The 129,779-nt window shown below is 45.3% G+C and overlaps 1 protein-coding gene across 1 annotated transcript; it reads right to left on the reverse strand.

Annotated features, from left to right (window-relative positions):
* Positions 1-34,716: 34,716 nt before the first annotated feature.
* On the reverse strand, positions 34,717-118,055 carry SLCO2B1 (solute carrier organic anion transporter family member 2B1). The gene is made up of 15 exons (XM_072133804.1): positions 117,966-118,055; positions 117,720-117,826; positions 85,229-85,366; positions 80,091-80,253; positions 79,407-79,625; positions 75,099-75,197; positions 73,513-73,643; positions 64,638-64,749; positions 57,840-58,004; positions 54,066-54,264; positions 52,424-52,583; positions 46,671-46,840; positions 46,480-46,544; positions 45,988-46,108; positions 34,717-38,344 (listed from the first exon to the last, which is right to left on the reverse strand). Exons 2-15 carry the CDS (start codon positions 117,801-117,803, stop codon positions 38,158-38,160), a joined length of 2,013 nt encoding a protein of 670 aa, XP_071989905.1. The 5' UTR covers positions 117,804-117,826; positions 117,966-118,055; the 3' UTR covers positions 34,717-38,157.
* Between the last annotated feature and the right edge of the window lie 11,724 nt (positions 118,056-129,779).

Raw genomic sequence — 129,779 nt, forward strand, 5'->3', positions numbered from 1 at the left:
GGGAGTTATTCTAACTTCTGTATTGTGGATGGGAAGGAATTTTTCCCTAATTTTGGCCAATTGGAATCGGCCTTGTAGAGTTTTTTTTTGCCTTCCCACTCTATGACTTATAGGTTGGACTTGATGGACCTGAAAATATTTTTAATCATAACACATCATAGAGCAAACTACAAGCTTTTCCCCAGGTACTTGTAAAGAGAATATGATGGGCAATATGGCCCCAGGTGAGCTTAGAGAAGAAGAGGTATGGTGAAGATGGGGTTGAGGACACGGGGCACTGCCTAAACACTGCAGTAACTTGATGTTGGGGCATATGGCCAGGAGAAGCACCTATCTCCAGCATGTGTATCAAGCATCAAATGTGTAGATCTTCAATGGAGCAGAGTGGTCTGTGGTCTGTATATTATTGGGTCTTTTCTGAAGTCTCTAGGTATTGTGGTTTGGGTTCTGTCTTTATAAGTTTGTAGATGTTTATGGAGTTTTTTGATCCTTTATGAGGTTCTGAGCTCCCAGTTCCACTAATCAACCTCTGTGAACGCAGAAACCTTCTTGAATCAGGGTCAAGTTTTTCCAATAGGAATGTGATCAAGAAGCATATCACAGATGACCAGAATTGTCCCAGAAATTGATTGCCACAGTCAGGTTTACAATATCTCATGTGGTTCAAAAGTTTGTAAGACAGACGCTCACATTTATTATTAGTGAGGCAACCGGAGCACGGTCTTCATGAATGGGGTGCACACTGCACGCAGCCAAAATGTGGACCATTTTTTTCTGGCGCACTCAGTTTAATGGGAGTGCAGAACATTTATGTTGGACTTCCGGCATTAATGTGGTGACCGGTGGTGCACCGGACACAATACTAGTACAGTCACGTCATAAATACATGTGCAAGCTCTTTGCAAGTGTATTTTGGGGAAATTTACACCAGAATTCAGGCATCAATTGCTCATGAATATGTGCCAGAAAGTTTGGAACGATCATAGTTTCATAGTTTATAGTTTATACGGTTGAAAAAAGACACTTGTCCATCAAGTTCAACCAAGGAAGGGAAGGGATTGGATGAGGAAGGGCATTTAGGGGAAACAATTCTATATAACATAACCGTCAATGTTATTTAGGTGTAAAAAGGCATCTAGACCCTTCTTGAAGCTCTCTGCTGTCCCTGCTGTGACCAGCGCCTGAGGCAGGCTATTCCACAGAGTGACAGTTCTCATAGTAAATAAGCCCTGTTGCCTCCGGTGATTAAACCTTGTTTTCTCCAGACGGAGACAGTGCCCCCTCGTCTTTTGATTTGATCTAATCTGAAACAACTTACCACCATATTTTTTGTATGGACCATTCATATATTTAAATAAATTAATCATGTCCCCTCGTAGTCGTCTCTTTTCCAGACTAAATAAATCTAGTTGTTTTAATCTTTCCTCATAACTGAGACCCTCCATACCCCTTATCATTTTTGTGGCTCTACGTTGAACCCTCTCCAGCTCCAGGGCATCCTTTTTATGGATCCCTTGTGTGTTGTGTTGTCCATGGTGCTGAAGCCGCTCCATCCAATTGCTATAAACCCACATGAGAATCTCTGACAAATCTCCATGGTGAAAACCTTTGAAACACTATAGATATTGCAAATCTGATTGTAGCAGTCGATCCATGACCACCAGGGCCGTACCGATCGCGGTCAGAGGATGTGTGACTTCGGCCGAGTCCGGAGGTAGAGAGGACCCGCATCTGCCTGAGGTACACTTAAGGAGGTGGAGGCCACTTTTACTGGCCACTAATGCTATGAAATTAAGGGTTGCTGCTATGGAATGAGGGGGTGCTGCTATGGAATGAGGGGGTGCTGCTATGGAATGAGGGGGTGCTGCTATGAAATTAAGGGTTGCTGCTATGGAATGAGGGGGTGCTGCTATGGAATGAGGGGGTGCTGCTATGGAATGAGGGGGTGCTGCTATGAAATTAAGGGTTGCTGCTATGGAATGAGGGGGTGCTGCTATGGAATGAGGGGGTGCTGCTATGGAATGAGGGGGTGCTGCTATGGAATAAAGGGTTGCTTCTATGGAATGAGGGGGTGCTGCTATGGAATAAAGGGTTGCTTCTATGGAATGAGGGGGTGCTGCTATGAAATAAAGGGTTGCTGCTATGGAATGAGGGGGTGCTGCTATGGAATGAGGGGGTGCTGCTATGGAATAAGGGGGTGTTGCTATGGAATGAGGGGGTGCTGCTATGGAATGAGGGGGTGCTGCTATGGAATGAGGGGGTGCTGCTATGGAATAAGGGGGTGTTGCTATGGAATGAGGGGGTGCTGCTATGAAATAAAGGGTTGCTGCTATGAAATAAAGGGTTGCTGCTATGGAATGAGGGGGTGCTGCTATGGAATGAGGGGGTGCTGCTATGGAATGAGGGGGTGCTGCTATGGAATAAGGGGGTGTTGCTATGGAATGAGGGGGTGCTGCTATGAAATAAAGGGTTGCTGCTATGAAATAAAGGGTTGCTGCTATGGAATGAGGGGGTGCTGCTATGGAATGAGGGGGTGCTGCTATGGAATGAGGGGGTGCTGCTATGGAATAAGGGGGTGTTGCTATGGAATGAGGGGGTGCTGCTATGAAATAAAGGGTTGCTGCTATGAAATAAAGGGTTGCTGCTATGGAATGAGGGGGTGCTGCTATGGAATGAGGGGGTGCTGCTATGGAATGAGGGGGTGCTGCTATGGAATAAGGGGGTGTTGCTATGGAATGAGGGGGTGCTGCTATGAAATAAAGGGTTGCTGCTATGAAATAAAGGGTTGCTGCTATGGAATGAGGGGGTGCTGCTATGGAATGAGGGGGTGCTGCTATGGAATGAGGGGGTGCTGCTATGGAATAAGGGGGTGTTGCTATGGAATGAGGGGGTGCTGCTATGAAATAAAGGGTTGCTGCTATGAAATAAAGGGTTGCTGCTATGGAATGAGGGGGTGCTGCTATGGAATGAGGGGGTGCTGCTATGGAATGAGGGGGTGCTGCTATGGAATAAGGGGGTGTTGCTATAAAATATATAATAATGAGGAGTGAGGAGTTCTGCTGTGATATATAATTGAGGGGTGCTGCTGTGGACTTACAGACGACCCCCTAGTTACAAACGGACCTCTGTTAGTTGGCAATTTACTGTATTCTAGCCCTATAACAGCTATAAAAGGCATCTACAAAAAAGCTTTATTGTTAATCCTGGTTTTTCTATGACAATCCAACATTTTTCAAATCCAATTGTCACAGAGACCAAAAAAACTTTTATCTGGAGTTACAATTCTAAAATATGCAGTTCCGACTTACATACAAATTCAAGTTAAGAACAAACCTGCAGAACCTTGTACGTAACCCGCGGACCACCTGTATATACCATGTTGGCACTGCATACGGTACTATATAATGGGATACAGTATCTACTATTATATATTGAGGAGGTCACAGTGCATTATTAAGTATATGTAGGGTGCAGAGTGTTTTTCAGTATTTTGGAGTGAAGACATCGAGCGGGCGAATCCCGTGGTCACGTCTAGGTGAAGCCATTGAGGCTGCTGTAGACCCTACCATGGGTTGTATGAATATTATAGCTCCTACATATCTGGGATCACGTCATATATATGGTACTAGAATCAAGCTTCTGTCTCATTCATTATGTGGTTTCAGGACCTTTAGAGGAGCTTCAAAAGTCCTGGCTCTTGTGTACATGGGTATTGAGAGCAGGAACAGATATATAAGGATTTCATGGATGAAGGTCCTCCTCAGTATAAAATTTGATGGGCGATTTGGGTAGCCATGGGCCACCTAGAAGCCTTGGGCCCCAGGCTGCCGCCCCAAACTCCCCATATTATAATCCAGTACTGACCCGAATAGCACAGTGTCAGTGGTATTAGTATTACGTGTATTAAGTATAATGTGCGGGATATGAACATTGGGAGTTTTAGTATGTGGGGACCTGACACAAAGTTTGCATCGGGGCCCATCACGGTTTTGTTACATGACTGATGACCACCTTTGCATTGGATAATGTAGCGGCATAGACTTAAACACAGGCCCATCACCCATTACTTCCTCGAGTATCAAATAATTTAATTTCGATTCTGAAATATAAGGGTGTCCTGGGACTCACCTTGGACTACATAGTGTAATACAGCACCCATAGAAGTAGCAAGGGACCTCAGCTCTGCTATGCCCATGTCCTTCGAGGGTTAATGTTCCTGGCTTCCATCCTTGGTGCGTAAGAGACATTACTCTGTGTAATACATGGTGATTAGCCCCATGGAGTAAGGGATGCAATTCCCATAAATCTCATTATTGACATGATAGCCGCCCTATAAATTTCAGCCGTGAGTCACCCCATGGTCCGAGGCCGCAGGAGATTCTGCCTTCCTGGTTTATTTAATGAGATGATTATAATGGAAGATCGTTACTTATATAGAGACTCCAGGAAAGCAGAAGAAGAGCAAATAGAAGACAATAAAACCAGCACAGCTCAAGAGACCTTGGACTTAAAGGAGAACTCCAATTTTTAGTATAAGTAGATACAGTATGGTGACATACAGTGAAAAAAACCTCGAAATCCACTAAGAGTAGCCCCACCTCTGAAGGACTAAAAACACCTACTCATTGAGGGCCAAAGTTTAGTGACCCTAATGAAAAACCTTCACAAATCCCCCTAAATTTATCTTGGATACAACAGTGACCAGTAGACAAGGATGCATGGGGATGAGAAGGTTATAACTGCAGCTTCTCTCTCTCTCTCTGAGACTGGATGCTGTGAGAGGGGAAGAGGTGCTGCAGGGAAGAGCCCAGCTCTGTTGCGGTTGTGCAGCAATTCCAGTTTGTGATGAAATATAAATTGTATGTTGTCTATATTTACTCAACTAGACACTACATAAGTAGCTGGACTTCATCCATCATTGTTCCACCACCTGGACATGGCCACCAGTATCAGTATAATGGCCGTAATGCTCTTCCAGGTCATGAGCATCGTGCTCCAGCGCTTACTTGTGGAATAACCTGACCCTTTAATAGATTGTAACTGGCAGCTTTTTAGATGTTTGTTTTGGGTCTTTATCCCGTTGCAAGACCCATGACCTGCAATTCAGACTAATGTTTCTGACACTGGGCAGCACATTTCTCTCTAGAATCCTTTGATAATCTTGATAATTCATTGTACCCTGTACAGATTCAAGACCCCCTGTGCCAGACACAACAAAGAAGCCCCAGAACATAGCAGCCTCCTCCATGTGTCACAGCAAAGATAATGGGGCAGATTTACTTACCCGGTCCATTCGCGATCCAGCGGCGCGTTCTCTGCGTTGGATTCGGGTCCGGCCGGGATTCATTAAGACAGTTCCTCTGATGTCCACCAGGTGGCGCTGCTGCACTGAAGTCTGCTGAAATGCACTCAAGTACACCGGCCTATTCCTGGTGAAGGTAAGTGCAAGCTCCGCGACACTTTTTGTTTTTTAAATGCGGCGGTTTTTCCGAATCCGTCGGGTTTTCGTTCGGCCGCGCCCCCCGACTTCCGTCACGTGCATGCCAGCACAGATGCGCCACAATCCAATCGCGTGCGCCAAAATCCCGGGGCAATACAGGGAAAATCGGCGCAAATCGAAATTTTTGGGTAACACGTCGGGAAAACACGAATCGGGCCCTTAGTAAATGACCCCCAATGTTCTTTATGAGGTATGCTTCATTTTTTCATCTTTGAACATAGAGCTGATGTGCCTTGCCAAAAAGTTAGTTTTTAGTCCATCGGACACTCTCCCATAACTTTGTGGCTCTTCAACATGTAGTTTGTCTTGTATATGATTTGTTTTTCAGAACTGATGTCCTCCCATTAAATCCACTTTGGCTCAAATAACAACAGATGGAGCGATCTGACGCTGAGGTTCCTTGAGCTTGAAGCTCACCTTCAATCTCTTTAGAAGTTTTTCTGGGCTCTTTTGCTGCCATTTGTATTATTTGTCTCTTTGATTTGTCATCAATTTTCCTCCTGTAGCCACATCCAGGGAGGTCGTCTGCAGTCCCATCCATCTTACATTTCTGAATTATGTGTGGTACACACCATGTTACCAAACAGCACAGTGGGGCTCATTTACTAAGCGGACTTCAGAGCAGCAGCGACACCTGGTGGATATCGGGCGCACGACCTTAGTGAATCCCGGCAGACCCGAATCCTCATCGGAGTACGCTCCGCGGGATCGCGACTGGACCGGGTAAGTAAATGTGCCCCAGTGAGTAGCTGTACCCTACATACAGCACAGTGAGTAGCTTATTGGGACAGCTGTCATCTACCTGAGGATTAAGCTCAAGGCCTTGTTGCAGCAAAGTTGTGATTCCTGTCTTAAAATTATGAGGTCTCTTTGATAGCATCTTGGAATTAGCCGAAAGCCAACCTCATTAAGAGACACATTGGGGCCGCGCTGCGCTGTTATCAGACTCTAAGGATTTGTATGACTGTGACAGATATTTAACAGGGGTCTGTGTTGGGATTGTGTCGGATTTTGGTGCAGCTGCAATGACTTCCATGCGTCAGAAATCGGGGGGCGTGTTTCGGGGGGCGTGTTGAGTGGGGGATTTAACTTTCAAATTGTGTCGCATCCAATGCACTTACATGCACCAGGAAGAAGAAGGTGAACTCTGTCGGACCTGAGCGGGGAAGCAACACATGCAGGATGGATATTGGGCGCACAATCTTCATGAATCGCGGCACAGGGCATTATCGCTGGACAATGCACTTTCGGTAAACGCGGCCCCTCGGTAAGTAAATGTGCCCTATTAAGTCTAAAATCCATAACCCTTTAAAATATAAGTCATCCATAATGCCGCAAGTCCCTACAATCGCTTGGGAATACTGCACTGCTCTGAAAACATGATTACTGTACGGGGCACTAGTTCCACCGAAAGACGGGAAATCATAACAATGTTCATAACTTTGATGCTGGGAGTCAAATTGGGTCATTTATCTTATCTCTGTTTGCTTTGGCTGACTTTTGCCTGTCGTTTTTCCGTCTGCTACTTTGGTAATTTATCAATTTCACTTTTTCCTTGTGTTAAATGTGTTTTTTTTTTCAGATTTTTTTTGGAGACATTTGTTACAAATGTCACACAAATGTCTCAAGTCATTTCTTTCCATTTTCTAAGCTTTCCTGAAGTATGGTTTTGTCTGGAGTTTTTTGCACCAAAAAAAGTCGCAAATATTAGACAATGGGGCACATTTACTTACCCGGTCCATTCGCGTTCCAGCGGCGGCTTCTCTGACGAGCGTTCGGGTTTTCCGGCGATTCATGAAGGTACTGTGCCCGATGTCCACCAGGTGGCGCTGCTGCGCCTAAGTCTGCCGAGGTGCCCCGGAGTTCATCGCCTTCATCATGGTGCATGTGAGTATGGCCCGTGCGACCAATTTTTTTTTTAAATGCGGCGGTTTTTCCTAATCTGTCGGGTTTTCGTTCGGCCACGCCCCCCCCCGATTTCCGTCGCGTGCATGCCAGCGCCGATGCGCCACAATCCGATCGCGTGCGCCAAAATCCAATTCAGGGCAATTCAGGGGAAATCGGCGCAAATCGGAAATATTCGGGTAACACGTCGGGAAAACGCGAATCGGGCCCTTAGTAAATGACCCCCTTTGTGAAATAATAAAAGTGCGATCCCTGACCCTTAGAAAATGAGCCCCACTGTCTGTATTTCAAAGACTTAACATGTTCATCTACAACCAGCTGAAAATAACCCGATTCGTCAGGATAGGCCAAGATTCTACAGTGAGTTTAGAGGAAATTAACTAAATTTTACTCATCTTTAACAATTTTATTAACTTTCTAGTCGGAGACTCCGGCAGCTCCAGGACCATAAAGATAAAAGTTACGAGTCGGATCGTTAATGAACGTCACAGTACGCGCCTCAGCGATGCTGCCGAGCTGACGGTGCATTTCCATTTTAATGAGAACACACATTTCAATAACTTTGTGATTTGTTCTCTGCAGCTAATTACCCAATTTTAAAGCAATTACAAAGAGATATGCAAACTTTGATTTAACCATTAGGTGTCGTGCCTGGGAGACTCCACAGCCGGCGCGGATCGTATACAGGGGAAGACTCCGAGAGACGATACCTCCAACATTTACCTACCTGACGGCCTCTTAATTGATGAACATCTTGAGATCATTTTTACTTTTTTTAATTGGGTCTTCCGCATGGAAAGTTCTTAATGGAGAACACAGATAATCCCTTCGAAAAACTTTTTTGCACAACCCTCTCCCCCATTCCGTTACATGAACTTCTACAAAAGTGGATAGGGTCATGGACACCCGACAAATATGATAACTATTATTACATGTCAAGAAAAGTAATTTTCACACAATGGTGTAGCTATAAACAGTATAGAGCAGAGGGGGGAGGGGGGGGTCAAACTCATTTTCACCAGGGGCCACATCAGCCTAATGGTCGCCTAAAAAGGCCTGAATGTAGTTTTGCACCTACTGCCTACCAATTAGGCTGTTACATTTATACAGTATCCCCATTTCAAACCACAAAGCTGCACAAATAACCTGGCTAAACCACGGCTAATTTGTTCCCTCCTAGTAGCCAATAATCACAGTGCCCCTAAACAGCAGCCAATAGTCACAATTCCCCACAAACAGTTACGCTGCCTCCACAGTAGCCAGTAGTTGCAGAATAGGGAATTTTTGAGTAGTGTGCTACAGAGAAGGGGTATTACAATTGACTCTTTTCTTTAGCCCCCCCCAGGAGGAATAAATACAGCGGTAGCAGCTATAGCAGCTGCTACAGGACCCGCAGTGTCAGGGGGCCCCGGCCGTTGCCCTGGCACACTAAAGAATGGAGAAGAATGTAGTGGTCAGCAGATATTTCCGGATTGTAGCTTAAAGTGTTCTGGGGATGTGTCCATACACAGCTGTGCTCTGTGCTCTCTGCAGACAGTGTTATGTGTTATCCCTGGAGAGATGTGTAATCAGACCTTTGTGTAAGTTGTTTGTAACTGCAGAACTGTGAAATATGGATTTATTATCTGGGGATTGTAGTGCACTGAAGTTGTTATCTCTCCAGGGACAATACATAACATTGGCTACAGTTTGCATTGTTACACCTGCTGACAGGTTCCCTTTAACAATACAAGGAGGAAATAATGTACACAATACACCCACCACATGAGTGAATAAAAGAAGATCTGCTGCGGAGATCAAGGCTGCAGAGCTGCGGATACAGGGATGAGACGACCTGTGACGCAGATCCCCCATTGTCTGTCATTTCGGAGCTGCTCCTCTCTGCCAGATTTCGTGGCGGACCTTCATTCACACCTCTAATTGGTTCCGACCTCGAGGTGCGAGAAACAAAAGAATTGTATTTTTAGGATGAATGTACCAAAGCCATTAAAACGTGAAAAGGGAGAAGAACTAAAAAATCGAATTTGTATGAATGTTTGGAACAAGGAGAAGGGTTTTACCTTGATGATCGCCAACGCAAGTACAGTCATGGCCATAAGTTTTGAGAATGATACGAATGTTAATTTTGACAATGTCTACTGCATCAGGTTTTATAATGACAATTTTCATATACTCCAGAATGTTATAAAGAGGGATCAGCTTAACAGTAATTAATTGCAAAGTCAATATTTGCCTAGAAAATGAACTTTTTCCCCCAAAACACATTTCAACTTCATTGCAGGCGCCTTAGGCGGAGCAGCTGCCATGGTGTCAGTGATGGCTCCAGTAACACAGGTGCGGGTGCTGATGAGGACAGGGCTGGAGCTCAATCTGTCATGATTAAGTAAGAATCTCACCACTGGACACTATAAAAGGAGGCTGGTGCTTGGCATCATTGTTTCTCTTGTTAACCATGGTTATCTCTAAAGAAACATGTGCAGTCATCATTGCACTGCACAAAACTGGCCTAACAGGGAAGAGTATCGCAGCTAGAAAGATTGCACCTCAGTCACCAATCTATCGCATCATCAAGGAATTCAAGGAGAGAGGCTCCATTGTTGCCAAAAAAGGCTCCAGGGCGCCCAAGAAGGACCAGCAAGCACCAGCACCGTCTCTTAAAAGTTTTTCAGCTTGGGGATGGGGCTACCAGCAGTGCAGAGCTTGCTCAGGAATGGCAGCAGGCAGGTGTGAGGCATCTGCACGCACTGTGACACTGCGGAGACTCCTGGAGCAAGGCCTGGTGTCAAGGAGGGCAGCAAAGAAGCCACTTCTCTCCAGAAAAAACATCAGGGACAGACTGATATTCTGCAAAAGGTACAGGGGGTGGACTGCTGAGGACTGGGGGAAAGTCATTTTCTCTGATGATTCCCCTTTCCGATTGTTTGGAACATCTGGAAAACAGCTTGTTGGGAGAAGACAAGGTGAGCGATACCACCAGTCTTGTCTCATGCCACCTGTAAAGTATCCTGCAACCATTCATGTGTGGGGCGGCTTCTCAGCCAAGGGAATTGGCTCTCTCACAGTCTTGCAGAGGTCCTGAAGAAGAAGGGTCAACACTGCAAATATTGTCTTGCTGCAGTAACTCATTCTAACTGACAATAAAAGCTTTTGTTACTCATAATATGATTGCACTTGTATTTCTGTATGTGATAAAAACATCTGACAAACCAGAGGGCAACAGATCATGTGAAAATATAATATTTGTGTCATTCTCAAAACTTATGGCCATGACTGTAGAAATCCAGATGAACACTGTGTCTAGGATTATAGGTCCCAGATAAAGAACTCTTTTTAAGGGTTAATCACATGAATGAAACAGCCCCACCTCCATCTATGGGCCACATTTTTTAAAAGGGCCCACTATGCTGCCGAGTTCGCCAGATTCATGAAGACCGGTGCGCAGTCTCAGTGTACCTCCAACTCCATCAATGCCCTGTCAATCAAAAAATTAGAACAACCTCACCTTCACCTCCATCAATATGTGCTCAATGGACGCATGAGAATGACCCTACGTCCAACTCCATCAATATGTGCTCAGTGGACGAATGAGAATGATCCTACGTCCAACTCCATCAATATGTGCTCAATGGACGAATGAGAATGACCCTACCTCCAACTCCATCAATGCCCTGTCAATCAAAAAATGAGAACAACCCCACCTTCACCTTCATCAATATGTGCTCAATGGATGCATGAGAATGACCTTACCTCCAACTCCATCAATGCCCTGTCAATCAAAAAATTAGAACAACCTCACCTTCACCTCCATCAATATGTGCTCAATGGACGCATGAGAATGACCCTATGTCCAACTCCATCAATATGCGCTCAATGGACGAATGAGAATGACCCTACCTCCAACTCCATCAATATGTGCTCAATGGACACATGAGAATGACCCTACCTCCATCAATGTCCTGTCAATCAAAAAATGAGAATAATCGTACCTCCAACTATATCAATATACTTTCATTCAGTGAATGAAAATATCTCTAACTCCATCTCGATCAATGAATGAGAATGCCTGTACCTCTACCCTCATCAATGTACTGTCTATCATCAAATGAGATTAGTTCTACCTCCACCTCCACTAATATGTGCTCAATGGATGAATGAGAATAACTCTACATCCACCTCCATCAATGCCCTGTCAAGCAATGAATGACAACAACCCCACCTCCACCTCCATCAATATGTACTCAATGGATGAATGAGAATAAACCTATGTCCACCTCCATCAATGTGTGATCAATGGGCGAAGTAGGATCAATGTACTGTCAATCAACAAATGAGATTAACTCTACCTCCACGTCTAACGATATGTGCTCAATGGACGAATGAGAACAACTCTACCACCAACAATGTGATGTCAATCAAAGAATGAGAATAACTGTACCTCCACCTCCATCAATGCCCTGTCATCAATGAATAACAAAAACCCCACCTCCACAATATGTACTCACTGTATGTATGAGAATAAACCTACGTCCACCTCCATCAATGTGTGATCAATGGGCGAATCAGAATAACCGTACCTCCACGTCCATCAATGTACTGTCGATTAACTCTACCTCCATGTCCAACGATAAGTGCTCAATGGACGAATGAAAATATCTCTACATCCACCACCAACAGTGTGCGATCAATGGACAAATGAGAATAACCTTACCTCCACCTCCATCAATGTGTGATCAATGGACAAATGAGAATAACCGTACCTCCACCTCTGTCAATGTACTGTCAATCAATGAATGAGATTAACTCTACCTCCACATCCAACGATATGTGCTCAATGGACAAATAAAAATATCTCTACATCTACCACCAACAGTGTGCTGTCAATCTAAGGTTGAGAATAACCTTACCTCCCCCTCCATCAATGCCCTGTCAATCAATGAATGACAACAACCCCACCTTCACCTCCATCAATATGTACTCAATGGATGCATGAGAATAAACCTACCTCCCCCTCTGTCAATGTGTACTCAATGGATGAATGAGCTTAAATCTACCGCCACCTCCATCACTGTCCTGTCAATCTATAATCTATCTATGTCAATAAATGAGAATAACTCCGCCTCCACCTCTATCAACGTGCGGTCAATGAACAAATCAGAATAAACTTACCTCCACTGGGCTGAATCGGCCTATTTGAAATACCAGAAATTGGTGGTGATCTAGGTAGGTGTCTACTTCTCTTACCAGTACTGAGGAATGAGTCCCCCTAATACTGAAGGCCCAGTTTGACTAGGATCCTTTTAGGGGGTCACAAACTTTTTCTTTTCAATGCAATTAGAGAAGTTACCCCTATATAGCTAATTTTCTAACTTCATAGTGTCATAGTAAATCAGTCCATCATGTCCAACCTAAATGCTATAATGCGTTGATCCAGAAAAAGGAAAAAAAAACCTGCGAGGCTGATGCCAGTTGGCCCAAAGCAGGAAAAAATTCCTTCCTGACCCCTAATATGGTGGTCAGAATAACGCCCTAGATCAACAGAAACTACTTCGAAAAAGTTTTGTTCACATATGATGTAATATTAACTTGTCAAATCATTTTTTGGGGAAAAAAAATGGAATTTCTTGATAACTGGACAAAACCATCAAGAATATGACAATGTGGGACGACAAGAGGCGCATTAGGCGATAATAGGATTTCATATAATATGAGGTGTCATCCGTCACCCTGTCTGCAGATGTCCTGGAGCGCCCTGATTGATTCCCCGCTTGCTACCGCCACCGGATAAAAATGGGAAACAAATGAAGCTCCGAAACTGGGATTAATGTGACTCCGCATCGGAAAGGTCATTGCCGGCCTCACATTCCAAGGGCTGAAAATCACGACCACGTATAGAGTCTATAAGTCCTCTGCTTAAAACACACGACCTGCTAAAATGTAAAAAATTAAATTGATAATTTGTAGTGAAGCTGTAGGCGAAGAGTCTGTATGGAATAGGACTAGGACCTTTCTCAGTTGTTCCTACCTAATTGCCCACCCTGTCCTAAGCGGTAGGAGAAAGCTGATCAACATTCCATTCCTGCATCAATGTGCAAACACAAAGACAAGGACAAGACAATACAAACAGAGAGCGATTGTCGCCGGAATCGAAAGGACAATGCAGTAGGGAAAACAAATAGTCAGCGAGCTCAGTAAAAGACTATAGCAGGTAAGGAGCACTAGTCCACAAAACTTGATATGAGAAGCATAGCCCCCGAAAGAAGAAGAGGGTTGGATCAGTTTTTTTACATCAGACAGGGCAGCAATGAGAGTCTGGAGAGATTCTGTCTATCACAGAGGATTAACTGTTAGTAAACCAGTGCAGAGTTCACAGGAGACAGATGGATTTGGTGGGAATCAATCAAGACTGCTAGGAAATAAATACAGTAGTGTTCAGACTTGTAAGGACAGAATGAAACAAAAGGACATTTATCAGTGCATCCTCAGCTGTCCTTTATGGACAGAGGATGGCACAGGAGCCTGAATGGGCACAGATGTTACAATATTTTTACAAGCAAAATTTTATTAAAAACACTAAAAACTTTATACAATAAGTTAATTTCAAACAAGTATTATTTTAAAATATACCTTAAAAGATTAAAATTGAAAGATTCCAGAACTTATCTTGCTCCATGGTTTTTAGCCTTTTTTTTTTAGGATTTTCACCTTTGTTGATCTTATGATTGCACCTTGACCACAGTGGTCACATGACCACCAACACTTTCAGCATAGCCACAGGCTGAAACCCCGTCCTCTCAGGGTTTTTTTAAGTTTCACTTGCAAAAAAAATAGTTTTCATGGGGACAGAAATGTGGAGAGAAAAAGAAGTCAGATCCTTTATATAGTAATGGGTCCAGACCACTGACAGTAAGTGAAGGTGTAGTACCCTGGATTAGAGGAGCAATGAACTTTGAACATATGTGGACATTTGAATATTTCCCCTATACAAAGTCCAAACTTCTTACTTAATTTTACATCTAGGGTTAACTTGTATTAATCTATACTGTTATATTCTATGCATTTGGTTTATTAGTATTGGATCTGTATAGACCTGTAGAAATGGGTAAATTAACATTGAGAGACATTTCTCACTCAGTAGAGAGAAGCTAGTCATTTTCCACAGCTATAGTAGAAATGGTTTTACAGAAGAAAAACAGACTTGTTTACCAAAAAAACAGCATGACCTTTAGAATGACAGGTACTGTCTGGAAAGTTGTTTACCACCTTAGAAACTTTCTGCAATAGAATAGACTCAATGTTTGTCTTTGGGAGAATGTTATGCCATTTTTTGTGCTGAAATAGAAGTTATATAAAGAGAACAGTCCCTAGTGTCTTGCAGTTAGGGAATAGATTTTGGAGGAAAAGTCTTCATCTATCTGAGCAACCGGAAGAAGAAGCTGAGATGGAGATACTCTGCTATAGACCCTGGGCTCCTAGCCTGTGACCAGGGTACTAGCATTCTGAGAAAGAGAGGGACAGCTAGCCCAGACCTTTCCTCAGTGTGAACCCTGAAAATTTGAGAAGTCAGACCTGTGATTTACTTATTTCTTTCACCTCAATTTCTTCAGTAAAGTAAAATTTGGTGATACCTCAATGGTGCCTGGTGGACCCAGGAGAGTGTTGCGGCAACCCCTAACCTGGGCACTGCAAAGGCAGCAGCACTGTGGACTCACAGACATGGTGTGATATCAACCCCACTCCCTGACACCTGCCGGATCTATCGGGTGGCTCCGACCTTGCATAGAATTGCACTATAGCCTTCTCCAGTTTATGGCGCAGGCTATAGGTGATGTGCAGGCCCGGGGCAGTAACGCTCCACGGTACACACTCCATTGGCAACACACCCCCTCCACGCCCCACCACACCCCCTCCACATCCTTCTACACCCCCTCTACGCCCCTCCACACCCCCTCTCCACACCCCCTCTCCACACCCCCTCAATGCCCCTCCACACCCCCTCCACATCCCTCCACGCCCCCTAAATGCCCCTCCACATCCCTCCACGCCCCTCCACACCCCCTCTATGCCCCTCCACACCCCCTCCAGCCCCCTCACGACAGGAAATGCACCTATTTCACAGGATGTACACCAGGAAACTTACACACAAGCCCCGACTTTGTACCCACATTTACCCATGTGAGCGGTGGATCACTGGAGGCGAGAAGCAGGACCCTGGGCACCATGTGATCAGTGAGATGTGTGAAGAGGTTTCATTTCTATTATTTCATTTTCCCAGTGATTCTACTGTAGAAGGATTGTGTCCCCATGACAACACTCCCTGACCTTGTCTTCTCTGTGTATAGCTTTGTGTTATCGGAAGGACCCGAGTTCCCATAGCAATCACATGTAATTATAATAAAAACAATTTCCAAGTACAGGTTCAAAAAAGTAAAACATATTTAAAAATTTTTAAAAAGGAAGGAACAGATAGATCCATAGATAGTTCTATGCTTCAACTGAAAAGTCGCTCTGAAGTGAAAGCTAAGAAACTTTAAAAAGGATTTCTTTTAGAAGTACTACAACTTTTTTACAGATGATATAGATCTGAGATATGATATGAGATAGATAGATAATGGGCCACATTTATCACTTTTGTGCGCCTAAGTGTAGTAGTTGCGCTTATATTCTGGTGCACTGTTTTGCCAGAATTATCACAAGCTACAACCATCTGTGATAAGGTAATTTCCTGCCTCTTATTAATCACTTTACTTTAACACAGTTTAGGCGCAGTTTAGGCGCAATGTTAGATCTGGACAGTTACATGTGATCCTGCTACAAGCTCCTCTCTGCTTCTCCCACATCCCAGAATGAAGATAACACTCACAGCAGCACCCAGGTGTGTGACACCCTGCACCCAGTGACCTCCTCAGCAGGGGCTTCTCCTGGAGGGGATCCACCAGTGCTGGTCTCCTGCTGCACCCCTGTAATTCTGCACAATATCCCCCTCAGATACTGTGCAGAATTACATGGGGGACACTTGTATGTAGTATCTGCAACATTCTGCAAACTTCTCTCCTGTCCTGATCTGAGCTCAGGATTTTGCAGAATGTTCTGTAAATAGAAGGTGATGAACTGTAAATAGAGTCTGCAGTGTATGTAGTGTGTGTATTATCTGTACTAGTGTCTGCAGTGTATGTAATGTCTGTATGATCTGTACTAGTGTCTGCAGTGTATGTAATGTCTGTATTATCTGTACTAGTGTCTGCAGTGTATGTAGTGTGTGTATTATCTGTACTAGTGTCTGCAGTGTATGTAGTGTGTGTATTATCTGTACTAGTGTCTGCAGTGTCTGCAGTGTATGTATTATCTGTACTAGTGTCTGCAGTGTATGTATTATCTGTACTAGTGTCTGCAGTGTATGTAATGTCTGTATTATCTGTACTAGTGTCTGCAGTGTATGTAGTGTGTGTATTATCTGTACTAGTGTCTGCAGTGTATGTAGTGTGTGTATTATCTGTACTAGTGTCTGCAGTGTATGTATTATCTGTACTAGTGTCTGCAGTGTCTGTGGTGTCTGTAGTGTATGTAATGTCTGCAGTGTATGTAGTGTCTGTATTATCTGTACTAGTGTCTGCAGTGTCTGCAGTGTATGTATTATCTGTACTAGTGTCTGCAGTGTCTGCAGTGTATGTAATATCTGTACTAGTTTCTTCAGTGTATGTAATGTCTGTACTAGTGTCTGCAGTGTGTGTATTATCTGTACTAGTGTCTGCAGTGTCTGCAGTGTATGTATTATCTGTACTAGTGTCTGCAGTGTCTGCAGTGTATGTAATATCTGTACTAGTTTCTTCAGTGTATGTAATGTCTGTACTAGTGTCTGCAGTGTGTGTATTATCTGTACTAGTGTCTGCAGTGTATATAATGTGTGTACTAGTGTCTGCAGTGTATGTATTATCTGTACTAGTGTCTGCAGTATCTGTATAATCTGTACTAGTGCCTGCAGTGTATGTATTATCTGTACCAGTGTCTGCAGTGTGTGTATTATCTGTACTAGTGTCTGCAGTGTATATAATGTGTGTACTAGTGTCTGCAGTGCCTGTATAATCTGTACTAGTGCCTGCAGTGTATGTATTATCTGTACTAGTGTCTGCAGTGTATGTAATGTCTGTACCAGTGTCTGCAGTGTCTGTATTATCTGTACTAGTGTCTGCAGTGTATGTAATGTCTGTACTATTGTCTGCAGTGTGTGTATTATCTGTACTAGTGTCTGCAGTGTATGTAATGTGTGTACTAGTGTCTGCAGTGTAAGTATTATCTGTACTAGTGTCTGCAGTGTCTGTATAATCTGTACTAGTGTCTGCAGTGTCTGTATAATCTGTACTAGTGTCTGCAGTGTATGTAGTGTTTGTATTATCTGTACTAGTTTCTGCAGTGTATGTAATGTCTGTAATATCTGTACTAGTGTCTGTAGTGTATGTAATGTCTGTATTATCTGTTCTAATGTCTGCAGTGTATCTAATGTCTGTACTAGTGTCTGCAGTGTATGTAATGTCTGTATTATCTGTACTAGTGTCTGCAGTGTATGTAATGTCTGTATTATCTGTACTAGTGTCTGCAGTGTATGTATAATCTGTACTAGCGTCTGCAGTGTCTGTATAATCTGGACTAGTGTCTGCAGTGTATGTAATATCTGTACCAGTGTCTGCAGTGTATGTATTATCTGTACTAGTGTCTGCAGTGTGTGTATTATCTGTACTAGTGTCTGCAGAGTATGTAATGTCTGTATTATCTGTTCTAATGTCTGCAGTGTATGCAATGTCTGTATTATCTTTACTAGTGTCTGCAGTGTCTGTATAAACTGTACTAGTGTCTGCAGTGTATGTAATGTCTGTACCAGTGTCTGCAGTGTATGTATTATCTGTACTAGTGTCTGCAGTGTCTGTATTATCTGTACTAGTGTCTGCAGTGTATGTAATGTCTGTACTAGTGTCTGCAGTGTATGTAATGTCTGTACTAGTGTCTGCAGTGTCTGTATGATCTGTACTAGTGTCTGCAGTGTATGTAATGTCTGTATTATCTGTACTAGTGTCTGTAGTGTATGTCGTGTGTGTATTATCTGTACTAGTGTCTTCAGTGTCTGTATTATCTTTACTAGTATCTGCAGTGTATGTATTATCTGTACTAGTGTCTGTAGTGTCTGTATTATCTGTACTTGTGACTGCAGTGTCTGCATTATCTGTACTAGTGTCTGTAGTGTCTGTTTTATCTGTACTAGTTTCTGTATTATCTGTACTAGTGTCTGCAGTGTCTGTAGTGTCTGTATTATCTGTACTAGTGTCTGTAGTGTATGTAATGTCTGTATTATCTGTACTAGTGTCTGCATTGTATGTAATGTCTGTATTATCTGTACTAGTGTCTGTAGTGTATGTAATGTCTGTATTATCTGTACTAGTGTCTGCAGTGTATGTAATGTCTGTATTATCTGTACTAGTGTCTGCAGTGTCTGTAGTGTCTGTATTATCTGTACTAGTGTCTGTAGTGTATGTAATGTCTGTATTATCTGTACTAGTGTCTGCAGTGTATATAATGTGTGTACTAGTGTCTGCAGTGTCTGTATTATCTGTACTAATGTCTGCAGTGTCTGTATAATCTGTACTAGTGTCTGTGGTGTTTGTAGTGTCTGCAGTGTCTGTTGAGCTCTGCTGCTGGGGATGAGCTGCTCTGCACAGGGGCTCAATGTTACTTCTCGGTTAACGCCACCTTCAGGCAGGAGTGTTTTTGCGCCCGTTTTTGCACCTGAATGAAAAGTCGCAAGTGATGAATATCATTAGGTGCAGCAAAACATCTGGCTTGATAGGATAAATGAGGGTAACATGGTTATTTTTGCTGTGTGGCTAGTTTGGCGACTAGTTGCAAAAATGTTGCGCCAGTATGAAAAGGCGCAAAAACAACATAAAAAACGAGTGATACATCTGGCCCGATATATACAGTAGATAGGAGGTAAATTGGAGTAGGACTTGTCTGTGTATAGATATCAGAATCACTTTGCGCCCTCAGGCCTAGGTTAGGGGGGGGGGGGGTCTGGACACATCCCTAATAAACAGCAGGACCACCGCTCCACAATACGTAGAGATATTACAGAATATTCCGCACACTTGTGTTCCCGGAGAGTTCTGGCCTCCGCTCCCCATTACAATGAGTGCAGATATCTCCATGTGCAGTGAGGTGCGGACAACGTTCTCCATCTTCTCCATGTCACCAGTAATGTACTGCAGCAATAGCGCCGCTCACACCCGGCCATAAACCAGGCACACGGATAATTGGAATTTTCTTTGGCTAAAGGTGACAATCTGTATAAAGGGAATGTGTGATTTCTAGGCTCCCGCACTGTACAGCCATAGAACAAGACCAGCATTATGTGCACATAATAACACACACAGAATAACGAAATATAGAAATGTTATAGATGTAATAATACAGAGGATTTACATCTACATACACAGAACACAAGGCTGTACATTGTCTTGTATACTTTATCACTGCAATGTTATCTAAGAAAGATAGCTGAGTATTGGTTCATCTCCCAAACTGGAGCAATGTTTAAGATAGATAGATAGATATGAGATAGATAGATAGATAGATAGATAGATAGATAGATAGATAGATAGATAGATATGAGATAGATAGATAGATAGATAGATAGATGGATATGAGATAGATATGAGATAGATAGATAGATATGAGATAGATAGATAGATAGATAGATAGATAGATAGATAGATAGATAGATGGATATGAGATAGATATGAGATAGATAGATAGATAGATAAGAGATAGATAGATAGATATGAGATAGATAGATAGATAGATAGATAGATAGATAGATAGATAGATAGATGGATATGAGATAGATATGAGATAGATAGATAGATAGATAGATAGATATGAGATAGATAGATAGATAGATAATAGATAGATAGATAGATAGATAGATAGATAGATAGATAGATATGAGATAGATAGATAGATAGATAGATATGAGATAGATAGATATGAGATAGATAGATAGATAGATAGATAGATAGATAGATAGATAAATATAAAGATAGGAGATAGATATGAGATAGATAGATAGATATGAGATAGATAGATAGATAGATAGATAGATAGATAGATAGATAGATAGATAGATAAGAGATAGATAGATAGATATATAGATAGATAGATATGAGATAGATAGAAAGATAGATACTTCAGGAAATGCAAAACAGCACACTTCAAGTAAAGTCCACTAGGGGCAGTGGGTGCACGCTCACAGGGACCAGGCCCCAGGTCCTTCAATAGCAAACTCCAGAAAAGTAAGCAGCACTCCAAAACGGCAATGGTTAAGTGATGAAAAAAGTGTTTCTTTTATTCCATGCTTCAAAGTACAGTGAAGTACAGCGACGTTTCGGCTCCAAGGAGCCTTTTTTGAAAAAGGCTGCCCGTGCAGCAGAACTCATCTGGCTCCTCTATAAAAAGGACATTGTTTTCAAGCCACGCTGACCACTGGTCTGGGGCTGAAGATATACTATTACCGCAGCCAGTCACTGACACACCTGCTCCTTTCAAGGATTTTGTTACTAGGCCGTTACTCTATTGCTGCTGTTGAAGTTATTCACAATAAATTGAGCTGTGAGTTATTTAACAAACCAGATCCACCACATTAGTTCCCTCTTGTTAGTAGTGATAGACAGTTCGGCTTCTCTTCATTAGGCTCTGCTCACTAAAAAGAGTCAGATCTTTTGGCGTTTGAACGGCTCCCTATGTTATTACATAGGGAATCATTTTAAGGTGGCCGGGCATCCATCCACTTTTTTTTATTTCAATTTATATTGGGGGGGGAGGGGGAGTTGGTTGTTAAAGAGGAGTGGTTAGAATGGAAATGGGAGGGGTTACACTATTCGGGGCAAGGTTAAGTGAGGCACCGGCTCTTGGTGAAGAGCTCACCCGAAAAAGCTGACTCGTTCGTGAACCACCAATCACTAATTGTTAGACTCTGTCACCACTTGGTCAGTTGCCTCTAGGTAGACTTTCTAACCATAAAGCCAGATGCCTATTGATAGACCCTTTAACCACTAAGCCTATTGAATTTTGCCACCAATGAGTGACAGTAGTTTTTCTCTTGTCAGACTCTCCAACCACTGTGTGAGATGCCTGTTTCCCGACTCTGTAACCACCAAGCCCGTTGCCTAATGATAGACTGTGTTACTGCCAATGCCAATATGTTCTGTGACCATCTACAGGCAGTGTAACCATTTCACTCCAGTGCTTGACATAGTGTTCTCCTGTACCACCCCCCACAGATGGTGCGCCCCCACTCCCTCCCCATCTTGCCCGCACTGCCACCTCTTTACTGATGTGTGGCGCTGCCTGGTCCTGGTGCCTGGTCCAGAGGTCCTCCTCTTTGCTATAGTAGAATCTGCTGGTGATGGATGAGGCGGCTGCAGTAATTATCCCTCAGACACTTCATTACTAGAAGATTCTTAATTGAATAATCCAGAAGACGATGTAACTCTACGAGGCAGAATAATCAGACGGAACATTCTCTGCAGATCATTGGCTTCATACAAGGTTTCTATAAATTGTACAGATAGCTGCAGGGCTGAGTCTACAATCTAGAGCAACAGTAAGAGTAAGTCTATGGGGGCAGTATAGTATACTATAGTATACTATCTATAGATAGTAGATAGATATGAGATAGATAGATAGATATGAGATAGATAGATATGAGATAGATAGATAGATAGATAGATAGATAGATAGATAGATAGATAAAAAAAAAGTCGAAACCGGGCAGCACTCCAAGGTGTTTGTCACCGAAACGTCTCCACTTGTTCAATAAAGATCACCTATTTTTGAATTTGGAACCTCGGAGTGCTGCCCGCTTTCTACTATTTCATCTATAGAGGTCCAAGCGGGGACCAATGGGGCGCTTCACCCCTCCTTTTCAGGAGTTTCCACACTGTGCCGACTTGAACTTTACCACTTTATCTAGATGGATAGATAGTTGAAAAAAGTGTAGACAGCACTCCAAAAATCCAAAATTCCAAAGGGTGAAGTTAATTGAAACAGAGGCAACGTTTCGGTGTGAGCCACCTTCATTAAGGTTAATGAAGGTGGTTCACACCGAAATGTTGCAACTGTTTCAATCAACTTCCCCCTTTGGAATTTTGGATTTTTGGAGTGCTGCCTACACTTTTTTCAACTTTACTAGTGAAGGATCTTGCCGGAATCCATGGATGCTCTGCACCCCCTCTATTGAGGTTTCTCTCCACTGTGCGGACTTGGTTTTCTTCTATAGATAGATAGATAAATCTGTTGACATTCTGATGTTATACTGTGTAGTCATTATTATAGAGGTCGGCATCTTCTGCTCACAGATTTATATTGAGGGGGGGGGGGGCAGTTGGGATTATTTTCTGCTTAGTGACATTTTTATCTTCCGGGCATGATTTATGTTTACATATTCGTGCAGATGTCAGACGCTGGAAATGTCACCAGATTTTATATTGAACAATATCAAATATCTTGATATTGATTACATTGTCCCTAAGAGGAATATAACTGGAGGACGTGCTCTGCATATTCACAGCAAACCTTACTCCATGAGCAGTGACCATGGGGACAACAGAGGAAATCATCACAATTGGATCTAAAAGATTGTATCATGGATGGAGGGAGATGCCACCAGGAGCCATAAGATGGAGGATCATCATGACATGAATGGAGGAAGCCACAGCACCCGAGAAATTAGATTCCAGAAATCTTTATTTTCATCCAGACATAAAAAACACGACATTTCCATTCATCACAAATCTTTATCAAACTCGATAAAGATTTGTGATGAATTGAAACGTTTTTTTTTTATGCCTGGATGAAAATAAAGATTTTTGGAAGCTAATTTCTGGGGTGGCTTCCTCCATTGATGGTACTCGTTTTGGGGTTCAAGCACCTGAACATTGAGCTGCGAGCACCGACTTTACAAATCATCTAATAGGACTTGGATTTCTGTCTCGATTTTCTTTCTTACCCTCATGACATGACCCATCTCTGGGTTTTCTTCTCGTAGGTGGCCCCTGCAGAAGGTCTCGGGCAGAGGTTCTCATAACCCAAAATAGATGATAATGGTTGGAATTGTTTTTAGACGCCAAAGCTTAGGGGGTCCAAAATCTTCAACCACAAAAAATCACCACTGCCAGTGATATCTGGTAAAGGAGGCCTATTTTAGTTGGGTTCTTGTAGGGTTGCCTTCCCCCCCTGACCCTGATTCCGATTTGGGTATATACATCAAATACAGAAAAATTCAGCAGGGAACAGAGATTGGTTTTACTCAAGGTCTGAGGATACCATCATATCTGAAGGATCTATACAAAAATATATATCATAAAAGCTTAAACAATTTCAATTTCTTAATGATTTTCTCTCATATCCATGAATGAAGGTGTCTTAGACTCCTCAACCTTTGCTCTTTATATACCACGAAGAATTCTAGACGGCAATCAATCTTCTGCTCAACCAGATGTCAGAGGTCTTATGACATCAATGAAAAGTTCCATCGATGTCTCTACCGGGAGAGAATCAATTGACTTCGTCTGACCTGAGAGCCTGGAGACTACGTGATTTATCAGCATCTGATGCAACATTTCTCTTCTTATTTTTAAACAAAATTCAAAAAATCTTTGCAGTGAGACCTAGAAGAAGAGATCTAGAAGAAACTTGACTGCACAATCTTGGTATTGTGGTGGATTTTTAGAAGAAGTAGACATAAAAAAAGAAGATAGAAACAGAATCATTTGGAAATGTTATTTCATCTGATGGTCGAATCTGGAATGGTGTGGACACTTGTAATGAGATTTGTGGTATCTCCACGTTGGATGCTTCATGGTAGACCTTATGAAGATCCATAAAGCTCCAGTTGATGAGGTTCCACCACTAGATCCACCATTTAGTCAGAAGAGCTACAGCTGCCAAGCGAATTGACTACTAATGGACTGTGGGACCATCTTGGATGAAAATCTGATATTAGTGGTGCCTCTCTAGAATATCTTGCCTTCATCTACTTTTTCTTCATTGTCCCAGTGATTGCTTCTGTACAGTTTGTCAAGACGATAGGTCACCTAAAGTTTGGCTTTGGGCTAATCTCACGGTCAATATCAAAGTATCCCCATCAGTTTTCACTCTTTAGCTTAAATAGGGATCTGGAGTTTACTTTCAATGAGGACATTTCTGCAACCTCTTAGAATAGTCTTGGTATAGGTGAAAGCTAACCTAGGTGGGTAAGAAGAAGGCAAAGCAAAGATTATGTGGTCAAGAAGAGAATAGTTAGAGTTCAGGGTAGGCAATAGGCAGCCATCATCCAAGGTACAGGTAAGAGGTGGGGGCAGACAGATATGGGTCAGACTAAGGTCAACCCAAGGTCAATCCAATTAGTCCTAGAATGGAGCCAGGTTCAGGAAACAGAAATCAAAATATAACACACGTAGGGAACACAATAGAACCACCATGTTCAAGAACCTCCCATAAGGGAAGGTGCCTTACAACCATAGGTTGAGCACTGATTGGAAAGGGACTGAATGCACTGACCCTTTTTGGTATGCCTCTGGACTTTGGACCACTATGTAAGATTTCACATCTACTGGTCAATGTTGATGTTCTTATTTTCATCTTCCAAGAATATCAATGGGTCTTTTAAGGTGACATGAAGGACAATGTTGGATTCTTTTAATTATATTTCACTGGGAATTCTGATTATCTCAGTAGCATCAAGCAAAACCGAGAATGATGGGTAATCTGAGTGATAAATGAGCCGTGAGCCTTGGGTCTATAGGATGATGAAGAGTATACCTCATAGATAGCAGTTACACCCAAGGGAACCAGTCAAGGAGACTGGAAAGGACTCTAGCTCCAGTAATAGCCCCACCAGAAGGTCAATGAGTGGGTACAAACCTAACTCTAATGTTATATTTGAAAACTGGGACAAAAAAAGTATCAAGGTGACTACGTGCTTCTTCCTGTCTAGAGGTATGCAAAGTTTTTTTCGTTTTTTGCAGTATTTTCATCATCTCTTTCGGTCTTTGTGGACAAGTGAAGACCTACATATCCAAAACTTTGTACCATCGATGTCTCAATAATATTTGAGACTGAAGCAGGTTCTGTATTTGTCATTGGGTCATGACCTGCCTCTGATTAAAGGTTATGTGTCTTGAAATTTCAAGCCAACTTGACCTTTAGCTCCTTGATAACCTGGTTACAAGTGAAATATGAGATACACCCAATGAATTAAGGTCATGGATGAATTAGAGTACAAGGACAGACTGACCACAGAGGGGCCACATATATCTTCCAAGTTGCTCAGTTTTTGGATCTCGGATATTGGGCACCTACTTCCTGCAGTAATCAGGTTAAGGACTCAGAACACTGGGGCAGATTTACTTACCGGGTGTATTCACGATCCAGCGGCGCGTTCTCTGCGGTGGATTCAGGTCCGGACAGGATTCATTAAGGCAGTTCCTCTGACATCCACCAGGTGGCGCTGCTGCACAAAAGAGCATCGGAACGCACTCAAGTTCACCGGCCTATTCCTAGTGAAGGTAAGTGCAAGCTCCGCAACACTTTTTTTTTTTTAAATGCAGCGTTTTTTTTCCGAATCCGTCAGGTTTTCGTTCGGCCATGCCCCCCGATTTCCGTTGCGTGCATGCCAGCACCAATGCGCCACAATCCGATCGCGTGCGCCAAAATCCCGGGCAATTCAGGGAAAATCGGCACAAATCGGAAATATTCGGGTAACACGTCGGGAAAACGCGAATCGGGCCCTAAGAAAATGACCCCCATTGTGTATAATCACTTACACATGACTCTGGTGGTATAGTTTTTGCTCTTCCTTGAATCTTTTAGTACGTAGGCACAAGTCTTCAAGGCCCAAGATTTTGCATAGAGGCCCAATAGCTTCAAGTTACGCCTCTTTGGGGATGCTCTATTTGCAGGGTTCCCACAGTTAAAGAGAACCCGTCATGCAAAATAACCCCCCTATTTTGCCTACTGCCATTAGAGAGCATTGCCTCTATCCCTTCATTGTCCCTCTACATGCCTGTAAACCTAAGCAATGAGGTCCTAAAGCTGTATGCAAATGACCTGTGAAATGTCCAGTGAAGTATTAGCATATTCAAGCTGTCCACTCTATTCATGAGTGGGAGGCACAGCCACACCCCCAGTGCATGACTGACAGCCTGTATAATGATGTGAGGCTGTATAATGATGTGCTTCCTGGTGCTGGTGGCCACGCCCCCAGTGCATGACTGACAGCCTGTATAATGATGTGAGGCTGTATAATGATGTGCTTCCTGGTGCTGGTGGCCACGCCCCCTGCAGCCTGTGTGTGCATGTGTGTGTGTATAGGAGAGATACAGCAGCTCCAGGCAGCCATGTTACAGCAGAACATGTCAGGTACTTGTGTAGCTGATGTCTGTGTCTCTCACCTGTATATTAGGAGGATGCAGCATGTCAGCAGGTACAGCACTCACACTAGCCATGCTTTACTATACATTACACACAGACATGAGCAGGGGGAGGAGAGGGGAGGGGTAACAGGGGTGACATCACTGCCTCTGACCATGTGACCAGCCTCATTTACATGATGAAAAATAGATGATCTTACAATGAATAATGTATGAAATAACTAGATAAAGGCTGGGATGGGATCCTTGTGAGCTGCTCCAACAGGTAGAGGTGACAGGACAAGTGGCAGAGACCTGATGACAGGTGTCCTTTAAAGGAAAAGTCCTATTCTGGCTCCTGATGTGAATATTTGTGGATCCATAGTAGGTCCACTGGTCATGAATAAACTCTAGGATAAAAGGTTGACTCAACCCACCATTGGTACCTCATAGGTTCCAAACTGGAGTTGGCGACCTCTAAAGACAGAGCACTGCACAAGCTTGGCCCCCTCTCCAAATTGTCTCAGCTGGAGGAAACACGTAACCTGATGACAGGTGTGGTCTTGTTCTTAGAAGACGGCAGCCATGTTTTTTCTAATAATGGCCCACCCATTAAAGGGACAAACCAAGAAAAGCAGGACTATATTACTGATGCTTATGACTCTGGTACTGGATCCAAGAAGGACCAAATCTCCGGTGGGGTATCTCTCACCAGTAGTTGCACCAGTAGTGACATGAATGAGACTGGTTCCCACTTGTCATTTTCCTGTTTCTCGAGGAGGGACCACGTCAGACATCTGCTTTTAGTAACCTACATGTTGCAATGTCAATGTATTCAGAAGCCATGGATACAATGTTGCACGTACAAGTCTCCCATAGGTCACCGCAGATCCTGATTCACCCATCGCCATGAAAAAGGAACTGAAAGCAGCCAAGACGCATCACATCCTCCATACACTGGATGAATCACTTATTTATTCACTTATTTTATTCTTTCTCTGCTTTTTTGTTTCTTGAGTTCTTTGTTACTTCCTGGCATCCTGCTAGTAATAGAGGGGTGCCAAAATATTCCCTGTCAGCCATTAAACAGATGCATACCATGCTTATTACATACTGTATATACACCTCCACTAGGGGGAGCTCAGGAGATTACTACATACTGTATATACAGCCACCACTAGGGGGAGCTCAGGAGATTACTACAAACTGTATATACAGCCACCACTAGGGGGAGCTCAAGAGATTACTACATATTGTATATAAAGCCACCACTAGGAGGAGCTCAGGAGGTTACTACATACTGTATATACAGCCACCACTAGGAGGAGCTCAGGAGATTACTATATACTGTATATACAGCCACCACTAGGAGGAGCTCAGGAGATTACTACAAACTGTATATACAGCCACCACTAGGGGGAGCTCAGGAGATTACTACATACTGTATATACAGCCACCACTAGGAGGAACTCAGGAGATTACTACATACTGTATATACAGCCACCACTAGGAGGAGCCCAGGAGATTACTACATCATGTACATAGAGCCACCATTAGAGAGATTATAGGAGATTACTACATACTGTATATACAGCCACCACTAGGGGGAGCTCAGGAGATTACTACATACTGTATATACAGCCACCACTAGGGGAGATCAGGAGATTACTACATACTGTATATACAGCCACCACTAGGGGAGATCAGGAGATTACTACATACTGTATATACAGCCACCACTAGGGGGAGCTCAGGAGATTACTACATACTGTATATACAGCCACCACTAGGGGGAGCTCAGGAGATTACTACATACTGTATATACAGCCACCACTAGGGGGAGCTCTGCCAGAATGTTACAATGTAAAGGCAATGTCTGTGAATGCCATAGCTCTCATACTTCTTCTAGCTCTGGACAATATAAGTATTTCCCATGATGCCGTGTGGTCAGTAATGTTATTTAATGGACTAAAAGCCTGACCCCATAATAACACAGAGGAGACCGGAGCAGTGTTCTGCATCGTCACTACCGATCTCTCCCATACATTTACTGTGCGGAGAAGTGAATATATAATTCATGGCTGCCCCATCATCCCCCTCTCCAGGAAGGAAGTCAGACGTCCAACCCGCATCCGAGGCATCGGAGGTCCCATATATAGCACTTACCATCACAATCACTTCTAGAGAATAAGAGCTATAGGTCTCTGCGACACCCTGCTGTATATACTGTACATTCATCACACAGCTGGGGGGTTGTTACAATGTATTACTGAATTTAAGTATCTGTAGTCAACAAGACGTCATCAGTACAAAGAAAGAAACGCTCAGTCCATAAAATGGAAAGATTTTATTATAAAACCTTCTATCCGGCTCCGTGATGCAACCAGAGCTCATAGATGTCTCCCATATACACAGAATGATAACTCATCTCCCAATCAGATGTTTCCAATCATTCAACATTGGTCATATCTACTAAGGGGTTAATAATCCCAGACAGAGGAGGAATATAGAGGAAAATACAAAGAATAGATCCACTTGTCACATATATTATATAAAATACTCTGCATATATTACTTCTCCTGTATTAAACCCCAGAGCTGCACTCACTATTCTGCTGCTGGTGCAGTCACTGTGTACATACATGACATTACTTATCCTGTACTGATCCTGAGTTACATCCTGTATTAAACCCCAGAGCTGCACTCACTATTCTGCTGCTGGTGCAGTCACTGTGTACATACATGACATTACTTATCCTGTACTGATCCTGAGTTACATCCTGTATTATACCCCAGAGCTGCACTCACTATTCTGCTGCTGGTGCAGTCACTGTGTACATACATGACATTACTTATCCTGTACTGATCCTGAGTTACACCCTGTATTATACTGCAGAGCTGCACTCACTATTCTGCTGCTGGTGCAGTCACTGTGTACATACATGACATTACTTATCCTGTACTGATCCTGAGTTACATCCAGTATTATACTCCAGAGCTGCACTCACTATTCTGCTGCTGGTGCGGCTGTGTACATACATGACATTACTTATCCTGTACTGATCCTGAGTTACATCCTGTATTATACTCCAGAGCTGCACTCACTATTCTGCTGCTGGTGCAGTCACTGTGTACATACATGACATTACTTATCCTGTACTGATCCTGAGTTACATCTTGTATTATACCCCAGAGCTGCACTCACTATTCTGCTGCTGGTGCAGTCACTGTGTATATACATGACATTACTTATCCTGTACTGATCCTGAGTTACATCCTGTATTATACTCCAGAGCTGCACTCACTATTCTGCTGCTGGTGCAGTCACTGTGTATATACATGACATTACTTATCCTGTACTGATCCTGAGTTACATCCTGTATTATACTCCAGAGCTGCACTCACTATTCTGCTGCTGGTGCAGTCACTGTGTACATACATGACATTACTTATCCTGTACTGATCCTGAGTTACATCCTGTATTATACCCCAGAGCTGCACTCACTATTCTTCTGCTGGTGCAGTCACTGTGTACATACATGACATTACTTATCCTGTACTGATCCTGAGTTACATCCTGTATTATACTCCAGAGCTGCACTCACTATTCTGCTGCTGGTGCAGTCACTGTGTACATACATGACATTACTTATCCTGTACTGATCCTGAGTTACATGCTGTGTTATACTCCAGAGCTGCACTCACTATTCTGCTGCTGGTGCAGTCACTGTGTACATACATGACATTACTTATCCTGTACTGATCCTGAGTTACATCCAGTATTATACTCCAGAGCTGCACTCACTATTCTGCTGCTGGTGCGGCTGTGTACATACATGACATTACTTATCCTGTACTGATCCTGAGTTACATCCTGTATTATACTCCAGAGCTGCACTCACTATTCTGCTGCTGGTGCAGTCACTGTGTACATACAAGACATTACTTATCCTGTACTGATCCTGAGTTACATCCTGTATTATACTCCAGAGCTGCACTCACTATTCTCCTCCTGGTGCAGTCACTGTGTACATACATGACATTACTTATTCTGTACTGATACTGAGTTACATCCTGTATTATACCCCAGAGCTGCACTCACTATTCTACTGGTGCAGTCACTGTGTACATACATGACATTACTTATCCTGTACTGATCCTGAGTTACACCCTGTATTATACTGCAGAGCTGCACTCACTATTCTGCTGCTGGTGCAGTCACTGTGTACATACATGACATTACTTATCCTGTACTGATCCTGAGTTACATCCAGTATTATACTCCAGAGCTGCACTCACTATTCTGCTGCTGGTGCGGCTGTGTACATACATGACATTACTTATCCTGTACTGATCCTGAGTTACATCCTGTATTATACTCCAGAGCTGCACTCACTATTCTGCTGCTGGTGCAGTCACTGTGTACATACATGACATTACTTATCCTGTACTGATCCTGAGTTACATCTTGTATTATACCCCAGAGCTGCACTCACTATTCTGCTGCTGGTGCAGTCACTGTGTATATACATGACATTACTTATCCTGTACTGATCCTGAGTTACATCCTGTATTATACTCCAGAGCTGCACTCACTATTCTGCTGCTGGTGCAGTCACTGTGTATATACATGACATTACTTATCCTGTACTGATCCTGAGTTACATCCTGTATTATACTCCAGAGCTGCACTCACTATTCTGCTGCTGGTGCAGTCACTGTGTACATACATGACATTACTTATCCTGTACTGATCCTGAGTTACATCCTGTATTATACCCCAGAGCTGCACTCACTATTCTGCTGCTGGTGCAGTCACTGTGTACATACATGACATTACTTATCCTGTACTGATCCTGAGTTACATCCTGTATTATACTCCAGAGCTGCACTCACTATTCTGCTGCTGGTGCAGTCACTGTGTACATACATGACATTACTTATCCTGTACTGATCCTGAGTTACATGCTGTGTTATACTCCAGAGCTGCACTCACTATTCTGCTGCTGGTGCAGTCACTGTGTACATACATGACATTACTTATCCTGTACTGATCCTGAGTTACATCCAGTATTATACTCCAGAGCTGCACTCACTATTCTGCTGCTGGTGCGGCTGTGTACATACATGACATTACTTATCCTGTACTGATCCTGAGTTACATCCTGTATTATACTCCAGAGCTGCACTCACTATTCTGCTGCTGGTGCAGTCACTGTGTACATACATGACATTACTTATCCTGTACTGATCCTGAGTTACATCCTGTATTATACTCCAGAGCTGCACTCACTATTCTCCTCCTGGTGCAGTCACTGTGTACATACATGACATTACTTATTCTGTACTGATACTGAGTTACATCCTGTATTATACCCCAGAGCTGCACTCACTATTCTACTGGTGCAGTCACTGTGTACATACATGACATTACTTATCCTGTACTGATCCTGAGTTACATCCTGTATTATACTCCAGAGCTGCACTCACTATTCTGCTGCTGGTGCAGTCACTGTGTACATACATGACATTACTTATCCTGTACTGATCCTGAGTTACATCATGTATTATACTCCAGAGCTGCACTCAGTATTCTGCTGCTGGTGCAGTCACTGTGTACATACATGACATTACTTATCCTGTACTGATCCTGAGTTACATCCTGTATTATACCCCAGAGCTGCACTCACTATTCTGCTGCTAGTGCAGTCACTGTGTACATACATGACATTACTTATCCTGTACTGATCCTGAGTTACATCCTGTATTATACTCCAGAGCTGCACTCACTATTCTGCTGCTGGTGCAGTCACTGTGTACATACATGACATTACTTATCCTGTACTGATCCTGAGTTACATCCTGTATTATACTCCAGATCTGCACTCACTATTCTGCTGCTGGTGCAGTCACTGTGTACATACATGACATTACTTATCCTGTACTGATCCTGAGTTACATCCTGTATTATACTCCAGAGATGCCCTCACTATTCTGCTGCTGGTGCAGTCACTGTGTACATACATGACATTACTTATCCTGTACTGATCCTGAGTTACATCCTGTATTATACTCCAGAGCTGCACTCACTATTCTGCTGCTGGTGCAGTCACTGTGTACATACATGACATTACTTATCCTGTACTGATCCTGAGTTACATCCTGCATTATACTCCAGAGCTGCACTAACTATTCTGCAGGTGGAGTAAATATGTATTGCACCTTGTATGACCAGCTAATAACGGCTTTGCCCTGTTGGACATTCACCAACAAGTCTACATAAACTAATTTATTAATTCAGTTTTTCATAATATGTTGTATAAAAACCTGTTCCCTGACTTTTTCTGCATGGACATATAATCCTGCATTGATAAAGTGCTATATGTATTGCATAGGAGCTTTACAGGTATTGTCTACCATAAGAATGCCGGACAGCCTCGTAGACAACCCAAAAAATACACCTTGGAATGTGCTATACAGACATTTCATAGTAAAATATATACAAAAAAATTGATAAGAGATGATATTTTTTTTTTTAAAAAGTGATAACATTTCTTTAAAATGACACATTTTTAACAAAATAATGTTTAAAAAATAAATCGAAATATAGTCCTGTTTATCCAATGAAAGAGATTTGCTGCCTAGTTATCCCTGGTACCTCAAAGGGGCCAATATATAGGAAGATATCAGTAAAAATGTCACATGATAGTTGGACGTCACGAGTTGGCCAAACTTCACGCCATCAATGGGTAAGGGAGAGAAGGCCCACAGAAGGTACATGAGGAGAAGAATAGCAGCTAAAGGTCTAGTAATGCAGAGAAAAGAAAGGCCAACTGGAGCTAAGAAAGAAGCTAAAGTAGAAGGCATCTAATGGAATGAAGATTGGGTGAAGGCCAACTGGAGCAAAAAACGGAAACTAAAGGTGAAGTTTTCTTATTTTACTCAGAGAAAGTAAAGACCAACTGGAGCTAGGAAAGAAGCTGAGCGAAAAGACCTCTAACGAATTCTAGATACATAAGGTGTGAAGCAACTAGACCCAAAAAGTAAGATGTAGTTGTAGGTTCCTAGAAAGAAAGGGCCAACTGGAGCTAAGAAAGAAGCCAAGGGAAGAGACCCCTAATGCATTCTAGATAAGATGAATACCACCATCAGCTTCCATTTGGTGTTCATCATATCTACATTGCATTAAGGAGTCTTCTCTTGACCATCATTCCTAGACCAAGTTCACCTTTTATGCTCTGAATTACATAGGGGAACTTCACCATCAGCTTCTATTTGAAGTTTCCTTATGGAATTCAGAGCAGGAAAAGGTGAACTTGGTCTAGGAATGATGATCAAGAGAAGACTCCTTAATGCAATGTAGATAAGGTGAAGACCAACTAAACCCAAAAAGTAAGATGTAGGTGTAAGTTCAGACCAAGAAAGTGCAATCTAGACCTAAGAAAGAAGCCAAGGGAGAAGATCCCTAATGAATTCTAGATACGTAAGGTGAGTACCAACTAGACCCAAGAAGTAAGATGTAGATGTAGGTTCCTAGAAAGAAAGGGCCAACTGGAGCTAAGAAAGAAGCCAAGGGAAGAGACCCCTAATGCATTCTAGATAAGATGAACACCAACTGGAGGGAAAATGAAAGCTGGGGTGAAGTTCCTTATGGAATTCAGAGCAGGAAAAGGTGAACTTGGTCTAAGGATGATAATCAAGAGAAGACTCCTTAATGCATTCTAGATAAGATGAACACCACCATCAGTTTCCATTTTCCCTCCAGTTGGTGTTCCTCATATCTAGAATGCATTAAGGAGTCTTCTCCTGATCATCATTCCTAGACCAAGTTCACCTTTTATGCTCTGAATTCCTAAAGGACACTTCACCATCAGCTTCTATTTGAAGTTTCCTTATGGAATTCAGAGCAGGAAAAGGTGAACTTGGTCTAGGAAGGATGATCAAGAGAAGACCCCTTAATGCAATGTAGATAAGGTGAAGACCAACTAAACCCAAAAAGTAAGATGTAGGTGTAAGTTCAGACCAAGAAAGTGCAATCTAGACCTAGGAAAGAAGCCAAGGGAGAAGATCCCTAATGAATTCTAGATACGTAAGGTGAGTACCAACTAGACCCAAGAAGTAAGATGTAGATGTAGGTTCCTAGAAAGAAAGGGCCAACTGGAGCTAAGAAAGAAGCCAAGGGAAGAGACCCCTAATGCATTCTAGATAAGATGAACACCAACTGGAGGGAAAATGAAAGCTGGGGTGAAGTTCCTTATGGAATTCAGAGCAGGAAAAGGTGAACTTGGTCTAAGGATGATAATCAAGAGAAGACTCCTTAATGCAATGTAGATAAGATGAAGACCAACTAAACCCAAAAAGTAAGATGTAGATGTAGGTCCCTAGAAAAAAGGGCCATCTGGAGCTAAGAAAGGAGCCAAGAGAAGAGACCCCTAATGAATTCTTGATACGTAAGGTGAGAACCAACTTGACCCAAGAAGTAAGATGAAGGTTCCTAGAAAGAAAGGGCCATCTGGAGCTAAGAAAGACGCCAAGATTAAAGACTCCTAATCCATTCTAGATAAGATGAACATCAACTGGTGGGAAAATGAAAGCTGATGCTGAAGTTTCCTTATGGAATTCAGAGCAGTAAAGGTGAACTTGGTCTAGGAAGGATGATCAAGAGAAGGCTCCTTAATGCAATGTAGATAAGATGAAGCCCAAGTAAACCCAAAAGGTAAGATGTACGTGTAAGTTCCAACCAAGATGTTGAAGCCAAGGGAGAAGACCCCTAATGCATTTTCGATAAGATGAAGAACAGTTGGAGCAGAAATAGCAGCTGATGGTGAAGTTTCCTTATGGAATTCAGAGCAACAAAAGGCCAAATGGAGCTTAAAAAGAAACCGAGGGAAAAGACCCATAATGCAATGTAGATAAGGTGAAGACCAACTGCTCATAATAAGGAAACTGAAAGTGAAACTGAAGGAAGCTAAAGTAGAAGACTTCTAATGGAATGTAGATAAGGTGAAGGCCACCTGGAGTTAAAATGGAAGCTGATGGTAACGTTTCTTTATGGAGGCAGCTGAAAATCAAGTTACCTTATGAAAGGAAGAGCAGGTTAATACCAACTGGGAAGAAGACAGAAGCTGAAGGTCAACTTCCTTCATGAAATTGAATATAGAAGGTTCAGGCCAACTAGAGTGAAAAGAGAAGCTGAATGTGGACATCACTTTATGGTAAAGAGGTAAAGTCTGGACAGGAAAGCAGTGGAAATTGAAGCTTCCTTACGGAATGTTGACCAAGTAAGAGCAAACTGGACCTAGTATGAAAGCTGAAGATCAAGTCTCCTTTTGGACTATAGAGTTGGTAAAGGTCAATTGTAGACAGTAAGACATCTAAGGTGAAGTTTGTTTACAAACTATAGAGAAGCTAAAGGCCAACTGGAGCCAACATGGCAGCTGAAGGGAAGTCTCTTATAGACTGAAGGGCAGGTGAAGGCCAACTGGAGCTAACATGGCAGCTGAAGGGAAGTCTCTTCTAGGATGAAGGACAAGTGAAGGCCAACTGGAGCCAACATGGCAGCTGAAGGGAAGTCTCTTCTAGAATGAAGGGCAGGTGAAGGCCAACTGGAGCCAACATGGCAGCTGAAGGGAAGTCTCTTCTAGGATGAAGGGCAGGTGAAGGCCAACTGGAGCCAACATGGCAGCTGAAGGGAAGTCTCTTCTAGACTGAAGGACAGGTGAAGGCCAACTGGAGCTAACATGGCAGCTGAAGGGAAGTCTCTTCTAGACTGAAGGGCAGGTGAAGGCCAACTGGAGCCAACATGGCAGCTGAAGGGAAGTCTCTTCTAGACTGAAGGACAGGTGAAGACCAACTGGAGCTAACATGGCAGCTGAAGGGAAGTCTCTTCTAGACTGAAGGACAGGTGAAGACCAACTGGAGCTAACATGGCAGCTGAAGGGAAGTCTCTTCTAGACTGAAGGGCAGGTGAAGGCCAACTGGAGCCAACATGGCAGCTGAAGGGAAGTCTCTTCTAGGATGAAGGACAGGTGAAGGCCAACTGGAGCTAATATGGCAGCTGAAGGGAAGTCTCTTCTAGAATGAAGGGCAGGTGAAGGCCAACTGGAGCCAACATGGCAGCTGAAGGGAAGTCTCTTCTAGAATGAAGGGCAGGTGAAGGCCAACTGGAGCCAACATGGCAGCTGAAGGGAAGTCTCTTCTAGGATGAAGGACAGGTGAAGGCCAACTGGAGCCAGCATGGCAGCTGAAGGGAAGTCTCTTCTAGGATGAAGGACAGGTGAAGGCCAACTGGAGCTAACATGGCAGCTGAAGGGAAGTCTCTTCTAGACTGAAGGGCAGGTGAAGGCCAACTGGAGCCAACATGGCAGCTGAAGGGAAGTCTCTTCTAGGATGAAGGACAGGTGAAGGCCAACTGGAGCTAACATGGCAGCTGAAGGGAAGTCTCTTCTAGAATGAAGGGCAGGTGAAGGCCAACTGGAGCTAACATGGCAGCTGAAGGGAAGTCTCTTCTAGAATGAAGGACAGGTGAAGGCCAATTGGAGCTAACATGGCAGCTGAACGGAAGTCTCTTCTAGAATGAAGGGCAGGTGAAGGCCAACTGGAGCTAACATGGCAGCTGAACGGAAGTCTCTTCTAGAATGAAGGGCAGGTGAAGGCCAACTGGAGCTAACATGGCAGCTGAAGGGAAGTCTCTTCTAGAATGAAGGGCAGGTGAAGGCCAACCGGAGCCAACAACGAAGCTGCAGGTGAAGATTATTTGTAGATTTTAGAGCAGGTAAAATCCGATCGGTGCTAATAACGAACATTTAGGAAACCCTTTCCTTTTCCATAATTTCCATTGTTTTTGATTGTTTTGAGATCCTAAATCCTGTAACTCGTTTTCCCAGTTCTTAGTGAACTTTTGACTTCTTGAAGATCTTCTCAGCCAGGTTTGCGAGACTCAGATGCTGGATGGACCGGTCACATTTTCTGGCTCCGCTGTACAAATTTCCATTTGGGGCAATAATCAAAAATAGAAGAAGACACAGAAGTTGAGGGTGATCACATTCCAGTAACTATTGAGCATATGAAGACTTTAGTTTATGTTGATGTCCTTCACTCCTTTAGAATTTTTGGCAATTTTCCAGTAACTTTTTAAAAAAAACGTCTTAGCCCTTGTTCTCTGGAAACATCAAAAACAAGGGATTTTCAATAAAAGTCGTGTGGAAATGTAACGTCTCCTGTTTACTGTGTGTAAGTCAGTCACACTCCACTTGAGTCATCGCATGAAGTAAACAACTCCACGGAACATTCCGGCAGTGATCTAAGCCGCCGCCTCCCTCTCCCGGCACGGGACGACTTTCAGATTTTCCTGGTTTTCATTTAACTTCTCCATCTCTGGATTATTCTCGTCCTCTGCCTTGACCTTGTCTTTGTGGCGTAAGACGCAGTAAACCGCAATGAAGAAGATCAAAGCCCCAATTTCAAAGAGAATCTGCAGCCCGATGTACCTGCGAGGGAAGGGAGGCAGATGGGTGAGAGAGAAGATCACAGAGCGCTCCGCAGCAGACAGCAGCATTATTATACACACTGACAGATGCAGCAGCACGAAAGATCTTATACTCAAATGTGACAGAACGGAGGAAACTTACATACAATGCAACATATAACTGTCACATCTAATCACTGATATCATACAGAAAGTACTACCCCCTATGTACAAGAATATAACTACTATAATACTGCCCCCTATGTACAAGAATATTACTACTATAATACTGCCCCCTATGTACAAGAATATAACTACTATAATACTGCCCCCTGTGTACAGGATTATAACTACTATAATACTGCCCCCTATGTACAAGAATATAACTACTATAATACTGCCCCCTATGTACAAGAATATAACTACTATAATACTGCCCCCTATGTACAAGAATATAACTACTATAATACTGCCCCCTATGTACAAGAATATAACTACTATAATACTGCCCCCTATGTACAAGAATATAACTACTATAATACTGCCCCTATGTACAGGAATATAACTACTATACTACTGCCCCCTATGTACAGGAATATAACTACTATAATACTGCCCCCTATGTACAGGAATATAACTACTATACTACTGCCCCCTATGTACAGGAATATAACTACTATAATACTGCCTCCTATGTACAAGAATATAACTACTATAATACTGCCTCCTATGTACAGGAATATAACTACTATAATACTGCCTCCTATGTACAAGAATATAACTACTATAATACTGCCTCCTATGTACAGGAATATAACTACTATAATACTGTTCCCTATGTACAAGAATATAACTAATATAATACTGCCCCCTATGTACAAGAATATAACTACTATAATACTGCCCCCTATGTACAAGAATATAACTACTATAATACTGCCCCCTATGTACAGGAATATAACTACTATAATACTGCCCCCTGTGTACAAGAATATAACTAATATAATACTGCCCCCTATGTACAAGAATATAACTACTATAATACTGCCCCCTATGTACAGGAATATAACTACTATAATACTGCCCCCTATGTACAGGAATATAACTACTATAATACTGCCCCTATGTACAGGAATATAACTACTATAATAATGCCCCTATGTACAGGGATATAACTACTATAATACTGCCCCCTATGTACAAGAATATAACTACTATAATACTGCCCCCTATGTACAAGAATATAACTACTATAATACTGCCCCCTATGTACAGGAATATAACTACTATAATACTGCTCCCTATGTACAAGAATATAACTACTATAATACTGCCCCCTATGTACAAGAATATAACTACTATAATACTGCCCCCTATGTACAGAAATAAAACTGCTATAATACTGCCCCTATGTACAAAAATATAACTACTATAATACTGCCCCTATGTACAAGAATATAACTACTATAATACAGCCCCCTATGTACAGAAATAAAACTGCTATAATACTGCCCCTATGTACAAGAATATCACTATAATACTGCCCCCTATGTACAAGAATATAACTACTATAATACTGCCCCAAATGTACATTAATATAACTACTATAATACTGCCCCTATGTACAAGAATATAACTACTATAATACTGCCCCTTATGTACAAGAATATAACTACTATTATACTGCCCCCTATGTACAAGAATATAACTACTATAATATTGACCCCTATGTACAGGAATATAACAACTATAATACTGCCCCCTATGTACAAGACTATAACTACTATAATACTGCACCCTATGTACAATAATATAACTACTATAATACTGCCCCTTATGTACAGGAATATAACTACTATAATACTGCCCCGTATGTACAGGAATAGAACTACTATAATACTGCCCCTTATGTACAAGAATATAACTACTATTATACTGCTCCCTATGTACAAGAATATAACTACTATAATACTACCCCGTATGTACAGGAATAGAACTACTATAATACTGCCCCTTATGTACAAGAATATAACTACTATTATACTGCTCCCTATGTACAAGAATATAACTACTATAATACTGCCCCGTATGTACAGGAATAGAACTACTATAATACTGCCCCCTATGTGCAATAATATAACTAATATAATACTGCCTCCTATGTACAAGAATATAACTACTATAATGCTGCCCCCTATGTACAAGAATATAACTACTATAATACTGCCTCCTATGTACAAGAATATAACTACTATAAAACTGCCCCCTATGTACAAGAATATAACTACTATAATACTGCCCCCTATGTACAAGAATATAACTACTATAATACTGGCCCCTATGTACAGGAATATAACTACTATAATACTGCCTCCTATGTACAAGAATATAACTACTATAATACTGCCCCCTATGTACAAGAATATAACTACTATAATACTGCTCCCTATGTACAGGAATATAACTACTATAATACTGCCCCGTATAGTAGAATATAACTACTATTATACTGCTCCCTATGTACAAGAATATAACTAGTATAATACTGCCCCCTATGTACAAGAATATAACTACTATAATACTGCCTCCTATGTACAAGAATATAACTACTATAATACTGCCTCCTATGTACAAGAATATAACTACTATAATACTGCCCCCTATGTACAAGAATATAACTACTATAATACTGCCCCCTATGTACAAGAATATAACTACTATAATACTGCCTCCTATGTACAAGAATATAACTACTATAATACTGCCCCTATGTAGAAGAATAGAACTACTATAATACTGCCCCCTATGTACAAGAATATAACTACTATAATACTGCCCCCTATGTACAAGAATATAACTACTATAATACTGCATGTGGCGTCCCCTCCTGGACTGTTGCAACCATTGCTTTGTAGATTTCCATCTGTATCTCTGACATTTATGTTTTCTGAACGTGTCCCTTGGTTTTTATAATTTCCTTATTCGGAATAATGAAATTCACTGCATCTCGAATCTCAAACATAAAACTTGACAGATATTATACCGTCCCTCACACTGCGGATAATTAAGGGAATGGAGCACAGATGTGGAAATGATTCCTAGAGCAATAACAAATATTCTGTATCCAGGGGTGACGTGACCTCACTACACCCAGAATAACAAACCGCCCACTGTGTCCCAGAGCCAGATCATAAATAATGGAGGATATATGTACTGTACAAAGGAGCTCTCCACTGTCACTCCATCCATCAAGACAGCAGCATTATAGTAGTTATAACCCTGTACATAGGGGGCAGTATTATAGCAGTTATATTCTTGTACATAGGGGGCAGTATTATAGTAGTTATAACCCTGTACATAGGAGGCAGTATTATAGTAGTTATATTCTATTACATAGGGGGCAGTATTATAGTAGTTATATTCTTGTACATAGGGGGCAGTATTATAGTAGTTATATTCCTGTACATAGGGGGCAGTATTATAGTAGTTATAGTCTTGTACATAGGGGGCAGTATTATAGTAGATATATTCTTGTACATAGGGAGCAGTATTATAGTAGTTATATTCTTGTACATAGGGGGCAGTATTATAGTAGTTATATTCTTGTACATAGGGGGCAGTATTATAGTAGTTATATTCTTGTACATAGGGAGCAGTATTATAGTAGTTATATTCTTGTACATAGGGGGCAGTATTATAGTAGTTATATTCTTGTACATAGGGGGCAGTATTATAGTAGTTATATTCTTGTACATAGGAGGCAGTATTATAGTAGTTATATTCTTGTACATAGGGAGCAGTATTATAGTAGTTATATTCTTGTACATAGGGGGCAGTATTATAGTAGTTATATTCTTGTACATCAGGGGCAGTATTATAGTAGTTATATTCTTGTACATAGGGGGCAGTATTATAGTAGTTATATTATTGTACATAGGGGCAGTATTATAGTAGTTATATTCTTGTACATAGGGGGCAATATTATAGTAGTTATATTCCTGTACATAGGGGGCAGTATTATAGTAGTTATATTCCTGTACATAGGGGGCAGTATTATAGTAGTTATATTCCTGTACATAGGGGGCAGTATTATAGTAGTTATATTCTTGTACATAGGGGGCAGTATTATAGTGGTTATATTCTTGTACATAGGGGGCAGTATTATAGTAGTTATATTCTAGTACATAGGGGGCAGTATTATAGTAGTTATATTCTTGTACATAGGGAGCAGTATTATAGTAGTTATATTCCTGTACATAGGGGGCAGTATTATAGTAGTTATATTCTATTACATAGGGGGCAGTATTATAGTAGTTATATTCTTGTACATAGGGGGCAGTATTATAGTAGTTATATTCCTGTACATAGGGGGCAGTATTATAGTAGTTATAGTCTTGTACATAGGGGGCAGTATTATAGTAGTTATATTCTTGTACATAGGGAGCAGTATTATAGTAGTTATATTCTTGTACATAGGGGGCAGTATTATAGTAGTTATATTCTTGTACATAGGGGGCAGTATTATAGTAGTTATATTCTTGTACATAGGGAGCAGTATTATAGTAGTTATATTCTTGTACATAGGGGGCAGTATTATAGTAGTTATATTCTTGTACATCAGGGGCAGTATTATAGTAGTTATATTCTTGTACATAGGGGGCAGTATTATAGTAGTTATATTATTGTACATAGGGGCAGTATTATAGTAGTTATATTCTTGTACATAGGGGGCAATATTATAGTAGTTATATTCCTGTACATAGGGGGCAGTATTATAGTAGTTATATTCCTGTACATAGGGGGCAGTATTATAGTAGTTATATTCTATTACATAGGGGGCAGTATTATAGTAGTTATATTCTTGTACATAGGGGGCAGTATTATAGTAGTTATATTCCTGTACATAGGGGGCAGTATTATAGTAGTTATAGTCTTGTACATAGGGGGCAGTATTATAGTAGTTATATTCTTGTACATAGGGAGCAGTATTATAGTAGTTATATTCTTGTACATAGGGGGCAGTATTATAGTAGTTATATTCTTGTACATAGGGGGCAGTATTATAGTAGTTATATTCTTGTACATAGGGAGCAGTATTATAGTAGTTATATTCTTGTACATAGGGGGCAGTATTATAGTAGTTATATTCTTGTACATAGGGGGCAGTATTATAGTAGTTATATTCTTGTACATAGGAGGCAGTATTATAGTAGTTATATTCTTGTACATAGGGAGCAGTATTATAGTAGTTATATTCTTGTACATAGGGGGCAGTATTATAGTAGTTATATTCTTGTACATCAGGGGCAGTATTATAGTAGTTATATTCTTGTACATAGGGGGCAGTATTATAGTAGTTATATTATTGTACATAGGGGCAGTATTATAGTAGATATATTCTTGTACATAGGGGGCAATATTATAGTAGTTATATTCCTGTACATAGGGGGCAGTATTATAGTAGTTATATTCCTGTACATAGGGGGCAGTATTATAGTAGTTATATTCCTGTACATAGGGGGCAGTATTATAGTAGTTATATTCTTGTACATAGGGGGCAGTATTATAGTGGTTATATTCTTGTACATAGGGGGCAGTATTATAGTAGTTATATTCTAGTACATAGGGGGCAGTATTATAGTAGTTATATTCTTGTACATAGGGAGCAGTATTATAGTAGTTATATTCTTGTACATAGGGGGCAGTATTATAGTAGTTATATTCCTGTACATAGGGGGCAGTATTATAGTAGTTATATTCTTGTACATAGGGGGCAGTATTATAGTAGTTATATTCTTGTACATAGGGGGCAGTATTATAGTAGTTTTATTCTTGTACATAGGGGCAGTATTATAGTAGTTATGTTCTTGTACATAGGAGGCAGTATTATAGTAGTTATATTCCTGTACATAGGGGGCAGTATTATAGTAGTTATATTCTTGTACATAGGGGCATTATTATAGTAGTTATATTCTTGTACATAGGGGGCAGTATTATAGTAGTTATATTCCTGTACATAGGGGGTAGTATTATAGTAGTTATATTCCTGTACATAGGGGCAGTATTATAGTAGTTATATTCTTGTACATAGAGGGCAGTATTATAGTAGTTATATTCTTGTACATAGGGGGCAGTATTATATCAGTTATATTCTTGTACATAGGGGGTAGTATTATAGTAGTTATATTCTTGTACATAGGGGGCAGTATTATAGTAGTTATATTCTTGTACATAGGGAGCAGTATTATATTAGTTATATTCCTGTACATAGGGGGCAGTATTATAGTAGTTATATCCTTGTACATAGAGGACAGTATTATAGTAGTTATATTCTTGTACATAGGGAGCAGTATTATAGTAGTTGTATTCTTGTACATAGAGGGCAGTATTATAGTAGTTATATTCTTGTACATAGGGGGCAGTATATTATATAGTTATATTCCTGTACATAGGGGGCAGTATTATAGTAGTTATATTCCTGTACATAGGGGGCAGTATTATAGTAGTTATATTCTTGTACATAGGGAGCAGTGTTATAGTAGTTATATTCTTGTACATAGGGGGCAGTATTATAGTAGTTATATTCTTGTACATAGAGGGCAGTATTATAGTAGTTATATTCTTGTACATAGGGAGCAGTATTATAGTAGTTATATTCTTGTACATAGAGGGCAGTATTATAGTAGTTATATTCTTGTACATAGGGGGCAGTATATTATATAGTTATATTCCTGTACATAGGGGGCAGTATTATAGTAGTTATATTCCTGTACATAGGGGGTAGTATTATAGTAGTTATATTCTTGTACATAGGGGGCAGTGTTATAGTAGTTATATTCTTGTACATAGGGGGCAGTATTATAGTAGTTATATTCTTGTACATAGAGGGCAGTATTATAGTAGTTATATTCTTGTACATAGGGAGCAGTATTATAGTAGTTATATTCTTGTACATAGAGGGCAGTATTATAGTAGTTATATTCTTGTACATAGGGGGCAGTATTATAGTAGTTATATTCTTGTACATAGGGGGCAGTATTATAGTAGTTATATTCTTGTACATAGGGAGCAGTATTATAGTAGTTATATTCTTGTACATAGGGGGCAGTATTATAGTAGTTATATTCTTGTACATAGGGGGCAGTATTATAGTAGTTATATTCTTGTACATAGGGGGCAGTATATTATATAGTTATATTCCTGTACATAGGGGGCAGTATTATAGTAGTTATATTCCTGTACATAGGGGGTAGTATTATAGTAGTTATATTCTTGTACATAGGGGGCAGTGTTATAGTAGTTATATTCTTGTACATAGGGGGCAGTATTATAGTAGTTATATTCCTGTACATAGGGGGTAGTATTATAGTAGTTATATTCTTGTACATAGGGGGCAGTATTATAGTAGTTATATTCCTGTACATAGGGGGCAGTATTATAGTAGTTATATTCCTGTACATAGGGGACAGTATTATAGTAGTTATATTCCTGTACATAGGGGGCCGTGTTATAGTAGTTATATTCTTGTACATAGGGGGCAGTATTATAGTAGTTATATTCTTGTACATAGAGGGCAGTATTATAGTAGTTATATTCTTGTACATAGGAGGCAGTATTATATGTCTGTGTATAATTTGGGGTCCCCCTCCGCACTGTGTTACTTACCGCTGTCTCAGCAGGTTGTTGTTGTAGTACTGGCAGGCGGCTTTGGCTCCGCACTTCTTCCCCCATAGGACGCAGGTGCTGTCTATCATGCTGCCAAACATGACAGGCCCGGGCAGCCAGGCTGGAAGACAGGATGGAAATTACATGAACGCTTCGATTACAGAACTAATATTTTAAGGGCTCAGGATTGGGGAACTTCAAGAAATCATTGCTTCTAGACAAAAAAACATGAAAGATAGGACACTAAGAAACCAGGAACTGGGAAACTAATCCACTTGGACACCAGGAACTGAAAGACTAAATCACTGGACACCAGGGACCGAGACATCAAACGACTGGACATCGAGGACTAGAACACTAAACCACTGGACACCAGGGACCAGGTCATTTAACCACTGGACACCAGGGACCAGGACACTAAACCACTGGACACCAGGGACCGAAACACTAAACCACTGGACACCAGGGGCCAGGACATTAAAACAATCTTACCGAGGATCCTCAGAAGCATGAACTGTATACCGATTGCCAGGGACTTCTCTGCCGGGTTCACGCTCCTGTAATAAATAGTTGTGGCTTGTTATAAATATACAGGTCTGATTATATGTGACTGGATTATACATCCCAACTATAGAGAATGCAGAATAGTGAGTGCAGCTTAGAAACTGTATACAGATCCTTACCTAAGTATCAGCATGAAGGACGGCGTCTGGGAGGTGCTGGCTAGCGCCCCCGCCAGGCAGGACAGGACCATGAAGGGCAGGAAGAGATGGGAGCAGCCGGAGCCACAGGACCCCGGAGAGGCTGAGCCGCCGGACCCCGGAGACGTTATACAGCGGCAGCGCGTGTAGTTCTGGAGACAAGAGGATTGTATATAACATTATATATAACATGTACCCCAGTGTATTCACTTCTCACAGCTGAAGGTTTGTTGCAATGTATACACTCCTGCTCATATAATATGATATTATATACTCATGTACCCCAGTGTATCTACTTCTCACAGCTGAAGGTTTGTTGCAATGTATCCAGTCCTGCTCATTCTCTGTGATGTAACCCCCCGCAGCTTCTGACTGATACATTGTATCATAAAGGATTAGTCAGTGACTATAGGGGGGGGGGGTAAGCTCTGAGTGTAATTACTCTCCGCCGGGTGATAATAAGCCCCTCGCTTCCCCTCCGGCCGCCTCTCATATGTTTATATCAGAATTATATTTATTGATAAGCAGCCAGAAGCTGTTATCTGTGTAATGGAGAATCGTGTCGCTGCGGGAATTGGATTTTCCTCATATTTTGTTCATTAATGCATTGTTACATTCATTGGAGGATGCGTTACAGTGTGTCGTTATAGATGATGATTAATGGTTTAATAACCAGAGAAAAAACTCTAAAATTCTAGTCACATATCCTGTCCAAAATGGCTGGTAACAGAGAGTAATAGATTCTGTGTGAGAGGGGAGGAGGGAGATGGAGCTGCAGTATCTTTCCTGTAGTGTGTATGTGAGTCTGCATGCTGTGTGAGAGGGGAGGAGGGAGATGGAGCTGCCTTATCCTTCCTGTAGTGTGTATGTGAGTTTCCATGCTGTGTGAGAGGGGAGGAGGGAGATGGAGCTGCAGTATCTTTCCTGTAGTGTGTATGTGAGTTTCCATGCTGTGTGAGAGGGGAGGAGGGAGATGGAGCTGCAGTATCTTTCCTGTAGTGTGTATGTGAGTCTGCATGCTGTGTGAGAGGGGAGGAGGGAGATGGAGCTGCAGTATCTTTCCTGTAGTGTGTATGTGAGTCTGCATGCTGTGTGAGAGGGGAGGAGGGAGATGGAGCTGCCTTATCCTTCCTGTAGTGTGTATGTGAGTTTCCATGCTGTGTGAGAGGGGAGGAGGGAGATGGAGCTGCAGTATCTTTCCTGTAGTGTGTATGTGAGTCTACATGCTGTGTGAGAGGGGAGGAGGGAGATGGAGCTGCAGTATCTTTCCTGTAGTGTGTATGTGAGTCTGCATGCTGTATTAGAGGGGAGGATGGAGATGGAGCTGCAGTATCTTTCCTGTAGTGTGTATGTGAGTCTGCATGCTGTATTAGAGGGGAGGATGGAGATGCAGCTGCAGTATCGTTCCTGTAGTGTGTATGTGAGTCTGCATGCTGTATTAGAGGGGAGGAGGGAAATGGAGCTGCAGTATCTTTCCTGTAGTGTGTATGTGAGTCTGCATGCTGTGTGAGAGGGGAGGAGGGAGATGGAGCTGCCTTATCCTTCCTGTAGTGTGTATGTGAGTTTCCATGCTGTGTGAGAGGGGAGGAGGGAGATGGAGCTGCAGTATCTTTCCTGTAGTGTGTATGTGAGTCTACATGCTGTGTGAGAGGGGAGGAGGGAGATGGAGCTGCAGTATCTTTCCTGTAGTGTGTATGTGAGTCTGCATGCTGTATTAGAGGGGAGGATGGAGATGGAGCTGCAGTATCTTTCCTGTAGTGTGTATGTGAGTCTGCATGCTGTGTGAGAGGGGAGGAGGGAGATGGAGCTGCAGTATCTTTCCTGTAGTGTGTATGTGAGTCTGCATGCTGTGTGAGAGGAGAGGAGGGAGATGGAGCTGCAGTATCGTTCCTGTAGTGTGTATGTGAGTCTGCATGCTGTGTGAGAGGGGAGGAGGGAGATGGAGCTGCCGTATCCTTCCTGTAGTGTGTATGTGAGTTTCCATGCTGTGTGAGAGGGGAGGAGGGAGATGGAGCTGCAGTATCTTTCCTGTAGTGTGTATGTGAGTCTGCATGCTGTGTGAGATGGGAGGAGGGAGATGGAGCTGCCTTATCCTTCCTGTAGTGTGTATGTGAGTTTCCATGCTGTGTGAGAGGGGAGGAGGGAGATGGAGCTGCAGTATCTTTCCTGTAGTGTGTATGTGAGTCTGCATGCTGTATTAGAGGGGAGGATGGAGATGGAGCTGCAGTATCTTTCCTGTAGTGTGTATGTGAGTCTGCATGCTGTATTAGAGGGGAGGATGGAGATGCAGCTGCAGTATCGTTCCTGTAGTGTGTATGTGAGTCTGCATGCTGTATTGGAGGGGAGGAGGGAAATGGAGCTGCAGTATCTTTCCTGTAGTGTGTATGTGAGTCTGCATGCTGTGTGAGAGGGGAGGAGGGAGATGGAGCTGCAGTATTATTCCTATAGTGTGTATGTGAGTCTGAATGCTGTGTGAGAGGGGAGGAGGGAGATGGAGCTGCAGTATCGTTCCTGTAGTGTGTATGTGAGTCTGCATGCTGTGTGAGAGGGGAGGAGGGAGATGGAGCGGCAGTATCTTTCCTGTAGTGTGTATGTGAGTCTGCATGCTGTGTGAGAGGGGAGGAGGGAGATGGAGCTGCAGTATTATTCCTATAGTGTGTATGTGAGTCTGAATGCTGTGTGACAGGGGAGGAGGGAGATGGAGCTGCAGTATCCTTCCTGTAGTGTGTATGTGAGTCTGCATGCTGTGTGAGAGGGGAGGAGGGAGATGGAGCTGCAGTATCCTTCCTGTAGTGTGTATGTGAGTCTGCATGCTGTGTGAGAGGGGAGGAGGGAGATGGAGCTGCAGTATCTTTCCTGTAGTGTGTATGTGAGTCTGCATGCTGTGTGAGAGGGGAGGAGGGAGATGGAGCTGCAGTATCTTTCCTGTAGTGTGTATGTGAGTCTGCATGCTGTGTGAGAGGGGAGGAGGGAGATGGAGCTGCCTTATCCTTCCTGTAGTGTGTATGTGAGTCTGCATGCTGTGTGAGAGGGGAGGAGGGAGATGGAGCTGCCTTATCCTTCCTGTAGTGTGTATGAGAGTCTGCATGCTGTGTGACAGGGGAGGAGGGAGATGCAGCTGAAGTATCTTTCCTGTAGTGTGTATGTGAGTCTACATGCTGTGTGAGAGGGGAAGAGGGAGATGGAGCTGCAGTATCGTTCCTGTAGTGTGTATGTGAGTCTCCATGCTGTGTGAGAGGGGAGGAGGGAGATGGAGCTGCAGTATCTTTCCTGTAGTGTGTATGTGAGTCTGGATGCTGTGTGAGAGGGGAGGAGGGAGATGGAGCTGTAGTATCTTTCCTGTAGTGTGTATGTGAGTCTGCATGCTGTGTGAGAGGGGAGGAGGGAGATGGAGCTGTAGTATCTTTCCTGTAGTGTGTATGTGAGTCTGCATGCTGTTTTAGAGGGGAGGAGGGAGATGGAGCTGCCTTATCCTTCCTGTAGTGTGTATGTGAGTCTGCATGCTGTTTTAGAGGGGAGGAGGGAGATGGAGCTGCAGTATCGTTCCTGTAGTGTGTATGTGAGTCTCCATGCTGTGTGAGAGGGGAGGAGGGAGATGCAGCTAAAGTATCTTTCCTGTAGTGTGTATGTGAGTCTACATGCTGTGTGAGAGGGGAGGAGGGAGATGCAGCTGAAGTATCTTTCCTGTAGTGTGTATGTGAGTCTCCATGCTGTGTGAGAGGGGAGGAGGGAGATGGAGCTGCCTTATCCTTCCTGTAGTGTGTATGTGAGTCTGCATGCTGCGTGAGAGGGGAGGAGGGAGATGGAGCTGCAGTATCGTTCCTGTAGTGTGTATGTGAGTCTGCATGCTGTGTGAGAGGGGAGGAGGGAGATGGAGCTGCAGTATCTTTCCTGTAGTGTGTATGTGAGTCTACATGCTGTGTGAGAGGGGAGGAGGGAGATGGAGCTGCAGTATCTTTCCTGTAGTGTGTATGTGAGTCTGCATGCTGTGTGAGAGGGGAAGAGGGAGATGGAGCTGCAGTATCGTTCCTGTAGTGTGTATGTGAGTCTGGATGCTGTGTGAGAGGGGAGGAGGGAGATGGAGCTGTAGTATCTTTCCTGTAGTGTGTATGTGAGTCTGCATGCTGTTTTAGAGGGGAGGAGGGAGATGGAGCTGCCTTATCCTTCCTGTAGTGTGTATGTGAGTCTGCATGCTGTGTGAGAGGGGAGGAGGGAGATGGAGCGGCAGTATCTTTCCTGTAGTGTGTATGTGAGTCTACATGCTGCGTGAGAGGGGAGGAGGGAGATGGAGCTGCAGTATCGTTCCTGTAGTGTGTATGTGAGTCTCCATGCTGTGTGAGAGGGGAGGAGGGAGATGGAGCTGCAGTATCTTTCCTGTAGTGTGTATGTGAGTCTGCATGCTGTGTGAGAGGGGAGGAGGGAGATGGAGCTGCAGTATCTTTCCTGTAGTGTGTATGTGAGTCTGCATGCTGTGTGAGAGGGGAGGAGGGAGATGCAGCTGAAGTATCTTTCCTGTAGTGTGTATGTGAGTCTACATGCTGTGTGAGAGGGGAGGAGGGAGATGGAGCTGCAGTATCTTTCCTGTAGTGTGTATGTGAGTCTGCATGCTGTGTGAGAGGGGAGGAGGGAGATGCAGCTGAAGTATCTTTCCTGTAGTGTGTATGTGAGTCTGCATGCTGTGTGAGAGGGGAGGAGGGAGATGGAGCTGTAGTATCTTTCCTGTAGTGTGTATGTGAGTCTGCATGCTGTTTGAGAGGGGAGGAGGGAGATGCAGCTGAAGTATCTTTCCTGTAGTGTGTATGTGAGTCTGCATGCTGTGTGAGAGGGGAGGAGGGAGATGGAGCTGCAGTATCTTTCCTGTAGTGTGTATGTGAGTCTGCATGCTGTGTGAGAGGGGAGGAGGGAGATGCAGCTGAAGTATCTTTCCTGTAGTGTGTATGTGAGTCTGCATGCTGTGTGAGAGGGGAGGAGGGAGATGGAGCTGCAGTATCTTTCCTGTAGTGTGTATGTGAGTCTGCATGCTGTGTGAGAGGGGAGGAGGGAGATGCAGCTGAAGTATCTTTCCTGTAGTGTGTATGTGAGTCTACATGCTGTGTGAGAGGGGAAGAGGGAGATGGAGCTGCAGTATCGTTCCTGTAGTGTGTATGTGAGTCTCCATGCTGTGTGAGAGGGGAGGAGGGAGATGGAGCTGCAGTATCTTTCCTGTAGTGTGTATGTGAGTCTGGATGCTGTGTGAGAGGGGAGGAGGGAGATGGAGCTGTAGTATCTTTCCTGTAGTGTGTATGTGAGTCTGGATGCTGTGTGAGAGGGGAGGAGGGAGATGGAGCTGCAGTATCGTTCCTGTAGTGTGTATGTGAGTCTGCATGCTGTGTGAGAGGGGAGGAGGGAGATGGAGCTGCCTTATCCTTCCTGTAGTGTGTATGTGAGTCTGCATGCTGTGTGAGAGGGGAGGAGGGAGATGGAGCTGTAGTATCTTTCCTGTAGTGTGTATGTGAGTCTGCATGCTGTGTGAGAGGGGAGGAGGGAGATGGAGCTGTAGTATCTTTCCTGTAGTGTGTATGTGAGTCTGCATGCTGTGTTAGAGGGGAGGAGGGAGATGGAGCTGCACTATGCCTCTCACATTGTCTGTAGTCTGGATGCTGAGGAAGGGAGGAGGGAGACACAGAATCCTACATGAGCAGAGGAGGATCCCTCCCACACAGCGGACTTGGAGATCCTGGTAGGACAATACTCACCAGCACCTTATTCTCTGTGTAGTTGAAGGTTACGCCCTGGCACCCGGCGTAGCACGGGGAGATGTACTCCACGCCGTCCGCTCCACAGATGGGATTGAAGGCGGATCCAGAGCAGCCACAACCGGCGCTGCACTCACTGACATTGTGCCAGAGCCCAACACTGAGGGAGAAGGAAGGACATCATATGCCTTGTACTCTACTCACACCCAGAGCTGCATTCACAGATTGTGACTGCCACAGATTGGAGTAACCCATCCATGTGTGTTACTATAATACTGTGCCAGCACTCATTGTAATAAGGCTGCAAATTTATCACTGCAGCTTTGGGTGTGACTGGAGGATAGAGCATGATGCATTATAAAATGATAAATACTGATAAGTAAAATGTTCTGTTTTTATGAGTTAAGAAGAGATAAGATAAAAACCCACAAGAGACTCCATTGGTCAGGACTCTCCTCTACTAGAACTGTAGTGCAAAGGGTACAGAGCACAGCAGTGTGAGGACACACCCTCAATACAATCCTCAAACATAAATCCATATATGACAGTCCTGCTGCCACTAACAACATTGATGTGATTATGCATCTCTCCAGGGACAATACATAACACTGACTACAGAGAATACAGGGCACAGCAGTGTTAGGACACACCCACAATGCACTTGGAGTGCAATACTAAAATTTAAATCCATAATTCATAGTCCTGCTGCTACGAACAACACACACAAAGGTTTGATTACACATCTCTCCAGGGCCAATCCCTAATCCTGGGGATTGGCCCAGAGCACAGCAGTGTGAGGACACACTTCCAGTACAATCCTGACATATAAATCCATATATCACAGTTCTGCTTCTACTAACAACATACACAATCGTATGATTACACATCTCTCCATGGCCAATCCCTAATCCTGGCTGCAGAGAGCACAGAGCACAGCAGTGTGAGGACACACTTCCAGTACAATCCTGACATATAAATCCATATATCACAGTTCTGCTTCTACTAACAACATACACAATCGTATGATTACACATCTCTCCAGGGTCAATCCCTAATCCTGGCTGTAGAGAACACATAGCACAGCAGTGTGAGGACACACTCCCAGTACAATCTTGAAATATAAACTCATATATCACAGTTCTGCTTCTACTAACAACATACACAATCGTATGATTACACATCTCTCCAGGGTCAATCCCTAATCCTGGCTGTAGAGAACACATAGCACAGCAGTGTGAGGACACACTCCCAGTACAATCTTGAAATATAAACTCATATATCACAGTTCTGCTTCTACTAACAACATACACAATCGTATGATTACACATTTCTCCAGGGCCAATCCCAAACGCTGGCTGCACAGAGCACAGAGCACAGCTGTGTGAGTACAATCCTTGAATATAAAACCATGGTTCCCAGTGCAGTTACTACTTACAGCATACCCAAAGGTCTGATTACACATCTCTCCAGGGACAATCCCTAATCCTGGCTGCAGTCCGTAAGGTCACACCTGCTGACAGGTTCCCTTTCAGTTTGTCTATGGTGAATATTTGGCCTCGAGATGATCTCTAGTTGGCATCTACCATTACCCAGGTTATGTATCTAATGTAGGTATCCATAGTAGATGAGATACTCTCCGTACCTGAGGCGAGTGTCGGCTTGTGGACTGGCAAACTGCTGTGTGGAGCATCCGAGGAAGAGCAGCGGCAGCCCCAGCAGGACGCAGCAGGACATTCCCATGAGGCACATGGCTCCGCACTGCCTGGGGGACAACTGGAACCTCTTCATGATGAAACCTCCCAGTACTATCCCGGCCATCGCTCCCGGGATGTTCACTGATCCTGCAGAGAAGGGTAACATACATACATACATACATTGTGACATCACTGCGTGTATTATCCTGTACTGTGACATCACTGTGTGTATTATCCCTGTACTGTGACATCACTGCGTGTATTATCCCTGTACTGTGACATCACTGTGTGTATTATCTCTGTACTGTGACATCACTGTGTGTATTATCTCTGTACTGTGACATCACTGTGTGTATTATCCCTGTACTGTGACATCACTGTGTGTATTATCTCTGTACTGTGACATCACTGTGTGTATTATCTCTGTACTGTGACGTCACTGTGTGTATTATCTCTGTACTGTGACATCACTGTGTGTATTATCTCTGTACTGTGACATCACTGTGTGTATTATCTCTGTACTGTGACATCACTGTGTGTATTATCCCTGTACTGTGACATCACTGCGTGTATTATCCCTGTACTGTGACATCACTGTGTGTATAATCCTTGTACTGTGACATCACTGCGTGTATTATCCCTGTACTGTGACATCACTGTGTGTATTATCCTTGTACTGTGACATCACTGTGTGTATTATCCCTGTACTGTGACATCCCTGTGTGTATTATCTCTGTACTGTGACATCGCTGTGTGTATTATCCCTGTACTGTGACATCACTGTGTGTATTATCCCTGTACTGTGACATCACTGTGTGTATTATCCCTGTACTGTGACATCACTGTGTGTATTATCCCTGTACTGTGACATCACTGTGTGTATTATTCCTGTACTGTGACATCACCGTGTGTACTATCCCTGTACTGTGACATCACTGTGTGTATTATCTCTGTACTGTGACATCACTGTGTGTATTATTCCTGTACTGTGACATCACTGTGTGTATTATCCCTGTACTGTGACATCACTGTGTGTATTATCTCTGTACTGTGACATCACTGTGTGTATTATCCCTGTACTGTGACATCACTGTGTGTATTATCCCTGTACTGTGACATCACTGTGTGTATTATCACTGTACTGTGACATCACTGTGTATTATCCATGTACTGTGACATCGCTGTGTGTATTATCCCTGTACTGTGACATCACTGTGTGTACTATCCCTGTACTGTGACATCACTGTGTGTATTATTCCTGTACTGTGACATCACTGTGTGTATTATCCCTGTACTGTGACATCACTGTGTGTATTATCTCTGTACTGTGACATCACTGTGTGTATTATCCCTGTACTGTGACATCACTGTGTGTATTATCCCTGTACTGTGACATCACTGTGTGTATTATCTCTGTACTGTGACATCACTGTGTGTATTATCCCTGTACTGTGACATCACTGTGTGTATTATCCCTGTACTGTGACATCACTGTATTATCTCTGTACTGTGACATCACTGTGTGTATTATCCCTGTACTGTGACATCACTGTGTGTATTATCCCTGTACTGTGACATCACTGTATTATCCCTGTACTGTGACATCACTGTGTGTATTATCCCTGTACTGTGACATCACTGTGTGTATTATCCCTGTACTGTGACATCGCTGTGTGTATTATCCCTGTACTGTGACATCACTGTGTGTATTATCTCTGTACTGTGACATCACTGGGGGTCATTTACTAAGGGCCCGATTCGCGTTTTCCCGACGTGTTACCCGAATATTTCCGATTTGCGCCGATTGTACCTGAATTGCCCCGGGATTTGGGCGCACGTGATCGGATTGTGGCGCATCGGCGCTGGCCTGCACGCGATGGAAATCGGGGGGCGTGGCCGAACGAAAACCCGACGTATTCGGAAAAACCGCCGCATTTAAAAACCGAAATTGTGTCGCTTGGGGAGCTCTTACCTTCACCTGGTCCGAGGTGGTGCATTCCGGCGAGTTCAGTTGATTTTCAGTGCAGCAGCGCCACCTGGTGGACGGCGGAGGAACTGCCTTCATAAATCCCGTCCGGACCCGAATCCTGTTCAGAGAACGCGCCGCTGGATTGCGAATGGGCCGGGTAAGTAAATCTGCCCCACTGTGTGTATTATTCCTGTACTGTGACATCACTGTGTGTATTATTCCTGTACTGTGACATCACTGTGTGTATTATCCCTGTACTGTGACATTACTGTGTGTATTATCCCTGTACTGTGACATCACTGTGTGTATTATCCCTGTACTGTGACATCTCTGTGTGTATTATCCCTGTACTGTGACATCACAGTGTGTATTATCCCTGCACTGTGACATCACAGTGTGTATTATCCCTGCACTGTGACATCACTGTGTGTATTATCCCTGCACTGTGACATCACTGTGTGTATTATCCCTGTACTGTGACATCACTGTGTGTATTATCCCTGTACTGTGACATCACTGTGTGTATTATCCCTGTACTGTGACATCACTGTGTGTATTATCCCTGTACTGTGACATCGCTGTGTGTATTATCCCTGTACTGTGACATCGCTGTGTGTATTATCCCTGTACTGTGACATCACTGTGTGCATTATCCCTGTACTGTGACATCACTGTGTGTATTATCCCTGTACTGTGACATCGCTGTGTGTATTATTCCTGTACTGTGACATCACTGTGTGTATTATCCATGTACTGTGACATCACTGTGTGTATTATCCCTGTACTGTGACATCACTGTGTGCATTATCCCTGTACTGTGACATCGCTGTGTGTATTATCTCTGTACTGTGACATCACTGTGTGTATTATCCCTGTACTGTGACATCACTGTGTGTATTATCCCTGTACTGTGACATCACTGTGTGTATTATCCCTGTACTGTGACATCACTGTGTGTATTATCCCTGTACTGTGACATCACTATGTGTATTATCCCTGTACTGTGACATCACTGTGTGTATTATCCCTGTGCTGTGACATCACTGTGTGTATTATCCTGTACTGTGACATCACTGTGTGTATTATCCCTGTACTGTGACATCACTGTGTATATTATCCCTGCACTGTGACATCACTGTGTGTATTATCTCTGTACTGTGACATCACTGTGTGTATTATCTCTGTACTGTGACATCACTGTGTGTATTATCCCTGTACTGTGACATCACTGTGTGTATTATCTCTGTACTGTGACATCACTGTGTGTATTATCTCTGTACTGTGACATCACCATTCTGTTATTTATATCCGGAGGACCCCTTTATTCTCCATTGTGCACATGATGGCATCACTTCTAGTAACAGTTTGGAGGTGACACTTCTCTAGTACAGGACATTCAGGCTTTTGTGAGCTCTATATTTATAATCCAGTTCCTTATTTTGTTAAAGGGGTTGTCCGACTCAAAAATAACACAAAATCAGGAACTGATATCCCTACATAAATCTCCAGTACACTCTCCCCTGTTCCAGCCCCACCAGCCCAGACCTTGTCATGTGTGACCTTTGTAGAACAGGATGTGATGTCACGCTTACAGTCACCTGACTCCTGCATCCAATCACAGGCTTCAGTGGTCACATGTGCACCAATGGCACTTGAATAGTGTTTCCATCTGTAGAGGACCTGTCCATACATTGTATCCAATGTAACATTCAATCACATTCTAATACAACCCCCTGGGGGTGGAGTCACCTACCGATCATCAAATTGGCAAAGGAGGCCGTGATCGAGAACTGTCTCTCCAGAAACTTGGCCATGAATGTCGCCAGCCCACAGATCATGGCCGACAGGTTGGCTTGAGCCAAAACCACCAGAATATAGATGGGATTTTTCAGGGTTCGGAGCAAAACTTTGGGAAATACTGAAAAATAAAGGAAATGAGGACATCAGTGAAGTTACTTCCATGGACATTGGAACCCATTAAAGGGAACCTGTCAACACATTTTTCACAGATACAACTAGTGACAGGTTCCCATAGAGACTATTGACTAAATGTCACCGTTCTTTTAGCTAAAATTTTTTCTTTCACATCCCTTTAAAATCAACATCATGTTATCTTATCTTGCATGCAGCCAGATCTAGCAGTGTGTCAGAGGGGGGCGTGTCCTCCTCTGTGGAGTCCAGGAGCTCCTCCCCATTCCTTTCAGCACATCATGTCATGTGTCACCCAATGTTTACCCACTAATATTTGCAGAGTTTACCCCATGTTTGTATCGGATCACATCAAATCACAGCAAGCTCCCATGGCGAAATGGGGAGAAGTAAAAGTCCATAGAGACATGCTGTCAATTCCTGTGATCAGATACATACATGGGCTAATTTTTTCAAATATTAGTGGGTATAGGACCTTAGATGACATTCCTCGGGTCATGTGACAGGAAAATGATGAGAAGGAGGCATGGGGTAAGGGAAGGAGTAGAAGTGAGTGAGGATGGGAGGACCAACACCCCCTGAATCGCTGCTGATGCCAGGAAAGATAACAAAGTTGATTTTATAGGGATGTGAGGTAAACAATTTATAACTGGTGGTGACAGGTTCCCTTTAAGTAAACGCTGTTGATTTTGTACCATTCCTTTAAGAATTTTGGCTTATTGTAATACTAAAAATAATTGAATTTATTGCTATAAAGACTTATTTACAGATGGCTGCATTAAAACCTAAATACGAGGCTTATGTTTCTTTTCCTCTTGACCCACCTGACTGCCCCACCCAATGGAAAACCCCTTTAATCTATTATATCATAATATAAAAACCATATTTTTTACCCAAAACAGTGTCGCACTGGTATTGCAACTGTGACATTCACTCTAATAGTAAGGGGCTGCAATACCAGACACAAACTATGAGTAGTGGTGGCGCTGTTTCTTCAAAATCAGCCATGAAGTATCACATCTGTATATGATTCAGGTATAGAATGCAAAGAATGCAGAAAGGACTGACACCAATAGAGCAATAGTGATGTGGATGCAGGTTCATAGGAGTAAAGTTGAGTAGCACCGATTATTCCGCTCATTATAGCTCGGTGGCTGTAGCTAAGAGATTGCATATTCATCAATTTTCACTTTTTTTCTTTGAATTTTAGTGTGAGCCATCTGCCGCCCAGATGCAGATGCTGGAAATGTGTGAAGATTCCCCGTCTGTGCGCCGCAGCTCTTAGCACCTCGGTCTCGGGAGGATTTCGGAGGAAGATGACATGTTCTGTATTTAGAAGACTGCTCCTCCGAGGCCCCAGAGCCTTTAAGTGTGCCGACTCCTCAGGGAGTCACATGACTAGCACCGGCCACCTCTGAAGTGTCAAGATCAAAAAAACGCAAAACTTGTAAAAATGGAAGTGAAATGGGAACAAGGACACGAAAATCTCAGCCGGAAAAAAATCAGCTCCGAAGGTAAAAATGTCATGGATGAAACCAAAGTAAAGAAAATATGAAAAGCGAGGAGGTAAAATAGAAAAATAGAAGGTAGAAATCCAGGTAAAAATACACAAAAAAAAATGAAAAGAGCACAAACTAAAACAAAAGCAAAATGAAAAAAAAAAACACAACTAGAAAACAAATTTATAAAATTTATAAAATTAATATAAAAAAGTGGCAAAATAATGCAATAAAACAAATGAAACTACAAAATGAAAAAAAAAAACATATAGTCACTAAACGATAAAATAAATAAATATAACGGCAAAGTAGTAAAGTAAAACAAAGGCAACAACATAAAGTAAATATAAAGCAAATGTAATAACTAGCAAATAAATCTAAACTAAATATAACAACAAAATAATAAAATTAAAAAGTGGAAAAATAATGCAATAAAACAAAGATAAGTACAAAATAAAATGAAAAATAAACAAAGTATCTAGAAAACAATAAAATAAATTAGTAATCAAACTTGAACAAATAAAAAGAACAGAACATCATAAAATAAGAAGAATAAAAAGAAACAGCTTAAGCGATAAAAGGGTAAAAAAAATTTAGAAATCTAAGCAAATAAATGAAATAACTATAAAATAAACATAATTTTGTATTTCATAAAGTAATAAAAACAAGACAGGGAATAAATAGGTGGAACAGAACATAATAAAGGAAACAAAAACAGAATAAACATAATGATAAAAAATGGAAAATTGTCTAAAAGGTAATATATAAATAAGTAAATAAATAAAACAAAAATCTAAATAATACACATAAAATGAAATAATAAATGGAAAATCTATAAACTAACTACAAATAAATCGGATGGGAAAATAATGATCATAAAACAAAATAATCAAATATAAATAAATATAACACAAATTTCATATAATTTAAATAAATAAAAAATAAAACAAACCAATATAAATCAAAGGCAACTTAACTAAAGTTAATTAAATATTAAATAAAGACAATATCCACAAAAGGATATCAATTATAATTATTATAATAAATATTTATACAAATAAATATTATAATAAAAATTTCAAAATAAATGAAAAATATAAATTCACAAGAGAAATTAGAAATTATTACTGGTCCAGGCACAACAAGTTAATAGGGGTTAAATTTGCTGATCGGTGGGGGTCCCGGTACTGAAACCCCTTCGATTATGAGTTCTATGGGGGTTACAATGGGCAACTGGGAGCCCCACTGACTTATCCTTCATGTGGATAAGGGATAACTTGCTGTCACTGGACAACCCCTTTAAGTAAAAGTAAAAATAAGTGATAAAATGACTATTGTGCAACAGGAATGGGGGTCCCATGACCCTCCTATGAACACAGTAGTGGGTTATCCCATCACATTACTAATCCATTCTCTCCTAGAAGTATATTGGAAATGGCTGTTATCAGGTTGGCCTGGGATCAGCTATGATTGGTGATGGTCCCAGCAGTGAGACCCCTACTGATCAGACACTAGGGGCTAGATGTCTCCCATACACCACCCACAGAAAGTAGAGGAAAATCTGCTCTGTGACTCTAACTCATTCGATCAGTAGCATCTTCAGGATCATATAGGAAATATAGGGCAGTACTATGGAGCAAAGCTGTGAGTGCTGCTCACAATGGTGCAGAATAGTGAGTATAAGCTGTTCAAGTCTTTCCTCCGTTTCCATTACCTCTCCATAGACTTCAATGGGGAGCAGGTAACTTGATCCTTCAACGGGCTAAAAGTCAAGAGATTGAACCTCAAAAAGTAGATAAGTCACAATTTTGTAGGACATCTGTGCCATAAGATATAGTGATGGAAGACTACTTAACTGGGTCCCTTTTTATTCACTCTCGGAATGTGGGCATTCTTGAAATTATGCAAATGAGCTGGAGGAAAGAGGAATGATTGACTTTTAGTCCATTGAGGGATCAGGTTACCTTCTCCCCATTGAAGTCTATGGAGAGGTAATGGAGAAGGAGGAAAGAGCTGCTGGAGGAACCAATGAACAGCTTCTAGTCTCTGCTCCGCCCAGAATTCCCATCTTCATAGAACTTCCCTCTAATTTCCTATAGGATCCTACTGATTGAGCAGATTGTCCGCTACTTTCTGTGCGTGGTGAGACACTTTGCGTGGTGAGACACTTTGAGACAACTGAGAACCTGTAATCATTCATGATCCAGGTCCGAACATCAGAATCTATAAGAACCTCATGATGGTTGTGTAAGGAGTGTATGGAGTGTCAGGGCGGAGATGAGACAGTCACATCATTATAATGACATTTCCTCCTAGATTGGCAGAGAGAGGGTTAATGTGATGCCCTTTGTAGAGAAGACTTCTTCTATACATCAGGGAGGAGATGGGGGGGGGAGGGGTTATTATACAAGAAATGGAGCAATCTCAGAATTTTGATACAAATTATGTAAATGTATCAGGAGGGAGGAAGCAACCAAGTGACGCTGCCACTCCGGGGGTGCCAGATGGGGCTGACCATTCATAACCGTCATGTTTCATAGGGCCAGTGACCCCCCCGAAAATTCATATCCAGAATCTTATAGCCAGGGGAGGGATAACTAGTAAGAAAATAGCAATGAGAAGCGAAGGGGAAAAGATGAGAAAGTAAAGGAAGACAAAACAGACAGCAAAGAGGAGGAAGGAAGGAAAAGAGAAGAGAAGGGAACTGAAAGGGAGAGAGGGAAATTGAAAAGAAAGAAAGGAGATAGAAAGAGCAACAAAGCAAAGATTGGAGGATCATGACAAAGGAGAAGGAAGGAAAAGTGAGGTGAAAGGGAAGGAAGTAGAGAAGAGGAAGGGAAATAAAAAGGTAGGAAAGGTGTAAAGGAGGGATAAAAGATACTAGAATGTGAAGGAGAAAGGATGAGAAGATTAATAGATAGATATGAGATAGATAGATAGATAGATAGATAAGGAGATAGATAGATAGATATGAGATAGATAGATAAGGAGATAGATAGATAGATAGATAGATAGATAGATAGATAGATAGGAGATAGATAGATAGATAGATAGATAGATAGATAGATAAGGAGATAGATAGATAGATATGAGATAGATAGATAAGGAGATAGATAGATAGATAGATAGATAGATAGATAGATAGATAGGAGATAGATAGATAGATAGATAGATAGATAGATAGATAGATATGAGATAGATAGATAGATAGGAGATAGATAGATAGATAGATAGATAGATAGATAGATAGATAGATATGAGATAGATAGATAGATAGGAGATAGATAGATAGATGATAGATAGATATGAGATAGATAGATAGATAGATAGATAGATAGATAGATAGATAGATAGATAGATAGATAGGAGATAGATAGATAGATAGGAGATAGATAGATAGATAGGAGATAGATAGATAGATAGATAGATAGATAGATAGATAGATAGATAGATAGGAGATAGATAGATAGATAGATAGGAGATAGATAGATAGATAGATAGATAGATAGATAGATAGGAGATAGATAGATATGAGATAGATAGATGATAGATAGATAGATAGATATGAGATAGATATGAGATAGATGGATAGATATGAGATAGATAGATAGATAGATAGATAGATAGATATGAGATAGATATGAGATAGATAGATAGATAGATATGACATAGATAGATAGATAGGAGATAGATAGATAGATAGATAGATAGATAGATAGATATGAGATAGATAGGAGATAGATAGATAGATATGAGATAGATAGATAGATAGATACATAGATAGGAGATAGATGTGAGGTAGATAGATATGAGATAGATATGAGATAGATAGATATGAGATAGATAGATAGATAGATAGATAGATAGATATGAGATAGATATGAGATAGATAGATAGATAGATAGATAGATAGATAGATAGATATGAGGTAGATAGACATGAGATAGATAGGAGATAGATAGGAGATAGATAGATAGATAGATAGATATGAGATAGATATGAGATAGATAGATAGATAGATAGATAGATAGATATGACATAGATAGATAGATAGGAGATAGATAGATAGATATGAGATAGATAGGAGATAGATAGATAGATAGATAGATATGAGATAGATATGAGATAGATAGATAGATAGATAGATAGATAGATATGACATAGATAGATAGATAGGAGATAGATAGATAGATATGAGATAGATAGGAGATAGATAGATAGATATGAGATAGATAGATAGATAGATAGATAGATATGAGATAGATAGATAGATAGATAGATAGATAGATAGATACATAGATAGGAGATAGATGTGAGGTAGATAGATAGGAGATAGATGTGAGGTAGATAGATATGAGATAGATATGAGATAGATAAATATGAGATAGATAGATAGATAGATAGATAGATATGAGATAGATATGAGGTAGATAGACATGAGATAGATAGATAGATAGATATGAGATAGATAGATAGATAGATATGAGATAGATAGATAGATAGATAGATAGATGGATATGAGATAGATAGATAGATAGATAGATAGATAGATATATATGAGATAGATAGATAGATAGATAGATAGATATGAGATAGATATGAGATAGATAGATAGATAGATAGATATGAGATAGATAGATAGATATGAGATAGATAGATAGATAGATAGATAGATATGAGATAGATAGATAGATATGAGATAGATAGATAGATATGAGATAGATAGATATGAGATAGATAGATAGATAGGAGATAGATAGATAGATAGATAGATATGAGATAGATAGATAGATAGGAGATAGATAGATAGATAGATAGATAGATAGATAGATAGATAGACGGTGAAAAGCTGATGACGAAGGAAACTGAAATGAATTATGGAATTATAAGTAGGAATAAGGAGGGAGTGGAAGATATTGGGGACTGAAGGGTGTGAGGAATAAGGAGGAGTCAGGAAATGATGTGTAATAAGATATTGTACGGTGAATGTTCTTTTCTTCCATGAGTAATATTTTTCCACTTTCCCTTTGAAAACATCCTTGGACTTTCCTCCTTTATACAATATGACATTATTCAGGTGAGCTCAGCCCTCAAGGAGTTAATAGAGAATTCCTATTTTGTACCTCTGATGAACTTGGCCAAGGACACGGGGTCACTGGTGTCACTATTATTCTGGAAGACGTCCATCAGTCCGGGGGCGCTCTCCTCGCTCTCCTCGCTCTCCTCTGTGATCTGCTGGGGGAATAAATGGAGACTCTCAGGAGGGCGAGGAGCCGGGCGTAACGCAGAGCGCTGGGAATACGAGGCGCAGAACGTCACCGGTGCATGGCCTGATCCAGGAATGATCCATGTCATTAACCCTTTGTATCTCATATACCCCCTAAAGCCAAATAGATGCAGAAGGAGACAGGACAAGGGAGATGCAGGTCTTCCCAGGTGACACATGAGCCAGTGACATCACTCCGGGTTCTGAGTACCACTGGGTATAAGGACCAGAGTTATGTATCTATGACCTGCATATTTGATACATACAGAGGGGTCTGGAGGAGGAGGACAGAGGGGTCTGGAGGAGGAGGACAGAGGGGTCTGGAGGAGGAGGACAGAGGGGTCTGGAGGAGGAGGACAGAGGGGTCTGGAGGAGGAGGACAGAGGAGTCTGGAGGAGGAGGAGGACAGAGGAGTCTGGAGGAGGAGGAGGACAGAGGAGTCTGGAGGAGGAGGAGGACAGAGGAGTCTGGAGGAGGAGGACAGAGGAGTCTGGAGGAGGAGAGGACAGATGAGTCTGGAGGAGGAGGACAGAGGGGTCTGGAGGAGGAGAGGACAGATGAGTCTGGAGGAGGAGGACAGAGGAGTCTGGAGGAGGACAGAGGGGTCTGGAGGAGGAGGACAGAGGGGTCTGGAGGAGGAGGAGGACAGAGGGGTCTGGAGGAAGAGAAGGACAGAGGGGTCTGGAGGAAGAGGAGGACAGAGGGGTCTGGAGGAGGAGGACAGAGGAGTCTGGAGGAGGAGGAGGACAGAGGGGTCTGGAGGAGGAGGAGGACAGAGGGGTCTGGAGGAGGAGGAGGACAGAGGGGTCTGGAGGAAGAGGAGGACAGAGGGGTCTGGAGGAAGAGGAGGACAGAGGGGTCTGGAGGAAGAGGAGGACAGAGGGGTCTGGAGGAGGAGGAGGACAGAGGGGTCTGGAGGAGGAGGAGGACAGAGGAGTCTGGAGGAGGAGGACAGAGGGGTCTGGAGGAGGAGGAGGACAGAGGAGGAGAAGGACAGAGGAGGAGGAGGACAGAGGGGTCTGGAGGAGGAGGACAGAGGGGTCTGGAGGAGGAGGACAGAGGGGTCTGGAGGAGGAGGACAGAGGGGTCTGGAGGAGGAGGAGGAGGACAGAGGAGTCTGGAGGAGGAGGGCAGAGGGGTCTGGAGGAAGTGGAGGACAGAGGGGTCTGGAGGAAGAGGAGGACAGAGGGGTCTGGAGGAGGAGGACAGAGGGGTCTGGAGGAGGAGGAGGACAGAGGGGTCTGGAGGAGGAGGAGGACAGAGGAGGAGGAGGACAGAGGAGGAGGAGGACAGAGGGGTCTGGAGGAGGAGGACAGAGGGGTCTGGAGGAGGAGGAGGAGGACAGAGGAGTCTGGAGGAGGAGGAGGACGGAGGAGTCTGGAGGAGAGGACAGAGGAGTCTGGAGGAGGAGGGCAGAGGGGTCTGGAGGAGGAGGAGGAGGACAGAGGAGTCTGGAGGAGAGGACAGAGGAGTCTGGAGGAGGAGGACAGAGGGGTCTGGAGGAGGAGGACAGAGGGGTCTGGAGGAGGAGGAGGAGGACAGAGGAGTCTGGAGGAGGAGGGCAGAGGGGTCTGGAGGAAGAGGAGGACAGAGGGGTCTGGAGGAAGAGGAGGACAGAGGGGTCTGGAGGAGGAGGACAGAGGGGTCTGGAGGAGGAGGAGGACAGAGGGGTCTGGAGGAGGAGGAGGACAGAGGAGGAGGAGGACAGAGGGGTCTGGAGGAGGAGGACAGAGGGGTCTGGAGGAGGAGGAGGAGGACAGAGGAGTCTGGAGGAGGAGGAGGACAGAGGAGTCTGGAGGAGGAGGAGGACAGAGGAGTCTGGAGGAGAGGACAGAGGAGTCTGGAGGAGGAGGGCAGAGGGGTCTGGAGGAGGAGGAGGAGGACAGAGGAGTCTGGAGGAGGAGGGCAGAGGGGTCTGGAGGAGGAGTACAGAGGGGTCTGGAGGAGGAGGACAGAGGGGTCTGGAGGAGGAGGAGGAGGACAGAGGAGTCTGGAGGAGGAGGGCAGAGGGGTCTGGAGGAAGAGGAGGACAGAGGGGTCTGGAGGAAGAGGAGGACAGAGGGGTCTGGAGGAGGAGGACAGAGGGGTCTGGAGGAGGAGGAGGACAGAGGGGTCTGGAAGAGGAGGAGGACAGAGGAGGAGGAGGACAGAGGAGGAGGAGGACAGAGGGGTCTGGAGGAGGAGGACAGAGGGGTCTGGAGGAGGAGGAGGAGGACAGAGGAGTCTGGAGGAGGAGGAGGACAGAGGAGTCTGGAGGAGGAGGAGGACGGAGGAGTCTGGAGGAGAGGACAGAGGAGTCTGGAGGAGGAGGGCAGAGGGGTCTGGAGGAGGAGGAGGACAGAGGGGTCTGGAGGAGGAGGACAGAGGAGTCTGGAGGAGAGGACAGAGGAGTCTGGAGGAGGAGGACAGAGGGGTCTGGAGGAGGAGGACAGAGGGGTCTGGAGGAGGAGGAGGAGGACAGAGGAGTCTGGAGGAGGAGGGCAGAGGGGTCTGGAGGAAGAGGAGGTCAGAGTGGTCTGGTGGAAGAGGAGGACAGAGGGGTCTGGAGGAGGAGGAGGACAGAGGGGTCTGGAGGAGGAGGAGGACAGAGGAGGAGGAGGACAGAGGGGTCTGGAGGAGGAGGACAGAGGGGTCTGGAGGAGGAGGAGGAGGACAGAGGAGTCTGGAGGAGGAGGAGGACAGAGGAGTCTGGAGGAGGAGGAGGACGGAGGAGTCTGGAGGAGAGGACAGAGGAGTCTGGAGGAGGAGGGCAGAGGGGTCTGGAGGAGGAGGAGGAGGACAGAGGAGTCTGGAGGAGAGGACAGAGGAGTCTGGAGGAGGAGGGCAGAGGGGTCTGGAGGAGGAGGAGGACAGAGGAGTCTGGAGGAGGAGGAGGAGGACAGAGGAGTCTGGAGGAGAGGACAGAGGAGTCTGGAGGAGGAGGGCAGAGGGGTCTGGAGGAGGAGGAGGACAGAGGAGTCTGGAGGAGGAGGAGGACAGAGGAGTCTGGAGGAGGAGGAGGACAGAGGAGTCTGGAGGAGGAGGAGGACGGAGGAGTCTGGAGGAGAGGACAGAGGAGTCTGGAGGAGGAGGGCAGAGGGGTCTGGAGGAGGAGGAGGAGGACAGAGGAGTCTGGAGGAGAGGACAGAGGAGTCTGGAGGAGGAGGACAGAGGGGTCTGGAGGAGGAGGACAGAGGGGTCTGGAGGAGGAGGAGGAGGACAGAGGAGTCTGGAGGAGGAGGGCAGAGGGGTCTGGAGGAAGAGGAGGACAGAGGGGTCTGGTGGAAGAGGAGGACAGAGGGGTCTGCAGGAGGAGGAGGACAGAGGGGTCTGCAGGAGGAGGAGGACAGAGGAGGAGGAGGACAGAGGGGTCTGGAGGAGGAGGACAGAGGAGTCTGGAGGAGGAGGGCAGAGGGGTCTGGAGGAGGAGGAGGACAGAGGAGTCTGGAGGAGGAGGAGGAGGACAGAGGAGTCTGGAGGAGAGGACAGAGGAGTCTGGAGGAGGAGGGCAGAGGGGTCTGGAGGAGGAGGAGGACAGAGGAGTCTGGAGGAGGAGGAGGAGGACAGAGGAGTCTGGAGGAGAGGACAGAGGAGTCTGGAGGAGGAGGGCAGAGGGGTCTGGAGGAGGAGGAGGACAGAGGAGTCTGGAGGAGGAGGAGGACAGAGGAGTCTGGAGGAGGAGGAGGACAGAGGAGGAGGAGGACAGAGGAGTCTGGAGGAGAGGACAGAGGAGTCTGGAGGAGGAGGGCAGAGGGGTCTGGAGGAGGAGGAGGAGGACAGAGGAGTCTGGAGGAGAGGACAGAGGAGTCTGGAGGAGGAGGACAGAGGGGTCTGGAGGAGGAGGACAGAGGGGTCTGGAGGAGGAGGAGGAGGACAGAGGAGTCTGGAGGAGGAGGGCAGAGGGGTCTGGAGGAAGAGGAGGACAGAGGAGTCTGGAGGAGGAGGGCAGAGGGGTCTGGAGGAGGAGGAGGAGGACAGAGGAGTCTGGAGGAGAGGACAGAGGAGTCTGGAGGAGGAGGAGGAGGAGGACAGAGGAGTCTGGAGGAGGAGGAGGACAGAGGAGGAGGAGGACAGAGGAGTCTGGAGGAGAGGACAGAGGAGTCTGGAGGAGGAGGGCAGAGGGGTCTGGAGGAGGAGGAGGAGGACAGAGGAGTCTGGAGGAGAGGACAGAGGAGTCTGGAGGAGGAGGACAGAGGGGTCTGGAGGAGGAGGACAGAGGGGTCTGGAGGAGGAGGAGGAGGACAGAGGAGTCTGGAGGAGGAGGGCAGAGGGGTCTGGAGGAGGAGGAGGAGGACAGAGGAGTCTGGAGGAGAGGACAGAGGAGTCTGGAGGAGGAGGAGGAGGAGGACAGAGGAGTCTGGAGGAGGAGGAGGACAGAGGAGGAGGAGGACAGAGGAGTCTGGAGGAGAGGACAGAGGAGTCTGGAGGAGGAGGGCAGAGGGGTCTGGAGGAGGAGGAGGAGGACAGAGGAGTCTGGAGGAGAGGACAGAGGAGTCTGGAGGAGGAGGACAGAGGGGTCTGGAGGAGGAGGACAGAGGGGTCTGGAGGAGGAGGAGGAGGACAGAGGAGTCTGGAGGAGGAGGGCAGAGGGGTCTGGAGGAAGAGGAGGACAGAGGAGTCTGGAGGAGGAGGGCAGAGGGGTCTGGAGGAGGAGGACAGAGGGGTCTGGAGGAGGAGGACAGAGGGGTCTGGAGGAGGAGGAGGACAGAGGAGTCTGGAGGAGGAGGGCAGAGGGGTCTGGAGGAAGAGGAGGACAGAGGGGTCTGGAGGAAGAGGAGGACAGAGGGGTCTGGAGGAGGAGGACAGAGGGGTCTGGAGGAGGAGGAGGACAGAGGGGTCTGGAGGAGGAGGACAGAGGAGTCTGGAGGAGAGGACAGAGGAGTCTGGAGGAGGAGGACAGAGGGGTCTGGAGGAGGAGGACAGAGGGGTCTGGAGGAGGAGGAGGACAGAGGAGTCTGGAGGAGGAGGGCAGAGGGGTCTGGAGGAAGAGGAGGACAGAGGGGTCTGGAGGAAGAGGAGGACAGAGGGGTCTGGAGGAGGAGGACAGAGGGGTCTGGAGGAGGAGGAGGACAGAGGGGTCTGGAGGAGGAGGAGGACAGAGGAGGAGGAGGACAGAGGGGTCTGGAGGAGGAGGACAGAGGGGTCTGGAGGAGGAGGAGGAGGACAGAGGAGTCTGGAGGAGGAGGAGGACAGAGGAGTCTGGAGGAGGAGGAGGACAGAGGAGTCTGGAGGAGAGGACAGAGGAGTCTGGAGGAGGAGGGCAGAGGGGTCTGGAGGAGGAGGAGGACAGAGGAGTCTGGAGGAGGAGGAGGACAGAGGAGTCTGGAGGAGGAGGAGGACAGAGGAGTCTGAAGGAGGAGGAGGACAGAGGAGTCTGGAGGAGGAGGAGGACAGAGGAGTCTGGAGGAAGAGGAGGACAGAGGGGTCTGGAGGAGGAGGAGGACAGAGGAGGAGGAGGACAGAAGAGTCTGGAGGAGGACAGAAGAGTCTGGAGGAGGAGGAGGACAGAAGAGTCTGGAGGAGAGGACAGAGGAGTCTGGAGGAGGAGGGCAGAGGGGTCAGGAGGAGGAGGAGGACAGAGGAGTCTGGAGGAGGAGGAGGACAGAGGAGTCTGGAGGAGGAGGAGGACAGAGGAGTCTGGAGGAGGAGGAGGACAGAGGAGTCTGGAGGAGGAGGAGGACAGAGGAGTCTGGAGGAGGAGGAGGACAGAGGAGTCTGGAGGAGGAGGAGGACAGAGGAGGACATATTTATACGTTTACTCACAACAAACACAAAGGTCTGATTACACATCTCTTCAGGGACAGTATCTAAAACTGGCTTCAGAGAGCAAAGAGCACAGCAGTGCACATAGAGGTTACAATCCAGGAATAAACATCCATATCTCACAGTCCTGCTGCTACTAACAGCATACACAGTGGTTTTATTACTGCTGGAGTCTGTATGGTCACACCTGCTGACAGGTTCCTTTTATTCCTCCTATCTATACCAGTAACAATACAGTCCGTGATCTCTCTCTTCCCTCTTTTATCCACAGTAAAACTTGTCTAACACTTTTCTCTGCGTCATCCTGCAGCTTTAACTTCCTGTACTCTATTGTTTAGGGGAGCTTATACAGTAACATTTAGGATCATCTGAATTTTCCTAACAGATTGAGGCAAAACTAAAATGAAGAAGTTAGAATTGTGTCCTCCGTGCCACTTCCTCCACAAAACATTTACCATCCTGACCCTTTGCCAAAATGTGCGTTCACTGAGGAGGAGAAGGGGGTCAGTGTCTACAGAGCTAATAATTCAGGCTACTCTAATCTGAATACCTATGTAACAAGCTGATAGGTCTATCAACACATGTCCCTATGGGGCACCCTCCTGCAACTTGTACACAAAAGGAAACAAGAATCTACATCACCCAGAGCAGAGATCTGCTGTTACCCTCGCACACTACAAGTCTCAACAGTTAACATTGGGCACCCTCCTGCAACATGCAGACGACAGCTCAAAGGAGAGGATAATCTCTAAAGAATCAATAGTAAAAGATTTACTTAATGTAAATCAATGTAAGTCGCATTCTGATCACTTTTCCCTGTTAAGCAGCCTCTGACAACTTGTGCATGAAATGTCACAACATAATCATACCCCCAATAATCATCCAGATTGGGGGTGTAAAGTTATGTGATACCCTTCTGGACAATGCATGCCAAAAATTCCAGCAGGAAATCTATTGTTACAGCAAAATCATCTGTCAGCACAACCTTCCTGGGTACCCTCCTGCAACTTATACATGACAGGTCACAACAAAAGGCACCATATACAACATCCAGCTTTGACAACAAACACTAAAATCTCTTTTACAGCAAATCTATCAGTTAATACAGTTGAATAGTCTTTTCTGGGCACCCTCTTGCAACTTGTACATGATATATTACAACAAAGAGATCCATTTCACATGGAGTGTTCTGCATTATTAACGCTCTGCTACAGTAAATTCATCTGTTTGTGCTGCAATAGATACAAGATGATGAAGTATCATTACTGGGCACCATCCTGCAACTTGTACATTATATATCACAACAGACAGATCCAGATCATAGATCTGCATCAATGTCACCAAAGGACATGAGCAGGAATCCTTCTTTTAAAACAAATTCATCTATTAGTGCTACACCAGAAACACAATGATGAAGTATGTTTGCTGGGCACCCTCATGCAACTTGTACATTATATATTGCAAGAATCAGATCCACATCAGAGGCATATGGGCCACATTTATCACAGCTTGTATGCTTGAAAACAGGCACACAATCTGTGATTTAGCCACAATTACTTCTCCCCCCTCTATGCCTGATGAGGAGACCTGGTGTAGAAGACCCCCAGCAGCTCAGAGCAGGAGTATCCTGATAGATCTGGCGATTGCCAGGAGGTGGGGCAACACCATATCCACATCAGAGCTATAGATCTTTGATATCACAGATCCCAGCAGTCATCCCTATTTTAGAGCAAATTCATATGTTAGTGCTGCAACACATACAAGATAATGAAGTATCTCTACTAGACACCCTCCTGTAACTTGTACAATATATATTACAACAGATGAATTCAGATGAATTCCACATCGTAGATACCACAAGACCCAGCTAGTAATCCCTCTTTTAGAGCCAATTAATCTTTAAGTGCTACACCAGACACAAGATGATGAGGAATCTATCTATTGGTTACCCTCCTGCAACTTGTACATTATATAACACAACCGACAAATACACATCAGAGCTCCACATCCGTGACACCACAGATGCCAACACTAATCCCTCTTTTAGAGCAAATTCATATGTTAGTGCTGCACCAGATAAAAGATGATGAAGTTTCTCTACTGCACACCCTCCTGCAACTTGTACAATATATTACAACAGAAGGATTCAAATTGGAAGTCTACATCTTTCACATCACAAGGCCCAACTAGTAATCCCTCTTTTAGAGGCAATTAATCTGTTAGTGCCACACCAGACACAAGATGATGAAGTCTTTCTATTGGTTACCCTCCTACAACTTGTACATATACATATACACATCAGAGCTCTACATCTTTGACTCCTCAGATCCCAGCAGCAATCTCTGTTTTACTGTTTCATGTGTTAGTACTGCATCGGATGCAAGGTGGTGAAGAATCTTTACTGGGCACCCCCCTGTGACTTGTACATTATATATTGCAACAGATGGATTCAATTTGGAAGTCTAGATATTTGCAAAATACAGCAGTAAGCCCTCTTTTAAAGCAAATTATTCAGTTAATGTCACGCCAGACACAAGACAATAAAGTATGTCTACTGGGCACCCCCCTGCAATATGTACAGTTTTGCTCTGCTGGATATTTGCTGGGCTCAGCAGGACTTCATTGTATCGCACTCAGCAAAACAAACAAACCACAATATTTTCTGCCTCCCCCTTCGCTGAACAAAGATTTCAGGAACTATATTGTCCAAATCACATGACTGTGTTATGCAAGAGACCAGACGTAAACATGGACGAAAATAGAAAGGCGCAAAACTGGGTAAAAAAACACAATTTCAAGACTTTTCACATATTTTTAGGTGCTCATACTTGATACCTCAAGGAATAGATTCACAATGAACAAGCACAATTACAATAATCCTACAGTCACGGCTGAGGCATCCTTGGGATTGCAACATGATTGCTTGCACTTACACCAGTGTAGGATGTGGCGCCCTCCCTGGTCATTGTTAGATTGCAGATGGTAGTTACCTCTTTTGGCATTTCCCTGGGGAAGAAGAAGTACGGGATGGAGGTCAGCGCCACAACACTCGCCGCCACTATGAAGCCCAGCCACCAGGCTCCGATCCAGCGCGGGTCACTGGGGGTCAGCACTATCTCACCTGGAGGAGAGGGAAATCAGGAATATGAGACTGATGAGGCTGCACTGGTCTCTTACAAAGACCTTCAGAACCTGGAGAGGGGATATTCAGGACCTGCAGAGGAGATGTACAGGATCTGGTGAAGGGATATGTAGGACCTGCAGAGGGGTGTGCAGGACACAGGGAGGGGATCTGCAGGACACAGAGAGGGGATGTGCAAGAACTGCAGAGGGATGTGCGGGGTCTGTAATAGGGTGTGCAGGACCTGCAGAGGGGATGTGAAGAATCCATGGAGGGGATGTGCAGGATTCGCAGAGGGGTGTGCAGGACCTGTAGAGAGATTGTGAAGGACACAGAGAGGGGATGTGCAGGACCTGGAGAGGGGATGTGCAGGACCTGTAGAGGGGATGTGCTGGACCTGTAGAGGTGATGTGCGGGACCTGTAGAGGGGTGTGCAGGACACAGAGAGGGGATATGCAGGACCTGCAGAGGGGATGTGCAGAACCCATGGAGGGGATGTGCAGGACCTGTAGAGGGGTGTGCAGGACAAAGAGAGGGGATATGCAGGACCTGTAGAGGGGTGTGCAGGACAAAGAGAGGGGATATGCAGGACCTGCAGAGGGGTGTGCAGAATCCATGGAGGGGATGTGCAGGACCTGTAGAGGGGTGTGCAGGACACAGAGAGGGGATATGCAGGACCTGCAGAGGGGATGTGCAGGACCCATCGAAGGGATGTGCAGGACCTGCAGAGGGGTGTGCAGGGTGTGTAATAGGGTGTAAAGGACCTGCAGAGGGGTGTGCAGGACCCATGGAAGGGATGTGCAGGACCTTCAGAGGGGATGTGCAGGACCTGCAGAGGGGATGTGCAGAACCCATGGAGGGGTCGTGCAGGACCTGCAGAGGGGTGTGCAGGGTGTGTAATAGGGTGTAAAGGACCTGCAGAGGGTATGTGCAGGACCCATGGAAGGCATGTGCAGGGCATCTGGTCAGGATTGTAGTGGAATCTAGCAGCTCCTGGACCTTATTTTCCTCTTTGCTGTTCGGTCTCAGGATACAGATGATACAGAAGCTAAATCACATGAAATTTTATAAAATTATTATAGTTTATCAGCATCCCATCAGATTTCTACCATTGTGTGGCCACCATTAGATTGTGAGCTCCTCTGCTTCCCCAGGACAAGGATGTGAATGCGCTGTAGGTTACATTGTATATTCCATGAAATACATTACTGTGGTGACAAGAAGAGGAAATTGATGTCTCAGCGTGTGATGCTGAGACTCTCTGACCTAGATACGTCTAGATGCTTAGATACATCTGCCCCACTCTAAACACATAGCAGAGTAAAGGTCTTGGGTGGCTAGACGCAGCATATGCCCATAATAGACATTGTATGAATCAGCAGAAGGCTGCGATGCTCTGCAGCAGGCACCTTGGACCGGTGGCAGCCGCCGGTGGCTCTCAGCGATCACACTCACTGGCTGGGAGCTTGTCAATGTCTACATAGTAGCGTAACATGGCGGATCCCAGGATGAAGGCGACGCCAGGGCCCATCACCGTCACAGCGAAGAGGATGCCTGCCAAGAGACAAGAACAGGGAGGAAAGGGTTACGTTAACACTTTGTATCCCAAATAATTCCAATGTGATAGAGCTGAATGTGAATTATCTCTTTTATTAAGCATGTGGGCGGGGCTGTGACAATTGTGCTATGAAGGGTTAATCATAAATTACAATAAACAGTAATAACAGTAAAAAAATACTTCTTAAAGGGGTTGTCCAGAATGAGAAAGCCCTGGAGGTAATAGCTCCACACTACTACATGGGTTGTGTCTCATAGTGCAGCATAAACTCATTTACTTGCACATTGAGAGGTAGAAGAGGCACAGATGGAAGGAAAGGGAAGGAGCCCAGGGGGGTTATGGGTAGTGGACGTGGTGGAAGGATAGAAAGTTCAAAGGGGTGGATAGAAGATTAGTATGGAGCCATGGAAGCAGAGGGATGGATCTGATGAAGAATAAGATGGAATCAAGACAAGACATGGAAGAACCAAGGATGGACCTTGAGAGAAGCAAAACAGGACAATGATGGACAGGCATGGAACCAAGGCAGGAGAATAACCTAAGCAGCAGATGGAGAACCCAAAGCAAGACTAAAATGGGAAAAAGTCAGTACAAAGAAGGAACCAAGATAGGACAAGGGTGGAACCATGTCAGGACCAAGGAAGTAGGACCAAGGAAGGAGGATGGAACCCAGAAAGATACATGCGGAACCAAGACAGGACAGTGATAGAGCCAGGATAGGACAAGGGTGGGACCAGGTCAGGGCAAGGAAGTAGGACCAAGGAAGGAGGATGGAACCCAGAAAGATACATGCGGAACCAAGACAGGACAGTGATAGAGCCAGGATAGGACAAGGGTGGGACCAGGTCAGGGCAAGGAAGTAGGACCAAGGAAGGAGGATGGAACCCAGAAAGATACATGCGGAACCAAGACAAGACAGTGATAGAGCCAGAATAGGACAAGGGTGGAACCATGTCAGGACCAAGGAAGTAGGACCAAGGAAGGATGATGGAACCCAGAAAGATACATGTGGAACCAAGACAGGACAGTGATAGAGCTAGGATAGGACAAGGGTGGGACCAGGTCAGGACCAAGGAAGGAGGATGGAACCCAGAAAGATATATGCGGAACCAAAACAGGAAAGGGATAGAACCAATATAGGACAAGTGTGGGACCAGGTCAGGACAAGGTTAAGACTATGGCAGGACAAGGATGCAAGCCAGGCAAGACACAGGTGAAACCAAGGCGGATAGGGATAGAACCAAGATATAACAAGGGTGGTACTAGGTCAGGACAAGAATGAGACTATGGCAGGACAAAGATGGAACCCAGGCAGGACATAGGTGGAACCAAGGCAAGATAGGGACAGAACCGAAATAGGACAAGGGTGGAACCATGTCAGGACCAAGGAAGGAGCCAAGTCATGCCAAGGATTGAACATGTGGAACCAAGACAGGACAGGGATAGAGCCAAGATAGGTAAAGGGTGGGACTAGGTCAGGAGAAGGATAAGCCTATGGCAAAACAAGGATGGAACCCAGGAAGATAAATATGAAGCCAAGGCAGGACAAGGTTAGAGCCAAGATAGGACATGGGTGGGACCAGGTCAGGTGAAGGATAGGACTATGGCAGGACAGGGATGGACCCAAGGCTGGATAAGGATTGAACCAAGACCGGAATAAAAAAGAAACAGGGGGAACTGGGGCAGATAGATAGGACAAGGCTGGAAAGAGAGGAAGCCAAGGAAGGACAAGCATAGAACCACGGCAGGAGAAGAATCATACCATGGTGGGACAGGGTGAATAAGGACTAGGATGTAAACATGGCAGGACATGGAATAGAGGACAGGTGTAAACGGCACCACTGGATGGAGGCAATTAATCTGAAGTAAGACATGGGTGAACCTAGAGCAGGTGACAAGTGGATTGGAGGCCGGACATGGATGGAAGAAAACAGATCAATGATGGAAAGCTCCAGTCTGGAAGATGGTGGAAAGGAACAGAAGGAGGAAAGAGCTGGAGAAGGAGGATGAAGCCAAGAGGACAAGGATGGAGGCAAGACAGAAGGAGAGGAGGGTGAGAGAACTAGGACAAGAAGGACGGGGATAGGATTAGGGGACAACGAGAGGAACACAACATGACGAGAACCAGGTTCTCCTAAGTCTCCATCCTTCTACTGATTTATCTAAGATATTCCGACACAAATCCTCTAATAGACTCCAGAGCAATTATCTGCCTCAAATAGATAAAACTGGATGTGATCTACATGAAATATTCTAAAAACATCCAAGAAAATGAATCCCATAAATCCTAACAAACCTAATGAGCCCCCCCCCCCCCTACGCCTCGTTATATGATCTCCTCAGGACACGCGGCGTCCCTGATCTGTGACATGACAGGAGGCGCAGCAGCACTGCCATTATGCAGGACGCCTCTTGTTATCTGGGGATTACCCAAATCACAGTCACACAGTGTCATTTATCAGCAAATATCTGATGGTGCATAATATACAAAGCACAGAGCGTCCGCTCCCCGACGCTGCACACATTATACAGATTATCTGCCCCCCCCCGCCCCCCCCGACCAATCTATTATCTCATCAGGGGAATATGGAGAGAGGAATGTAAGATACAGACAGAGATAGATAGATAGATAGATAGATAGATAGATAGATAGATAGGAGATAGATAGATAGATAGATAGATATGAGATAGATAGATAGATAGATAGATATGAGATAGTTAGATAGATAGGAGGTAGATAGATAGATAGATAGGAGATAGATGGATATGAGATAAATAGATAGATATGAGATAGATAGATAGATAGATAGATAGATAGATAGATAGATATGAGGTAGATAGATAGATAGATAGATAGATAGATAGATAGATATGAGATAGTTAGATAGATAGGAGGTAGATAGATAGATAGATAGATAGATAGATAGATAGATAGATAGGAGATAGATAGGAGGTAGATAGATAGATAGATAGATAGATAGATAGATAGATAGGAGATAGATAGGAGGTAGATAGATAGATAGATAGATAGATAGATAGATAGATAGATATGAGATAGTTAGATAGATAGGAGGTAGATAGATAGATAGATAGATAGATAGATAGATAGATAGATAGATATGAGATAGTTAGATAGATATGAGATAGATAGATAGATAGATAGATAGGAGGTAGATAGGAGGTAGATAGATAGATAGATAGATAGATAGGAGATAGATGGATATGAGATAGATAGATGATAGATAGATATGAGATAGAGAGATAGATAGATAGATATGAGATAGATATGAGATAGATAGATATGAGATAGATAGATAGATAGATAGATAGATAGATAGATAGATAGATAGATAGATAGGAGATAGATAGATAGATATGAGATAGATAGATAGATAGATAGATAGATAGATAGATAGATAGATATGAGATAGATAGATGTGAGATAGATAGATAGATATGAGATAGATAGATAGATAGATAGATATGAGATAGATAGATAGATAGATAGATAGATAGATAGATAGATAGATATGAGATAGATAGGAGGTAGATAGATAGATAGATAGATAGATAGATAGATAGATAGGAGATAGATGGATATGAGATAAATAGATAGATATGAGATAGATAAATAGATAGGAGATAGATAGATATGAGATAGATAGATAGATAGATAGATAGATAGATAGATAGATAGATAGATATATAGGAGATAGATAGATAGATATGAGATAGATAGATAGATAGATAGATAGATAGATAGATATGAGATAGATAGATATGAGATAGATAGATAGATAGATAGATAGATATGAGATAGATAGATGTGAGATAGATAGATATGAGATAGATAGATAGATAGATAGATAGATAGATAGATATGAGATAGATAGATAGATAGATAGATAGGTAGGAGATAGATAGATAGATATGAGATAGATAGATAGATAGATAGATAGATATGAGATAGATAGATAGATAGATAGATAGATAGATAGGAGATAGATAGATAGATAGATAGATAGATATTAGATAGATAGATAGATAGGAGATAGATACATAGATAGATATGAGATAGATAGATAGATAGATATAGATAGATAGATATGAGATAGATAGATAGATAGATAGATAGATAGATAGATAGGAGATAGATAGATAGGAGATAGATAGATAGATGTGATGTGATTGGCGGTCGCTCTCACCTATGTACAGGGGGGAGTTTCTTTTGCTGGCAAAATCATCAATGTAAGAGATCCCGAATGGCTGGATGGGGACCCCGCCGATCCCCAGCAGGATCTGACCCATGAAGAGGATGGAGAGGACGTCCTTGTTTTCCCTTTGGTTCTTGGTCAGACACTGGTCGGTGCCGGGGCTTTGGTTCTGGTGGGGCTGACAGATGTCCGTCATGTTGCTGTACACACCTGCAGGACACGATCTGATCTGTTACGCGTCTTTCTTAGGCTTTAGTCATTATTTTGTAATTTAAGATTTTTCTCCTCTGGCCAGTCAGTATTTACATCTCCTCTAGACCACCAGGGATCATACACTCATCATCTTCTTATATAGATCACACACACACTTGTGAGTCTAGTGATAAGGTTATAGGATCGGCCCTCGATGGTCCTTGTTATTACGTTTAGATAGACCACCAGGGAAGCAGGTATCCCCTTAGACCCCACGCCAGCTTTGACCATCTGAGGTTGAAATTTTAACCCTTACCCGCATCTTCATTAATCCCTTCTCTACTGTAGAACACTATGGAGGTAGGAAGGATCCTAGGCGTGACCCATTTCTAGGCTTCTTGGATGTCCCTCTGTGGTGTCCATCCAGTCCCTCAGGATTGTCAGACATAACCCTGGAGGATTGTCCCCCAATACTTTACTTACTGGCCACAGATTTGTCGTATTCATACTGTCCCATGATGAAGTGAGGTAGACACATGATGAAGCCAGCAGCACAGACCACCAGGGCACCAAATCCAATGAAGCGCGGCCGGTGGACTCTGCTCCCAAAGTAACTGACGAAGACAATCAGGACCGTGTTCCCGATCTGGAACCAGACGTAACGAGAGCAATTACCAAAAACATCTCATTTACCATAAGATATTTCCAGATAGACCCCTATATCTCCATACTCCATGAGGTGGTCGAGATGTTTCACCTCCGCCTTGTATCCCCCACACCCAGGACCTGGGACCATCCTAAGATTGTATCTGCCATCATCAAGTCAAGTCTGGAGTCTCTGATAGCTTTTTAGGTCTGGGATCTGTTTTAGTGAATAGGGTCTTATCTGTTGTCTAAGTTATTTTAGTCATCGGTTTGCGGTCTGTATTTTATGGTCTGGGGTCTGTATTAACTTATGGGGTCTTATATGCTATTTACGTTATTTAGCATCTGGTTTGTGGTCTGTATTTTATGGTCTGGGGGTCCGTATTTTATGGTCTGGGGTCTGTAGTAACGTATAGGGTCTTATATGTTATTTAGCATCTGGTTTGTTTTCTGTATTCTATGGTCTGGGGTCTGTATTTTATGGTCTGGGGTCTGTATTAACGTATAGGGTCTTATATGTTATTTAGCATCTGGTTTGGGGTCTGTATTTTATGGTCTGGAGGTCCGTATTTTATGGTCTGGGGTCTGTAGTAATGTATAGGGTCTTATATGTTATTTAGCATCTGGTTTGTGTCTGTGTTTTATGGTCTGGGGTCTGTATTTTATGGTCTGTGGTCTGTAATAACATATAGGGTCTTATATGTTATTTAGCATCTGGTTTGGGGTCTGTATTTTATGGTTTGTGGTCTGTATTTTATGGTCTGGGGTCTGTAGTAACGTGTAGGGTCTTATATGTTATTTAGCATCTGGTTTGTGGTCTGTATTTTATAGTCTGGGGTCTGTAGTAACGTATAGGGTCTTATATGTTATTTAGCATCTGGTTTGTGGTCTGTATTTTATAGTCTGGGGTCTGTAGTAACGTGTAGGGTCTTATATGTTATTTAGCATCTGGTTTGGGGTCTGTATTTTATGGTCTGGGGTCTGTAGTAACGTGTAGGGTCTTATATGTTATTTAGCGTCTGGTTTGGGGTCTGTATTTTATAGTCTGGGGTCTGTAGTAACGTATAGGGTCTTATATGTTATTTAGCATCTGGTTTGGGGTCTGTATTTTATGGTCTGGGGTCTGTAGTAACGTGTAGGGTCTTATATGTTATTTAGCATCTGGTTTGGGGTCTGTATTTTATGGTCTGGGGCCTGTAGTAACGTATAGGGTCTTATATGTTATTTACCATGTGGTTTGGGGTCTGTATTTTATGGTCTGAGGTCTGTAGTAATGTGTAGGGTCTTATATGTTATTTAGCATCTGGTTTGTGGTCTGTATTTTATAGTCTGGGGTCTGTAGTAACGTGTAGGGTCTTATATGTTATTTAGCATCTGGTTTGTGGTCTGTATTTTATAGTCTGGGTTCTGTAGTAACGTATAGGGTCTTATGTGTTATTTAGCATCTGGTTTGGGGTCTGTATTTTATGGTCTGGGGTCTGTAGTAACGTGTAGGGTCTTATATGTTATTTAGCGTCTGGTTTGGGGTCTGTATTTTATGGTCTGGGGTCTGTAGTAACGTATAGGGTCTTATATGTTATTTAGCATCTGGTTTGGGGTCTGTATTTTATGGTCTGGGGTCTGTAGTAACGTGTAGGGTCTTATATGTTATTTAGCGTCTGGTTTGGGGTCTGTATTTTATGGTCTGTGGTCTGTAATAACGTATAAGGTCTTAGGTGTTATTTAGCATCTGGTTTGGGGTCTGTATTTTATGGTCTGTGGTCTGTAATAACGTATAAGGTCTTAGGTGTTATTTAGCATCTGGTTTGGGGTCTGTATTTTATGGTCTGGGGTCTGTAGTAACGTATAAGGTCTTAGGTGTTATTTAGCATCTGGTTTGTGGTCTGTATTTTATGGTCTGGGGTCTGTAGTAACGTATAGGGTCTTATATGTTATTTAGCATCTGGTTTGGGGTCTGTATTTTATGGTCTGGGGTCTGTAGTAACGTATAGGGTCTTATATGTTATTTAGCATCTGGTTTGGGGTCTGTATTTTATGGTCTGGGGTCTGTAATAACGTATAGGGTCTTATATGTTATTTAGCATCTGGTTTGTGGTCTGTATTTTATAGTCTGGGGTCTGTAATAACGTATAAGGTCTTAGGTGTTATTTAGCATCTGGTTTGTGGTCTGTATTTTATGGTCTGGGGTCTGTATTTTATGGTCTGGGGTCTGTAGTAACGTGTAGGGTCTTATATGTTATTTAGCATCTGGTTTGGGGTCTGTATTTTATGGTCTGGGGTCTGTAGTAACGTGTAGGGTCTTATATGCTATTTAGCATCTGGTTTGGGGTCTGTATTTTATGGTCTGGGGTCTGTAGTAACGTATAGGGTCTTATATGTTATTTAGCATCTGGTTTGGGGTCTGTATTTTATGGTCTGGGGTCTGTAGTAATGTATAGGGTCTTATATGCTATTTAGCATCTGGTTTGGGGTCTGTATTTTATGGTCTGGGGTCTGTAGTAACGTGTAGGGTCTTATATGTTATTTAGCATCTGGTTTGGGGTCTGTATTTTATGGTCTGGGGTCTGTAATAACGTATAGGGTCTTATATGTTATTTAGCATCTGGTTTGTGGTCTGTATTTTATAGTCTGGGGTCTGTAGTAACGTATAGGGTCTTATATGTTATTTAGCATCTGGTTTGGGGTCTGTATTTTATGGTCTGGGGTCTGTAGTAACGTATAGGGTCTTATATGTTATTTAGCATCTGGTTTGTGGTCTGTATTCTATGGTCTGGGGTCTGTATTTTAAGGTCTGAAGTCTGTGTTGTATTTTGATGTCAGGTCCAGGGTCTTTGTAAAATTGAAATGTTTAGGTTTTAATTTAGTTTTAAGTCTGATCTTGGGTCTAGTTAATTTGAGGCTTTGTCCATTCATCTTTTATCTAATTTATATTTGAGTCTGGGGTCTGTTTTAGCATAGAGGGTGTTATCTCTTGTCTAAGTTATTTTACCATTTGGTTTGGGGTCTGCATTAATGTAGAGGGTCTTGTCTGTTGTTCAAGTTATTGTCTGGTTTAAGCTCTTTTATTTTGGTTTCTGGTGCAGGATCTTACTGTTATAATTTTTAGGTCTGAAGTCTTGTTTCTAGGTGTTTTGGGGATTTGTATTAATGTTTGGGGTATTGTATGTTATTTATGCTTATTAGCATCTGGTTTGTGGTCTGTATTTTATTTTGGTGTGTGGTCTGGGGTGTTTGTAATAATTCAATTGTTAATTTCATGTAACGTCTGATCTTGTGTCTAGATCATTTGGGGGTTTGGCCATTGATCTTGCATCTAATTTATTTTGGAATCTGGGGTCTGTTTTTGCCTGGAGGGTCTCATCTGTTTAAGTTATTAAGCGTTTTCTTTTAGGTAGGTATTTTATGGTCTGGGGTTTGTATTAACATATTGGGGCTCATTTACTTAGGGTTCCGGAGAGCACATTTTAATCACGTTACCCGACGGTTTCCGTTTTGCGTGGAACTGCCCCGGGATTTTAGTGCCCGATTTTGGATTTTGGTGCATCGGCACCGGCTTGTACGCAACAAAAATCAGGGGGGCGGGCCCAACGGATTCGGACAACGTGCAAGATTTTACATTTAGAATTGTGTCGCAAGACACGCACTTACAAGCACCGGGAAGAAGCAGGTGAACTCCGGCGGAACTCGGCTCGGAAGCGACAGGAAATTGGACGCACAACGTTAGTGGATCGCGGCAGACCCAAATCCTCGTCGGACTGTCCGAATCGGCGATCGCTACAGGACCGGGTAAGTAAATCTGCCCCATTGGGTCTTGTGTGATGTTTACATTTTTATAATCTGGTTTAGAGTCAGGATTATACTTAGGGTTCTGATCTGGAGTCTATAATTTTTAGGTCTGAATTTAGTTTAAAGGGAACCTACCACCCCGATTTTATCTGAAGGCCGCAGGTGCCGGGGGACTCGGACGAGCGCCACAGCTAAAAAAATTTACATATTCCGGCATTAAAGTTTTCTAAAAGATAGCTGGGACGTGAGGATTAGCCCAAAAAAGGGCTATCCTCACGTCCCATTCATCCACCTACCACCCGATCTACCTTTATAGGTAGAATCGGGGTGGTAGGTTCCCTTTAAAGTCTGATTTTGGGGCTAATCAACCCCGTATCTCATTTTTTTGTGGTTTCTGTTACCTTTTTTGGTCTGGGATGTGTTTTAGTGCATATGGTCTTATCTGTCTTATTTAGCATTTGGCTTGGGGTCTGTATTTTATTATATTTTATTATTATTAGGACTAAGTCTGAACGTGGGTCTATTTATGCTTGGATTGGGCCATTATTAATCCTGTAATGGGGTCTGATTGAGAGATTGGTATTCATTTGCTTTGATCTGGGGTCTTACTTGGGGTCTAATTTGATTTAGTATCTGGTTTGGGTTCCGTATAAGATGATTTGTCTCAGTCTATTTTGGGGTCTGGTCTAGTGTCTAGATCTGACTTGAGAATTATGAAGAAATCTGTCTTAGATTTTAATACTTAGTTGTGAATTTGCTTTGGGTTTATGTTAGTATTATTTGTCTTGTTGTCTGGTGTAAACAGTCATTTAGCTTCTGGTTTGGGGTTTATATAAGATTTTTTTGTTCTGGGGTCTATGTATCACTGTTAATAGAATATTGGGGTCTAAATTTATGTTTGGGGTCAGTGTAACCATTGTTTCTGAATATGTTTTCCTGTCGTGTTGGGAGTCTCTGATAGATTATTAGTCCGATGTGAGAATTTATTTTGGGGTCTGGGGTCTGTATGTGATAAATGTGCTGCAATGTATATTAGTTTGGGTTCTGGATTAGGGCCCTAGATCTTATTATGAGGAGCCACAATTCACAGCAGAACCTGCAAGGGAGGTTATATAGGAGAATCATGGCAGAAGGCCGCTATATCCCCACCAAGAACATTGCTGGGAGCCCCCCTGGAAAGCAGCAGTCACCTCATTAAAGGAGGCCAAGATCCCCGACGTCTGACTGGAGAGTCCAAAGCGTTTCTCAATGGTGGAGATAGAACTCTTGAGGTATCCGGAAAGAAGGAGCTGAGAAAGCTGCAGGAGGCCATGACATACCACGAAGACCTGAGGCAACAAGAAGACATGTTACTAAGAACAATGTATACAAGAATGAAGAGCTGATGATTAGTAATGTCATGTATGTACACAGTGACTGCACCAGCAGCAGAATAGTGAGTGCAGCTCTGGGGTATAATACAGGATGTAACTCAGGATCAGTACAGGATAAGTAATGTCATGTATGTACACAGTGACTGCACCAGCAGCAGAATAGTGAGTGCAGCTCTGGGGTATAATACAGGATGTAACTCAGGGTCAGTACAGGATAAGTAATGTCATGTATGTACACAGTGACTTCACCAGCAGCAGAATAGTGAGTGCAGCTCTGGAGTATAATACAGGATGTAACTCAGGATCAGTACAGGATAAGTAATGTCATGTATGTACACAGTGACTTCACCAGCAGCAGAATAGTGAGTGCAGCTCTGGAGTATAATACAGGATGTAACTCAGGATCAGTACAGGATAAGTAATGTCATGTATGTACACAGTGACTGCACCAGCAGCAGAATAGTGAGTGCAGCTCTGGAGTATAATACAGGATGTAACTCAGGATCAGTACAGGATAAGTAATGTCATGTATGTACACAGTGACTTCACCAGCAGCAGAATAGTGAGTGCAGCTCTGGAGTATAATACAGGATGTAACTCAGGATCAGTACAGGATAAGTAATGTCATGTATGTACACAGTGACTGCACCAGCAGAATAGTGAGTGCAGCTCCGGAGTATAATACAGGATGTAACTCAGGATCAGTACAGGATAAGTAATGTCATGTATGTACACAGTGACTGCACCAGCAGCAGAATAGTGAGTGCAGCTCTGGAGTATAATACAGGATGTAACTCAGGATCAGTACAGGATAAGTAATGTCATGTATGTACACAGTGACTGCACCAGCAGCAGAATAGTGAGTGCAGCTCTGGAGGCGGTTACCTCGTTAGAGGAGGGTGTGGCTGTGTGTGGAGCTGCTCTGTGCTTGTGCTCCTGAGCTCCTGGAGGATCCATCTACCTACCCAGGGCCTGCTCTCTCCTCTCCCAGGGGGGTAGGAGAGGACAGCAACTGGCCAGTGCTTTGGAGGACTCAGGGGTGAGACGTTCCACCAGGAGTCGTAGTAAAACGGCTCCTACTCCCCCTGAGTCCAATGTGAAGCAACACCGTAAGAAGCCGGACGTCCATGATGGTGCGGGTGAGAGCGGTCCTTCCGGGGCTGGAGCCATGAAGCGGAGTGCTCACAGAGGTAAGGCTGACCATGCGGGGGGAGGCTGGGCGGTGCAGGGACCCCGGGAGTCTTTGTCCACCTATGCCTCCCGGGTCCAGAGCCACCTCTGTGAGTACGAAGAGGCGACCAAGACCATCAGGAGGCTCCGGGAGGAGCTGCGTTGTGCCCGCGCCAGGGCGAACACAGCGCCAAAGAAGCGAAAAACTGAGATATGTTGTGAAATTAACAAACTTAAAGCGGATATTGATAAACTGCTGAAAAGAAAAAACTTTATTTGTAACCACAGCGGACCATTTAACCCCTTAAGGACGCAGCCTGTTTGCAGGTTAAGGCTCGCAACTTTTTTTTGAAATTTGACCAGTGTCTCTTCCTGTGGTAATAACTTTTGAACACTGTTACTTATCAAAGCGATTCTGAGATTGTTTTTTCCCCACATGTTGTACTTCATTTTAGTGGTAAATTTTGGCTGATAAGTTTTGCGTTTATTTACAAAAAAAAGAAAAAAATGATGAATTTTTAGAAAAATTTGCCATTTTCGAAATTCTAAATCACCGCGTTTTCAGGCAGATAGATTTACCACCTAAATAACTTGCATAATAACATTTCCCATTTGTCTACTTTACATTTTCATAATTTTTGAAATGTTTGGATAATTTATTTTGACGTCACGCGGCCTACAAATCGAATAGCGATTTTCCGTATTTTCGGAATTGACTATTTTGGGGATAAATACTGTTTGAAATCAAATTTTACATATTTAGCAACAAAACCCCCTATATAACCAACCCATTTTCAAATCTGCACCCCTCAAACTATCAGAAACAGCATTTATAATGATTGTTAACCCCTTGAGATCTTCATAGTAATTGAATCAAAATGGCGGTGAAATTTAGAATGGTCAAATTGTTCCCTTATACGTTCATTTAGCCCTAAAATTTACACATTTCCAAAATATAAAAAGAGAAAACCCACCATAAAATTTGTTCTACAATTTCTCCTGAGTGCAGCGACCCCCCACATGTGGCCGTTACTTGTGTTATGGGGGCACAGCGAGGCGCAGAAGGGAAGGAGCACCCTGCAGCTGCCAGGATTTTAGTTTTCTGGTTGCCCCCTTTTGAAGGCTATAAAATTTTCTCTTTTCCGTTATTTGGGCCATGTGACGGCATTTTTTTTTGCGGGACGAGATGCTTTTTCCAGTGTTACCATTTTGGGGTTGGTATCACCTATTGTTGAAAATTTTGGAACTTTTTTTGAGGTCATGAGTAGAAAAGCATCAATTTTGTACTGGATTTTTTACTTTTTTTTTCTTTCGTGTTCACCGTATAGCCTAATAATCCTGTTATCTTTATTCTATGGGTCGATACGATTACGGGGATACCAGACATGAATATTTTTTCTTATGTTTTACTAAATTTGCCAAATAAAACCCTAATGTGGGGAAAAATCTATCATTTTTGCATTGCCGTCTTCCAAGTGGCATAACATTGTTACGCTTTTGGCTACAGAGCTGGTTGATGGCTTGTTTTTTGCGGGACATGTTGTTCTTTGCAACAATATCATTCTGGAGTACATATGTTTTGTTGATCACTTTTTATTGCATTTTTAGTGGGATATAATAGGTAAAAAATCATAATTTTTGGCGGGTTTTTGACGTTTTATTTTTACGGTGTTCATCATATGGGTTCAATAGTTATTTAGTTTTATTCTATGGATTGTTACGGACGCGGTGATACTATATATGTGGGGTTTGTGTTATGATTTAGACTTTTCTGAGCGTTATATGTCTCTTTATATGTTTTGGGGCTTATGGGCATTTTTAGTGATTTATAAAGTAATTTTTTATTGAAAAACATTATTTTGTACATTTTTTACATGATCCACCATGGGATATGAACAAGCAATCATCTGATTGCTTGTTCTTGATAATACTCTGCAATACTAATGTATTGCAGGGTATTATCAGATGCATAGGCTGACACTTTGCCTTTAAGATGACGTCACAGACGCCATCTTAAAGGTAAACCCTCCAGGCTTCTCTGGGGTCCCGATCGGACCCCAGAGGAGCCAAAACAGCGATCGCCCCCCCCGAAAACGGTGCGGGGGGCCGATCGTGGGGTAAAGACCCCCAGAAGGCATGTTAAATGCCGCGGTCGCGTTGACCGCGGCATTTAATGGGTTAAACACCCGCGATCGGAGCCCACTCCGACCGCGGGTGTTAGCCGGGGATGTCAGCGGTAGATTACCGCTGAAATCCCGCGGCTAACGATGCCGGTTCGGCTGCTGTACAGCGCTGAACCGGCATCGTCTCTGCGCCGTAGCTGTACTGCGCTGAGCGCTAATCGCAGGACTCAGCGCAGTACAGCTACGGCGCAGAGCGCTAAGGGGTTAAAGAAAAACTTTTAAATGATGACCGATTTGCTCAGATGGCTGATAACAGAGAGCAAAGGCTGATGGGGTTGCAGCCTGCGAGCCAGGTGGAGGAGGAGGAGGATGATGATGATAACGAGCAGCAGTTCCCACCTGGCGGCCTGCAGGAAGATCAGCAGGCCTCGTGCAGTGGGCCCCCTGCAGGACAGCCAGCAGTAACACCTCGCTCGGGGGAGGACAGTGACACCGGCAGCCAGGGAGGGGCGCTCATGGCGGAGATCCGGCTGCTGGAGTCCCCAGTGCGCATGCAGAACTTTTCGTTTGGTAATGAACTCCCAGAGGAAGCCGCTGGGGGGAGCAGCCGGAGGAAGAGTAAGAAGACCAGGCCCAAGCAGCAAGAAGAGGTACGTTTCATCTTTACCCCCCTCCCTGTACACCCCCCCGGGCAAAGCGCAGGGTCAGCTCACTGTGCAAGCCCTGCTACCCAAACCCCCCCGAGTTCTGCTGTGGACCCGGTGCAAAGGTGCAGGGAGATTACAGGTGTGACATCTGATGTGGCGATGGGCTCCGTGACTGCTCAAATAAAATTAAAACCATACCCACCAGGAGCTCAGGCCCCTTTAACCCTAACTAATATTCGCCGATAAAATAAACACACAGAGACTTGTATTAAAGTTGAACTTATGTGGGTTGACGTGAGGGTCGGCCACAGCTTTATATATTAATGTAATAAAATTTCTTAAATTTTTATATATTATTTTGTTTGTATTATTTAAAACATAATCTTAACAGGTAACAAATGAAAACAATAAACAAAGAGCAACAAAACCCCTCCCACCTGTATGCCTGCCAGCCAATGGGCATGTAGGCCAAATAACCAAACTAACCGCCAGCTGTGACAAAGCAACGCCGAAAGTACCTGAAACAAAAGGGAGGGCGGGTGGGAAACGCAATCCGGAAAGAGGGTGAGTGACGTCTGCAGCCCCTATTTATGCTATGCTCACTTCCTGTACCACCCACGCCACAAGCCCGCCCCTAGACACGTAGCCCCCACCTCCCTGGCATACGCAGGGAGACAGAAAGGAAAGGGAAAAACCACCTCAGTTAAAGAGGGCCTATTCCTGTACTTATAACCCCGCTAACTAAGACCCCTTTGTGCAGTCATTAGCCCAACGGCTATACGCCTCCGGGCTTGCAACTCTGTTTGTGGTAACCAGGGCCAGATTATAGGCGGGGCTCCCGGGGCTCGAGCCCCGGGGCCCCCACCAGATCGCACCTCCCACGCCACCCGTCTGAGATACCCGACGCTCCCAGACTCAGGTGACCGCCTCCCCGCTCATCTCCCTGGACGACAGACAAGCCCCCTTTACAGGTGACACCGCCTCCACCTCCAAGGCTGCCCCCCACAGGTTACCGCCTCTCGCCTGCCCATCACCGGCATGTGTGGCCGAACAACCAACCCCCGCCGGCCCGCCTGAATGAGAAAACCCGCTCGATTGCCCCGCCCCCCCCCCCCCCGCTCCGTTCGAACAGTCACCCACCGCCCCTTTCTCATCCCCATCCGAACAAGCGAGCCCCAGCATAGGTGACCGCCTGCCGGACCGCCCATCCCCCGCCATGCATAGCCGTGACATCAACCCCCCCGCCCGGACAAGCAACCCCGCTTGAGCCCCCCCCCCCCCTCCCCCGCTTGAAAAAGCACCCGGCGCCCCCCCCTCCCCATCTGAACAATCGTCACCCCCCCCCCCCCCTCCACCCCCCAGCTTGAAAAAGCACCCGGCGCCCCCCCCCTCCCAAGCGACCCCCCCGCCGGAACAGGCACCGCCGACCCCCTCCCAGCCGAACAACAACCAAAAGACCCCTCACCCGCCTGAAGCCACGGCCGGTAAGATAAGTATATACATATGTATTTATCTGTGTGTATATACTGTGTATATATGTATGTACTGTTTATTTATGGGTATATACTGTTTATTTATGTGTGTATACTGTGTATATGGGTATATGCTGTTTATTTATGTGTACATACTGTGTATATGGGTATATATGCATCTACTTTGTATATACTGTGTATATGGGTATATATGCATCTACTGTGTATAGATGCATATACTGTATTTATACACGCATATATGTGTGTACTATATATATATATATATATATATATAATTATATATTACGCTGGGTATATGGTATGTATGTATGTATTTGCTGTATATACTGAATGTGTGTATTTGCTGTATGTGTGTATATACTTTATGAGTTTGTATATACTCTGTGTATTAGTGTATAAATGTGTGTGTATATATGGGTGCAAGTATATGCGTGTAGAACTTTATCTGTGTGTATATAAGTATATAAAGGTGTGTATATATCAGTGTGGGGGATGTATATCTGGCCCTAGTATGTAGCTGTGTTACTGGGGATGAGCCGGCTGTATGTAGCTGTGTTACTGGGGATGAGGCGGCTGTATGTAGCTGTGTTACTGGGGATGAGCTGGCTGTATGTAGCTGTGTTACTGGGGGCGAGGCGGCTGTATGTAGCTGTGTTACTGGGGGCGAGGCGGCTATATGTAGCTGTGTTACTGGGGGCGAGGCGGCTGTATGTAGCTGTGTTACTGGGGATGAGCCGGCTGTATGTAGCTGTGTTACTGGGGATGAGCCGGCTGTATGTAGCTGTATTACTGGGGGCGAGGCGGCTGTATGTAGCTGTGTTACTGGGGATGAGCCGGCTGTATGTAGCTGTGTTACTGGGGGCGAGGCGGCTGTATGTAGCTGTGTTACTGGGGGCGAGGCGGCTATATGTAGCTGTGTTACTGGGGGCGAGGCGGCTGTATGTAGCTGTGTTACTGGGGATGAGGTGGCTGTATGTAGCTGTGTTACTGGGGATGAGCCGGCTGTATGTAGCTGTATTACTGGGGGCGAGGCGGCTGTATGTAGCTGTGTTACTGGGGATGAGCCGGCTGTATGTAGCTGTGTTACTGGGGATGAGCCGGCTGTATGTAGCTGTGTTACTGGGGGCGAGGCGGCTGTATGTAGCTGTGTTACTTGGGGCGAGGCGGCTATATGTAGCTGTGTTACTGGGGGCGAGGCGGCTGTATGTAGCTGTGTTACTGGGGATGAGGTGGCTGTATGTAGCTGTGTTACTGGGGATGAGCCGGCTGTATGTAGCTGTGTTACTGGGGGCGAGGCGGCTGTATGTAGCTGTGTTACTGGGGATGAGCCGGCTGTATGTAGCTGTGTTACTGGGGATGAGCCGGCTGTATGTAGCTGTATTACTGGGGGCGAGGCGGCTGTATGTAGCTGTGTTACTGGGGATGAGCCGGCTGTATGTAGCTGTGTTACTGGGGGCGAGGCGGCTGTATGTAGCTGTGTTACTGGGGATGAGCCGGCTGTATGTAGCTGTGTTACTGGGGGCGAGGCGGCTGTATGTAGCTGTGTTACTGGGGGCGAGGCGGCTATATGTAGCTGTGTTACTGGGGGCGAGGCGGCTGTATGTAGCTGTGTTACTGGGGATGAGGTGGCTGTATGTAGCTGTGTTACTGGGGATGAGCCGGCTGTATGTAGCTGTATTACTGGGGGCGAGGCGGCTGTATGTAGCTGTGTTACTGGGGATGAGCCGGCTGTATGTAGCTGTGTTACTGGGGATGAGCCGGCTGTATGTAGCTGTGTTACTGGGGGCGAGGCGGCTGTATGTAGCTGTGTTACTTGGGGCGAGGCGGCTATATGTAGCTGTGTTACTGGGGGCGAGGCGGCTGTATGTAGCTGTGTTACTGGGGATGAGGTGGCTGTATGTAGCTGTGTTACTGGGGATGAGCCGGCTGTATGTAGCTGTATTACTGGGGGCGAGGCGGCTGTATGTAGCTGTGTTACTGGGGATGAGCCGGCTGTATGTAGCTGTGTTACTGGGGATGAGCCGGCTGTATGTAGCTGTGTTACTGGGGATGAGCTGGCTGTATGTAGCTGTGTTACTGGGGATGAGCCGGCTGTATGTAGCTGTGTTCCTGGGGATGAGGCGGCTGTATGTAGCTGTGTTACTGGGGGCGAGGCGGCTGTATGTAGCTGTGTTACTGCTGGGATAGTGGAAAGGAAGCAGGAGGACGTGTATGTACGGTACACTCAGTGGGGGCCTCCACCAGATTTTGCGCCCAGGGGCCCCCACCAACCTTAATCCGGCCCTGGTGGTAACAGTGGGGGAGCAGGGGAGACATCGGCCGCAAGGCCGGACAGTCAGGGCGGCTCGGATGTGACGATAACATAAAAATCCAGTGCTGTGGTGCGTCCCCCGGTGGGAGGGGGGGATAGCCCGGCACTGGTGGCAGCTTCTGGTGCCTCGGTGCCTCTTCGTGCCTCGGCGCCTCTTCATGCTGTCGCTGCTGATCACTTGGTTATGGGGCGGCGGCAGTGTGGAGGGGTCGCTGAGGCTGAGAGCTCCGGACCTCCCAGACAGAAGGTACTCTTTTGTGTCGGTGTTGGGGATAATGACAATTCTGTGCAGACCGGAGATCAGCGGCGCCTCACACCGGCTAAGGAGCAGCGGCGAATGTTACCAAGTCCCAGGAAAAGCAAAATAACATCTGCTACCGATGATGCGGAGGGCACAAGTGCGACAAGAGTTGGTGTCCCCTTTGGGCGATGCGCTGCGAGGGGACCCCCGTCCCTTGTGCCCGAAGATGCGGAGGTGGTAATGTCCCCTAATGTTGTTGCTGGTCCAGCCAGTGTGAGTGGAGTCAGTAATGTTGTGGTGGATAATGTGAGTGGAGTGAGTGATGCAGAACCGTTACCAGTTATGAGAGTGAGTGATGGAGGGACTGGTGGTGCGGGTGGCATGGAGGTGGGTAGTGTTAATGTGGTGGTTGCAGGGGTTGGTCCAGTTGCTCCCCCAGTGGCGGCCCCCGTTAAGAGCTATGCCAGTGTCGCTGCTGGGGGAAGTAGGGTTCCATCATCCTCGTCTCTGGGCTCTGGGGACGGCTTTTTGCAACGGCGCCTCCTGCAGGCCTTACAGAAGGGAGAAAGGACGATCAATGTAGCGGGGCAGGAGGTTGATTTGTCGTTTTGGATAGAGAGGCACGGCCTTCCGAGAGCAAAGAGGCAGGGAGACATCATGGTCGCTCCTGACAACCGGGCCGGGTGCTAACCGTAGGAATGTGGTCCGTCTTCGGTGGCGTGGCAGTAATGTGTGTCCCCCTCGGGCACGGGTAGTTGAGCTGCTGCTGAAGATGGATTTCAAGGCGGCTGACATCTTTGCCTTGATCCATCCCTATGGTACATCTGAGTTTGATATCAGCTTTGTTCGGCCGGAGGGGGTTGAGCTCTTCTGGTCCAACTATGAGCTGAGATACAACGAGCCCAAGTGGCGGGACTTTGCTGTGCAAGCAGTGTCCCGCCAGAGCGAACTCAAGATGAATCGTTATGGAGAGGTACTGGGAGTACTGGAAAAAAATCGAGATGAGTATGGTATCTGGTCAGGGGCCTGGACCTTCATGGTAAGGTGTTCAGGTAACTCAGTCGCCCACATCCCTTCATCAGCCTTCCTGGGGAGGGATCGGATCCTGATCTTCTACCGGGGGCAGCCTAAGCTGTGTCACAGGTGCGGTGACCCCACACATTTCAGCGCAAACTGCACCGTGCAGAAGTGGGGGTGTCGGCCATCTCGCTGCATCCTGTACAGGGCGGATTAGGTGTAACCTGTGTGGTGATCTCGGTCACCCATACAGTCGTTGTCCTCTTTCCTTCGCTAATGCAGGCTCAACCTCAGCGGATGAAAGCCATGAGGCTGAATCTGCTGGGGAGGGGACTAGCAGAGGCGGAGGAATGGAGGGGCCAGGGAAGAAAGACAGGAAAAAGACGCCTGCCCAGCTAAGGCGTCTAGAGAAGCGTCAACAGGAGAGAGAGCGGGGAGAGTCTCGGGCTGCTTGGACAACCTCTGGCGCTATCCTGGAGACCACACCTGTCGCTGAGGCCCCAGGGGATGATGTACTGGATGAGGAGGTCAGGAGGATCGAGAGAGAGGAAGGTGCCACGTCCTCAGACTCCTCCCATTATGAGAGTATGGACGAGGATAATAGGGCGTGGCTAGAGGAAAAGCCAAAAAGAAGAAAAAGGGTAAAAAGAAGGGAGGTGTAAGATCTCCTCCCACCCTGACTAAGGTACCCAAGGAAGGTGCAACCGACCCCCCACTGGTCGAACTTTCAAATCGATTCCTGGCCCTGGATGGAGCCTCTCCTGCCGATGGAGGGGCTGAGGGTGAAGGGCCAGAGGTGGCGGAAGGGCCTGTGGGGGGTGCTGAGTCTCCCCCTGGGGAGTCAGGGTCCTCAGGAGGGGAGACTGGCCCAGAGTCTGGAGACGAGGATGAGGGGGCAGGTCCTGGATCTGCCCCTGAAGCATCAGAGGTGCGGGAGATGGACACCACAATATGTCTAAAAAGGGGGTGTTCATTTCCCGAGGGTGGTGGTAAGATGGGTAAAAAGAAAGCCGTCTAACTCAATCACTTATGATGGCGGCACCCACTCCGTTGACGCTGGCGTCCATTAATGTCGCCAGCATTAGGTCTGATGCGGCTAGATTTGCGGCCTTTGATTTTCTCGGCCGTGTTGAAGCCGACATTTTATTTTTGCAGGAGACCAGGCTGCCAGATTTGGCGGCCGTGTTTAAAGCTAAGAGGGAATGGAGACACGGGCCTTTCCATTGGTCTCTTGCGGCCGAGACGTATAGCGGAGTGGCGGTCCTTTTTACTGCACCGGTAGAATGCCGACGAGTTATTGAGTTAGAAATGGGGAGGTGCCTGATCCTGGATGTCCTCATGAAGGGACAAGAACTTCGTCTTATTAACATCTATGGTCCTCAGTCCAAGTGGGACAGGAAGTGTCTCTTTATGAGGATCAAGCCCTACCTTTTTACAAGTCGGCAGGTGGTCTTTGGAGGGGACTTCAATGCTGTCACGAGGTCCCAGGATAGGGGAGGTTCCAGAGACAAGCTGACTTATGATAGCGTCACTCTTAATAGCATAGCTAGTGAGGCTCGCCTGGTGGATGTCCACATCCGGCACACCCCAGGCCACGCGGGGTTCACCTATTATAGGGGTAGCTGCAGGTCTAGAATAGACAGGTTTTATTTAAAGGAGGAAGCCATTTCTTCAGCAGTGTCTGTTGTTGAGGTGGAGTTCTCCGACCACTGTTTAATTTTGTTTTCTCTGAATGTAACAGAGACCCCCCGGATGGGAAGAGGCTACTGGAAGCTCAATTCGTCTCTCCTGGAAGAAGCAGAGATCAGACAATCCTTTGAGGACTTTCTTCAGAGCCAGGTACCTTTGCTGGGCCTTTGTAGCAGTAAGTCAGAGTGGTGGGAGATGCTCAAGAAAAGGGTGGCGAGATTCTTCCGCCAGCTCTCGAGCCTCAGGAGCCTGGACAGGTACCGCCTGTATCAGGGTCTGAGGAGGAAACTCGAGCATCTCGTCTCGACTGGAGGTAGTCGTGAGGACATCTCCAGAGTGAAATCCTTGCTGAAGAGGTGTCAGTACGATAGACACGCATCTTTGGTTTTTGGGAGGGATTACGGGAAATACCGCTCGCCCGACCCTTACAGGAACTGCAAGATGTCAGTGAGTAGTAAAGTTGTCACAGGACTGGTTGACAGTACGGGATCCCTGAAAAGGTCCAGATCAGGGATTCTGGAGGTCGTCAGATCCTTCTACTCGCACCTCTTGGGCAGGAAGGATCTAGCTTGGGAGGTGATGTCGGCTTTCCTGGCAGAAACTGTCCCTGAGCCAGGAGTAGACCCCTCTCTTGATATTTTGACAGAGATGATCAGGGAAGAGGAAGTCAGCCTAGCGATTGAAGGGCTCGCCCTCAAGAAATCGCCAGGTCCGGATGGCTTAACATCTGAGTTTTATAAGACCTTTAAGGACGCCTTGGTTCCCCTCTTGACCAAGGTATATAATGAGTGTCTTTCCTCGGGCGCTCTGCCGAAGTCAATGAGGAGGTCTGCCCTGATCATTCTGTCAAAGGGTAAGGACCGATCTCGTATTGAGAACTGGCGTCCCATAGCGCTTCTCAATGCGGACAGAAAGGTTTTGGCAAAGGTGCTGTTTAATCGGCTGGTGCAGTTTGCGCCCCGGCTCCTTTCGGGGACCCAGCACTGCTCTGTTCCAGGCCGCAGTACATTTAGTGCTGTGCTCTGTGTTCGGGAGGCAGTGGAGCAGGGCAGGGCTGGTAACTGGAAGGGGTACTTGCTGTCCTTGGATCAGGCAAAAGCGTTTGATCGGGTTAACCATGAGTACCTCTGGTCTGTCCTTCTGAGGTATGGCCTGCCGGGGGAGTTTGTCAATTGGCTAAAGGTTTTGTATGCAGGGGCAGAGAGTTTCCCGCTTGTGAACGGTTGGATTGGCCGCTCTTTTGAGGTCAGGTCTGGTGTTCGCCAGGGTTGTCCTCTGAGCCCACTACTGTACGTGTTCGCGATTGACCCATTCCTTAGGAGGGTTGATCGGGGTCCGTTGGTGGGAGTCGGGATGGATCGGGCAGCACCGGAAGCCACTCTAAGGGTGGTAGCGTATGCCGATGATGTCACCCTTTTCGTGTCCTTGGGAGGGGAGGCGCAATGGGTGATGTCAGAGGTTGACCGCTACTCAGATGCTTCTGGGTCCAAGATCCACCGGGATAAGTGTGAGAGTCTCTGGCTGGGAGAGGGGGATCCAGGCTTTGATCTCCCGGACACTCTTCCAAGGCCCCAGGACTCTGCCAAAGTTCTTGGCATCGAATTTGGCCAGGGGAATTACCCCATGCAAAACTGGGATGGCAGGCTTAAGATCGCCGCTCAGAGGGTGGACCAGTGGAAGGGTTGGTCTTTGACCCTCAGAGAAAGGGTTAATCTGATTAAAACCTACCTGCTCCCGTTACTGATTTATCTGGGCAGTGTGTGCATGTTGCCAGAACCCCTCTGGACTCGGGTGTACAGTCTGTTCTTCCAGCTGTTATGGGGGAATAGGCTGAACCTTATCAAGAGGGAGGTTACTTACCGCACGAGGAGACAAGGAGGGTTGTGTATGGTCAACCCTGTGGTGTTCCTAGTGAATACCTTTCTTAAGATCGATGTAGCAAACCTCTGGAAAGAGAGGGCTCCTCCGTGGGTATACTCCTGTAGGGGATGGTTTAGGCCTTTCTTCCAGGAATGGGAGACAGGAGGGCGAGTGAAGGATCTCCGTACACCACATGGGCATCTTCCGGCTTATGCTACCCCGGTTCTTAAGGTGATTCGCCGGTGGGGTCTGGGAATGTGGGAGATCAGGACCATGTCGAGGAAACTCCTTGACAAAAGGGTTCTGTTGACCCATTTCCAGAAGCCTCTGGCCCTCAGGGATTGCCCAAGTCAGGATCTGAGGGTGGGTTTGAGTTTATTGAATTCCATCAGGATCCCCTTGAAGTTTTGGGACGTGACTTGGCACTGCTTCCATGGAAAGCTGTGTGTGAGGGACAATCTGAAGTGTAGGAGCTCTGAGGAAAGGGGTTGTCCCCGGGAGGAGTGCGGTGGCCTGCTGGAGAGCATGGACCACTTCCTGCTTCAGTGCCCCTTTAACACAGAGGTGTACCACCGGGTGGGCGCTTCCATCCATTGGCCCAGGTTGGCCGGTCTCTCCTATGCGGAGTGGGCCTATGGAGCATTCAGAGGCCTGGGTGGCCGGGACCGCTGCACGTTATTCCTAGTTAGTCTAGTGGTCAGGTACCACACGTGGAACGCACAGTGTTTAGTATCGACGCAGCGTAAAATCCTCCCGGTGGATGAGGTGGTTAGGAACATTCTGGGTGACCTGGTGAAGGTGCGCTCTCTGGAGTATGAGAGGCTGGGCACGGGGAGGGCCTCTCTCCTTTGGAGGGGGTTCTCCTTTAGTGTCCCTTAGTCTGTCATCTCCTCTCCTGGTGTTGGGCTGATGCTGCACTGTAGATTTTTGTTTTGTGTTCTGAGGTTATAGTGATGTAGCGGCTTGCAGGCGCCGAACCTGGGCTTTATGTGGTTTGTATTGATGTTGTTAAGGTTTTATTTGTATTCTGTTTTTCTTTATGTTATGTTGTAAATACTGTATATATTGTATATATTGTATATAGTGGGGTTTGGGACATAGTGTTAGGTTGGGAGGGGGGTGATGGTGGTGGGACTTATGAACTGACCTTGGACACTGGTCTGGACTACTTAACGCAAACTTTGGACGTTAGACCAGTGTCTGGGGGGAAGGGGAGGGTGCGGGCGAGGGATTTAGTTTAGTGTAGTGTTATGTGTATTTGTTATTATATATTTAAAAAAAAAAGTTTGTGGGTGGTTTGTTATTAGAGGGTGTGGGGTGGGTTTATGTATATTTATAGTCATTTATGTTTATTTGTGGGTGTGGCTTGTCTTTGTTTATTGGTTTGGTTTAGGTTGTGATAATCGGTTGGGTGGGGGTTGTGGTATTTGGTGTTTAATCATTTCGGTGTATTTTAAGTTATTGTTTTTTGCTAGGTATGAATGTGGCTGGACCAGCAGGTAAGGTATTGTATATATTGTATATGTTTGGTTTGTATTTATGTTTTTTACTTTTATATAAAATAAAAGATCTACAGGATGTAACTCGGGATCAGTACAGGATAAGTAATGTCATGTATGTACACAGTGACTGCACCAGCAGCAGAATAGTGAGTGCAGCTCTGGAGTATAATACAGGATGTAACTCAGGATCAGTACAGGATAAGTAATGTCATGTATGTACACAGTGACTGCACCAGCAGCAGAATAGTGAGTGCAGCTCTGGGGTATAATACAGGATGTAACTCAGCATCAGTACAGGATAAGTAATGTCATGTATGTACACAGTGACTGCACCAGCAGCAGAATAGTGAGAGCAGCTCTGGGGTATAATACAGGATGTAACTCAGGATCAGTACAGGATAAGTAATGTCATGTATGTACACAGTGATTGCACCAGCAGCAGAATAGTGAGTGCAGCTCTGGGGTATAATACAGGATGTAACTCAGGATCAGTACAGGATAAGTAATGTCATGTATGTTCACAGTGACTGCACCAGCAGCAGAATAGTGAGTGCAACTCTGGAGGCGATTACCTCGTTAGAGGAGGGTGTGGCTGTGTGTGAAGCTGCTCTGTGCTCGTGCTCCTGAGCTACTGGAGAGCCATCTATCCACCCAGGGCCTGCTCTCTCCTCTCCCAGGGAGGGAGTTAGGTTCCTGGGGATGAGCGAGGGAGCCGACTCCCAGGCTCCTGCTTCCCGGGCCAGGCTGGCGGGAGGCAGGAGAGGACAGCAACCGGCCAGCGCTATGGAGGACTCAGCGGTGAGACGTCCAACCAGGAGTCGTAGCAATACAGCTCCTACTCCCCCTGAGTCTAATGTTAAGAGAAAGGCCCAGAAGCTGGATGTCCATGTCGGTGCGGGTGAGAGAGATATATAGCGGAGTGCTCACAGAGGTAAGGCTGACCATGCGGGGGGAGGCTGGGCGGTGCAGGGACCCCGGGAGTCTTTGTCCACCTATGCCTCCCGGGTCTAGAGCCACCTCTGTGAGTACGAAGAGGCAACCAAGACCATCAGGAGGCTACGGGAGGAGCTGCGTTGTGCCCGCGCCAGGGCGAGCACAGCGCAAAAGAAGCGCAAGATCGAGATTTATTGTGAAATTAACAAACTTAAAGCTGACATTGATAAGCTGATGAAGAGAAAGAACTTTATTTCTAATAACAGCGTACCATTTAAAGAAAAACTTTTGAATGATGACAGATTCTCAGAAATGGCTGATAACAGAGAGCAAAGGCTGATGGGGTTGCAGCCTGCGAGCCAGGTGGAGGAGGAGGATGATGATGATAACGAGCAGCAGTTCCCACCTGGCGGCCTGCAGATAGATCAGCAGGCCTCGTGCAGTGGGCCCCCTGCAGGACAGCCAGCAGTAACACCTCGCTCGGGGGAGGACAGTGACAACGAGCCAGGGAGGGGCGCTCATGGCGCAGATCCGGCTGCTCGAGTCCCCAGTGCGCATGGAGAACTTTTCTTTTGGTGATGAGCTCCCAGAGGAAGCCGCTGGGGGGAGCAGCCGGAGGAAGGCTAAGAAGACCAGGCCAAAGCAGCAAGAAGAGGTGAGATTCATCTTTCCCCCCCTCCCTGTAACCCCCCCACCCCCCCACCCGGGGCAAAGCGCAGGGTCAGCTCACTGTGCAAGCCCTGCTACCCAATCTCCCCCCCCCCCCCCCGAGTTCTGCTGTGGACACGGTGCAAAGGTGCATGGAGATTACAGGTGTGACATCTGATGTGGCGATGGGCTCCGTCTCTGTTTGTGGTAACAGTGGGAGAGCAGGGGAGGCATCGGCTACAAGGTCGGACTGCGGGGTACGCCTGACTAACTAAGGAAGGTGCCCCTGGACTGGTGGCTGGGGTTCTGTTATTACTGTAAAGCTAGTTAGGAGAGTCACTGGCACTTTAATTAGGGGAGGGTTGTGTTGATGTCACTTACCCTCCTTTCGTCTACCTCATCACGTATGTCATGGCCAATAGAGAATAAGAGGTTATAAGGCTGCGCAGGGAGTTGCCCGTCCTCTTTTTGCTATTAGCGGCACCGGATCGGTCCGGCCCCCCCTCCCTATTTTGTATTTTTCGTTTATTGGTTGATTTATATGTGTTTTCTTTGTTTCAAGTCACAGTTGGCGGAAAGGAGAAAGAGGATGAGAAGGCTCGGTTGGCCGACTTGCCAGTTGGGAGGCCAGCTGGCAGACAGCAGCCAAGCTGCATGAACGGGAGTTAACAAGTGCCTAAGAGTTTTTGAATATTGTTAAAGGAAACAAAAAATAAAACTGTGACCCCTTTTCTACCCAGCAAGAAGGAGTCTGTGTTTTTTCCTCGGGTTAGTGGTTGGGGTTTTAATATTAAAGGGCCTCTTCAGGGTTTTTAAGTACTTATGTGTTATGACATGCCATCCAGTCAGTCAGGGCGGCTCGGACATGGCAATACCATCAAAATCCAGATCTGTGGTGTGTCCCCTAGTGGGAGGAGGGGATAGCCCGGCACTGGTGGCAGCTTCTGGTGCCTCGGCGCCTCTTCATCCTGTTGCTGCTGATCACCCAGAGAGGCGGCGGCAGTGTGGAGGGGTCGCTGAGATTGAGGGCTTCGAACCTCCCAGACAGAAACTGTTATTCTGTGTCGGTGTTGGGGATAATGCACATTCTGTGGAGACTGAAAATCAGCGGCGCCTCACACCGGCTAAAGAGCAGAGGCGAGCTTTTCCAAGCCTCAGAAAAAAGCAAAATAACATCTGCTACTGATGATGCGGAGGGCACAAGTGTGACAAGAGTCGTGGTCCCCTCTGGGTCATGCTCTGAGGGGGGACCCCCGTCCCTTGTGCCTGAAGATGCGGAGGTAGTCATGTCCCCTGATGTTGGTGCTGGTCCAGCCAGTGTGAGTGGAGTCAGTAATGTTGTGGTGGATAATGTGAGTGGAGTGAGTGGTGCAGAACCATTACCAGTTATGGGAGTGAGTGATGGAGTGACTGGTGGTGCGGGTGGCATGGAGGTGGGTAATGTTAATGTGGTGGGTGCAGGGGTTGGTCCTGTTGCTCCCCCAGTGGCGGCCCCTATTAAGAGCTATGCCAGTGTCGCTGCTGGGGGAAGTGGGGTCTCTGGGCTCTGGGTCATCCTCGTCTCTGGGCTCTGGGGACGGCTTTTTGCAACGGTGCCTCCTACAGATAGAGAGACACGGCCTGTCTGCCTTCCGAGAGCAAAGAGGCAGGGGGACATCATGGTCGCTCCCGACAACCGGGCCGGGTGCTAACCGTAGGAATGTGGTCCGTCTTCGGTGGCGTGGCAGTGATGTGCGTCCCCCTCGGGCACGGGTAGTTGAGCTGCTGCTGAAGATGGACTTCAAGGCAACTGACATCTTTGCCTTGATCCATCCCTATGGTACATCGGAGTTTGATATCAGCTTTGTTCGGCCGGAGGGGCTTGAGCTCTTCTGGTCCAACTATGAGCTGAGATACAACGAGCCCGAGTGGCGGGACTTTGCTTTGCAAGCAGTGTCCCGCCAGAGCGAAGTCAAGAAAGTGACTGTCGCCCACATCCCTTCATCAGCCTACATGAGGAGGGATCGGATCCTGATCTTCTACCAGGGGCAGCCTAAGCTGTGTCACAGGTGCGGTTACACCACACATTTCAGCGCAAACTGCACCGTGCATAAGTGTGCGTTGTGTGCGGGTGTCGGCCATCTTGCTGCATCCTGCACAGGGCAGATTAGGTGTAACCTGTGAGGTGATCTCGGTCACCCGTACAGTCGTTGTCCTCTTTCCTTCGCTAATGTGGGCTCAACCTCAGCGGATGAAAGCCATGAGGCTGAATCTGCTGGGGAGGGGACTAGCAGAGGCAGAGGGATGGAGGGGCCAGGGAAGAAAGACAGGAAAAAGACGCCTGCCCGCTAAGGCGTCTAGAGAAGCGTCAACAGGAGAGAGAGCAGGGGGATTCTCGGGCTGCTGGGACAACCTCTGGCGCTCTCCTGGAGACCACACCTGTCGCTGAGGCCCCAGGGGATGATGTACTGGATGAGGAGGTCAGGAGGATCAAGAGAGAGGAAGGTGCCACGTCCTCAGAATCCTCCCATTATGAGAGTATGGATGAGGATAATAGGGCGTGGCTAGAGGAAAAGCGTAAGCGTGGCGCCAAAAAGAAGAAAAAGGGTAAAAAGAAAGGAGGTGTAAGAACTTCACCCTCCCTGACTAAGGTACCCAAGGAAGGTGCAACCGACCCCCCGCTGGTCGAACTTTCAAATCGATTCCTGGCCCTGGATGGAGCCTCTCCTGCCGATGGAGGGGCTGAGGGTGAAGGGCCAGAGGTGGCGGAGCCTGCAGGAGGTGCCGAGTCTCCCCCTGGGGAGTCAGGGTCCTCAGGAGGGGAGACTGGCCCAGAGTCTGGAGACGAGGATGAGGGGGCAGGTCCTGGATCTGCCCCTGAAGCATCAGAGGTGAGGGAGATGGACACCACAATAAGTCTAAAAAGGGGGTGTTCATTTCCCGAGAATGGTGGTAGGTGGGTAAAAAGAAAGCCATCTAACTCAATCACTCATGATGGCGGCACCCACTCCGTTGACGTTGGCGTCCATTAAGTCTGATGCGGCTAGATTTGTGGCCTTTGATTTTCTCGGCCGTGTTGAAGCCGACATTTTATTTTTGCAGGAGACCAGGCTGCCAGATTTGACGGCCGCGTTTAAAGCTAAGAGGGAATGGAGACACGGGCCTTTCCATTGGTCTCTTGCGGCCGAGCCGTATAGCGGAGTGGCCGTCCTTTTTACCGCACCGGTAGAATGCCGACGAGTTATTGAGTTAGAAATGGGGAGGTGCCTGATCCTGTCCTCATGAAGGGACAAGAACTTCGCCTAATTAACATCTATGGTCCCCAGTCCAAGTGGGACAGGAAGTGTCTCTTTATGAGGATCAAGCCCTACCATTTTACAAGTCGGCAGGTGGTCTTTGGAGGGGACTTCAATGCTGTCACGAGGTCCCAGGATAGGGGAGGTTCCAGAGACAAGCTGACTTATGATAGCGTCGCTCTTAATAGCATAGCTAGTGAGGCTCGCCTGGTGGATGTCCACATCCGGCACACCCCAGGCCACGCGGGGTTCACCTATTATAGGGGTAGCTGCAGGTCTAGAATAGACAGGTTTTATTTAAAGGAGGAAGCCATTTCTTCAGCAGTGTCCATTGTTGAGATGGAGTTCTCCGACCACTGTTTAATTTTGTTTTCTCTGAATGTTACAGAGACCCCCCGGATGGGAAGAGGCTACTGGAAGCTCAATTCGTCTCTCCTGGAAGAAGCAGAGATCAGACAATCCTTTGAGGACTTTCTTCAGAGCCAGGTACCATTGCTGGGCCTTTGTAGCAGTAAGTCAGAGTGGTGGGAGATGCTCAAGAAAAGGGTGGCGAGATTCTTCCGCCAGCTCTCGAGCCTCAGGAGCCTGGACAGGTACCGCCTGTATCAGGGCCTGAGGAGGAAACTCGAGCATCTCGTCTCGACTGGAGGTAGTCGTGAGGACATCTCCAGAGTGAAATCCTTGCTGAAGAGGTGTAAGTATGATAGACACGCATCTTTGGTTTTTGAGAGGGATTACGGGAAATGCCGCTCGCCCGACCCTTACAGAAACTGCAAGATGTCCGTGAATGGTAAAGTTGTCACGGGACTGGTTGACAGTACGGGATCCCTGAAAAGGTCCAGATCAGGGATTCTGGAGGTTGTCAGATCCTTCTACTCGCACCTCTTGGGCAGGAAGGATCTAGATCGGGATGTGATGTCGGCTTTCCTGGCTGAAACTGTCCCTGAGCCAGGAATAGACCCCTCTCTTGATGTTTTGACAGAGATGATCAGGGAAGAGGAAATCAGCCTGGCGATTGAAGGGCTCGCCCTCAAGAAATCGCCGGGTCCGGATGGCCTAACATCTGAGTTTTATAAGACCTTTAAGGACGCCTTGGTTCCCCTCTTGACTGAGGTATTCAATGAGTGTCTTTCCTCGGGCGCTCTGCCGAAGTCAATGAGGAGGTCTGCCCTGATCATTCTGTCAAAGGGTAAGGACCGATCTCGTGTTGAGAACTGGCGCCCCATAGCACTTCTCAATACGGACAGAAAGGTTTTAGCAAAGGTGCTGTTTAATCGGCTGGTGCAATTTGCACCCCGGCTCCTTTCGGGGACCCAGCACTGCTCTGTTCCAGGCTGCAGTACATTCAGTGCTCTGCTTTGTGTCCGGGAGGCAGTGGAGCAGGGCAGGGCTGGTAACTGGAAGGGGTACTTGCTGTCCTTGGATCAGGCAAAAGCGTTTGATCGGGTTAACCACGAGTACCTCTGGTCTGTCCTTCTGAGGTATGGCCTGCCGGGGGAGTTTGTCAATTGGCTGAAAGTTTTGTATGCAGGGGCAGAGAGTTTCCCGCTTGTGAACGGTTGGATTGGCCGCTCTTTTGAGGTTGGGTCTGGTGTTCGCCAGGGTTGTCCTCTGAGCCCACTACTGTACGTGTTCGCGATTGACCCATTCCTTAGGAGGGTTGATCGTGGGCCGTTGGTGGGAGTCGGGATGGACCAGGCGGCACTGGAAGCCACTCTAAGGGTGGTAGCGTACGCTGATGATGTCACTATTTTTGTGTCCTCGAGAGGGGAGGCGCAATGGGTGATGTCAGAGGTTGACCGCTACTCAGAGGCTTCTGGGTCCAAGATCAACCGGGATAAGTGGGAGAGGGGGATCCAGGCTTCGATCTCCCGGACACTCTTCCAGGGCCCCAAGACTCTGCCAAAGTTCTCGGCATCGAATTTGGCCAGGGGGATTACCCCATGCAAAACTGGGACGGCAGGCTTAAGATCGCCGCTCAGAGGGTGGACCAGTGGAAGGGTTGGTCTTTGACCCTCAGAGAAAGGGTTAATCTGATCAAAACTTACCTGCTCCCATTGCTGATATATCTGGGCAGTGTGTGCATGTTGCCAGAACCCCTCTGGACTCTGGTCTACAGTCTGTTCTTCCAGCTGTTATGGGGGAATAGGCTGAACCTTATCAAGAGGGAGGTTACTTACCGCACGAGTAGACAAGGAGGGTTGTGTATGGTCAACCCTGTGGTGTTCCTAGTGAATACCTTTCTTAAGATCAATATCGCAAACCTCTGGAAAGAGAGGGCTCCTCCGTGGGTATACTCCTGTAGGGGATGGTTTCGGCCTTTCTTCCAGGAATGGGAGACAGGAGGGCGAGTGAAGGATCTCCGTACACCGCATGGGCATCTTCCGGCTTATGCTACCCCGGTTCTGAAGGTGATTCGCCGGTGGGGTCTGGGAATGTGGGAGATCAGGACCATGTCGAGGAAACTCCTTGACAAAAGGGTTCTGTTTGCCCGTTTCCAGAAGCCTCTGGCCCTCAGGGATTGCCCAAGTCGGGATCTGGGGGTGGGTTTAGGTCTTTTGAATTCTATCTGGATCCCCTTGAAGTTTTGGGACGTGACTTGGCGCTGCTTCCATGGAAAGCTGTGTGTGAGGGACAATCTGAAGTGTGGGAGCTCTGAGGAAAGGGGTTGTCCCCGGGAGGAGTGTGGTGGCCTGCTGGAGAGCATGGACCACTTCCTGCTTTAGTGCCCCTTTAACACAGAGGTGTACAACCGGGTGGGTGCTTCTATCCATTGGCCCGGGTTGGCCGGTCTCTCCTATGCGGAGTGGGCCTATGGAGCATTCAGAGGCCTGGGGGGCCGGGACCGCTGCACGTTATTTCTAGTCAGTCTAGTGGTCAGGTACCACACGTGGAACGCACGGTGCTTAGTATCAACGCAGCGTAAAATCCTCCCGGTGGATGAGGTGGTTAGGAACATTCTGGGGGACCTGGTGAAGGTGCGCTCTCTGGAGTATGAGAGGCTGGGCACGGGGAGGGCCTCTCTCCTTTGGAGGGGGTTCTCCTTTAGTGTCCCTTAGTCTGTCATCTCCACTCCTGGTGTTAGGGCTGATTCTGCACAGTAGATTTTTGTTTTGTATCTGGGCGTGTAGTGATGTAGGGCTTGCAGGCGCCGAACCTGGGCTTTATGTGGTTTGGATTTGTTATGTTGATTTTTTTAATGTGTTTGTATTTTGTGTACAGTGTGTATTTATGTAGTTATAGTTCTTGTGTATATAGGTTGGTTGGTTTTGGGGTGTTGGTGTTAGGGTGTTAGGTTGGGAGGGGGGTGGACGGGACTTGGACTTTATGATCCTGGGCACTGGTCTGGACTGTATAGCGCAAACTTTGGACGTTAGACCAGTGTCTGGGTGGGAGGGTGATGGGCGTGGGATTTAGTTAGTTATATTTTATGTTATTAATGCTATTTCAGTTATATTCATTGTTATTTCTGGGTTTATTTCTTGTTCGTTTATGTGTATTTTGCTGTGTATTTCAATTAAAAAAAAAAAAAAAAAATTTGGTGGTGGGAATGGGTGATGGTTTTGTTTGTTCTCATGCTGAGTGTGTGGTGTGTGTGGCTGGGCCAGGAGGTTTTGTAAGTTTATTTTCGTTTATATTTGTTCTTTTGTAATATTTTTTTGCCAGAAGTTATGGCTTTATTTATGTTTATTATTGTTATGTTTTTCACTTTTATATAAAATAAAAGATTTACGGGATGTAACTCAGGATCAGTACAGGATAAGTAATGTCATGTATGTACACAGTGACTGCACCAGCAGCAGAATAGTGAGTGCTGGCTCATTCCCCTGTGAACTGCTGACGGGTGTGGTTGTCTGTGGCTGAGCTCCTGCACCACCTGGTGGAAGACCAATCCACCCAGGCCTGCTCTCTCCTCCCCAGGGAGGGAGTGGGTTTTCTGGGATGAGTGAACCAGGCAAATCCCAGGCTTCTGCCTCTCGGACCAGGCCGGCGGGGGGCAGGAAAAGCCAGATACCGGCCAACATGGAGGGGGTGAGAAGATCTGCCCGGACCCAAGGACGCAGCGATGTGACCTCGGCTGCCACCCCCAAGACCCAGGGAAGCCGCAAGGTCTCCGGAACACAGAAGATCAAGGCAAGTAACATCAGCCTGAGTGCTCCTCCTGGAAAGCTGAGTGACTGTGCGGGAAAGTTGGGTGGTTCAGCTGGAAAGCTGGGTGCTCACGGAGGTGTGCAAAAAGCATGGGGAGACCTTAAGACCCGGGAGTCTGCTACCATCTATGGCTCCCGGATTGCTGAGCACCTCCGTGAGTACGAGGAAGCTGGCAAGGCGCTGAATAGGCTCCAGGAGGAGATACGTGAGACCTTGGCCCTAGCGGGGGTGGCTACACAGAAGAAAAAGTCTGATCTTCTTAACACCATTGACAGACTTAAAGCCGAGGTCACCGCTCTGCAGGAAAAGCGTCATCTAATCCGGGAGCACAGCGGTCCGTTCAGGGAAAAGTTGGAGAACGACGCCAGATTTGAGGAGATGCGCCAGGAGAAGCTGAGAAAGCTGAAGGGGCTTCAGATCCAGGCGGATGAAGGCGATGGCGATGATGAGGAGGATGAGGAAGACCTGCCGTGTCCGTCTGGTGGCCTGCACCAACACCAGCAGGCCTCGCACGACAGGCTGCCTGCAGAGCAAGCGCCATTACCATCAGGCTGCGGCTCTGCCAACCTGGAGGAGGAAAGTGATGACAGCGGTCAGGGGGGGCGCTAATGGCTCAGATCCGACAGCTCGAGTCCCCAGTTCACCTCCAGAACTTCTCCTTTGGCGATGATATGCCAGATGACGACCTAAAGAGAAAGAAGAGAGCCAGGAAGATCAAGGCGTCTCAGGAGGTGAATCTGGTGTTTCGTCCCCTCCCTGTTCCCTCCGGGCGGGCAGCAGTGCCAGCCTGTCGTGTAGGCCCCGTTACCCAGCCCAGCACGAATCCTGCAGTGGACTCGGTGCCAGGGTGCGGGGAGATTGCAAAGCCACGTTCCATCATGGCGCAGAGCACCAGCCTTGTTTGTAGTAGCAAGGATGGTGCAGGGAAGGCATCGGCCGAAAGGCCGGACAGTGAGGGCGATCCAGCAGGTCCTGGTACTGTGCGCTGCCCCCCAGTGGGAGGGGGGGGTGGCCCTGTGCCAGGGGCAGTGGCGGTGGCTCCTGTGGCCCCTAGCGCTGTGGCTGTTGCTTGCTCCGGTAAGCAGCGGCAGTGTGATGGGGCTGCTGGGGCTTGTGGTGCAGCGCCTCCCAAGCGTCCTGTGCAGCCTGCAGGAAAGGGCACAGGAAAAATATTATTTTGCATTGGGTCATCAGACCCAGGAGATGGTAACAAGAGACTTTCCGGACTTCATAAAGATAAGAGACCTCATGCATCTAGTGAGCAGCGGTGCACAAACATTAAAATAGCTGGTCAACAAGGGGTTAATGCCAATGAGGCAGAGGGCACAAGTAAGATCGGGGTTGGAGCTGCCTCTTCTCAGGCTGTATCAGCTATGGAGGTGGCTCTACCCCCAGTGTCCAGTGACGCCGAGGCAACCCCAGGTCCTCCTGGCCCAGCTGGTGTGAGTGATGCAGGGAAGCGAGGCAGTAATGCACATAGTGTGGTGAATGTGGGGGTGGTGAATGGTGCTGAGGGGGATCCTGGTGTGAGTGCTGGTCCATCTGCACCCCCAGTGGTGGCCGCTCCCATAAGGAGCTATGCGAGTGTCACTGCTGGGGCAAGTGGGGTTAACTCCTTGTCTCCTGACTCTGGGAATAGCGTTTTGCAAAGGCGTCTTCTGGAGGCTCTCAGGAGAGGGGAAAAGTCAATCACTGTAGAGGGGAGAGAGGTTGAGCTGTCCTTCTGGACAGACAGGCATGGCCTGGCAGCCTTCCAAGAGAAAAGGGGGGGAGAGACTGTATGGTCTTTACCCACAACCGGGCCCGGAGCTGCCCGTAGGAATGTGGTTCGTCTTCGCTGGAGGGGCAGTGACGCATGCCCACCCAGGTCAAGGGTGGTGGAGCTCCTCCTGAAGATGAACTTCAGGGCTAGTGACATCTTTGCCCTGATACATCCTTATGGTACTCTGGAGTTCGATGTCAGCTTTGTTCGGCCGGAGGGCTTAGAGCTCTTCTGGTCGAATTATGAGCTGGCAAAGAACGAGCCTGGCTGGCGAGACTTTGCTGTGCAAGCAGTGTCTCGCCAAAACACAGTCAAGAGGGTGACCGTTTTGACCCGTAACGAGTCACTTTCTTGCATGGACATCATGACTTGGCTAAGTCGTTATGGTGAGGTTGTACAGGTACCTCAGAAAAACCGCGATGAATTTGGCATTTGGTCTGGGGCCTGGACCTTCATGATGAAGTTGAAGTGTTCAGGCGGCACAGTCGCCCACATTCCTTCTTCAGCCTTTCTTGGGCGGGACAGAATCCTGATTTTCTACCAGGGGCAGCCGAAGGTCTGTCACAGGTGCGGTGACCCCACACACTTTAGCGCCATCTGCCAAGTGCAGAAGTGCGCTTTGTGTGGTGGGCTAGGTCATCTCGCTGCATCCTGTAAGGACATTAGGTGTAACCTGTGTGGTGAGCTCGGTCACCCTTTCAGCCGTTGTCCTCGCTCCTTTGCCAATGCGGTTGTGACCCCAGTGGAGGAGAGCCATGTGGTTGCTTCTGCTGGGGAAGGTACCAGCAGAGGTGGAGGAGCTGAGGGACCTGTGAAGAAAAGCAAGAATAAGTCACCTTCTCAGTTAAGGCGGCTTGAAGCCAGACAAAAAGGGAGAGAACTGGGGAAGCCTCAGGTTGCTGGGGTGACCCTTGGTCCTTCCTCAGAGGCTGGTCTTGCTACTGAGGCCCTGAGGGATGATGAGTTGGATGAGGAGGTCAGGAGGATGGAGCGCGAGAAAGGTGCCATGTCCTCCACGTCCTCCCATTATGAGAGTATGGATGAGGATAACAGGATTTGGCTAGAAAATAAGCGCAAGCAGAAAAAGAAAAAACGCGGCCGATCTAAGGTACCTAAGGAAGGGAAAACTTCCTCCCCTCTGGTTGAGCTTTCCAACCGGTTCCTCACCCTCGATAAGATCGCCTCCTAGGAAGGAGAGGCTGAGGGTGGGGTTCTGGAGGTGGCGGCGGAGCAGCCTGCAGGGGGCGCCGAGTCTCTATCCTCTGGGGATGCTGGGTCCTCAGAGTGGGAGACTGACTCAGAGTCAGGAGACAAGGACGAAGGAGAGGGTGGTCCGGGTGGGTCCTTGGGGGCCAGTAATAACATGGACACCTCGATTTCATTAAAGAGAAGTTGCCCCAATTCTGAAGGGAAAAGGCATCATCTTCAGAGGACAGTAGGGGGAAGGGAAATAGTAAGAAAAAAGCCGTCTAACTCAATCACTCATGATGGCGGCACCCACTCCGTTGACGCTGGCGTCCATTAATGTCGCCAGCATTAAGTCTGATGCGGCTAGATTTGCGGCCTTTGATTTTCTCGGCCGTGTTGAAGCCGACATTTTATTTTTGCAGGAGACCAGGCTGCCAGATTTGGCGCCGTGTTTAAAGCTAAGAGGGAATGGAGACATGGGCCTTCCTATTGGTCTCTTGCAGCCGAGCCGTATAGCGGGGTGGCGGTACTGTTTACCGCACCGGTAGAATGCCGACGGGTTATTGAGTTAGAAATGGGGAGGTGCCTGATCCTGGATGTCCTCATGAAGGGACAAGAACTGCGCCTAATTAACATCTATGGTCCCCAGTCCAAGTGGGACAGGAAGTGTCTCTTTATGAGGATCAAGCCCTACCTTTTTACAAGTCGGCAGGTGGTCTTTGGAGGGGACTTCAATGCTGTCACGAGGTCCCAGGATAGGGGAGGTTCCAGAGACAAGCTGACTTATGATAGCGTCGCTCTTAATAGCATAGCTAGTGAGGCTCGCCTGGTGGATGTCCACATCCGGCACACCCCAGGCCACGCGGGGTTCACCTATTATAGGGGTAGCTGTAGGTCTAGAATAGACAGGTTTTATTTAAAGGAGGAAGCCATTTCTTCAGCAGTGTCCGTTGTTGAGGTGGAGTTCTCCGACCACTGTCTAATTTTGTTTTCTCTGAATGTTACAGAGACCCCCCGGATGGGAAGAGGCTACTGGAAGCTCAATTCGTCTCTCCTGGAAGAAGCGGAGATCAGACAATCCTTTGAGGACTTTCTTCAGAGCCAGGTACCATTGCTGGGCCTTAGTAGCAGTAAGTCAGAGTGGTGGGAGATGCTTCCGCCAGCTCTCGAGCCTCAGGAGCCTGGACAGGTACCGCCTGTATCAGGGCCTGAGGAGGAAACTCGAGCATCTCGTCTCGACTGGAGGTAGTCGTGAGGACATCTCCAGAGTGAAATCCTTGCTGAAGAGGTGTCAGTACGATAGACACGCATCTTTGGTTTTTGAGAGGGATTACGGGAAGTACCGCTCGCCCGACCCTTACAGGAACTGCAAGATGTCAGTGAGTAGTAAAGTTGTCACAGGACTGGTTGACAGTACGGGATCCCTGAAAAGGTCCAGATCAGGGATTCTGGAGGTCGTCAGATCCTTCTACTCACACCTCTTGGGCAGGAAGGATCTAGATCGGGATGTGATGTCGGCTTTCCTGGCTGAAACTGTCCCTGAGCCAGGAGTAGACCCCTCTCTTGATGTTTTGACAGAGATGATCAGTGAAGAGGAAGTCAGCCGGGCGATTGAAGGGCTCGCCCTCAAGAAATCGCCAGGTCCAGATGGCTTAACATCTGAGTTCTATAAGACCTTTAAGGACGCCTTGGTTCCCCTCTTGACTGAGGTATTCAATGAGTGTCTTTCCTCGGGCGCTCTGCCGAAGTCAATGAGGAGGTCTGCCCTGATCATTCTGTCAAAGGGTAAGGACCGATCTCGTATTGAGAACTGGCGTCCCATAGCGCTTCTCAATGCGGACAGAAAGGTTTTGGCAAAGGTGCTGTTTAATCGGCTGGTGCAGTTTGCGCCCCGGCTCCTTTCGGGGACCCAGCACTGCTCTGTTCCAGGCCGCAGTACATTCAGTGCTGTGCTTTGTGTCCGGGAGGCAGGGGAGCAGGGCAGGGCTGGTAACTGGAAGGGGTACTTGCTGTCCTTGGATCAGGCAAAAGCGTTTGATCGGGTTAACCACGAGTACCTCTGGTCTGTCCTTCTGAGGTATGGCCTGCCGGGGGAGTTTGTCAATTGGCTAAAGGTTTTGTACGCAGGGGCAGAGAGTTTCCCGCTTGTGAACGGTTGGATTGGCCGCTCTTTTGAGGTCGGGTCTGGTGTTCGCCAGGGTTGTCCTCTGAGCCCACTTCTATACGTGTTCGCGATTGACCCATTCCTTAGGAGGGTTGATCGTGGGCCGTTGGTGGGAGTCGGGATGGACCAGGCGGCACCGGAAGCCACTCTAAGGGTGGTAGCGTATGCTGATGATGTCACCGTTTTTGTGTCCTCGAGAGGGGAGGCGCAATGGGTGATGTCAGAGGTTGACCGCTACTCAGAGGCTTCTGGGTCCAAGATCAACCGGGATAAGTGTGAGAGTCTCTGGCTGGGAGAGGGGGATCCAGGGTTTGATCTCCCGGACACTCTTCCAGGGCCCCAAGACTCTGCCAAAGTTCTCGGCATCGAATTTGGCCAGGGGGATTACCCCATGCAAAACTGGGACGGCAGGCTTAAGATCGCCGCCCAGAAGGTGGACCAGTGGAAGGGTTGGTCTTTGACCCTCAGGGAAAGGGTGAACTTGATTAAAACTTACCTGCTCCCATTGCTGATATATCTGGGCAGTGTGTGCATGTTGCCAGAACCCTTCTGGACTCGGGTGTACAGTCTGTTCTTCCAGCTGTTATGGGGGAATAGGCTGAACCTAATCAAGAGGGAGGTTACTTACCGCACGAGGAGACAAGGAGGGTTGTGTATGGTCAACCCTGTGGTGTTCCTAGTGAATACCTTTATTAAGATCAATATCGCAAACCTCTGGAAAGAGAGGGCTCCTCCGTGGGTATACTCCTGCAGGGGATGGTTTCGGCCTTTCTTCCAGGAATGGGAGACAGGAGGGCGAGTGAAGGATCTCCGTACACCACATGGGCATCTTCCGGCTTACGCTACCCCGGTTCTGAAGGTGATTCGCCGGTGGGGTCTGGGAATGTGGGAGATCAGGACCATGTCGAGGAAACTCCTTGACAAGAGGGTTCTGTTGACCCATTTCCAGAAGCCTCTGGCCCTCAGGGATTGCCCAAGTCGGGATCTTGGGGTGGGTTTAGGTCTTTTGAATTCCATCAGGATCCCCTTGAAGTTTTGGGACTTGACTTGGCGCTGCTTCCATGGAAAGCTGTGTGTGAGGGACAATCTGAAGTGTAGGAGCTCTGAGGAAAGGGGTTGTCCCCGGGAGGAGTGCGGTGGCCTGCTGGAGAGCATGGACCACTTCCTGCTTCAGTGCCCCTTTAACACAGAGGTGTACAACCGGGTGGGCGCTTCCATCCATTGGCCCGGGTTGGCCGGTCTCTCCTATGCGGAGTGGGCCTATGGAGCATTCAGAGGCCTGGGTGGCCGGGACGGCTGCACGTTATTCCTAGTCAGCCTAGTGGTCAGGTACCACACGTGGAACGCACGGTGCTTAGTATCGACGCAGCGTAAAATCCTCCCGGTGGATGAGGTGGTTAGGAACATTCTGGGTGACCTGGTGAAGGTGCGCTCTCTGGAGTATGAGAGGCGGGGCACGGGGAGGGCCTATCTCCTTTGGAGGGGGTTCTCCTTTAGTGTCCCTTAGTCTGTCATCTCCTCTCCTGGTGTTGGGCTGAAGCTGACACAGTAGATTTTTGTTTTGTATCTGAGGTTATAGAGATGTAGGGCTTGCAGGCGCCGATCCTGGGCTTTATGTGGTTGGTTTGTTATATGTTGATATGTTTAATGTGTTTGTATTTTGTGTACAGTGTGTATTTATGTAGTTATAGTTAATGTGTATATAGCTTGGTTGGTTTTGGGGTGTTGGTGTTAGGGTGTTAGGTTGGGAGGGGGGTGGACGGGATTTGGACTTTATGATCCTGGGCACTGGTCTGGACTATATAGCGCGAACTTTGGACGTTAGACCAGTGTCTGGGTGGGAGGGTGATGGGCGTGGGATTTAGTTAGTTATATTTAATGTTTTTATTTCCTGTTTGTCTTTTTTTTGCTGTGTATTCTTTAGTTATTTATGGGAAGAAAAAAAAAAAAAAAAAAATATTAGGTGGTGGGATTGGGTGAAGGTTTTGTTTTATAATGCTGATTGTGTGGTGTGTGTGTGGCTGGGCCAGGAGATTTTCGTAAGACTCTTTTAGTTTGTATTATTGTTTTGTTATTATTATTATTGTTTTGTTTTGCCAGAAGTTATGGCTTGATTTATGTTTATTGTTGTAATGTTTTTCATTTTTATATATAAAATAAAAGATTTACAGGATGTAACTCAGGATCAGTACAGGATAAGTAATGTCATGTATGTACACAGTGACTGCACCAGCAGCAGAATAGTGAGTGCAGTATGTGTAATACACAGTAACCAACATGGGGAGAGAAAAAGAAGTGGACGGCACATCCACACATCCACGCCTGCCAGTATGGGTGCTGGGGGGCAACCGGGTCTTGGTCCCTGCCGGCGCTGTGCTGCAGCGGTGGTGGACGCCATGTGATGCCGCACACAATAGCGTAGGGACCCACCATAAAGAGGTCACCGTGAAGTGGTTGGTGGCTTATACAATTTGATCAAAATGTAACTAAGAACCTGGAGTTGGTTATATAATGTAGCCGAGCGGCAGTAGATCGTTGTGTGATGTGTGATGTGCCGTCCACTTCTTTTTCTCTCCCCATGTTATGTGTAATACACAGTGACTGCACCAGCAGCAGAATAGTGAGTGCAGTATGTGTAATACACAGTGACTCAGCTTTGTATGAAGAGTAATTTTAGACGTTAATAGTTTTGCACTGCAGGTGTGAATGCAGTTACTACAATCCTTAGAATGTAAAACATTCTCCTGAAGGTAAGTGGGTGTAAGTTCTTACACAAGGCTCACACTATTATCTAATGATGGGGGGAACCTCCACAATCCGGACTCCACTGGGCAGAAGTTCACGTGTAAGTGCGGAGAACGTCATGAAACACGTGTGTAAAACAGGACAATCCTGGTCTCCTCCATTCTTAGCATATTTCATATCTGCGGAAAATACTACGTGTTGTATAACAGATTATATAATCTCTCGTATATCTATCATCTAATATCCATTAATTCAATTTAAAAAAAACTTTATTGGCTGGACCAAATCCCCGGTTTACGTACAAGATAGGTTCTATAGATTTGTTCTTAAATTGAATTTGTATGCAAAGGTCTGTCTTTAACTAGGGGTGGTCTGTAAGTCAGCTGTCCTTAAGTAGGGGACCGCATGTACACTGTAGCACTGCCAAAGCATTGGGTACATGAATGGGATGATTGGGGTTATAGTAGTCCATGGTATCACACGTGGATGGATCTTCTCTCCCTTCTCCATCTGAGGGGATCTGAGAGTCTCCTGAAGTGAGTGTCCCTCACTGGTGAGTATTTGGAGCAGTGTAGCAAGAAGTGGACCTCATCCTCGGTGGCCTCCTGGTCCTGGCACTGTTGGCACAGTCTGCTCTTCCTGGCCACGTACGTCTGTCTCCGTGGCCAGGTTGTGGGTGCTCACTCTGTAGCGGCTCAGGATCTGACGGTCTCTGGGGTCCGGTAGTTTCTCCAGATTTGGGTCTGTAGGCTATCTGTAGATCCTGGTAGATGGTCATCTTCTGGGATGACTCTCTGGTGGTCCTCCAGCCACTGATATATTCCTCCTGGCCCTAGTGCCATGATTTTTGTTTTTGTTAACCATGATTGGTCCATGTTTGTGTCTAGATGGATTTGGGCTCCCTGGGTGGCAGAGACCCCCTACTACTGCCAGGCTTTATGGTGGACATCTGTTGTGTAGGTGAGCCAGGAATGATGGCGCCCTCTTCTGGACTGTAAAATATAAGGGGAATCTGACCAGTTCTCCTCTACAGCCGCTGTTTGAGGTTCCTCCGATGGACCTGGAGAAGGTATTTGCAGAACACCAGGTGAAGTATTTCGGTAGGACTGGTGTCCCACCTTGACCAGTCTGGGTATGTGTGTGGACCCCAGACTTCACTGTCGTACAGGGGGATGGGGGATATGATGCTGCTAACGATTTTGGTCCAGACCATCACCGGAGGTTTAAGTCTGTACAATCGTCTCCTGATTGCATGGAAGGTTCTTCAGACCTTGAGCACCTGGATGGTGGCCACCTACCATCTCATCCACCTATATCTCATCTATCTACTGATATATCTATCTTCTATCTATTTCATCTCTCTCGATCTACCTCTTTATACTTTTTACCTTTATATTGTTGAATGGGTTCCTGCAGAATTTGGTCTTTTTCGTCTGGTTTTCACCATAAATCTTTTGACTTGCGGCCGTCATTTTCCTGATGATCCTTCAGTCTCCTGCAAAAACATCAAGACATGTAAATGGAGAGAATGGAGAGGACCATACACGTAAATTATGGAGAAATCACATCTGTCCAATCTCATCCAATCTCTGTACAATCTTGTGCAATCGGGGTAAGAGGGGCACAGAACTGACCTGGATTCGCTAAACACTGGACGTATGACAATGTAGAGATTCTCATTCCTGACAAGACGCAAAACACAACGTGTCTGACCCGGAGGAGCGACATTCCTGCCCTGAAGCTTTATATACGAGGGACTAAAGTTCAGAAGTCATAAAAATCTACATCAGAAGGTAAACAAGAAGAAAGTCCGAAAATATTCTATAATCCTCAACCAAATGGACTCCCGTAAAAGTGCGAAAGAAGCTTTTTACAGCGACATTATAAAGTTTATTAAGTGTATACAACAAAAACATCCAAGCACATAAACTAACCAAATATACCCAAAGATAACACCCCATTGTATGATAGCAGTAGAATTACATAGCACGACTGCATAAGGTCGTGTACACAACACATTTCAAGCGCATGCGGTGCAGTAATAGATTATAAAACAGGCGGTGTGGGGGCGGTGGCCCCGGGGCCCAAGCATTCTAGGGGCCCATGGCCACCCAAAACACACACCAAGTTTTATACTGAGAAGGACCTTCACCTAATAAATCCTGATACATCTCTTCCTACTCTCATTACACATGTACACAAAAGCCATTTCAGGACCTGTGAAGGTCCTCCGAGGTCCCTGAAACTGCAGGCATCCTGCATTACCCAAGAAGTTTGAGTACACAAGACACTAATATGTGATGCATGTGAATATTGAAAACACAGCTGCAGTTTAACTAACACATTATCGGTGCATCCTGGGATTTACAGCTTCTCAATATTTTGAGTCGCAGGTTGCAGAGGATGGGTACAGAAGAAGGATACAAGTAACTCCATAATCAGTACAATGTATACTAAGCCCACAAGTAATGAATGTGCAGCCTGAAAACACAGATGCCGTTTAACTAACTAATTATCGGTGCATCCTGGGATTTACAGCTTGCACTGGTTGCAGATGTACAGAGGATGGGTACAAGTCACTTCATAATCCATACAATGTGTATTAAGCCCACAAGTAATGTGTATGAACACTGATAGCTCACAGTGATATGTAACATCTGTACAGTCACAGGCTGGAGATAATACATGAGAGCACTGATAGATCACAGTGATATGTAACATCTGTACAGTCACAGGCTGGAGATAATACATGAGATCACTGATAGATCACAGTGATATGTAACATCTGTACAGTCACAGGCTGGAGATAATACATGAGATCACTGATAGATCACAGTGATGTGTAACATCTGTACAGTCACAGGCTGGAGATAATACATGAGAGCACTGATAGGTCACAGTGATATGTAACATCTGTACAGTCACAGGCTGGAGATAATACATGAGATCACTGATAGATCACAGTGATATGTAACATCTGTACAGTCACAGGCTGGAGATAATACATGAGAGCACTGATAGATCACAGTGATATGTAACATCTGTACAGTCACAGGCTGGAGATAATACATGAGAGCACTGATAGATCACAGTGATATGTAACATCTGTACAGTCACAGGCTGGAGATAATACATGAGAGCACTGATAGGTCACAGTGATATGTAACATCTGTACAGTCACAGGCTGGAGATAATACATGAGAGCACTGATAGCTCACAGTGATATGTAACATCTGTACAGTCACAGGCTGGAGATAATACATGAGAGCACTGATAGCTCACAGTGATATGTAACATCTGTACAGTCACAGGCTGGAGATAATACATGAGAGCACTGATAGCTCACAGTGATATGTAACATCTGTACAGTCACAGGCTGGAGATAATACATGAGAGCACTGATAGCTCACAGTGATATGTAACATCTGTACAGTCACAGGCTGGAGATAATACATGAGAGCACTGATAGATCACAGTGATATGTAACATCTGTACAGTCACAGGCTGGAGATAATACATGAGAGCACTGATAGATCACAGTGATATGTAACATCTGTACAGTCACAGGCTGGAGATAATACATGAGAGCACTGATAGATCACAGTGATATGTAACATCTGTACAGTCACAGGCTGGAGATAATACATGAGAGCACTGATAGATCACAGTGATATGTAACATCTGTACAGTCACAGGCTGGAGATAATACATGAGAGCACTGATAGCTCACAGTGATATGTAACATCTGTACAGTCACAGGCTGGAGATAATACATGAGAGCACTGATAGATTACAGTGATATGTAACATCTGTACAGTCACAGGCTGGAGATAATACATGAGAGCACTGATAGATCACAGTGATATGTAACATCTGTACAGTCACAGGCTGGAGATAATACATGAGAGCACTGATAGATCACAGTGATATGTAACATCTGTACAGTCACAGGCTGGAGATAATACATGAGAGCACTGATAGATCACAGTGATATGTAACATCTGTACAGTCACAGGCTGGAGATAATACATGAGAGCACTGATAGGTCACAGTGATATGTAACATCTGTACAGTCACAGGCTGGAGATAATACATGAGAGCACTGATAGATCACAGTGATATGTAACATCTGTACAGTCACAGGCTGGAGATAATACATGAGAGCACTGATAGATCACAGTGATATGTAACATCTGTACAGTCACAGGCTGGAGATAATACATGAGAGCACTGATAGCTCACAGTGATATGTAACATCTGTACAGTCACAGGCTGGAGATAATACATGAGAGCACTGATAGCTCACAGTGATATGTAACATCTGTACAGTCACAGGCTGGAGATAATACATGAGAGCACTGATAGCTCACAGTGATATGTAACATCTGTACAGTCACAGGCTGGAGATAATACATGAGAGCACTGATAGATCACAGTGATATGTAACATCTGTACAGTCACAGGCTGGAGATAATACATGAGAGCACTGATAGCTCACAGTGATATGTAACATCTGTACAGTCACAGGCTGGAGATAATACATGAGAGCACTGATAGCTCACAGTGATATGTAACATCTGTACAGTCACAGGCTGGAGATAATACATGAGAGCACTGATAGATCACAGTGATATGTAACATCTGTACAGTCACAGGCTGGAGATAATACATGAGAGCACTGATAGGTCACAGTGATATGTAACATCTGTACAGTCACAGGCTGGAGATAATACATGAGAGCACTGATAGCTCACAGTGATATGTAACATCTGTACAGTCACAGGCTGGAGATAATACATGAGAGCACTGATAGCTCACAGTGATATGTAACATCTGTACAGTCACAGGCTGGAGATAATACATGAGAGCACTGATAGATCACAGTGATATGTAACATCTGTACAGTCACAGGCTGGAGATAATACATGGGAGCACTGATAGATCACAGTGATATGTAACATCTGTACAGTCACAGGCTGGAGATAATACATGAGAGCACTGATAGATCACAGTGATATGTAACATCTGTACAGTCACAGGCTGGAGATAATACATGAGAGCACTGATAGCTCACAGTGATATGTAACATCTGTACAGTCACAGGCTGGAGATAATACATGAGAGCACTGATAGATCACAGTGATATGTAACATCTGTACAGTCACAGGCTGGAGATAATACATGAGAGCACTGATAGATCACAGTGATATGTAACATCTGTACAGTCACAGGCTGGAGATAATACATGAGAGCACTGATAGATCACAGTGATATGTAACATCTGTACAGTCACAGGCTGGAGATAATACATGAGAGCACTGATAGATCACAGTGATATGTAACATCTGTACAGTCACAGGCTGGAGATAATACATGAGAGCACTGATAGATCACAGTGATATGTAACATCTGTACAGTCACAGGCTGGAGATAATACATGAGAGCACTGATAGCTCACAGTGATATGTAACATCTGTACAGTCACAGGCTGGAGATAATACATGAGAGCACTGATAGCTCACAGTGATATGTAACATCTGTACAGTCACAGGCTGGAGATAATACATGAGAGCACTGATAGCTCACAGTGATATGTAACATCTGTACAGTCACAGGCTGGAGATAATACATGAGAGCACTGATAGATCACAGTGATATGTAACATCTGTACAGTCACAGGCTGGAGATAATACATGAGAGCACTGATAGATCACAATGATATGTAACATCTGTACAGTCACAGGCTGGAGATAATACATGGGAGCACTGATAGATCACAGTGATATGTAACATCTGTACAGTCACAGGCTGGAGATAATACATGAGAGCACTGATAGATCACAGTGATATGTAACATCTGTACAGTCACAGGCTGGAGATAATACATGAGAGCACTGATAGCTCACAGTGATATGTAACATCTGTACAGTCACAGGCTGGAGATAATACATGAGAGCACTGATAGCTCACAGTGATATGTAACATCTGTACAGTCACAGGCTGGAGATAATACATGAGATCACTGATAGCTCACAGTGATATGTAACATCTGTACAGTCACAGGCTGGAGATAATACATGAGAGCACTGATAGATCACAGTGATATGTAACATCTGTACAGTCACAGGCTGGAGATAATACATGAGAGCACTGATAGATCACAGTGATATGTAACATCTGTACAGTCACAGGCTGGAGATAATACATGAGAGCACTGATAGATCACAGTGATATGTAACATCTGTACAGTCACAGGCTGGAGATAATACATGAGAGCACTGATAGATCACAGTGATATGTAACATCTGTACAGTCACAGGCTGGAGATAATACATGAGAGCACTGATAGATCACAGTGATATGTAACATCTGTACAGTCACAGGCTGGAGATAATACATGAGAGCACTGATAGATCACAGTGATATGTAACATCTGTACAGTCACAGGCTGGAGATAATACATGAGAGCACTGATAGCTCACAGTGATATGTAACATCTGTACAGTCACAGGCTGGAGATAATACATGAGAGCACTGATAGATCACAGTGATATGTAACATCTGTACAGTCACAGGCTGGAGATAATACATGAGAGCACTGATAGATCACAGTGATATGTAACATCTGTACAGTCACAGGCTGGAGATAATACATGAGAGCACTGATAGATCACAGTGATATGTAACATCTGTACAGTCACAGGCTGGAGATAATACATGAGAGCACTGATAGATCACAGTGATATGTAACATCTGTACAGTCACAGGCTGGAGATAATACATGAGAGCACTGATAGATCACAGTGATATGTAACATCTGTACAGTCACAGGCTGGAGATAATACATGAGAGCACTGATAGATCACAGTGATATGTAACATCTGTACAGTCACAGGCTGGAGATAATACATGAGAGCACTGATAGATCACAGTGATATGTAACATCTGTACAGTCACAGGCTGGAGATAATACATGAGAGCACTGATAGATCACAGTGATATGTAACATCTGTACAGTCACAGGCTGGAGATAATACATGAGATCACTGATAGATCACAGTGATATGTAACATCTGTACAGTCACAGGCTGGAGATAATACATGAGAGCACTGATAGCTCACAGTGATATGTAACATCTGTACAGTCACAGGCTGGAGATAATACATGAGAGCACTGATAGATCACAGTGATATGTAACATCTGTACAGTCACAGGCTGGAGATAATACATGAGAGCACTGATAGCTCACAGTGATATGTAACATCTGTACAGTCACAGGCTGGAGATAATACATGAGAGCACTGATAGATCACAGTGATATGTAACATCTGTACAGTCACAGGCTGGAGATAATACATGAGAGCACTGATAGATCACAGTGATATGTAACATCTGTACAGTCACAGGCTGGAGATAATACATGAGAGCACTGATAGATCACAGTGATATGTAACATCTGTACAGTCACAGGCTGGAGATAATACATGAGAGCACTGATAGATCACAGTGATATGTAACATCTGTACAGTCACAGGCTGGAGATAATACATGAGATCACTGATAGATCACAGTGATATGTAACATCTGTACAGTCACAGGCTGGAGATAATACATGAGAGCACTGATAGCTCACAGTGATATGTAACATCTGTACAGTCACAGGCTGGAGATAATACATGAGAGCACTGATAGATCACAGTGATATGTAACATCTGTACAGTCACAGGCTGGAGATAATACATGAGAGCACTGATAGATCACAGTGATATGTAACATCTGTACAGTCACAGGCTGGAGATAATACATGAGAGCACTGATAGATCACAGTGATATGTAACATCTGTACAGTCACAGGCTGGAGATAATACATGAGAGCACTGATAGATCACAGTGATATGTAACATCTGTACAGTCACAGGCTGGAGATAATACATGAGAGCACTGGTAGATCACAGTGATATGTAACATCTGTACAGTCACAGGCTGGAGATAATACATGAGAGCACTGATAGATCACAGTGATATGTAACATCTGTACAGTCACAGGCTGGAGATAATACATGAGAGCACTGATAGATCACAGTGATATGTAACATCTGTACAGTCACAGGCTGGAGATAATACATGAGAGCACTGATAGCTCACAGTGATATGTAACATCTGTACAGTCACAGGCTGGAGATAATACATGAGAGCACTGATAGATCACAGTGATATGTAACATCTGTACAGTCACAGGCTGGAGATAATACATGAGAGCACTGATAGATCACAGTGATATGTAACATCTGTACAGTCACAGGCTGGAGATAATACATGAGAGCACTGATAGCTCACAGTGATATGTAACATCTGTACAGTCACAGGCTGGAGATAATACATGAGAGCACTGATAGATCACAGTGATATGTAACATCTGTACAGTCACAGGCTGGAGATAATACATGAGAGCACTGATAGATCACAGTGATATGTAACATCTGTACAGTCACAGGCTGGAGATAATACATGAGAGCACTGATAGCTCACAGTGATATGTAACATCTGTACAGTCACAGGCTGGAGATAATACATGAGAGCACTGATAGATCACAGTGATATGTAACATCTGTACAGTCACAGGCTGGAGATAATACATGAGAGCACTGATAGCTCACAGTGATATGTAACATCTGTACAGTCACAGGCTGGAGATAATACATGAGAGCACTGATAGATCACAGTGATATGTAACTGTACAGTCACAGGCTGGAGATAATACATGAGAGCACTGATAGATCCCAGTGATATGTAACATCTGTACAGTCACAGGCTGGAGATAATACATGAGAGCACTGATAGATCACAGTGATATGCAACATCTGTACAGTCACAGGCTGGAGATAATACATGAGAGCACTGATAGATCACAGTGATATGTAACATCTGTACAGTCACAGGCTGGAGATAATACATGAGAGCACTGATAGCTCACAGTGATATGTAACATCTGTACAGTCACAGGCTGGAGATAATACATGAGAGCACTGATAGATCACAGTGATATGTAACATCTGTACAGTCACAGGCTGGAGATAATACATGAGAGCACTGATAGCTCACAGTGATATGTAACATCTGTACAGTCACAGGCTGGAGATAATACATGAGAGCACTGATAGATCACAGTGATATGTAACATCTGTACAGTCACAGGCTGGAGATAATACATGAGAGCACTGATAGCTCACAGTGATATGTAACATCTGTACAGTCACAGGCTGGAGATAATACATGAGAGCACTGATAGATCACAGTGATATGTAACATCTGTATAGTCACAGGCTGGAGATAATACATGAGAGCACTGATAGATCACAGTGATATGTAACATCTGTACAGTCACAGGCTGGAGATAATACATGAGAGCACTGATAGATCACAGTGATATGTAACATCTGTACAGTCACAGGCTGGAGATAATACATGAGAGCACTGATAGATCACAGTGATATGTAACATCTGTACAGTCACAGGCTGGAGATAATACATGAGAGCACTGATAGATCACAGTGATATGTAACATCTGTACAGTCACAGGCTGGAGATAATACATGAGAGCACTGATAGATCACAGTGATATGTAACATCTGTACAGTCACAGGCTGGAGATAATACATGAGAGCACTGATAGATCACAGTGATATGTAACATCTGTACAGTCACAGGCTGGAGATAATACATGAGAGCACTGATAGATCACAGTGATATGTAACATCTGTACAGTCACAGGCTGGAGATAATACATGAGAGCACTGATAGATCACAGTGATATGTAACATCTGTACAGTCACAGGCTGGAGATAATACATGAGAGCACTGATAGCTCACAGTGATATGTAACATCTGTACAGTCACAGGCTGGAGATAATACATGGGAGCACTGATAGATCACAGTGATATGTAACATCTGTACAGTCACAGGCTGGAGATAATACATGAGAGCACTGATAGATCACAGTGACATGTAACATCTGTACAGTCACAGGCTGGAGATAATACATGAGAGCACTGATACCTCACAGTGATATGTAACATCTGTACAGTCACAGGCTGGAGATAATACATGAGAGCACTGATAGATCACAGTGATATGTAACATCTGTACATTCACAGGCTGGAGATAATACATGAGAGCACTGATAGATCACAGTGATATGTAACATCTGTACAGTCACAGGCTGGAGATAATACATGAGAGCACTGATAGCTCACAGTGATATGTAACATCTGTACAGTCACAGGCTGGAGATAATACATGAGAGCACTGATAGATCACAGTGATATGTAACATCTGTACAGTCACAGGCTGGAGATAATACATGAGAGCACTGATAGCTCACAGTGATATGTAACATCTGTACAGTCACAGGCTGGAGATAATACATGAGAGCACTGATAGATCACAGTGATATGTAACATCTGTATAGTCACAGGCTGGAGATAATACATGAGAGCACTGATAGATCACAGTGATATGTAACATCTGTACAGTCACAGGCTGGAGATAATACATGAGAGCACTGATAGATCACAGTGATATGTAACATCTGTACAGTCACAGGCTGGAGATAATACATGAGAGCACTGATAGATCACAGTGATATGTAACATCTGTACAGTCACAGGCTGGAGATAATACATGAGAGCACTGATAGATCACAGTGATATGTAACATCTGTACAGTCACAGGCTGGAGATAATACATGAGAGCACTGATAGATCACAGTGATATGTAACATCTGTACAGTCACAGGCTGGAGATAATACATGAGAGCACTGATAGATCACAGTGATATGTAACATCTGTACAGTCACAGGCTGGAGATAATACATGAGAGCACTGATAGATCACAGTGATATGTAACATATGTACAGTCACAGGCTGGAGATAATACATGAGAGCACTGATAGATCACAGTGATATGTAACATCTGTACAGTCACAGGCTGGAGATAATACATGAGAGCACTGATAGCTCACAGTGATATTTAACATCTGTACAGTCACAGGCTGGAGATAATACATGAGAGCACTGATAGATCACAGTGATATGTAACATCTGTACAGTCACAGGCTGGAGATAATACATGAGAGCACTGATAGATCACAGTGATATGTAACATCTGTACAGTCACAGGCTGGAGATAATACATGAGAGCACTGATAGATCACAGTGATATGTAACATCTGTACAGTCACAGGCTGGAGATAATACATGAGAGCACTGATAGCTCACAGTGATATGTAACATCTGTACAGTCACAGGCTGGAGATAATACATGAGAGCACTGATAGATCACAGTGATATGTAACATCTGTACAGTCACAGGCTGGAGATAATACATGAGAGCACTGATAGCTCACAGTGATATGTAACATCTGTACAGTCACAGGCTGGAGATAATACATGAGAGCACTGATAGATCACAGTGATATGTAACATCTGTACAGTCACAGGCTGGAGATAATACATGAGAGCACTGATAGATCACAGTGATATGTAACATATGTACAGTCACAGGCTGGAGATAATACATGAGAGCACTGATAGATCACAGTGATATGTAACATCTGTACAGTCACAGGCTGGAGATAATACATGAGAGCACTGATAGATCACAGTGATATGTAACATCTGTACAGTCACAGGCTGGAGATAATACATGAGAGCACTGATAGGTCACAGTGATATGTAACATATGTACAGTCACAGGCTGGAGATAATACATGAGAGCACTGATAGCTCACAGTGATATGTAACATCTGTACAGTCACAGGCTGGAGATAATACATGAGAGCACTGATAGATCACAGTGATATGTAACATCTGTACAGTCACAGGCTGGAGATAATACATGAGAGCACTGATAGCTCACAGTGATATGTAACATCTGTACAGTCACAGGCTGGAGATAATACATGAGAGCACTGATAGATCACAGTGATATGTAACATGTGTACAGTCACAGGCTGGAGATAATACATGAGAGCACTGATAGCTCACAGTGATATGTAACATCTGTACAGTCACAGGCTGGAGATAATACATGAGAGCACTGATAGATCACAGTGATATGTAACATCTGTACAGTCACAGGCTGGAGATAATACATGGGAGCACTGATAGATCACAGTGATATGTAACATCTGTACAGTCACAGGCTGGAGATAATACATGAGAGCACTGATAGCTCACAGTGATATGTAACATCTGTACAGTCACAGGCTGGAGATAATACATGAGAGCACTGATAGCTCACAGTGATATGTAACATCTGTACAGTCACAGGCTGGAGATAATACATGAGAGCACTGATAGATCACAGTGATATGTAACATCTGTACAGTCACAGGCTGGAGATAATACATGAGAGCACTGATAGATCACAGTGATATGTAACATCTGTACAGTCACAGGCTGGAGATAATACATGAGAGCACTGATAGATCACAGCGATATGTAACATCTGTACAGTCACAGGCTGGAGATAATACATGAGAGCACTGATAGATCACAGTGATATATAACATCTGTACAGTCACAGGCCGGAGATAATACATGAGAGCACTGATAGATCACAGTGATATGTAACATCTGTACAGTCACAGGCTGGAGATAATACATGAGATTACTGATAGCTCACAGTGATATGTAACATCTGTACAGTCACAGGCTGGAGATAATACATGAGAGCACTGATAGATCACAGTGATATGTAACATCTGTACAGTCACAGGCTGGAGATAATACATGAGAGCACTGATAGATCACAGTGATATGTAACATCTGTACAGTCACAGGCTGGAGATAATACATGAGAGCACTGATAGATCACAGTGATATGTAACATCTGTACAGTCACAGGCTGGAGATAATACATGAGATCACTGATAGATCACAGTGATATGTAACATCTGTGCAATCACAGGCTGGAGATAATACATGAGAGCACTGATAGATCACAGTGATATGTAACATCTGTACAGTCACAGGCTGGAGATAATACATGAGAGCACTGATAGCTCACAGTGATATGTAACATCTGTACAGTCACAGGCTGGAGATAATACATGAGAGCACTGATAGATCACAGTGATATGTAACATCTGTACAGTCACAGGCTGGAGATAATACATGAGAGCACTGATAGCTCACAGTGATATGTAACATCTGTACAGTCACAGGCTGGAGATAATACATGAGAGCACTGATAGATCACAGTGATATGTAACATCTGTACAGTCACAGGCTGGAGATAATACATGAGAGCACTGATAGCTCACAGTGATATGTAACATCTGTACAGTCACAGGCTGGAGATAATACATGAGATCACTGATAGATCACAGTGATATGTAACATCTGTACAGTCACAGGCTGGAGATAATACATGAGAGCACTGAT

This window comes from Engystomops pustulosus, chromosome 2, assembly GCF_040894005.1.
Source record: "Engystomops pustulosus chromosome 2, aEngPut4.maternal, whole genome shotgun sequence".
In the NCBI taxonomy this organism is placed as follows: domain Eukaryota; kingdom Metazoa; phylum Chordata; class Amphibia; order Anura; family Leptodactylidae; genus Engystomops; species Engystomops pustulosus.

Excerpts from the sequence above, each read along its gene's own strand:
- SLCO2B1 (XM_072133804.1), bottom strand. The coding sequence starts at position 117,803 with ATGACGGCCGCAAGTCAAAAGATTTATGGTGAAAACCAGACGAAAAAG. Across the intron at positions 85,367-117,719 it reads ACCCATTCAACAATATAAAG|GTCTTCGTGGTATGTCATGG; the intron begins GTAAAAAGTATA and ends TTGTTGCCTCAG. Across the intron at positions 52,584-54,065 it reads CAAGCCGACACTCGCCTCAG|TGTTGGGCTCTGGCACAATG; the intron begins GTACGGAGAGTA and ends CTTCTCCCTCAG.